General features: G+C 38.7%; 2 protein-coding genes across 3 annotated transcripts; both read right to left on the bottom strand.

Moving 5' to 3' along the window:
• Window positions 1–35,166: 35,166 nt before the first annotated feature.
• On the bottom strand, window positions 35,167–55,585 carry ACAD9 (acyl-CoA dehydrogenase family member 9). The gene is made up of 18 exons (XM_084292590.1): window positions 55,370–55,585; window positions 54,612–54,705; window positions 52,052–52,153; window positions 49,392–49,498; window positions 47,963–48,063; window positions 46,762–46,840; window positions 45,786–45,960; window positions 45,129–45,202; window positions 43,578–43,653; window positions 42,811–42,881; window positions 42,318–42,437; window positions 41,539–41,667; window positions 40,412–40,491; window positions 39,712–39,838; window positions 37,913–37,990; window positions 36,974–37,102; window positions 35,832–35,904; window positions 35,167–35,461 (listed from the first exon to the last, which is right to left on the bottom strand). Exons 1-18 carry the CDS (start codon window positions 55,493–55,495, stop codon window positions 35,361–35,363), a joined length of 1,842 nt encoding a protein of 613 aa, XP_084148716.1. The 5' UTR covers window positions 55,496–55,585; the 3' UTR covers window positions 35,167–35,360.
• Window positions 55,586–63,046: 7,461 nt separating this feature from the next.
• IQSEC1 (IQ motif and Sec7 domain ArfGEF 1) lies at window positions 63,047–134,310 on the bottom strand. Of its 2 annotated transcripts, XM_084292993.1 has the most exons (14): window positions 134,179–134,310; window positions 116,575–116,857; window positions 111,721–112,985; window positions 95,997–96,158; window positions 92,526–92,648; window positions 91,564–91,730; window positions 88,735–88,874; window positions 87,055–87,084; window positions 84,619–84,744; window positions 82,486–82,585; window positions 77,785–77,946; window positions 76,365–76,541; window positions 69,132–69,181; window positions 63,047–67,808 (listed from the first exon to the last, which is right to left on the bottom strand). In XM_084292993.1, exons 1-14 carry the CDS (start codon window positions 134,241–134,243, stop codon window positions 67,203–67,205), a joined length of 3,456 nt encoding a protein of 1,151 aa, XP_084149119.1. In that variant the 5' UTR covers window positions 134,244–134,310; the 3' UTR covers window positions 63,047–67,202. The 2 variants fall into 2 exon arrangements, with proteins under 2 accessions (XP_084149119.1, XP_084149120.1); XM_084292994.1 differs by lacking the exon at window positions 69,132–69,181 and having other exon boundaries at window positions 67,716–67,808.
• Window positions 134,311–140,037: the final 5,727 nt, after the last annotated feature.

Raw genomic sequence — 140,037 nt, 5'->3', positions numbered from 1 at the left:
CACGGCTTGCAGTCAGTCCCTGAGGAGTGCGCAGCCGGTGCGCTTGTCAGCAGTTGTGGTGCAGGCTGCAGGTAGCAGACACAGTGCGGGCCCGGCCACAAGGCTCTGACTCCTGTTAGGAGCAGGCACCGAAATGCTCCTGAGAGGACCGAGACGGGGACGCGCCCACACCCGGCCCTGCCGGGGCCAGGCCCGCCGCCACCTCCCTCAGGCCGCTCCCGCCGCCACCTCCCCGAGGCGGCTGCCGGGGAGCGCCCGGGCCCGGGGGTAACGGTCGGGGCCGAGCCCCGCGGCCGTTGGGGCACGGGTGGGGGCGGCCCCGCCGCCTGCTGAGGGCTCTGGTGGCGGCTCCATCGCGTCTGGGGGTGTCCCCTGCCTCGACAAAGTTTTCGAAATGGGAACGCTGGGGTTCATCCTAATGTAACCCTGCCTTGCTGCTGCTGAGGTTCTTGTAGGGATTTGTATTCGTTCCGCACGGCAGCACTGAAATGAGACTTTTTCTCGTTTCGTAGTCGTTGAGCTGGTTGTCTGACTACGCAACGGCAAAGCAGAAGTGTGAGGATTAGAAGGCTGTGGGTGAAGAGGAGATGGAGGAAGAAAATAAAGAAGAGACGTCAGACCCGAACACAGCCCACTCTAAAAGCACATCTGAACAGTTTGAGCCTGAACGCCCAGGGGTGCCTGGTGCTGGTGGTGGTCTGGCCACAGAGGGTGAAAGCGGCAGGCACGTCCCGTCAGAGGAAAGCTCGCTGGAACCTGATGGCTCGCACACTGTCACCTGCACGTTCACGGTCTCACTAGCTGTCCCTGTCTTGGCCACAAGTATGTACCTGATGCAGACTTTCCTAGGAAACCTTTTTCATTACTCTCTAACTTGTGTGGCAGTCTTCAGTGGTTTAAGGAGGTAGTGGTAGATAAGATGTTGATGGATTGGAGTTTTCCTGGGTAGATCTCTCAGGAGCTTAGAAATGCACTCTTGAACTCCTGTTACAATTTGATCATTGTAGACAGCATTAATTTTGCCATGAATATCATCTTTGATATCATTTGGCACTTCCAGATAATTCCAATATTCTCTCTAGAGCAAAATCAGAAGATACCCAATCCGCCTGATAGGCAAGGAAAGAGAATTCCAGCCGATGAATCGGGAGCTCTCTTAAGAACACAACGCTGCTATCACATGGAGTACTTCCTTTTACCAGATGATCTCGTTCCTAGAAAACTGGATTTGGTGGTGTTTGGGACAGTTGCAAAGCTATTTGCAGAACGTGATTCCAAGGTAAAAGATACCATAACACAGAGTAATCCCAAATTTTGTATATAGGAGATAGGTGAATGTTTTCTACAGCGGACTGTTTTAGTTGCATATTGGTTTAACAACAGCTTAGATCTTATCTGCACTCACAGATACAGAGACAGATACTGAGGTTAGAACTTGATGCTCCTAATCTGGATGAGCAGAAAATTCTTAAATTTATAGTAAGAGGCCGATGCATTTCAAAGCATTTTTATCTGCTGAAAAATACTTTTATCTTCCCCTAGATTATCAGTTTAGTTGGGATTATAACTTTTAAGTACCAAGATAATAAATAACATAATAATTCAAATTTACTTATAGTCCAACAATTATGATAAATATCATGAATATTCAATATCATTCAATTAAAATGAAGAAAAACTGAAATTTATGCCTCTGATCTTTGTTGAGGAGAAAAAGATCTTAAGGTACTTGAAGAATTTTGTGATTTTTTTTTGTGTGTGTTCAGACACATCTGAGTCCTGTGCATTCAAACCCGTGAACATAAAAATTAGATATATTGTGCTGAATACGCTTTAGTTTTTTTAGAAATTATTTCTAAAAAGCCAGTGCTAAAATCATCTGAAAAAAGACTTGCTTTTCAACCATTGTATCCTACTATCTGAATTTATTTGAATAAACATGGCTTAGAAGACTTGAGACTACATTCTATTTGCCTAAATCTTAATGACCAATTATCAATTGGAAGGTTTGTTGCATCTGTCTTCTAAAAGCCAGCTACCAAAAAAAAAAAAAAAAAAAAAAAACCCAGCTACGAAATTGTTACTTACTATTAACAAACATGGTTCTATTTTTTGGTGAAAATTCTGCAAGTAAAAACTACTTGTGTTTTCAGAATTGATGATTCAGTTAGTTAAGTCACTATTGTACATATTTGGTTGTAGTATTCATCTATTAATTCATTTTAGAACTATTATGGCTCAATGTACATAAGAAGGGAAGTTTGAACATAAAGTAAGTCCAGAGTTTTTGTACAGGTCACAGAGCTTTTATTGCAAAAGCACAACTTTGGAAGAACTGCCTTCTGAAATGAGTGTGTTAATTCCCTGTAGGAAAAGACTGAATCAGTTAACAAAGAATTAATAGATAAAATAATTTGCTAGTCAAAATGCCTTACGCTTTTAAATTGACTGTCCACTCTTCTCACTTCCCTATCATTGATCAGCAATGAATACAACCTAAGAGTTACACGCCATTCCTAGAACTTGAGGTATGATAGGTAACATGGTCAGGTCTTTTTCTTGCCAACTGTGCCTAACTTTTAAGTATGTAGAAACACTGGGTAAATATCAGCATTCTGTTAGAAATATAATCGATCAAATGTCTTTTAAACACTGATATTAATTGTTGTCTATTTTGATATAACAAGCTAAGTTATTTCCGTTTATCCACTGTTGTAATCTCCTGTCATATTTCTTACCTTTGAGATTACATTTATATATTATTACTTTTGTTATCACACAACTTCATTTGTTTTCTGTTTTTTTCCTATTCATGGAGTTTTATTCTCTCTTCATTGTAAACAGACAGCTCCAGGGGCTCAATCCAAACGTCATGAAAAGAAACTGACAGCTGGGCTAACTTCCTCAGTGAGTGAGCATACAGGATAATTTTAATAATAAGTTAGGCATTGTGTATTTTTCTTGTATATATTTATTTGATAGCTTACATAACATACAAATCTTGTCTCCATCATAGTTTTATCTTCTAATTATAACACAAGTGCATACAGAAATACTTGTTTGACCTTTGAAAAGGCATCATCTTCACTGAAGTCATTTATGTTCTAAACCTTAAGTGACTGTGAATCTTTCATTTTTGAATTTTGACATTTTCTGGTAAGGAACTTTTCTTGTTCATTTTAATTTTAATTAAAGTCTTCTGTAACAGGAAAAAATATGTGTATATCCTTGCCGACTGTCAGTTCCAGCTTTGAAGGATAGCTTACTTGGAGTAGAATTTTCAAGGGGTGCAAAGAAGAGGGACACACAGTAAATTGTTTACATATAAACCCCATACCCTGCAATCTGACCTCAGAAAATACTAGCAGGAACTGAAAATTCCTCTGAAATGGGGATGGGTAGAGGTAAAATGTCATGTAACAAGCCAGTCAATATTTAGCCTATAGTACAGACTTAAAACAATCTGTATAACGCACGTATCTTTTTTGTTTATTAAGCATATATATATTTATATGGTAAACATGTATATTTACCATCCCAGTACAGTCATGTTAACTATGTAACTAGTGCTGTTGAAGCATGAATAACTTACAAAAGAAGCATAAGAAAAGCAGTGTTCTGAAGGAGAAAAAGCAATGGAGGTAGAAGTATCTGGATGGCAAAGAATCATCCTCTGAAACAAAAAGTAGACTTTTCTAAGAAGTATTCTCCATGTTAGGTGACATACTGAGGCTTATTTTGGTAGTATAATAAAACACATGTGAGGGAAGAGAAAGGAACAGTCAAGAAAAATACCAAACATATCTCAATGGATAAATGTAAATAAGAATTGCTAGGTTGAGACTGTACAGTTGTGACTTAACAGAATAGCACACTGACCTCAAAAGTTAAGACTGTCTTGGCACATCAGCCCCAGTTTCATTGTAATACAGAATTGCAAGTGAATCTAGCTGTCCGCATTGTATATGTGTCTATGTGCATGAAAGATGACATGTAAAACAACATTAAGAACAAAGTTCTCCTTTTTTCTCTTACACGAATACTTACTGGATTTTCACCATATCATATATTCTCGTATTTACAAAGTAGATTTGATGAGATCATCTAGTACTGTATGCTCTCGGGTTTTGTCTTTGCATGACAATCAGGCTAACGGCCCACTTTGATTATTTCTGAGTATAAGTTTGAGATTCTTATTAAACAAAATTCTCCTGTGAAATTTCAGATTGAAATATGTTATAGTGGCAACTCTGATGAGCGTTCTGTTCGTAGAGATTACCAGCATTCATATTCATATGAAGTTTGATGCTTGTGCTTTGATTCCGTATTTTAAAGAGTGTATATTAGCTTTCATAGTATTCCTTTAAGCATTCAGTCTGCCATGTCATGCTGAACAACAGTTTAATGGCTATTTTTTCTTACCTCATGTCTCATATCAGACTTTGGCTTGATAAGACTGCTTTGTATGAATCCAGCAAAATATGCTGCTCTGACACAGAGAAAGGGGATACACATAAGATCCAGCACGAGCTGGAGAAATAAGCAATGTATACTTCGAGAGCAGTGGTGACAGTGGTCAGCATGTGAATATAATTTCTTCTGTACTGGTCAGCTTCTGTAAAGACTTTCATCTTTGTTTTCATAGACTATTATGCCATGGTTTGAAAATGACCAGATGTGGATATCATGGAACCATAGTACTGATATCAATGTCACCAACGAATATCTAATAAAACTAAGAGATCACAAAATAACTTTAAAACTCTGGGATGCCAAGGACAAAGTTTCCTCAAAAGCAAGGCTTAGTAAACCAAGCATTGTTTCCTCACTAGAAAGAGATGCAGAGGCTGTTGGTAAGTCTAGTGCAAACAGACATGTTGTAAAATGTGTGTTAAAACAGTGACTGCACCTATTAATAAGTTGTCAATGAGATTGTTTGATTATTATTCATATGTCATTCTCACTAAAATAATTCTGGCTTGTTTGTACTTTGGTGTACTTTAATGAATGCATCAGTATCTGAAAATTTTGATAGCAGAAAAATACAATTGGGACTATCGTCTAAATCTTTGTAAACTAAAGAGGTATTTGAGACTATTGGATAGTAGTGGTAGCAGTGAGTGTGCTTTTTTTTTTTTTTTTTTTTTTTTTTTGTAGTTGTCCTGAGAAGTGAAACTTGTACAGCTGTGTTTTTGTGCTGCACATCTTTCTGTTTCACCTCTCTCTTGTTACCTCCCACAACTCTGTATCTATGGCTAAATTTTGGCCAATTTTGGTTGTAGGTCAGTGGTGTCAAATACATCTATTTTGTAATTGAGCTAATTTCTATTAGTTGATTTATTAGTTAAGCTAATTTAATTAGTGGAGAGAGACCTTGTTAGAGCTCCTTATGGACATGTATTAAATGAGATCTCAGTCTTTATTATATTAACTAACCATAAGATAAAATATGTAGGAAGTAGGGTATCCTTTGTTCTGAAGAGTCTGAACTACTGTTGAAATTAATTTTACTGTTAAAATATGCTGAATTTATTAGTTGAGTACTGTAATACTCTCTTTTCCATATGTATAAATAGATTGAGAGTTGGTGATGTTACCAGATTTCAAATGCCAGTTAATACAGGCTTGGGTTTCTTTGTAACTGAACTGATACTAACGAATGTTTGCTCAGATGTGGTGGGCTTTGTGAGCAAATGGGCTTTGCAATTGATGGAAACTTCTGACAGCATTTGGTTTGTGTCTGTAAGAGAGATTGAGCACCTCAGTAGCTGTTGAGGAGTGGAAACTCGTTTGTAGCTGTTCTTTTCTGAACAGCTGCTGTACAGTTTAGCAATGGGGGCAAGGCAAGACAAAGGATTGAAAGCTTTCCTTCCTCAAGCTGTGCTGTTGCAGAGGAGTCTGTATGCAGAGGTCCCTCTCGTCACACTGCTGGGGCTGTTTGCCCTGTGTGCAAGCCCAGTGTTCTGGGAGTTGCTGCAAACCTCACCAGCCCCAACATTTTCCTCCAAATATGCATTGTTTTATGGTACACAGGGCTAACATTTTATGCTAGATTCTTCTGTGGGCTTTGAGGTAACCCTGCTGATTTTGATTTCCAGACTAACAGAATTGAAATCTTGGAGTGGTTTCTTACAGAGTAGGAAAAGAGGAACATGTACCAGGGGAAAATAATTGCTCAAAATTGGAGTATCTCAAGCAGAGTAAGCAATGAAGTCCCAATCACAGATTTTTTTTTTCCTTGTCCTGATAGGTGGGGTAAAACACACAGTGCTATTGCAAAGAAAATTATTTGAAGAGAGTCAGCCACCACCCAGCTGTACAAAAATTAAAGAAGCAAAGAAATCCAAAGCACAGAAAGAGCCTTCAGCCCTTCCTGTCAAAGGTATATGAGAGCTGGAACTGTTTTGTGGGTTGAACGGGAGTGGGAATGTAACTGGCACCTTGACAAATGGGTGAGCAGGAACAGGACTCAGGGATCTATGGAGGGAGCAAAGTGTTGCAGTAAGTCTGAGGACATTACAGTCAGAGCAAGGTTTTAATAGCTTTGGAAGAGAATTGGGACACAGAAGAGATTTAGCTCATGGAAAGTTTTCAAGGGACACTAGAAAAAAGCATGGGGATTTTTCTGCTGCTTCACATTTGTAAGTGATTGCATTAACATCTAGAAGCTTGTGTAGACCATAAATTTCTAGATTCTTGTTTCTCTGTTGCTGGTAATTACTTGAGGTCCAGCAGCAGAATGTTGTTTCCTTTGAATTGCTAGTGTGTGGAGGAGTATGAAAATACATTCTTGACATAAGTGGGAATCCCGATTTTATGCAGTTTAGTGATCCAATCTTTCCTTGTGCCAGTTGAGAAACTGCTGCAATGCTGCTGCAAATAGAAGTATCTGGTGTAGTGATCAGCAGTGACAGCATTATTTAAGCAAAGAAGGGGAAAAACTCTCCATCTAGTGGCAGTGTTTTTTGTAGCTAAATCTTAAATGCTGCTGGTAGTTCCTTTGTTTCTCTTGGGGCCCTGTTAAGTCCCTTGACTGGAGAGCTGGCCCCTGTGATCTCTTTGCGCCTGGGCACTGTTGAACTGTGCAAAGTACTCTGCTGTGAACTCAGAAAGCATATGGTATCAAAACACTTTTTTTTCCTTAATTTTGTATTTTAATGGTGAAAATAAAACTAAGACCTAAATTCTCTCTCTGTGTTATGTCTGTTATTTTGTTTGATCTACAGACAGAAAATCTTGGGACTTGCCAAGTGTTTAGATAGAATTCTCCAGAGGGAACTGCAGTAAGGTTCTGGAGATTCAGTTGATAACATGATTTCCTCCTACATTAGTATCTGATGAAAGACTCCTTGTATCCTTTTGGGGAGCACTGTGTCACCGGCTTCATCTGATTGCCTTTTAAAATTGTTTTTATTTTTTCTAACGATTCATGGCATGCTTCATCAAAGTAGGAGCAGGTGAATTCCTGGTGTAATTAGGCTGGCAGAATGTATCTGCATTTTGGTAGTAGTGCCATCTAGTGATGGGTCCAGAGAGGACTGGTGGACCAAATGCTGAAGTCTGCAAAGGTAGGAAGTGTTCAGGGAGATAAAGGACAGGAATCTAGCTTACAGTTCAGACGAACCGAAAAATCCATTTTTTTTGGTTCAATACAAACCCATCCTACTTTAAGGAAGAAAGGAGTGTTCTAAAGGTCTCTTTATGTTTCTTTTCATTTACCTTGAAAAACTGTGTGCACTATTTGGTGTACAACTACCTGTGCTGTGTAAAATAGGTAAGTAATTATAATTCCTCAATGTCCTGTTTATATAGTAGGTAAAAACCTAATATTCCATTGCTCCATTTTTGCTTACTTGCAAATAGTGGCAAATTTTGTTCTTTATAGTGTGGAATTTATTCAGCTCTTTAAGTGCAGATTCTTCTTGCCATTCATAAAGTGTTGATTTGCTCTAATCTTACTGTAATTAAGACATACATCTCACTCTAATTAAGGCTGATACATTGTGATGCTAGATGTTGAGTAATTAACACTTAGGTCTGTGACTGCTTTTCTATAAATGACATCTGAAGTGAGGTACAGTATACCAAACTTCTGGCATATATGAACATTGAACAAATGTCAGGGCACTTCTACATGTGCTCTGTGTAACAGATCTGGACACTGGGAATATTATCATTGTTATTATTTTTTTCACTAAGATAGCTATTGGAAAAGCATATCCTTGACATGAACACAAAAAATAAATGGATCATAGTTTTGAGTTACAAATACAGCTTGCATAAGGCTTCTTGCTGTTATTTAGTAGAGCTTACAGATGCTTTTCTTAGTCTTATGTGAGTTAACAAAACATAGAGTACTTATTAACAAGTGTGAAAACTGTTTTGATTCCACAGAAGAAACAGATTGGGATGAAGCAGGAGCATCTAGTTATGGTTTACCACATCCTTCAAAGATAGACGACGTCCTTACAGTGAGGTAAGAATGTTGCACTTACTTTGGAAAATGTGTTAAAACTATAGTTGACCATATGTAAATGTTTTTCCGTATCTTTTTTTTTTTAACCTTGCTATAATTATACCATGGTTTCAGAAGTGGTTAACTGTTGCACTAGTACTTTTTGCAGTCATGCCTGCTGACTGTAGGAGAGGAGCAAAAGTGTCAATGCCCCTTTTGATATACATCAAACTTTTTACAGTGTATTTGGGGTAAAGTAGCTGCTTATGAAAAAAATACATAAAAGAGCAGACTTTACTCAGTTTACCTGTTTGTTCATATTTTTCTTCTGTTTACTTGTATCTTGTAACTTCTGATCTGTGGGGTAAGATAGGCTCACTGAGACTAAATGGAGGAGAAACTGGGAGCTGGTCTACCACTAGTTGCTCAACTGAAGGCGTTGAGAAGTGTCTGGCAGGGGAAGTGGTGAGGGGTTTGTTCAGGGTACTTAATTCTTTTTGAAAGTAAAGTAAGCTCAACAGTAAAAGTTTGCTAGCAAAGCAAGCTTTGCTGGCTTGTGAACTCAGTGAATCAGTGCTATAGTTATGAATCTATATTGGATCAAAGTCCTCTCTAAATTAAGTTGATATAAACATGACATTATTTTTCCAAAAGAAGTGAGAGAATCCTGAGTTTATAGTGCTGTAGTAGCATAATTCCTTATTTCTTCTGTTCTGTTTTTAGGAACAGTTATTCATTCTTCTCATCTGACAAACAATAACTATTTCCAGTGGTAAATTTCTAACAATCAGCATACAACCTTCTAAAATTATAGAAAGGTTAAAGGGTTCAAGTCTTGAGAAACGTAACTTTAAAAAAAAACAACAACAACAATCCATGCTTTTCTTGGGTATTATTTGTAGTGGAAAACTTTACACTTGAAATAGAAATGAATCATGAATAGGGTGTTTCTCAAATTACATAATCCAGAATGTCATCTGAAAAAACATAAACAAAAACCAACCCTCTCTAAGTACTTTCTCAAGGGTCACAATCTGCTTCTAAAAAATGCGTCGGTGTCGATAGCACAACATAACTAATACAATTCTGTATTCTGTGATGTGCTTTCTCATTTTACACTCTTATGCAAGTTTAAGAATTTCTCCTGAACAAGATTTAGTCAGGTCACCCTGATCAAAAGATAATGAAGTCCGTGAAAGGACTCTTAATGCCTTCAGCACAGCTTTATGAACTCAGTTCATCTGTAAGTGAATCTTGTAGTTCAGATGGTATGGGTTTTGTGTGGCAGAAAAGAAACATGCATTTGTAGAGATGAAAAAATTCTACAAGAATGTTAAATTGAACATAGCAGCAAAAACTTTAGTATATTTCAGATAGTTTTCCTTTAAGTCTAAAACTATCCTTAAAAAAAATTCTCACAACGTCTAGAAAATCCATCCACCATATTTTAGGTTCTTTTTTTTTTTTTTTTTTTTTTCTTGTATTCTTTTGAGCTGCTAGCTACTGGATGGTGTTTGACAAAGGTGCTGTATTGTATGATTTGGGAGAGTGCTGATTCTCAATCAATGCGTTTCTACATCACCTTCAGTAACTGTTGGTTTATTGCCTCTTCTGTTTTTAACAGTTCTCAGTTCCTGCTTAGCAACTAAATAGACACTCCCTGTTCACAACTACCATATTGTAGACTTTCTTAATTGAGCTATTTCCTTTGGCAGTATATTTTTGAATATCAGAATAAATACTGTAAGATTGCATGATAAAATGTATGGTGGGCCTCTGAAGCTTTATAGCTACCAGAATCAGTTGGGCTATTGTATTTATATCTTACATATCTGTTTGTCATAATAGAAATATAAAAAACTTTCATGGTGGGATTTTATTTGTAATGGCTTATGGGAAGAGGTGCTCAAAAATCACAAATGTGAGTTGATGCTGTTGAAACTAAGTATTTTATTCCAGAAATAGTGTTGGTGAAATCTAGCTATGTATTTCTGAGTGTGAATTTTTGCTGCTTTGTGTCCCATGAAGGCATCATTCCTGCTCAAAAATGAGTGACTGTATTGTGTAAAATTTAATATAGAAATCCAGGGCATTACCTTACCTTTGGACTTGCTGCACATTTCGTAGACATCCTTATTGATAGGATATAAGTATATTTTTCCAGTATAATTCCTAAAGTGTAGTACCTTGTGCTGCTGTTTGCCTCCCTGTATTTGTATCATCTGCCATGCTAGTAACAACATTCTGGTAAAACAGGAATAAATGAGATCAGTGTCTTGCAAAATCAGGAGCATGTGTTTAGCTTTCATGCAAACTTAATTTTCAGTACAGATTAATTGGAATATAAATACTTTTTAGATAGAATGCTATTTCTAAAATTTCTAAAGACAAAAAAAAATGGTTACTGGAAACATATTTAGAGGTGTTACAATCAAATGACATGAGCTATGTAGGAATATTTATCAGGATATTAGTTCTTCTGGAAAAGAGTATCTGTTGAAAGTGAAGCTCAAACAGGATAAAACGGATGGACATTTTATCTCAATGTACATCACTATTGCTCTGTCATATAACTGAACAGTTTTATTCCATCTGTATTAAGAATGATGTTTCTTTCCAGCTTCATGTTCAAAGAACTATTATTACAGCAATGATCATTCTTTTTGAAGGACTAGTGAGTTATCTGACAGACAGCCTACACTTACTCTGAAAGCAAATCTGAGATCCAGAAGGTTATATTTTACCAATTTTATATTGGGAAAGTTTTGCCAATTTTTTGCATATCTGGAAAAGAATCTCCTTTTCTAAAGAATTATTTTCCCTCATCCCTCATTTTATGTCAAAACTCTACAGCAAGGAAGTATGATAGTCACAATAATTGGTCAAATTAGTCAAATTGGTTCCAGAAAAATTCTCAGTACTGTTGTAAATGCCCACATATGTTCTGATATCCTGTATGCTTTTTCAATGTGCAGTGGGGAGATTTCCAACAAATGCAATAAATTCTGAGTTACCTCCATGAACTGCACTGTACAGTTTCCTTCACTTAGTCCCAACACCTGGCAGTTCTTATATATTGCGATGGTCTCTAGGGTCTCAGACCCTTTGCAGTGATTATCTTTTATTGATACAAAAGAAACAGCCTTATTGATTTTAATTTTAGCATGTCTGTTTTTCTCTTAGGATGGTCATTTACTTTTAAAACCACATGTAAACTTTTTTTATTTAGATTTTTGTTCCCCAAGCAATTATTTTGATGGTCTGTCATTCAGTACTTAGGTAACCATACATAAATGCTTTTGACAGTATTTTTTATGAGAATGTAAAGATCTTAGAAAACTATGTTTAATGTTGATCACTTTTAGAGGTGCAAAAACACACAAAAAGCTTTCTCTCTCTCCACTCCCAGCTATTATTAAGATCCTTTAGGAAACATCTTTAAGGGTAGGTAGAGTTATGTGGGAAATTATTGACTTAATCCGTGTAATGAATTCTTATTTTTAGTGCTATAAAAATGCAGTGTTTCCAGCTTTACTTCCACAGTCTTGATTCGGTGCTTACTGAACATGTCTGTCTGAACTGAAATAAAGTTTGTGAAGCAACTGAAGAACTTAGGCCTCCGAGATTAAAGTTCCTCAGAGGAGGAGGAATAAAAGACATATTAATGATTAAATGCCAATGATAAATGGATGATGTTGCACGTATTAATAAATCTTAGAGCAAATGCTATACAGACAGATTCATAGATTAGATATGATAAACCGAAAATAGTCTTTAACACCAGAAATCTTTAGAGTAATCATCGTGAGAAGCTATGGAGGATGGTAGTCAGGGAGACTTATACTTTGTGTCCCAAGAATGTAGTACTGGTTTTACTTGGACATGACTAGATGACATGGTAGTCTATGTTATTAGTAATAAAATGTGTGTTAGGTTAAATAGTCTTAAAAAAATATATATATATAATTTTTGTAACAACTATTGCCATGTTGTGAGGAATCTGCTGTGAGAAAAATCTGTAAGTAAAGCATTGCAGTATGTACTACAGTGTGTTTTACTTAATGCATCTCTTCAGGTACTTACTTGGTCTCTTACTGAAAAGAGAAAGATCATGTATCTTGTTGCTGTCTTTTTTTTTTTTTTTTTTTTTTTTTTTGGTCACCTTTACATTTACATTCTGGCAGTTGAACTCTTTTAGACTTGACCTTTTTTTTTTTTTTAGTGGTGGAATCATCACCATGTCAGGGCTTTATTTATTTTTTATTTTTTATTTATTTTTATTTTTATTTTTAATTTTAATTTCTTAAATAACCATATCTTTTTCATGTTTTCAGAGGTGTGATATTTGCAAAAGACACATCTGTGGATGAGGCCCAACTTCTGACGCAGAAAGCAGTCGCTGAACCTCCAGGAAATATAATTTCAGAAGAAGCTGAAAAAACAACCAATAATGTGGGAAGTCTGATGTACCAAGCAGACAAAGTAGCTACTGTTAATGGTAAGTTCTGAATGGAATTATGGACTAGATTTTAAAATGTAGATATGGGATTCTGTTTACATATTATTTTTTAAAAAAGGAATTCAAAGTTAAAACAAAGAAGTGAATGTTACAGGGCCTGTGTTTTAGTCTCAGTCCTGCCATTAACTTTCTGCATTTCTCCCATGGCTAATCAAACTTCCAGTTTCCTTAGCTAGTATTATGAAGCAGGGATGATGATGGGCTTTTCCCACCACTTCATTGTTCCAGGGGTGAAGTGATGGGTATTTGCAAAGGACTCAGGTGTGCAATGATGAAACTTGTAAAACATTTCAAAATTAATGTTGGAGTTATAACAGCTATTACAATTGAGAACTTAACAAGCTGTTGTTTCGTATCACTTGTGTTGCTGTTACCAAAAGAAGCCATCTGTGGTTTACAGCCCATGTTTATTTCCAGTGCTTGTTCATGCTGTTAAATGAAAAAGCACGGTCCTGCTGAGTGATGTTTTGCTCTCTCACTTGTAGCTTACAGTTGACTAAGGCCCTTTGAGACAGAGGAGGAAGTGATAACCACAGCAGCAATGGGTACTAAAGCATGTATTGAATCACCTATGTTAAATAGCATGCTCGTCTGGCCAAGAACTAACATGGCATCACAGGGTTGCTGCCCATGTTGCCCTGGTACACGTTATAAAAAAAACATTAGCTTATCAGTAAGCGTCACTGGGAAGGAATGATAACACTCACTTGTAGTTTTGTCAAGATAAGTGAATGCAACAATAGTGTCAACCAAATCTCTGCTTGATGACTGCTTTCTCTTGCCATTGACTGGCCGAGTTTGGTGCTCCTGATTTTATGAAGATCTTTTGGAGAGCAGGAAAGAAAACACTAATGCAAAACAGGGCACGCAGATAAATAGGTAGGCATTTTGGAGGCTTCCTGTTTGCACACAAATGGAGGTAGGCAGCTCATGTTGCAGCCCAGGAATTTATTTGAAGAGCTGAACCCTGAACTACATCTACCCTGTTTACTTTGTGGCTCTGGTCAGGTCTTTCTTTCCCATGACACTGGAGACCCATGCCTTAAATGATCTGTTCTACACAGTTCTCTCTCAAACTTCCACTTGCTATTCTTTTCATGATTAAGGCAGTTGGAACTTTCCATTTACAAGCTTTTGATGAACTGATGAATTTTGAACTCCCACATAGCATAGGGAGTTGTCTGTGTGTATAACTCATTTTGTATATTTGTATATATTATGCATTGTATATTGTTTTGCTTATGTTCAGTGCACTGTTTTTCTTTCACCAATGTAATTTTGGTAGTGCTAGTACTTCTTGTCCCAAAACTATTGTTATTAAAAGGGAAAAAAACTTCAGAAACTCATTGCATTCCTCTCTCTCTTTCCATTTAGGTGTTTTTTTTAAAAAAAAAAAAAAAAAAAAAAAGAAAGTGAAAGAATTAAAACATTCTTCCGTTCCTTTTATTATAGGAATAACAATAAACCAAGACCAATACCAGTAATATTTCTATAGTTTTCATTTGAAATTGCTGTGTTCACTTGCTGCATGGTTTTTTTGTTTGTTTGTTTTGTTTTTTGTTTTGTTTTTTTTTTTTTCTCTATGCTTAAGCTACTTCTGCTGAAATTCTGTGCTTACTTAGGTTGTTGAGCAAGGCATCTGAGGATAGGATTTAAGTAAGTGGTGGCTGGGATTGGTTGTGGTTTTACTGGTTGGGTAAAGATTGAATGTGGGCAAAAAGATTTTAGGGAATAATTGCTTAGCATCTGTGTAAATTATGAATATTGATAAGTTTACCATTATGATACACTTGCGAGGTAAAGGAGTGGCACCATTTCTGTTTTGTAGATGTGGAGTCAAAAAGTACAGGTTTCCAGAAACAATAATGCATATATGAAAGGGAAGAGTAGTAAGGTGGCAAAGGTAAATTTTGGCAATACCATGACATTTTAATGCCTGCTGTTGCAAATCTAAATTTCTCGTGAAGTAGAGATTATATATATAATACAGTGGGTTGTGCAGTGGAGTTTTAGACATACAGAATTAATAGCCTACGTCAGTTTTAAAGTGTTTAATGTGGCATAGCTCAGTGTTACCCTACTACTACAGTAAATTTAAAATTCTTCCTTTGAGTGATGGCAACAAGATGTTTCCTCCTTCCTATTTAGTCTAGCCCTGTCCTCCATTAACAGGTAGAAGAGGTTCTGCTGCTAAAGAAGACATTGATGCTACTACAGTAAAGAAATACAACGTTGCTTCACTGCAGTTGGACCTCATGCCTCTCCTCTCAGGTATCACTCTGCAATGAAGAGGCAGGCAGAGAGTAGCATGCTAGGCGTACTGCATGCCTCTGCCTTGGAAGTACCTATGCTGGTGGGTCTGGCTGCTGGAAACTGTTTGGAAAGATCCTTAGAGAATTTCATAGTTTGTCTCAAAGCTGGCAGGTTAAGAAAGATTTGGGATTTGGTTTTGATCTGGGGGAGGCTGACATCAGTGTGCCCACGTAAGTTCTTGTATCCTGTTCTATTCAGAACGTGCTAGAATTGGGATGTTGGTTAGAGGAAAGTGGGTTATTTCTGTGACTTTCTGATTGTAACAATGTTAACATTCAGTATTAATGTGTTGTGCTATTTTGGTGTATAGTGAATTAAATCTCCCCTTTATTCTGTGCATACAGACGGAAATACTGTGTCGTAGAGCAGAGAATGAGCTGCTGTGTATGAAGGTAGCAAAGCCAATTGTGGTGAAGCCGTTTCTGTGGCAATAACACAGCTCTCATAATGGCTAACTCAAGTGCATCTACAGGAACTGAAGTCACATAGAGCTAAAATTTTGTATTATTATTTTTTAAAATCTGGTGCCTTCTCCATTTGTTCATCATGTCTAATACCCTTTCTGCTTATCCTTCTATGTTGGCATCTAAGTGAGTGATCAGATCAATTTCTGTTTATTTTAAGCCTACCAGCACTCAGCTAGGAAGAAATATGTATTGGTATGAAGAAGTGTTGTGCTAGTTTCTAAGAACAGCTCTTCCTCATAAGATTGAAAGAGCAGCTTGTGGCATTGCTGCATTGTGGTCCATGCCTCTTGTAACACCAGGGTGACTAATCATGGAATAGAATTTGAGAGAAAATAGCCAAGGTAATCTAACTGGCTAAGTATTCCCCCCCCCCCCCCCCCCTTTTTTTTTTTTTAATACCTGGTTTGGGGCAGACATCTCAAAAAACTTTAGATTGAGTCACTATTTATGTTCCATAGCATCAAAGATGTTAGAAACCATACATAGTAACTTCTTATAGCATATGCCTGTAGTTCTGTCTTGCTGATACAGGGGTAGATTTAAAGTTTCTCAGACTCATTTTTCGCATTTCTCTCTATTACTACCCCTTTACTGAAGTATATGAATACTCTGATTTATGCAGACATTGTTGTATCAGAAACATGCTAATATATTAGGCAGATGTGCAGCTTTATTTACTTGAGGTGTTTCACATAATCCACATTTGAGATTAACTTTTTTTGGTCATAGTTACAATCCAACCTTTGGATCTACAGACAATAATGTTTTGTGATAGAGGGGACGGGTTGCCACTGTGTAGCACGTCACTGCTACCTCAGAGTCAAAGTACAGGGTAGCTCACAACTGCTGGTAGATGCCCAAGTGGGTCCAGATGCAGTCATTCTATGATAGTGTTTCAGCTCACTGTGTACTGTGCAACAGTCAGGTATTTCAACACTTAGAGGGCTGGCAAAAAAAATCTTGTGTTTTTTTTTTTTTCATGACAGCATTGTTGGAATGTGCTTTTACGTACATTGAATTCAAAAACAGTCAAAATTCAAGTCTCTTTTATTTTATTTGAATAGGATATTAAGTAAATGTACTTCTGAGTAGAGGTTTGGGAAGAAGCTTCTGCAGAGAAGTGTTCTGGGTGACTGCTATGCTACTTTCTAAATAGGATTGTTGCATTACACCTTTGTGTAATGTAATAAAAATCCTGCCAAACTTGTAAGCTTGTGTTTTGGCAGTTCTTAAAATACTCCACAGTATTGTTCACAGTGTTTGTGTTCTCTGATCCTTCAGAGAAGCAACACGTGTGTATTTCATCCTCCAAAGAAACAGCAGGCCATAAAATCACAGAGTGGTTGCAGTTGGAAGGAACCTCTGGGGTTTGTCTTGTCCAACCCTCCTGCTCCAGCAGGGCCACCTAGATCCAGTTGCCCAGAACCACTTCATTAAAAATGTGTGGCATAATGTACATCTGATTTAGATACAGGAATACAAGAAAAAGATAAGCATACATCTTCAGATGTTGCTGTATGCATCAGCACATTTTAGAATTTGACCTTGTCTTTGGCTAGCAGAGTATTAACAGGTAAGATGCTGTTACTTGTGCAGCAAGGGAAGAGAAGAGAAAAATTAAATTTGATGTGTCTTGAAATAGTGAGTGGCAATGACCATCAGAAGCAAAAAAATTTAAAGGTGCTTCTTTAACAAGGAGTTTGATTGATGAAGAGTCTTGGAACTGCTTTAATATTTACGTTTATGTGAACTGTAGATTTGCATCTTCAAAAAGAAACTTGTGTGCTTTCAACAGATAGCTTAAATAGGGGTACTAAAGGTTTTGGAGACTATTTACTTCCTCACTGTAAAGGATAATATTTAAAGCAGTTAAGATAATACTTTGATTTTAATACAGATTCAGTGGAGGGTTTTTTTACTAATACAATCCCGTATTGATGCCTTGATAGGATTGCTTGTCTAATGGTATTTCATCTTGTATGTTTAAAGGAGAAAAATCAGTGATCAGTCGACTGGAAGAAAACAATCCAATAGTTTTAGATGCTTATGTGACTTTCACTGTAGAAACACCTCTTCTGTCTGAAAGGCAAAGACATGAACTGAACCCACTGGTTATAAAGATTTATTCGGCTACCTGTCTCCCAAACACCCCTGTACCAATAGAAGTGCTGCAGGTAACATACACTACTATTTCTTTCTGGAGGAATTCCTTTGTTATCCTTTGTTACCCTCAGGTATCTTTGCTTCAAATATGGACAGTTTTAAAGAGAGCTTTCCTTACTAGTAACAACACTGGGTAATGTGACTAAGATTTTCTGAAAGAGATGTGGCCAGATTAGCGCTTGTGTTTCACAGGCACTGGCAACAAAAAAATAGTCCTTGTGTTTTCCAAGGATAAGAATTTATATATAGTAATAGTATTTTGATTTCTGAGTATTGGATCTTGAGTAAGCCAGAGAGGTAGTTCAGTCACTGTGTTGTATTGCCTAAAACCACTCGCTGACAAGTTGATTGGCTCATCTAGAACAACAACTGTGTTAAAAATATTACTGGATTAAAAACAACAACAACAAAACAAAAACGTTTCACGTCTTGAAAAATGCTGTGCATAAAAAAAAGGTCTATATTGGTATGAATATAGATCAAGGGTTTTGGTCTTATGCTTGTACATTTTAAGTGGTGAGATAGAAAATATGTTTTCTCGTCAAAAGTATGGGGTTTTAGGCTTAAAGAAACACTATTAAAAAAACGGCTCTTGTCTGAATATCGTGTATACTGGATGTGAAAGTGAGATTAAAATTAAAAGATCGTTAATTTCAGGAGCTATTTCATTGACTCTCCAGGTGAGGTGGAATTATAAGGCAACAGTATATGAAAGATCCAGTCCAAGTTGCATCAGCCTGGTTCTTAATGTTAATAGGGTGTTCCGTTGTTTTAGTGAAAATAGTGTGATAATGTTAGGTCGGGAACTTTATAAAAGTACATGTAATTCTGTGATACAATTTCATATTGCTGTTTTTTTTTATGACAGACTAGGCAAATTAGTCTAGCATTTGTGAAAAGTGACAGGGAAAATATTTCATTGCATTGTTACTAATCTTTCATAGTTTCTGCAGTCTGCAGAGTGATCACAGAAGTTGACTGTTTCCCTTGCCAAATGTGGTGAAATCATGAATTGTTGAAAGCCAGGAGTTGTCAGGGTGGCCCTTGACAAGGAGCCTTCGCTCCGTGCAGGCTGCTGGAATGCTGATGAGCACTTACATGGAAAAAACATGAGTGTTGTGGAATGGATCCTGTTATTTACCCCCTAAATGAGTAACCAAATGTCTAATAACAGAGATCATACTGTCCATTCCTTATAGTATGTTTGGATAACTGTTGAATTTTCTTAACTAAAGCTATAAGCATTTATTTTAAGGCCTCAAACTCTACAAATGAATGTGGGGTGGTGGAAGGTGGGGAGATCTAGGAACCATTGCAGTTCCCTCCTGCATGCTTCTTTAATGATCTAGAAACAAGGAGACTGTTTTTTTGTTTGTTTGTTTTTGGATAATAGCAAAAAAGGACAAGCAAATGAAGGGCATAGTTAATTCCCGAAACCCAAGATCCAGGCATGTAGAATTACCTATTTGCTACCTTGAAACACACAGTTTGTGCCATGAAGTAAATCCCCCCTACCTTCTCTAGAAGAAAAGCTGATGGTCCTGTGAGGTTAAAAAGAAAGAGGAAAACATAAATCTGCAAATAACCTGTTTCTCCCTATTATTTGTTCTTTAGAGATTGTGTGTTCCCACCTACTGCAAATACAAATTTCACAACTTTCCACCTCATCAAACTCACGGGCAAATCCATGGAACTCACGTTTATTTTAAAGATGTAAATGTACTTCTAACAGGAACAATGAAACCTGGGGAATTACAGAGGTATCTTAGAGGTCCACCTTTGGAAATTGAAGTTCATGATCGGGATAGAATCATGGAAGACAACACAAAAATGCCGTGCTTGTTTGGGGAGGATCAAGCAGATAAAAAAGTGGGTGAGGTGAGCCTCCCTGCTTGCAAATCCATGATCTATAATTCTTCTACGGAGAGCAAAGTGTGGCATCCACATGGGGTAGCTAAAGTCAGTCTAACAGATCTGTTGTTGGGTAAAAAGTTTTTGGCTATCCGTGCACCCATTCATAGCTGTTCAGTTCCAAATACAGGTGCTTTCAACAAGAAGGATAAAAATGAGAAAATAACAGAATCTGTTGATACTTCTCTATTACCTATGGGACATTATCTACAATCAGACTCACTTTTGAAAGTACGAGTGGAAATAGCAGTGCCATTGGGAATGCATGCAGAAATTGCTGATGTCCAAGTCACAAATTGCCCATACAGTTATATAATCTACATTTTTGGCTACAGTAATTCATCTTTATTACATGATTTGGTGGAAGAGATTACAGAAATCAATGCTAATGCCCTCCAGCTTCACAGTTATCCTGTACACAGAATTGGAATGGCTCTTGCTGCATTAATACTGAAAACCACACTTGAGAAGGTTTCTGAGTTGGATGTTCTTACTGGTTTTCACTTACTGGATGGAGCAACTCATCTCGTTGTCTTGGAGGGATTAAAAGACAAGGCAATCAAGAGACTCTGGGATAGGCACTTTGAAAGGTAAGAGGGAAGTTTTTCCTTAGATTCAGGGATTTTAATCTAATTTATACCTCTCCCATCCCTTTCTTTACAAGATACATGGTCAAGTACATAGCTGATATTTAATGTCGGTCTCAGTGACTAGTTCAAAACTGTTGAGGCATAGCATACTTTTTTTGTTAAGGTACTACATAGTTTGTGGGAACAACACCGTAGGCTGACAATTCTAAACAAAAACATCCTAATCTTCCTTTTTTTTTTTTTTTTTTTTTTTTTTTTTCATCCTGGCCATTATTTTGCTCAGAGCTGGTATGAACCTCAAAAGTTTAATTTGAGTGTTCTTAGACTTGAGGCTTGTAATTGAGAAGTATATTTCTTGTACATAAAAGAACAGAAGATAAAGATGATAGTATGTTTATTGGTGATAATTTATGTAAAACTGTGTACTGAATTATTAATAGTACTTCCTCTTAGCTACAGTAATAAGTCAGTATGCATGCATAAGAAAGAAGATAAGGTTAATTATGAAATGTTCTAATTTCAAGTTTCTTTGAGAGTAGTGATAGACGACAAAGTAAATGTGTAAAATTATATAAAGAATCTTTCACAACAGCTATCTTCTTTAGGCAATTTGTTTTATTATCACAACTATATAGTGATGCATGGATACAAGGTACAGAATGTACTTATAAACCCAAACAGGCAGCTGAAAATTGTTGCTTCTCAAAGTGAACTCTGCAATTTTTCACATGTAATTGGAAGAGAAGGCAAGGAGAATGACTGAAAACAAACAAACAAACAACAAAAAAAAACACCTTTAAACTCTATTTTAAAAATGAGATTAATGCACTTCACATCTTGAGGATGCAACTGAACAGTAAAGGCAGTACAGTTTAAAGAAACAATGTGCAAAGTACACGCCCGACTAACATAGCACGTGTTGTTTTAATGTAATTCACATCGCTTACACCCATGTGGAGCCCTGTGCTTTTTGCGTTCATCACATACCTCTGTCCTGGGCACACAAACACACTTCTAGTTGAATTTGGCCAAGGGAGAGCATGGTGGGAAATCTGTTGTCATCTGTCATATCTATCGTTGTTTGCTAATACTTCATAGGATCAAAAGCAAAGTCACGATGAAGAAGCTGGAGTTCAAGCTTTTTCTACCTTTATGTTTAGGGAAAATATGAAAAATTCAAAAAGGTCTTCCTCACATCTCATGTTTAAAAAATAATCTTTTTTATATAGCACTGTAACATGTTGAATCTTTCTGGTATTTTTTTTTTTTTCATTGCAAGTCACTTCACTGCAATTACTGAAATTATTTATTGCATGAAAAGTCACATCTTGTGAGTGGTCACCTGTAACCTAAACTGAGGCTTTGTTTTACTGCTGCAGTGTGAATCTTGATATATTTAGTAGAAATATTTGTATAATGCATTTGTATAGCTATAATAAGGCTGTTAAGGAGCATAGCACTGATGAAACTGAGATGGGCTTCCTTTCAGATGTGGTTTAAAAAGAAAACCTGTTCAAATCATTCATGGTATAAAGATTTTGATATTGTCTTTATGATTTTGTCCATAGTAACTTTTTCAGAACAGTTCATGCGAAGGGAAGGCTGTAGAATAAGACATTCCATGGAAAGGACAAAAGGAAGGTGGTTTCATGAGAGAGAGTAATTGTACTGTAGAACTGAGGAAACCTGAGATTTGGGCTGATGGATTTAACCTTGCCATTGGGGTACTCTGTTACAGGACTTACAGACATGAAGATGGACAACTGGAAATACTATATAATTCACAACTGTCTTTCAGTCAACGCCTGTATACAGACCTGGAAGCTATCTTTTATCATTTCTGCCTCTGTATGCCCCTCTTCACTATAGTAAAACAGCCTCTGCTTTATGTCAGAGGTATGATTTCCTGGGCATGTTTCCAAGCCTTGTCCAGGTATGACTCTTCTAGATTTGTAGTGAAGAAATTAAAAAGTGAAATATTATGAAAGGAGAGTGAATATTTCACATAAATAGTAATATTCTTTCATTTTTTCCCTGATGAAAGCAATCTGTGGGCATGATGGGTAGTTCAGATTCTAGATGAGATATGGTAAGTCAGAAGAGCATGGTTTACTAAATACTGATGTAGTGCTAAGTGGATAGTGGTGAGTATTTACATATATATATATATGTATGTATGTATGTATGTGTACAAAAGAAAAGAAGAAGGGTTTATCAGAAGGATAGTGATCAGAACATACCTGACTGTAACAGAAATAGAAGAAAGAAAATTCTGGTGTCAGAGGCATCAGCTGGTAAGGATTTTATTCTCTGCTCTGTTCTCTCAGAGAAAGTGGTATAGGACTGAGTAAAGGAGGAGGACTTGATAGAGCCAGAAAGTCACTTGAACTTATTGGGGAATTCTTAATTCCCCGCTTTGTGGGGGATCAACAGTACCAATAGTTTTGGTAAGGTAATTGGAGAAAGGAAGAGTTCAACGTGAGTTGGAGAGAATCTATTTCCTCTTCCTGGCTTTTTCTTTTGGAGTTTTGTTGCATGATTTATTGCTGGATCTCTGCCATGTTGCTCACTTTGTCAGCATGCAACTGTTTGCAGCTATGAGCCTTAAAACATCTTGACATTACATCTTGTGAGATGGATTAAAAAGGAGTGGATGAAGTCACGCGTGCATACACTATATAATTTATAAATCTATGAGAAGTTTTATGTGCGTGTCTTTTTGTTTCTTTCTAAATTAAGAAACATCTATTGAGAGGTGGGAAAAGGTCCCATCCATCTTTGTTGTAAGCAATTTGAGTTTAGAAAGCAGAGATGTACTGTGATTGCCTTCTTTCTTGCTATTAAATGACTGGCTTGTTTAAATTAACTTCTGAACTGAAATTCCGCAAAGGTTGTAGGAAATAAATGGGGATATTCAGTCCTGAAACAAAAAAGAGCAAATGTCTCCTAGACATCAATCTGATTTCATAAAAAAATATTTTAATGTGATGTTATGTGATAGTTAATGTGTTAATATACATGCAAACTCATAGCATCCTTCCCATTTGCCCTCCCACATACTTGCATTTTATTAAAACTAATTCAGTAATGTGTGTTATGTCTAGATTACCCACGTACTGCAAGTTGTATTTTGCATATGTCACACTGCCTAGGCAGTTGCTGGAAAACAAATGCGGTACAGCTCTGATTTGGCAGGCTCGTTTAATGAACCTGTCTGTTTCTGCCTGTTGGCTGACCCACATATGTTACAGATGTTTATTTGCTGATGACTAATGAAATTTAACTTCATTGAGATAACAAAGAGCAAAACCTCTAACTTTACACTTAAAGTTCTGAAGTTCACTCATTTTAATGATCTGCACTTAAAAGGTGAACCTCTTCATGTATCTGTAATTTGTTTCAAGTTTATTCTAGGAGATAGTGAGGAAAAGAACGCAATAAGAAGGTGACTGGTGGCCATCACTGTGGTATTCATGAAAGTCCTTTCTATTTTTTTTTTCCCTTCAGCAGTGATTGGCTGATACCTTTCTTTCTTTAGCTGTGTACTGGCTAAATAAATATTTGAGGTAGAGCATAATGTAATGCTGCATATTTCAGATACTTGGTGGTTAATTTTCTTTTGGAATTTTGTTGCAGTATCTCCTTTCAGGGGAAAAAAAATTCAGCATATTTACTGCTGTGCACAACTTGCTAGATAGCTGCAGGTGAGGTTCCTGCTCTGAAAATAAAGGTTTTGGGGTGGATGGGGTAATTTTAAATGCCAAGTGGTTATTCTTCCTATAGAAAGAGGTGAGGCTGCAAGAATGATCACTATACTTCATAGTAGTCATTGCTATGAAATCAGAGAGCTGCAGTTAAGCTACTTCAGTAGCTAAGAACAGTGTTCTTCTAGAAACACACTCTTCTCAGCAACCTGCCATCACAGATGAGTGAATCGTGTCTGCCACACTGAGTGGAAGAGACGGCCGCCAGGCTTCTAGCACGTCAGTCCTTTTTGCCATAGCCTCATTCTGTGTCAGTAATTATGCAAAGAAATACAAACAAATTCTTCACTGGCATATGCAGATGGTGAACTGTGTTCAAGAGAGTCTCTAACTTGCAGGACTGCTTTTTTATGGCTTTTTTTTTTTTTTGTTGAGGTCAGTCTGTGGTTTAATGTGTGCAGAGCAGAAACTGCTGCTTCTTGATACATTTCCTTCTGCTAGCGTTAGCCAAAACAGTAATTTTAATGGTAGAAACACTAACAAACATGTTTAATGTGCAAAGTGGTCAATTTTGGTTTTTATGTACTACTATAAACTCAGTTTCAGTTATTAATGCTGATGCAACTTTGAAATTAATGTATTTTATTAGTTGTATATATTGCTCTGAAATAATGATAAGAAAGTAATGCATTTGAGGCAATTTTACAATGCAGATCTTTGTAGTTACTCTCCCCAAATAAATGGTTATGTAAGAAAAGAGTGAATAAACTTCCAGTTTTAGGAAGGAATCCTAAAATTATATTGGGTTATCAGCTAAATTGCTATTTCATGGCCTTTGCTATGACCTGAGCCAGAGAGGCTGGGAATTTATGTGACTCTGTGCAGAGTGTGTGCACATGGTGTTCTGTAGCTGTCATGTATTTAGAACCTCCTTTGCGTTAATGCTAGGCTTTGCAGGCCAAATTTACTGAAAAGAAATTAAATGTGACTTTCGTGTGAGGTAAATATCATGAATAGCACATAGGATAAAAGTTGATCAGAATGAGATGTAAAAGAGGCAAGGCAGGGTAGATATAGTGGGTGTTCAGCATAAGTATGGATCGTGCACTAGAACCAGTGTGTATGAAGAGAATTTGCTTTATTGCCTTTCCAGTTGGAGAGTAGAGAAATTCAGCAATTAATCATTTCTCTTGTAGCTAATTCTAGTGTCAGCAACATTCCTAGACTCTTCCTCATAGTTTTATTTAACTGTTAACCTTCTTTGTTGCTGCCAAATACTAGCATGACTGAGCTGACCTGAACTTCGTAACAGACATTTCAAGAAAGTTGTGTTGTTTTTCTCCCAGTAATTTTAATTGTAATGATTTGATTGCAGTAAAAATTTTGTAAACTAATAACACGCTGATGTCTGTTTGTAGGCTCAGTTACCTCTGTCAGTGTAAGAGGTTGAGGGATGTGATTCACGGGGACCTGCTGCCCTCAGCAGAAATGATCACAGTCTTGAGTCAAGAGTATGGAGTACCATTACCTGATGAGGATCTCTTCACTTGGAAACCTCCTGTGCCCTTGTTTTCCTCGGATGCTTGTATACTATTGGGAAAACTTAGCAGAGAGAAAAAGACAGTATATTCTTCATTAGACAATTACAATGAAAAGTATGTGCAGTGGAAGAAAGAAATGGCAGAAAAAATGTCTTCTGAGAGAAACCACATTAGGGTGAGTAGTGAGGCATGAGAAGCAAGCCTAGCAAAACTTCATATCCTTAATTACCTCCTCCTTCTCTTGAAACAGTGGCTCATTAGACTTAAAAACTTTTCTGAGGTCTTTGTAGGTATTGTAACAACATTATTAAAAAGTGCACAGTAAATTTTTGTGCATATGTAACCATTTCTCAAGGGGAAAAGCAATTCTAGTGCTTAAAGTAAAGAGAGGAGATGGTGTGTGAGTGGTAAGGGAACTAATTGTTTAAAGGATTTGCCATTTTCGTTTTGAGATTGGTTTCTATTTTTCTTTGTCCTTTTCTTCTCCATAGCTCCCTCAGTGTGCTTTAGTGTGTTACACAGGCTTCCCCTGCTGTGTGGGACCAGGCCAGCTAAGCTCATATAAAAATTCTGTTTCCTTCTCTTGCCCTGAAAAATACCTGCTTGTGTTTGGACAACCAGAATGAATAACTAAATAAAGCCAGCAGTTGCAGCCAGAGTTGAATTTTAAAGAAATTTTGAAGACTTTTATTACATCTTCTGGCTTGTTACCAGCAGCCATATGCCCCTCCTGTTGCCTCAGGGAAAACACACTGAAACTAAAACCTTTCCTGTGCAAACAGACATCCAAGAAGAAAGATAATGTATGTTTCCAGGGAGTCTGAAGTGTTTTGGAGTACATTAGATGCTTAGATGAACACTCTAGCCATCCCATGGTTTGTGAAGAATGGTTGTGAATGTTTTTAATACAAAGAGGTTTTCCCTGACATCAAAAGCTATGCTTCTACATGAGGGTACTGTCCTGGAGTTACTGAGAGACATTTAACTTCCAAGTATTTCCTTTTTCACATTTGGTCAGTTGGTAAAGGAATATCAGATGAGGCTAGAAAAGAAAACAATCTTAAGTTAACTGTTCCTGGTACTTGTATTTATACCATCACAGGAGGATGCAAGCAGCAGCACTCTTTGGCCCAAGTATTCTATGTAGGTTATATGTAAGGTAATTTTTTTTTTTCTCTGAAGTTTGCAGTCTTCCCAGTATACATGTTTTAACCAGTTTTCATTTTATACATGCTTTTGAATCAAGAGAGAAAGAGGACTGGGAAGTCCTCTGTAGATGAGAATATATGAAATACTCTTTTAATAGCTGATAAAGTAACATTTTCAGACTTTTTGATGTAAAAAAAAAATATTTTGGAGTTAAAGAACTGAATAGAATAGGGAGCTTTTCAATGTTGTCACAGGGAGCTGATATCCAAAACGCAGTTTACCCCTTTTGCTGTAATTATCTATTGTGTCAAAGTCTGAATTCAAAGCCATAACTGCAGTAAACACAGTTGAATAATGTTCTTAAGTGAACAAAAAGGTATGAGGGTTTAACTACACCGTGTCAGCAGAGAAATTTGAAGAGTCATAATGAATATTGTTATACATGTAACTGTAATTGCTGGGGTGTTAATAAAATCATAGAAATGAAAAGAACTAATCTTATTTCATCTGATTAAGACCAGCATCTGCTCCAGAGCAGCTCTTTAGATCTGCAGTAGAAGTCATTCTCTGGTGAGTGCTTGTTTCCAGTGCACTGCTAATGCACTGACTAATGTCTCACAGCACGTCATGTGCAAGGATGAAATGAGAGACTAATCTGTAGGAAAAAATGGTGCTTTTTAAAAAAAAAAATAAAGTCTTTTTATTGATTATTTTAATAACAAAGAACTGTTGAGCAGTAAATATATAAATGTAGGGTTTTAAAATGTTAATGTCTTTTTAAAGTTTTTTAATGTTTACAGTATTGGTTGCTTGTTTGTAATTTTTTTGTCACACTCTGCATTCCCAATTCATGCAGAACTCACATGTAATCTCTATTTGCAGGCTAACATTGATGCTATATGTCAACTTAAAGGAAAGATGAAAAAGGCAAAGTTTGAAGCTTTCAGGATTTATCCTGTTGATGGCAAATCTGTTCATAATTACAGCTCTCAGAGCCTGAATTCTGCAGAACTTGCAAAGAAATATCTTCGCCAAGAAATGGCAAAGGTGAACTGAGACATGTAAATGGAAGATCTTAGCTTGACATGTGCAGTGTTAAAGGAGAGATGAATTAAATAGGTATACATTGGTAACTTCTGTATTAGTACATAGGGTGGGAAGTTGGTACACCAGATGTGGTGTTCTTTTTTGCTGTGTGAAATTCTGCTCTTAATGTTGTGCATTATAGTCAGGTTGTCTATTCCCCATGACTTGGACTCTAATTTTGAGTGTGGACTTTGGTAATATTTCCAGTTTGGAGTCCCACACATTTGTAAGTGGGAGAATTTGAGTAATTGCAATGTTGAAGTATGCAATATAAAGTGATTTGGAGAAAGTATTTAAGAATACATTTGAAGAGTCACATTTATCTGCTTTTTTCACATTTTTATCTGCTTTTTTTTTTTTTGTCATTCTGTGATTATTTTTCAAAGATCCCATTAAAACACCTGATAGTAAATTGATTCTTGGATCATAATAGAACAAAATTTAAGAATTATTTTTTCTGAGTATTTCATGATGGTTCTTCTCCCTGTATAATTTTGATCTACGATTAGTAGAAGCCTTAAGTAACAAAATGGTGCTGGTTCTGTCTTAGATTGTACTTTTCAGGGAAATGTTCTCCTCTCCCAGCAAAGGGAAGTTCACATTAACCAAAACAAACTTTTTTTTTTTTTTTTGGTAGGAACCAAAGAACAGATTCACTTACTGTCCTGAGTACCTGTCAGCTACATTTGACCCAGTTGATGTGGTTGCTGCCTGTAAGGAATCCTTTGCAAAATCCAAGAGCATGTGGCTGTCACCACATGGATTTGTATTTCCTGGATTTAAGAGCAGTATCGAAAGCAATCTGCACCCTCGGATGCCTGATGAGGCACGTTTGGAGGAGTTAAGCCAGGTAACATTAAACTTAAATTAATTGTCGAAAGTGAACTGAAGCATTTTAGGATACTTGCAAGAGGTAGACTGCTTTAGCATTTGGAAGTTGCTCTTGAGGGATACAGCCCAGGCAAGCTCTTTTGAGAGTGACAGCTGTATTTGCAGTTTGGGTACATCAGAACCTAGCTCACCCAGGTGATTGTCCAGATACACAAATTATGTTCTGAACATGTACACAAAACCTATTTGCCAGTATTAAATGGGTTTTAATAGGTATTAACGGAGTGTATGATGTTTTGATTTACATGTACAAGTGGGGTCATTTAATTTTTCAGACTTTATTTACCACACTTTTTTTCCTACAAATGAAAATAGTTTCTCAAAAAGGTTAGAGTGTAGCTGAAGTGAAAGAGTTCATGAAAACAGAGTGCTTTCTTCTGTCCCGTGGTGCTGGGGAATGTACCTTCTCTTGATGGAGAGAGAAGTTTTGCTGATCAAGAGTAACCGAAACAAGTTAGTGTGGTGTAATTTTTGGTGTCTTTTGTTGAAGAGGTGAAACAGAGGAGGGAAGCTGGGCAGTACAGGATGGAAAACTTGACAAGCTGAAAAAGGGGTAGCAAAATGAGTAGCAGGCTTACAGTGCAGGAGCCGTTGATTGACTCCAGAGTTACTGAACTGAAGTAAATGGGAGACTGTGACGTTTGGTGTGGGATTAAGGGTTGCCTGGTATTGACCATTGGCACCTATGGGTGGGATGAGAGAGGGGAAGAGAGCTGATGTCGTACCCTGAATGACACTAAGTGTAACCTGGCAGTGTCAGTAGCTGGGTAGCATCAGTGCCAGCTGTGACATTGAGAGAAAGTAGGAAGGAGGCTCCCTCTGCTCAAACAGGGATCTCACAGACATGACCAGTATTGTTTTGGTAACAGAGTTTGATTCTGAATTTATGTGTTACCAGAAAGGTGGATCAAACAAAAGCAGAAAACTAGGATCCCATTCGGAAGCAGTCTGATTTCCATACATTGCTTCTACAGACATTTCTGTTTTTCTTGTCAAACACAGAATGTGTGCCTCATTTGTCACATCTGTGGGAGGTAAACAGGTTCTTGGAGTTTGTCTAGTTTCCTACAATATTGCCATGCAGTTTCAGCCCTTGCTCAGCTATTCTTTAGCTGCACAGTTTTAGGTAAAACATTGAAAATACGGGGCAAACAACAGAGTGGGAATTACTTTGTAGTAAGTAATTCCTTTAGGAAGGATAGTTTAGTCTGATTAATCTAACCTGTATTTCATCAGCAAGTAGTCAGAGGGCCACAAAAAGTTGAGCTGTATTTCACCATTGTGAGAATGAATATTCCTGCCACGTTTGTAGTGTACGCAGAACAAGCTGAAAAGCTGCTTGCAGAGAGAACTGGTCTTGTGTAGCAAAGTTTGGCACCTGTTAGCTCATCGCCCAGAAATCTAGCTAACTTATTTTTTGTGACTCCTCCCTTGTGATTTTAGCCTGGCTACTTAATGGGGTTCAAATTTAATTTAGAAATGGCAGGCGAATGTTCTGTATGCTAACAAGGAACCAGTGCTGTCACGAGACAGATGGAGCTGGGACAAACGGCACATTGATTTTGATCTCTACACAAAGCCACCCGTGACCACAGCCCCACTGACAGGTAACGTGTCTGTTGAATGGCTCATCCCAAAGCTTTCATCTTGAAGCTCTGACATACAGTCCTGAAGCCTGTTCAGTTCTGCCATCTAAAAGAAGTGTGAACGCCAAGAGGTTTATCAGGGAGATCCATGGACTGCAAAAATGTTCACTCAAGCAAATGAAACGTAGGATGTAAGGCCTTCACCATACCCCAATTTTACCCCTCCAGTCTCTTAACTTCTTAGCCTGAGTTCCTTCGTCTACAGTATCGTATGACAGAAGGGTGCAGAGCCTTCTTGGCTTATTCTTCCGTAAAGCTAGCTCTGTTGGCTGCCCGATCTTCCTTTGTACGTAGGGATTGGTAACAATCAGCTTTTGTTGCTATCAAGCTCAGACAAAAGCTACCCCACAGATGACAATACCAGAAAATGAGTCCAGAGGGGGCCTCAGACGAGCCAGTTAAATTTGCTTGCTATCAGCACAGCAGCCTGGAGTGTGTGTGTTGGTGAAGTGCTTGGTGTATGTAACCCCCTGTTCACCTGTAAACAGTGAAAGAAAAATTTGCATTTAATTATGAATGTAATAATACTCTGTTTCTAGAAATAGAATAGGATACTATTCTAGAATACTAGAACTAGTATCTGGTACTAATTCTAGAACACTAGAATAGTGCTCTAGTATTTCAAAAGTATTTTGAAAAGTTGACCATGTGTATCTTTTTGTCCAGAACCCCTTGAGAGTCACTGGAGTGTAGAAAATAATAGCTTTGTCGTTGTTACTGGAATTGTTGCTCTTTGACAAGTTTTCTGGTGGTACGTTACCCTGTAACTTGCGAAACGCTTGGTTAGTGCAGTTCTTCTCAAGTGCTTCTGTCAGAGAAATGCTTTTGAAATTAGACAGGATTAATTTCACTTCCATGTGTTTCATGGAGCTTACAGGACTGTGAATTGTCTTTGCTGTGAGGCACTAGCTATTATTCTAATACCATTATCAGCTGTTCTGGCTGAATCCTTGTGAGAAAGGTTGTTCCTGGCAATAGCAAGCTTTTAGTATCCTTGTTCAAACATTCAAAAGTTTTTATCTTTTCCATCTAACTGATTTCTATTGTCTGCTTTTTCTTTTACAATCTGTTGTTGATCTTGTGAAGATGCTACTCAGGTTGTGCAAACTGCATTTGATGATACCAAGCTGAAAGTTCACCGGTGCTCTGCTGCAGCTGAATTATCCACACGTGGGCCAAGAGCCAGTTGTCAGCTACAGAAGCTCCAAGGACTTCTGAAAGATGAACCTCGGAAATTCTCACTCAGGAAGCCAGGACTAATTTTGAAGGTAAAGGGTGACTGCCTGTGGGTACTGATCTTGGCACCTACCTTTGTGCAGCAACAACACTCCTGTACTTTGTGGCAGGCAGATAATGACAATTCAGCACAGTAGCTTTTGAAGTAAAAATATTTGTTAAATTGATGCTGATCGGATTGGTTGACTCAACCTTACAAAAGCCTTAGAAAAACATCAGACAGGGCAGAAAAATAATTTTATTTTTATTTTTTAATTCTTTGCTGTGTTAGTTAGAGATGGAGTATGGGGGGGATTTCTGGTCAGTTAACTAACTTGCCTGTCCGCGTGCAGAGGGCGAGAAAGGAAGAACAATTTTTTTTGCCAGCTGGCTTAGCAGCTTTAAAAGAAATTGTACTGTCCCCTAATGAAATCTAGGGGTTAAGGGACTTCTGTTGGCTGCATGCCAAATGCCTCACCATGTGCTCTCTTGATTACCATAGCTTTGTATAGACTTCCTGAGCATTGCATATCAGCCTGTTGGTGCAAAAATCACACACAGACACCTCAGTTTTGGAAGATGAAAGGATTTGTGCTCATAAATATGAAAAGCTGTATGGGTGGCCTGCACCTAACTGTTCTTTTGTTGGCTGAGTCATAGTCAGTGCTTGCATATAAATGACTGACCCAAACACTGAGCATGCTTTTAAAGCCAGTTTTGATCAAAGAGAGTGAAACTGTTGGCTACCAATGCTCTAGGAAAAAAAAAAAAACAAAAAAAAAAACACAAAAAAAAAAAAAAACACAAAACAAAACAAAACAAAACAAACAAACAAACAGAGCAACTATGAGAATGTCCATAACACAAGCAGAGTTAAACCTCTGAGGCTGATGCCGCCCCTTCTGTTTTTTAAATAATACTCTGGATGCCAGTTCTTGCATTAAATGGACACAGCAGCAAGCTGCCTGGCCTCCTCAAGTTAGCGTCAGGCTTTGAACTGAATACTGCTTTGTGCTTTGCCTTCTGCTTTGATTTGGCTGTTCAAAATATGAAATGTGTTCATCTTGGACTCCGCCTGTTTCCTGTAATTTCAATACACAACCTTTTTTATGCTAGTCTGCGTATAAATAATACTATTATTTTATATAAGTTACAGCTTGCACTTCATGACATTCTGCTTATGGCTATCAGACATACAAGTCTGTCATAGCCAATGTTTCTTAAACAAACACATTTCCAAGGCTTCTTGGTGTAGCCCACAGGATGACATTTCTGTCCTGTGTTACAAAATTGTTGATTTGTGAAAACATCCCTTTCCTAAGGCAAGAACTACCAGTGGTCTACTAGCTAAGAAACAAGCGAGGAGGGAGAGGGGGTAAAAAGGGAAGTGGAGGCCCTCCAGAACCAAGCGTGTTTTCTTATCCTAGCCTATCCCAGCCCTGTCGGTGTTGGACAATCAACCCTCTCAAAACATTGTGGCCGTTCTACCAGGCAAGAGGAAGAGCATCTGTTATGGCTTTGTACCAGGCCCTGAAGGTCAGCACAGCCTGAAGTGGAGCAAGAATATTATTCCCTGCCACAACAGAGAGCGGAAGGTGTTTGAAAAACTCAAAGGAGCAGATTTCGAGTAAGCCAACCTAATTGCTAGAAAGCACTGAATGTGGGAAAAGGGACCTACTATGTTAAAGGCTCCCAAATCATTTTACATAGTGTATGTCAGGTGTTACAGTATGAAGATAGTGTAGTATACATGACTAGGTTGATTAATTTTAGGGTGTATCCAAATGGAACCGGTTCTGTAGGAGACAGCTTGGTGTTTTTGGGAGGCTGACCTTTGATGTCCAACCCCATAATCAAGGAAGAGAGTTTGCCACTGGTCATTACTTGCCCTGGGTGTCACTGTGCAGTACCAACATAGTCACCGGCTCTTCCCCCAGTACTGTGAGCGGCGCTGGAACTTCAGTTTACGTTTAAGTGAGATTATACTGGAGACTGTGTGGTCTGCAGCCTTTCTAATCTAAGCAATACAAAGCCTTGTTCTTGCCGAGCAATTCTTACCTTTATAGTTTAATTACACTGCTAGATATTTGAACACATTTCATGTTTGACCTTTCTAGACTAGGCCACCAAACAAATCTAGAATTAACAGGAAACTTTTAGTTACTAACTCAGTTACATATGAAGGAATGTACAATGGTTTAATGCGTGTATTATTCCTTAGTGCGGGAGATTATTTGTTATTTTGCTCTCATGCAAGCCCATCTTCTAAGATACTGCTGTGCTTCATGCATGTATTGTTTTTGCTGTACTCTTCCAGACTCCCACACTTGCTGTAAGTCATGCTAAATGAGGTCAGACGTCAGCTTTTTTAGGTGTCAACTTGCAAACCGATTGCTCATTAGTTGTGAGGCTGAACCTGATATTCTAGTAGGTTCAACAGCAGACTGAACTGAGCAATGGCTCCTGAGTCAAGCAACAGGAATGAAGTAACATAGTAATTGATATGTGTGGCAAGCTTGTTGGGTAGTACCACAAATTTAACAGATCCAGTGGAGTTTGGTAAATGTGTTTGTTCGCTGAAGAAGTGTCACAACTGTTAATTTAGAGACCTGTAGATTAAAGGATGCAGCCTAATATGAGTGACTTTTTTTTTCCATTCCAGTTTATTTTGCTATAAACATTCACTTATTTACAAGCGTGACCAATCAGCAAGAGGACACACTGCTATCAGTGCAGAACAGGAAGATCCTCTCCAGAATGAAATGCCAGAGCCAGCTATTACTCTAGATACAGGTAACTTGGTAAACAGAAAGCACTTAGCAAATGCCAGAGAATTGGTAAACGTACCTGTGACATAAAATAATTGCCTTCTTAATGAAATCTGGCCAGCAAATACTTCCCTGAGCCAAGTAGGACAGTTTCTTAAGTGTTTATCCTGTGTCACAGGATAAAACTGACTTGCTGAGGTAGGAGGTAACTACACTGTGTTTGGAGATTACTAAGAGGCTAGGTTAAAAAAAAAAAAAGTGTAAATAGGCATCAAGTTTGAATAATGTTTCTGATAAATGTATCGTCATGACATTTGTTTAGATGATATCTAACATATCTTTAAATAAAGTTTGTTTTTATTAAAAATAAAACAACAATGGCTAAGTAAGTGTAAGGCTGGGGCCATGAGAGAACAGAACAGAAAGTTCTGGTAAGTAGAGGGAATCATTTCTAAACGAGAGCTGAGACAGAACAACAGCCATCCTTGGAGAGACTCAAAGCTTGCCTGGACATGGCAATGCTGATTGCACTTGGCCCTGCTGTTTACACTGCATTGGGCAAGTTGACTTCCCTAAGTCCCCTCCAAGCAAAAGTCATAAGTAAATGGTCTTCCAGTAAGTAGGTGATTTAAGCTTAAAGATGAAAATAAAATAAAAAAATAATCACCTTCCAGGAAAAACATATTTCAATCTGAATCTCAACTGCTTTTATTTACCATCAAAAGAAACAGACATAAATCTAATGAGATAATTTGAGAATTAAATAAAATTTATTTATCCTCTTTATATGAAGTTGGTTTTAGTTTTATTTTACACAGATACAGCTGGTTACATTTGGTAAACTCATGAAAAAGTTACTTTTAAGGTGTCAAATACTTGAGTTACAGAAAATTAGTTGCTGTTTATTTTACATTCATCAGTAATTTGCTGTCAGTGAAGTAATCAGAATGTCCTGTCCAGTGGATGTGAACAGGTATAGGCTCTCTTTTCCAGCACATGCTTTGCAGCTTTTTTAATACAGTCATCCAAATTTTCCTCTGCATCTAAGGAAAAGCAAAAGGAAAGATAACTTAAGTACAGTATACTGCTTTTCTAATTTTCTTTTAAAAAGGATTTTAAGAGACAAGTATCTAAACTTCAGTGGCAGAAAATTTCAGCATCTTCTAAAAAGATTCTGATTATCGCAGACTGAATCTTTCACAGTACAAGTATCTAAATGATTACCTAGAGACGAATAGGTCAAATACCTGATTGTTAGCTAATGTATTCTTTACAGGAGAATTTGTTACTGATAGATCCTGTTTTCCTCCTTGCTGTGGAAAATTCTGTTAGTCATATCAAAAATACCCACTTTTGCTTAGATAAAAAGCTGTAAGAGCACAAAAAATACTTTATATATTTTATAGAGCTTACATTTTTGTAATTGAGCCATGGTGTAATTATTCTTGAAATATGCTTCTGTGCAGAAGATATTTGTAAGCAGCACCTGAGAAAGAGTAGCAAAACTCAATTAAAAACTACTAAATGAACAAACTTATGCAGTAAAAATATTTTAGCTTCTGAATCTTTGGTTTTGTATCTCTGATATGCAGCCCTGTAAGATAATAATTTATGCTTAGTTGTTATTTATTTCCCACAGCTACTGAGTCTCAGAGTTGGGATGACCTCACTCAAAACTGATGAAAAGACACGTGGTAGTAAATCCAGAAGGGGCACATGCACACAAAATCTGAAGTAAGTCTCCAGACCACTGAAGACTGAGGTTTAATCGGTCTGATTTTTTTTTTCACACTTAATTGTAGCAAATTTACTTGTCATGTAGCAGAATTGTTAACATGAAATTTTAAATGATCTACCCTAATCACCTGCTGTCAAACTCTTTCCCTTTACTTTCAAGACATTTAGTGACAAAATACTGTTGTTGTTATACATTATTACTAATGATAAAGCATTTTTAGAAAGCATTTTGGAAGAACAGCATGGTATTAGCAGGTTTAAGAGAACATGCAAATTCAGAATTCATTCATCGATGTATGTTAAAATATTTTAAATACTTGGACAACATTACAGCTCACATGACAGGTAATTGGTGTCGTTACTGCACTCTTGCACCATTAGTTTTGAAACAAATTGGTACAATATCAGGTTTAAAGGAGAGTTTGCTGCAATAGATACAAATTCCTAACATACAGTGTGTAGTTTTAGTGTAATGAAAGCTATTTGTCACTGCAATTTTGCAAAGTCTGAGTCATTATCATGCACTGTCTGATAGTTTAGTACACTTTTAGAACAGCATTGTGCTTGTGCAGCAAAGAAGGCAACAAGCATCTTTCAGAGTTGAGGGGAAAGTTGGCTAGTCAAGACAAGCAGCTGGTTAGAGACTTGTAAAATGTATGCAGGCTGTAACGTTTCAGGGCAAGGTCTGAAGATACGCAGTGCCTCTTACAACAAAAAATATAACGAGGCAGAATAGCAATAAATTCTGTTTTGTTAAGGTAGATGATGCACGGAGTGTAGCTGATAAATGGGTATGACTGCTATTAAAGTACACTTACTTCATGGTCGTGATTTCTCAGGCCAATACTGATAGACCGGCTGGCTCTGGATATAGTTGCTGTCATTGCATATAGATTAATAACTACATCTGCCACTCTCTTCAGAACCAACTGCTCATCCACTATTGTCTATAAGAATAAAAATGATTAACTTGCAGACTTCAATCAAATCATTTTTTCCATAGTTTGTATTTATGTTCATCCTTATTTAGTATAGACAGGTAAGTTGTTACATTGATTTTCTACCCCTACGAAGTCAGTAATTTACAAATTAACTATGTTCTACCTTTTACAGCCTTTGCAGCTAGCAGTAAAATTGTTGTGTCTTGAAACCATTTTGTTAAACACCAAAATCACTGAAATTCAAGTACCAAAATATGAAGTCTACTCAAAAAAAAAAAAAATCTGTCCATGCTCCATGGTGTAGTCTGATAAGCATTCTCAAAACACATCTGAAAAAAACACTCAAAAATCCAGGGTATCCTAAGTTTGGCTTCTCCTATTTAACTAAACCACTTTTAATGGCATAATTATAGATTCACATGCTCTAGAATATTAATGAATAAGCATAATTCAAATTGTGCTGGTATAGCTCTTCATTTGGGAAAGTGGAAATGGCTTCCACTGACTGCTTGCATACAACAAAGTACTTAAAGTACTTAAATAGTCACTGCAGCAGGCAGGATTTGTGGCAACAGAGATAGAAGAAAACAGCTAATTCACAGAGACTTTTTTTTTAAACAAAACAAAAACAAGGTAAATTGTCCATTACAGAATTTCAGTATTTTTTTTAATAGTCAATGGAAACCAGGTGTGTAAAGGAAATCCTATCCCATGTCATATCAACACAGTCCAGTCTAGATTCTAGTGAGGCCAACGTGGTTGAAGAAAAACTCAAAGATACAACTTGAAGATAACAGAAAAAAAAACTACTGATACCTTGCCAAACCTACTTAGTAGGCCTCTCACTGTATTTCCAAAATAATAAACGTTTTCCTCGAGTTTCTTGCCACTTTCCTATAAAACAGAATATACGTATTTAAGATATTCCACACATTTAAACAATTTCATCAGGTTAAAAGACAAACAAACAAAAAACCAAATCCAACTATAAAAAGGGACGTTTCCCAACAAGCATACATGGCAAAGCATATACTGGAAAGTATGAGCTTCTCCTATGCTGCCCAGCCCATAAACCAAAATCTTGACGTGGATGAGCCTACCTGCTGCATGAGGAAGTAGTTACTCTGCCTGCACAGTGATCAGAACAAAGGAATAAAGGAATCTGAGCAACCAACAGGCAATGCAATGCTGAAGAAATCCCTAGATGTGTGTGCCCCAACACAAGAAAGACACCTTTCCCCTCAAACATGGAAGTTCAATTTTCTGCTAAAGGTAATGATGCCAACTTCTAGTCAGTGACTAGAATTTCCATTTAAGTCGATCTTAAATCATTTGGTATCTTCTCACCTACAAAGGAGAGAAAGTTTGCCTATGTACATAAAAGGAATGGGATTAAAAAATATTGAATCTTTTCTGAGGAGAAAACCACTGCTTAGCTGCATTTGTGTTATCTTGAAAGCCAAAACCAGCCAGAATTTTCTCTTGGCAAGTACTGTGTTCTTAATATTCACCCCACTGAAAGCCAGTTAAAGCACCTTTCTTTTGCTATAAAACAGGCATTTAAAATGTTCTGGCTTTTACTTCAGTAACTTTTCAATACAGTCTTCTTTATGCTTATGCAAATAATAATCCGACAGATATCTTCCACGTGTTCTGCACAACAACCCTAATTCTCATTTTACATGCTGCAGGTCACAAAAGCCCTGAAAATGAAGGTTATGTGGTACTATTGGATGAATTCATCAGTATTTTCAAATTCTGGTCGTAAGGAGTTAGAAAAAAATTCCAGTGTCGTATCTGGCTTTTATTAATACTTAAATGCAATTAATTCATTATGATGATTCTTGTAATCTGAACATAAGTATGTGGGTTTGAGGTATTCAGAAGAAGTTCCAATCTAGCGTATCAGGTAGGTCAGCATCACTATAGTTAAACTAACTGACACGTGTACACTGGAGGCACTGCAGAACACGATGTATTTACCCGAAGGAGTATGCTGTTGAGCTTCCTTATGTGCACAGAATACTACTAGCAAATCCTAGTGAATCCTCTTACCTGTGTGCCTGAAATAGCTGACCTAGAGGACACGTATATTGCAAAATACCATTTTGTTACGGTTCTTCAGAACACTAAAAACATCATAGGAAGAACACACCTTATACTTTTTTTCTAACAAAAGAAACAGAAGTACCTTTTTACTTCTCTGCCCTAAGAATTGATTACGCAAGTATATATGTAGTTCACCAAAACTGTATTACTATTAAACAGGAAAAGAAAGAAGCAGCTTTGTATCTTGTAACTGAGCTTATTATGTACAGCAGCAACCAACCATTACAAGGAATGACTTCAATACTGTGAAGAGTCAACTTATATAAACTACTTAAAATAGATCTAAACCTGGATTTGGTATAAATACAGAGTTATAACATTCAAGTCGTCATCCCTGAAATAATGTAAAAATCTGCTTAAGTTTGTAAATCTCACGTAAGCATATACTTTGTCTTGCATAAACAGGCTACAAAGTTGTGACAAGCAGCAAAGGGAATCAAACATGAAAGACCAGTGCCTGGCTCTTATCAAGGAGTGTTGTGTTCCTGCCTCTCCCACCCCTTTACCTGGAGGCTGGGATGCACCAGGCCACGGTCACCAGCTAGCCCAAAGTCCACTTTTCTACCCATCGAGTCCCGTAGTTTGTTTAGAAACTCCTCGAGCGCCACTCCTACATTTCCTTTCTTGATTTCTCTAAAATGTTGGGTAAACAACAGCTGTTAAAATATATTTGCTGGTTTGCAAGGGAAGTTTCAGGTGGTTCAGATAACCAATTGAAATTTTAAAGACATTACCAAAACATCTACAGTTTATCTAGCATGATGTTGTTTGGTCCATTTTATCATGAAGTCTGGAGAACAACTATACAGCCTTAAAAGTATACAACATGGTTCACACCCAGTTCCTTTCAACAGTACAATAAATTAGAGAGAGACCAGTATATACACTCGAGAGGTATGCTATAGCTGCCTTTCCAGTAACACTTCCTTATAAAATCTTAAGTCATGCAATTTTAATTACTGGTCTTGTAAGGAGGTATTTTATACAAGCTGGCCTTAGAAGGTAAGACACAATTGGCCAAGATTCCTAAACACATAAAACATTGTCAATTAAAGAGGAAAAAAAAAGACCCCTATGCATTGAACTGCCTTTAGACGATATATTTAGGAATACAGCAGTTTTTTTCCTACAGTTTCCCCCTTATCTATGGCTTAGCAATTATCAGTCTAAGTCAATAAAAACTATTAGCAATAAAAAAGAACATACTTAATTTTTTCAGTTAAGATTTTGCCTGCATATTGCATACCCGTCAAAGCAATATACAGTCGCAGAATTTCATTTGTGCCCTGTAAGAAAACATAATACATACTGAAATCAGTATCAAGTACAAAATATTTTTAGTATTTCAAAAAAAATAGATATGCTGTGCTAGTATTTTTATGCATATTTTTGTTTCAAAATTGCTTTCAGTAAATAACTTACATGCTCTGCTTTTCCTTGAGGTTAGAGGAGGTATGGCTGCAGAGGGTATAGACACTGGAAGCAGGCAACAAAAACTAAACACTTTTTTTTTTTTTTTTTTAGGACTATGTACAGTCTTAAAGAGAGGTTCTTTTGCTAACCACTTACTTACCTAAGGCTTACAATATTAATGAACATTTTCTGAACATTTTCCAAGCAGGTCTGCTGGCCTGTCTTCCTTTTCTAATGTTCCATTGTTTTAGTTAATACCAAAAAGTACTCTTCCTCCATCCATACATGCTTACTGTCCTTTCTGTTTTAGCTTGGTTATAAAATGCTGACTTCATTTAGTTGTGAAGATGTCGAGCCTCTCACTATTACACACACATATGTAAAAACAGAAAAGAAACCAGACTAAAAGTGTTTTGATGAAAAAATAAGTTCTGGATTGTTCCAGTAAAGGAACACTTATATGTTCTGTAACTGTAAAACTGCTCAACATGCCTGCTTGGAAAACAAAAGCAAACCAGAAAATAAAGATGAGACTGTACAAATTTGATGTTCTGGAATCCATTATTACACATGGCTGAAAAATAACTTGAAATTGACTCTTCCTTGCTGAAAAAATAATGAAATTGACTCTTCCTTGCTGTGTGAGATAAACATACAAACACTTGCTAGTGTGGGTTCCTAGAGAAGCTCACACTTTGTGGTTAATCTATAAAATCCATCATATCTTAGTTTATTATAGGACAATATTATCTCCAAAGAAAAATTAGCTCTTCAGTGTTATTCAAACTATAGCAGACTTCACAACTAACTGAATGAAGACATATTTAAGTGAGTACTCTGCTGGATTTGTTTCATATCAGGTTCACAGAAGGTGAGCAAGTTAATTGCAATTTATGGTAGAACAGTATATTCATACTTGCCTCAAAAATCAGCAGTATCCTTGTGTCTCTGAGAAAGCGTTCGTAGGGGTAATCCTTCATATAGCCAAGGCCTCCAAGTATTTGCAGTGCTTCACTTACGCAAGCCCAAGCACCTTCAGAGCTGAACACCTGTTGTTGAACAGTATTTTAATCACCATGTTTCACACAGTACACGCAGATGACATAGCTTTGTTACTGTGCCACAAGTGAGACCTTTGGAAGGACTGTGACATTACTGCAACGTCCCCACACCGTAAGGGACCATCACTGGGGGATGAACATCTGTGAGCTCTTCTCAAGGCTGCTTTGCCAGCCAGCAGCATCTGTCTCCTGGCTGACACTGCAGAAATCCCTTAAATAGTGGTGCTCCATCAGAGTGGGCCTGCCTCACTCTGTATTTTGCAACTGATTCTGGGTTTAAACCAGGACTGAAACTCCTTAGCCAGGTCTGCAGCTGGAAACAAAACTGTTAGCACTATTTCCAGCAGCGTGACACTGCATAAAAACAGCACTCAAGAGGACTGCAATATACCAAACCTGTTGTATTCAGGTTTTATTTTCTGTATAGTGACACAAGCTTTGAATCTGAGGTAATCTATAATGTGGGGGAAATGAAAACTAATGTCTTTTTTTAGTTCTTAAATCTAGCTGAAGTGTCTGTATTTATGTCTGTAAGAAATACCCGAGCCTCTAAGCAATTTGTAATGTAGACTGCAAAACAGGAAAGGTGTTAGTCTGCATTAGCTTAAAGCCATAGGCAAGTTTTTCAATAACATTACCTTGACCATGGCTGCCTCCACAGAGCAATCTGGAAACCCTGGCCTGTCCATCATTCCTGCAGTGAGGTAAGCCATACTCTCCATTACGTATGCTTTCACAGCCATAAAACAAAACTTCTCCTGTCAAATAGTGGTGAGAGGGTTTATACATTGATTCAGATACAGAAATGCATAGCTAAGTCTGCAATAACTTTGAAACTGAAGAGTATAACTGCAGTTTTTATACATTTAATAAAATAATGTTTAATAAAAAGTGCTACTGCAAAACAATCATGACAATGCTTAAAAAAAATACTTTGCATGTTTATCATTCAATTAAAATCATTTAAAAGATCAGCATACAGAAGTCTGCACTAAAACATATATCAATTCAATACCTCCAGCAATTTTTTAAACCAGTACAGCCAAAAGAACCTCAACATAATCTACATCCTAGCACTAGACAAAACAAAGCACAGACATTTAGGTTTTCTTTTTTTTTTTTTTTAATTACCTGAATTAATCCAAATTCACTCAGTTTCTTATTGAATTGTTTCCTGGTACACGCATACTCTGCTGTCATTTCTTTAAAAAGAAAATAAAAAAAAAATCCATCTCAGAACAGCACAACTGTTACTGTGACATCTCATGCCTGCTGTACATAGCGTTCTATGGCCTGACCAACCCCTACTGCTTCAGCAATGTGAAAAGCACCCTGAGAATGACAGTGCTGCTCAAGTCTGGGAATACTGTGCCAAAGGCTTTACAACACAAGTCTAAGGTGTAAACCTGTATTCTTGTGGGAAGCATGTTTTAGTGCTAATAATTTGCTTTTTTGTGAGAGACGCCTGTTAGTATTTTGGGTAACTGTTGGTATAAGACAATTTTATTACCTGTTACTGTATGCAAGCTTTGAGCCAATTTGAAGTTTTAAAGGACTCTATAGGATCTAAAAGCAGCACTACATACGCTGTTCACTTATTGAGAATACATGTATTTTACTGCAGAATGAATTTAACAGACGCAAGAGCTTTACAATGTATCAACTGAAATCTTCAGTGTTTTACAGGTTTTTAATCACAATGTTTAACAAGAAAATCTAGTATTTCAAAGATGTCAAAGCATGTTATGACTAACAGTGATGTTATAATCAAGACTAGTGTTACTATTTTGAATGAATACTGTTAAATACCTTATGAAAATCAGTTGTTCTCTCTCTCTCTTTTTTTTTTTTTTTTTTTTGCATAGCATCCAGCAATCCAAAACACCCAATTCACCTACCTATCAATTTTTTAATCATTCCAGCAGAGGCACTGCCCATGCTAAATCTTCCACTGTTTAGGATATTCATGGCAACCTGTGAAAAAAAATGAACATTTTTTTTAGGCTGTGTTGTTTCCACAAAACTTTTACTGCTGTCTAGCTTCATGTTTTTAGTGCTTTTCCTGGATTTCATTCATCACTGGATTACGCTTCCTATCCTGTGAAACCAGCCCTGCTTCTAGTCAGTGCAGCATTCAGCATCCCAACAGAAATGCTTTAGAACTAAGCATTTAAGACAATCTACTACATCCAATTCATACCTGAAGTAGTTTCCTGGTACTGATGATCCACTGAATCATTACTCGGTTCTATCTCTACATCCAACAGTCCCACCTTAGTCTTACTCTTATCTATGCCAGCCATACGTGGACAGACTGTAACAGCCATCGAAAAAGCTAGTAAAACTAACTCATTCTTTTCAAATAGTAATCTTGGAGCAAAATAAAGAACCTCCTACCTACAGAAAGCAGAATTTTGGTGAAATAAGATGCTTGGGTACATTCAAATGACATTTTTGGATATATGTCTGTATGCTTGTTTTAAACAATCATTCACCATCAAAATTCTGCTGAGTCTTCCAGCAACATACACGAAAAGGGAATGAGAGCGAAAGGTGTACAAATACAGCTCCACAGTGCACACAAATAGATTTTTAAGTTTAGTGTTGCTGGTTTTTTCTTTTAACAAAGAAAACATGGGTGACCTAGTTCAAAGAGAACTTAAGAGTCTTCGAAGAGTCTTAAGGACTCCAGCGAAAAGTCACTGTTCCTACCTCTCAACTTGTGGTAATTCCATGGAGAACAAACTGTTAAAATTACCTTTTCATATGTTTATTACATCAAAGGAAATTATTCTATTTAGTATTTCAATCTGGAGCTGCCTGCTATTGAAGGCGTAGGAAAACTCAGGACCATTAAGAACAGCTTTGCAACTCATACTTGGAGAAAGGTTACAACAGCAAAGTGAACAGTGTTAAGAAATGCTTCGCATTTCTGTGGTGCAATGCGGAGGAACCAGTGCCAGCCTTCCAGTGACCTCCCAGTTTTTCTTGTGCTATAATCTGATCCTGGGAAACCACCTGACAGGTCTGGACTTTGCTCAAACCATTTCCTGCTACAGTCTTTTCTCTCCTTTTCTACACAGTCCACAATTCTGGTTGTAGAAATAGAGAAGAGTTTAGTTCAGAAGTTCTGTTGAAAAAAATCCTCCCTTTTCAGAAGAGAACAGTATGTTTCCTATACCATGAAAAGCATCTTAAAAAGCCAAGCAAATAACAGAATCTGCTTTACAATTTTATCAAGAAATAAATATGAACCTGAACTTACGGCATGCTCATGCGCTATGTTCTGGTGAAACCAGCTAATACAAAGCACATAAGGTAAACTGAGAAGTCTTTCCCCCGGTGTTCTTCAGCTTGGCAGTGTTGATACTACCCATAAGGAAACTTCAGTACAGTTCAGAAAGAATAGATTTCCTTCAGACTTTTAAAAATTATTATTTCCTGCTTACCTTAAATCCTCCTCCTACTTCTCCAATTACATTCTCTATAGGCACTTTTGTATTTTCAAAATGTACTTCACAGGCTGAAACACAGAGTAAATTGCTGTTCAATTACGATGTAAAAATATTTAAAATACATTCTGGAACATAACTGACTTTTATAACAACAACAAAAAAAAGTTTTCCTAATGCACTGTGAATGACAGAATTATGGTAACTTCCAAAGGAGTTGAGATTTGGGAAAAGACTGTGGTTTACATCAATTACTGATGTGAAATATTCAAAATACAATTAATGCACATTGTATAAACAGAGAACTGCAGTTTTGACTTTTATGGAACTGATACAGCAATCAAGTTCAAATGATAGATTGTGAAAAACTGCAATCATCTGTAAGAGAAAACTTAATTCTAAATTAAAGCTACGTGGTTGCTTCATCTTCTGAGTTATTTCTTTTACTGCATGAAAGTGCAGCTTCAGGTGTCCATAAATACAGATTTATTAATTCAGAGCTGGCATTAGGAAGGACTCCGAAGAAAAGCTAGGTAAAGAAACATGAAACTTATATGGAAAAGACTAATTTGCCTTTGAAATCAGATAACCTAAAGAAATTAAAACATTAAAATATTAAAACAATTTCTATTAACAATTTTAAATGATTCTTACTATTGGATCCTCGAATGCCTAGCTTATCCTCAGGCTTCCCATGTGTGACTCCGCCAAAATCTCGCTCTACGATGAAAGCGGTAATTTTATCTTTTACTTGTCCATCTTTATCAACAACCTCTGTCCTAGCAAATACTGTGAAAACACTCGCAAGGCCACCGTTTGATATCCAAACCTGTTTTGTGAGAAAAAAGAAAAATATTTGTTCTGATTTTGTAACCACTGTTCTCAAGTGGTTAAAAAAGAGGTTCAATTAAATTAAGATCTGGTGCATTTTCACAAAAGCTTGTGCATCCTGTCACTTGTGCATGCGAGGGGTACAAGGGCCTCTACATCCACTGCCCAATATAATTTCACCTTTGATGAAAAATACTACAAAGCAGGCCACAGGTTGCATCTCTTCACATCATAGACAAGTATATCAATAACAGATCAAGTCCTCAGGAGTATCAAACAGCGTTGTATCCAGTACATCGTGTATCTTCAAGAGCGTATTCTGACAGTTGCTTTTAGCAAGGATGTTCCAAGCTGCACTGTCAACTTTCCTTTCAAAAATACCTAGGAAATCTAGCATGATGAAAAATGAAAAGAGGGGAAAACGTTGTTTCAGGTTTCTCTTCACCTGTGCTGCCGCAGATGAGAGCTAAGTAACCCTCCCTAAAAACCTGCACACTCTGACCTGGGGATAACAGAGAAGGAACTTAAGAGGATCTTTTCCTATCTTGCTCACCAGGCGTTCCATCAAAGTCATTCCCTGAGCAGTGTATTTTTCTTTTCTGTTTGGTCCTAAACCAACGAGCTGTCTTTTTAACATGGTCATCCTTCACTAGTTTGGAAATCCCAAAAGCCTGACACAGTTACCAAGCTAGAGTCCTACCTAGTAAAACTAATGAATTATAATGCTGCAAAAGACAAAAGTGCTTTCTATAAGCTTGTAACAGAAGAACCGTAGTACTTCCACTCTGTGAGTGGATACCTTGGAGCCATTTAGTAAGAAGTGCTTCCCATCTTCGCTGAGAGTTGCTCTTGTCTGGATGGATGCAGCATCACTTCCACTAAAAGCCAAACAAGTGTTTGGTTAGTGTTTAAAGAAAGAAATATGCTCTAAAAAACAGAACTATATTTTTTCCCTCTTCCCATCCTTTAAAAAAAGAGTCTTCACAGTTGCATTAAAAAGTACTATAAAAATTTTAGTTCTTTAGTAATAAGGAAACTTATTAGATTCAATAGTTCTGATGAAATCTACTTAAATTACCCTGCAGGGCCATTTCTGCTGATTAACATGTATGTTATCAATCTTATGACCTGACCCAAGTGTTCAGAATGCCATACAAGTAACTCTGTCGAGCTACACTTGGCGCTATTTGACCATACACCAAATGTTATCCTAAATCACAATCAAGTTTAAAACTCTACTCTAGTTGTATATCTTAAGGGAAAAAAGGTTCAACAGAAATTAAAAATAAACGAACCTGTGACAGTATTTATCAGTGAGCATTTGGGCACATCACATACTTTCCATGGGAGCAGAATTAGATGTTCAATTACAACAAAGCAATTAAAGTTTATGTTCTGTGATTGAAAGTTCAAGCACTCTCTTCAATCATCACCTTATTACGTAACTAAGTGCATAATTATCTCCCCCTTGAAGCAAGTTTCCTCTTGCACAAATTAAAATGCCACAATGGCTCACTTTGGGCTTTCAGCTGAAGACAGTTGCTGAGTTCTTGACACACCAAGATCTCGCCTGATTCTTTAACAGGGCCAGAGTTCTAAAATTCAGCTCTAAAAACAACTGTTTCTGTGTGCTACAACTAGCACCTAGGGAGATATGGCATAAAGTATCCTTTTAATTTATATTCAGCAATGCCAGAAATTAAGTGGATGGATAGCTGAGATGGGAACAACTGTGAGAATTAATGCAGCTAAAATCAAACACCAGTTAGTGAATTCATGAACACTGCCATGAGCACAATGCGTGATTTTAAAAATAGCTATTGACATATACACTGAGGACACAGGCGCAAAACAGTAAATATTTAATGCAGTAACCAAACAACCAATGCAACAAAGACAATAAAAAATACCATTTTAGTACTGGCTTTCTGACGCACCCTTTTAATTAATTAATTAATTTATTTATTTTTACAAATTTGCCATAATTACAAAACCAGTACCTTCCAGGTTCAGTGAGACAAAAAGCTGCAATGTGCTCCCCAGATGCCAGTTTCGGCAAGTACTTTGCTTTCTGTTCATCAGTGCCAGCAATGAGAATCCCCTAAACAATTAATAGAAAACTTTTCAGCATTGAACTGTGTGAAAGGAAGCCGACAAACTTTGACAAGTTCAGGAAGCTTAATTTGCAAATTATATGGTACTACAAGGTAATATTTAAAGAGTTTAAGAAACAATTATTATTTTTATATATATATATATATATATATAATATATATATAGTATATAATATATATATATAGTTATTTATATATATAGACAATGTTTTAATTTGTATACATAATATATATAACATATTTATATAATCCTATATATATAACAATATTTATTATTATTATTTAACTGACTTTAAAATATGTCAAAGTTATCTATTGTTAAGACTGCCTTCCAGGGGAGGTGTCACTATACTTATGCTGTAAGTGAAGATTTAATTGTTGCTTGGAAAGGCACAAGCACTGAGACAGTGTTCCATAATTTGTTATACCTTCATTATGACTTTATGTGAATCAAGAGCATCAATTTTAAAAGCTCTTAATTGGAGAACAGAACACATGATTTGCCTAATTTCTCAATTATTTCATTATAAAGGCATTCAACTTTTTTTTTTTTCCTGAGTGTACTTATTTTAATTATCTCTGATTGTACAGAGCTGTATTTACTTTCTAAACAGGGGACTTCTTATGATTAAATAGCTAAGATACAAGTACTCAGCATATTTAGGAAGGATTAACCACAACTGACCCAAACTGGCCACAGCAAGAGGAACAGTCGTCACAGCTTACACTACAGTCCTCATTAGAACACTTTACAGATCAGGTCAGCTCAGTATCCCCCTTCTACAGATGGGGAAGCAAAGTGAGGAATAAACACTTGATGTTAATTAACATTATCCACTCAATTCCAAGAATAATGTTTTTGTTATTATAAAGACCTTTGTGCTATTTCAAGCTTCAGAATACTACTACCCAGCCACCATAAAGTTGTTACGAGTTAGATTCCTCAGGCTATATTATAAAGAAAAATAGTTTAAAATTCATGTGTTGGCTACAACACATTGATTTTGGATATGTTTTCATCTCTTACCCCCCATAATATAATATGCAGCCTCATTCAGCTGGAAAAAGTTGCACCCTTCTGAATTCTCTGCATGACTGCACCACCTTCCTGTAATTTTAGCCCTACTACTGATATTTTACTGTTTTCCATATTTCTTCCAGCTGTTTTTATCAAGCTGGCTCAATTTACAGAACTTGGGACCATTTAATTCTTATTTATTATTAGTCACAACACTCTCACCCTGTACTTAACCAAACTTCACCTCACCTTCTCTATGGCAGATGCAAAGAACTACTTGACATAAAAGAACTCTACCTTCAGCCCAATAGCTTGGTGAGCTGCCAGTGTAACTGCGATGGATCCATCTAGAGAAGTGATTTCTCCCAAGCGTGCATACATGGTATTTGATAGGCCAAGACCACCTGGAACAGATGTGTTTTGTTCTAAGCAGATACTTTAGGATTTAACTTGCCCCTTCCCACCCCAAAAACCCCTTTCAAGTACAGAAATATCAAAAATATAACTGGGGGATGTCTTAGCATAGACTACGTCCACAAAAAAGAACCACACTGCTGCAGTTGTGACAGGAAAACACATTTTAGAAACCGAGAGTTTTTTAATTCTTGAGTTGTGCTGAATTTAGTACTCATCAAAAAGCAGGTCTGTTTGTATTCAAGCACACGTGTGCAACCATAGCAAACACGGCATAATCCAGCAAATGGTAGAAAACAAGCTTGTTTAAACACTCTGCACGTGAAAATGGTAAAAGACTTGGTGTAAAAATTGGTCTATTCTGAATTTCTGTGCTTCCAGCATAAACTAACGTTTTGTGACATCTCTGTGCGATCCTACAAACCCAGACAATTAACCGGTGTGCAGCCTCCCAGCTGCCAGGCTGTAGACCAAGCAGCAGAGGGAGCAGTGCTGGGCATGTCTCAGTCGGGGCAGGCTCTGGCAGCGACACAAAGACAAGCCCAGCAGCGAGGCTGCGCCCAGCTGCAGTGGAAACAGGGCAGAAAAAGACCCGGAACTGACATGGAACAGTTCCCCATGCGGACTTCCAAACAAGTACTAAAGTAGAATAAAATACAACACTTCAAAAGACATTTTTAATCAAAAAATGTGAGTATATCAAGAAACAAACTCAACCCCAGCACCACCTTTCCGTGATCTGCTGCTGCAAATACAGAGACTAATTGTAAGGAGCTTGAACAGAGCAGAAGGATAAATCAAAGTCACATCTGTATGAGTCTAATGTTCAAGGACTTTCTGTTTTCAGCATTAGAAGTCCTGCTCCCCATAGCTTAAGACTATTGTATATATTACTGCTGAACAAACAATTCTATGTAATCAAGAGAATCTTTTGTCCAGGTTAATAATTCTATACTCGACAGTGGCAGAAGTCAGGATAATGAACAAGAGGGAGACAGAGCTCTGGAGCGAGTCCAGTGGAGGCTACAAAGATGATGACGGGCCTGGAGCATCTCTTACAAGGAGAGGCTGAGAGAGCTGGGCCTGGTTAGCCTGGAGAAGGCTGGGTGGGGACCTTATCAGTGTGTATCAATATCTGACACCTTATTTCAGCAGATGTCTCAATGGTGCTACTATTTTCTGCGTGTCAAATAAATAAAAAAGCAAAGCCTCCTCGCTGCCATTCATTCAAATCAGTGCTTCTTACACCCTCTTCTTTCACAGCACCCTTACATTAATTACAAGTCCCACTGTTACTTCTTTAAGAGAGCCACTATTACATGATTTACATTATTACGATTTACAAGAGCTCCATTTTCCCACTGAAGTCCTGCACTTTATAATGCTTCTAACAAATACACCACTACTACAACCCATTAGGAAGAATACCATACCATGAACTATGTACGACTGAAGAATTTTAAAACATGACAGGCACCACCAACAGAAGTACAGCAGGTTTAAACAACAGAAAATGGGAAATAACTTCGTTAGCAGTGTATTAGTTATGGTGCAGTAAAAAAGTAGCTTTATTTAAATAACTGAAATCAGTGCAGCACAGCAACACTAGTTATGTTGCCTAATACAGTAAAACAACATATGAAAAAATGTTATGAAAAACAGGGTATGGCTTTACAGAAAATAAATGCCGAGGTGTGTCTCCAGCTTTATGCAGTATTAGTGCAACTACCAACACAAATACATTGTTTCATACTATTCTCTTCAAAAATTAGGTGTCCTCCCCACTGAAACTAGTGTCTGCAGTTGGGCAAACACAGTTCTGAAGAGAACAACTCAGAAGACAAAGCTGTCTTCTTCAAAAGACAATATGACAATGCGAGGATCTTACTTTACATATTTCATATTAGGTTTTAGTTTCAGTCCCATTTTTAAAATGCATCAGAATAAGATTAGAATTTTCTTAAAAATGCCTTTGCAAGTTTAAGGGGTAATCCACTGAGTAACTCATGTCTTTGACCCCAATTTATACTATAATGTCCTTCAGGACATAAACTTTTTGTTCAGTACTGCACAAGAAGTTTTTATAGAAAAGCTGTACTTTGAATAAGTCATCATTGTACTTTTATACGTTTGTATGGTCAAACATTCCTATCTGTGAATGACAGCTGACAGCTTTGACAGATCAGTTCCATGTTTGAACCTGGTGTAATTTTAGAAATCATCAGCTAGTACTGCAAGTCCCATAAAACATCACGCTACTCTGCTGCATCCAGAAAACAAACAGAAAGGAAAATGCTATGCCGAGGGGAATGTACACCACCTAAATTTAGCTGTCTAACTTAGGTGCCTGAGCTAAGATTATCCATAGCTCCCTGAGGAGCCAGCTGACACCTGTCAGTGCCTGCATCTCTTTGTTCACCAGAGGGGAAGCCTGCGCTCCTGATGTGGACGTCCAGGCCAAATGACTACAGGCAGGATAGTGCGGACACATTTTGCAAGACACAAAAGATACAGATAGTTATTCTTTTTGATCACTTACTCACCATATTCCTCTGGAATCTGCATGCCAAAGAGGCCCAGGTCCCTCAATCCTTTTAAAGTTTCAGGCGGAATTTTTGCATCTTGATCAATCTTCTTGGAGTCCACTGCAGATACAGACGGTTTTACAATTTAAAAACCTTGTTTCTTAATGCAGAAAGAATCGCTGAGACTGCAGTGTTCTCAAATCGGAGCCCAGGTCACTGTGTCTCTGAGTGAGCAGCCCTGTGACCTCTAACCTAAATACCAGTTTGAGAGCCCAGAGCTGAAGAACTGAAATAACCTATTGATAAAGGGGCTGCTGGAGCACTGCACCTCCCCACCGCTGTAATTACCCCGTAGTCTTACTAAAGCATCTTTAGTAAAAAGACACGGCGCCTGTTGCACCAGATACAGATGTACATCTCATCCCCAGCTTCACAAGAGTTGCTCTTTCTAGTGTTTGCTGTTGTTTCAACATCCCCTTGCAGTTTCAAGAGCCTCAAGCCCTAAACGAGCTTCTGCAGGATTACAAGTACATCAGGTTGGTTGGGGCCCCAACCCGTCTGCCTCCCAGCAAGGTGAATTACCGACTTCCTGCACTCTGAACATGACCACTGAGGTAAGTCCTGAACACTCCACCCGAAGTCCCAACTCTGCTTCCAGAAAAAAAAAAGCATTTCCAGAACGCCTCGTCCTTCAGGAGAGGGGTGCTGCAAATTAACCTGAGCCCATCACTTTTCACAATGGCTGTTTTTTAGTCTATTCGTGAAATGAGCTGAAGATGTTAAGAAAAAACTAATTTGTCATGGAACCAACACTCAAGTGTCTCACCTCATGATACCAGGAAAGTCAGAAACAACTGGAAGGTCCCAGGCATATAGATTATGATACGGTGATGACAGATATGGGAAAAGGACTTGAAAATCGGAAAGATTTGATCATTACATCATTATCTCAAACGTTTCTATGTGCACAGCTTGTGGAGAGAATATGGCTGGTTCTGTTTGGTATTTCTAGGATTTTCTTCTGGAGCTATGCCAGGGTTAGGATTAAAAGAAGAACAAAAGTATGTAAACAGACTAATTAAAAAAATTGTGTTCTTATGAGTTACTTAAATTCTTGAGGGATTACCAGAGCAGTTCTGTGTGGTGACAGCGAAAATATACAAGAATCATATTAGGCAGCCAGGGTAGGATGCAAGCTGCAGCAAAAGGACCAGAAGCCATCTTTCCAAAAAGTTCTCAAAAAGAAGTAACTTCTCAGGAGCAATAGCACATTGCTAAAGAAACTTACGTTCACCACAGTTAAATGATGCTGTCATGTCTGTATGAAATGCAACCGAGGGACGCAGCTAAGCATTCTGCTGCACTTCTGACTGAAGTTACTCAGAAAGAAAAGATATCTATAGAAAAGATGTTTTTCCACACTAATTTTTTTTTTTAGATATACCGTATAAGATACTTATCTGTGGCATGTCACCAACTGTTTTGGGGAAGAAAGGCTTTTTTTTTTTTCTTTTTAATGATTTCTTCCTCTATTATGCCCATACAGACCTCTGTCTACAGTGTCTGCAGATCATTAGGCTTTAGAATAACTGCTGGGATAAATCCCCTTATGCAATGCCAACCATATCAAGTTTGTAACTGGTTAGGGCTGCTCTCCTAACCTATTTTTATCCTGTACACATAAATTACCCTGAATAACTAAACAAAAATAGCAATGAAATCAAACAAAGATGAGCAATCCTCCCGTAAATATCATCTTTTTCACTCAATGAATGCTGTTCCCCCAAAAAATGTAATCTACATAAATTCTTAATTTACCATCAGTGAGCAATACTATGTTATTATTGTTAAAATGACCCATATCTCATAAATTGTCACCTGTGACAACCACTGGCTTCTTCATACTCCTGCAGTGTTTGGCAATCTTGACCTAGTAGCTTTGTCAGCAGGAGATCTGAGACAATACTGTTTAACTATCTCAGAAATTGCTGTTTGTAGAAAGCAATTTTCTACAACTGTTCTCGAATTGGCTCATCTGTTGCAGCACTAATAGAAGAAACACCCTGCAACCCTATCTGGAATGCATACAGCTAATATGAGTTTTCCCAGGCAGAATCATTACTCGGTAGCTGAAAAACGATAAATACTTCTGATTTTTCGTAGCTTCTCAAAGATCCTCCATTTATCTCTACAAAGCTTTGTTGAGAACAGGTTCACTACAATACAAGTAAAAAGTTTCACAAAAGAAATACGATACAGTAAGTAGCAAATGGCGATAATACAACCAAGCTAAACAATTTCAAATCCTACCTCTTGGAATTCTTTCACTTCCCTTCTTGTTCTGTATTTTTGTTCATTTTCTTTTGTTTTCAAGATTTATTTATTCTCATCAGCATCCAAGTAGTCTATATGAAAAACCTATGAATCAACATGCCTATAGCATCACCAAGCACTATGACTGGCAACAAACGCATAAAACGACTTAAATTATAACAATAACACACAATTATAACTGCTATGCTTGAATCATTTTGCAGTCGCTGAATCACTTGCACACATAAGAAACTAATATCTGTACCTTCCTCAGTGAAGAATTTTTCTACAGGTCCTACAAACTGGTTGATCTCCTGTAGCTCTTCATTGCTAATTTCTGGATAAGGGAAAACTTCTTCCTAAAATAACAGACATTAAAAAAATGCATGAATCATGCAACTGGAATTAAAGTCCGAGAACATATGCCTTTCAAATACTAGGTTCTAAAAACTGTGAAAATCTGGATTTGTGAGAAAGGTTCAAAAATGTTATCTGATGAAATGTACAGGATTCAACTACACTGCGCACCCAAACAAACTGGAAGCATTAGAGAGAAAATAAAGAGGTTTTAAGGACTACATGGATGCAAAAATCCTTTATTAACCACGAATTTTGTCGATATAATCCCATTTTGGACTGCGGGTCTGTGCCGCCTGGCATCGCCCCGTGCCACGAGCTCTCCGCGTTGCCCGTCCCGTTTTGAGGAGCAGCGGGGCTCACCCCGGCCCCGGCAGCGCCGGCCGCGTTCCCTCCCGGGGTTATGCCGGGTGCCACCACCAGGCCGGGCACACGCCGCCTGCTTCCAGCCCCGCTCTGCTGCGGCTCGAGGGGGCAGAGGGCGCTGGGCGCGGCGGGGCCCGGGAGGCCGCGGCGCTGCCCCCGTCGCTGCGGGCTGTTCGCCCCCACCCCCACCCGCACCGCCTCACCGGGCCCCGCGCGGCCCCGTCAGCCCCGGGCAGCGCGAGCCGGGCCGCGAGGGGATGGCGGCCGTTGGGCGCGCGCCCCGCGCCCCTCGCCCCTCACCTTGCTGAGCGCGCCCCGGAACAGCTCCTTGGCGAAGGCGGCGCACGGCGCGGCGGTGCGCAGGGGGCGCGCGGCGGCGGGCACGCGCAGCGCGGAGCGCAGGGCGCGCAGCAGGACCCCGCTCATGGCCGCTACCCCGCGGCCTCCCCCCCAGCCGCGCCTCGCCTCACCCGCCCTGCCCGGCAGCCTCCGCGGGGCCGCGCGCGAAGGGGCGGGGCTCGTGCGCAGCCCGTGGGGCGGGAGGGGCCCGATCCGGGACACCGCCCTCAGCCCGCGGCCCCGCCCCGCCTCTCCCCGCCCTCCCCGCTGCCACAGGGCGGCCGTGACCGCAGTGACAGGACCCGGCTGGAAACGCTTCCTTGGAGCCCTTCAGAGGCTGCCTGCACCTCATGGTCACCAGTGCATCCTCTCTGCCCTCAGCTTGTTTCCTGAAGAGACTTTCAAATACTCACAATTTGAGAAACTGACATTTGGACATTGAACAAAAGAATGAGTGTTAAAGGCCCACATGAGACTAATGGAATTCACTTACTTATGACTTGAAAAATGTAAAAACCTGAATGCCGTAATTCAAACAAATTGCCATTTCAGTTGCCTCCCAGATGCTGTACTGCAGCTCAGGAATAGCTCTGAGGGGGCTGAGGGGGAGGGAAGGGGTAAGCATATATATAGTATAGACTATGTACCATATAGTCTATACTATATACACTATACTATATACACTATGCTGTATAGTATTTTACATATATATATATATTATATATATATTTAAATCTGTATGTAGACACATAGTGAGAATCCTCAAACCCGAAGCATTCACAAGCAGATGAGCAATGTGCCGGAGCCCTGTGTGCTAGCAGCCCGGCTAGAGCTGGAGGTGTCACCCAGGGACGTACTGCCGTGCGTCTGGCAAGAGGTAAGAAACATTTCACGCTGTTGGTGAGTCAGCCACACACTGTCAAGTCCAAACACATACAGCACTCTGAGGATACAAACAAAGCTTTACCAAGAAGGGTTTTCCTCTCCAGGCTCCTGACTTCCATTAATTGTAAATATTAATTGGAGAGAAGATGCAAGTCCCTAGTGCTCATTTTGTTACAGCCTCTGAAAGCGTAATGTGACCTGTACCAACTACTTGTCTTTGTATGGAACATGGATACCTTATTTATGAGATGAGCTAGCCCCCTTTGCTAGCCCTCTGCTAAAGGGCTTCACAGCAATAGATAGGAAAGGCTACAGAAGTAGCTATTTCTGTATTTTCTGTAAATAGAAAGAGACCCTGCTTCTCTGTAAGATTACAAAACCTTCATGTTTTCATGGCTATGAATACAGGAGTGCCAACTACCAAAATCCTGAGCTTCTAGTCTCCGCATGTTAGGTTCTGGTTAAGTGAAATTGTCAAACTTCTTTCAGTACTGAAAGATGGAAAAGCAAGAGGCAATGTCTAGCCTTGTCAAAAAAAAAAAAAAAAAAAAAAAAAAAAAGGTGAGGAATGCTGAGATGGCTCCAGCACTATGCAATCAGGGTGGGGTGGTAACATGTTACTGTCTCTATAGGGTGCTTATATCTGCAGTTGTTTTCTGGCATGGATAGTAAGAGAGAAAAAGCTCTGCTGCTGCTTAGCCTCCTGGCACACGGGGTTAAGGGAGCAGGCACCTTCTTACCTTACCTCACTGAGGGAACCTGTACCAGGCAAACTGGCAGCAGGGTGAAATGAAGTGTTGAAGAGAGAATGCTGCCACATTAGTGCCACAACCCACTTCTAGATAAAGGTGGTGGTAGCTAAGACATCCTTCAGCAGGTCAGGAGAGGAGGTTTGGGTACAGTGACATTCTCCCCACACTAAATATGGTAAGGATGCAAGTGCGAAAACTAATAACAAAGATGAGGCCAGCCTCTACTGAGACAAGTCAGACTGGTTCTGGCCAGTACCGGTGGAGGTGATCCAGCAACATTAAAGGAAGGATAAACAAAGAGCACACTAACAGACTGCTTGAAGAATATGATCCAGAACATGGAAAACGTATCTAGGCAGTCGGGAAACAACAGAAAAAAAGAAGCCTCATTGAGAAGTTCAAAAGAACTGAAACATCTGAGTGTTCTACCCTTTGCATGCATTTGCTAAGTATGAGAATGGGACTGTGATCATATCCTAGAAGAAATACCTGTAAAGAATTTTTTTCTTCCAATTGCTGAACAAATCACAGCAGATGACAGCAGATCCACAGCATGAAACTAGAAGCCCTATCACTTGCAGACAGAGAATCCTTTTTGTTTCCGTACTGAGAAATCACATCAGTATTGTATCACACCGCTTATTTTGTCCCATTCCTGCAATTCTTGCTAACACTCTGTGTACACACAATTGAAAGTGCCCTCCTGGCAGCTGCAGTTCTCTGCAACTCTCCATTAGACTAAATTCCATTATTCTGACTTATAAACATCTTCAAACTGCATTGAACTGCACAATATGCTGCTAAAACCCCTTTTCCCCCCCTTCTGATTTAGCAATGTGCCCAACATATTTCTCCTGCTTTTGTTTAAAACTCACCTCTGCTGTCTCTGCCACTCAGCCATTCATCCACATGTTCATATAATTTCAGCTTCCTTTGAAACTGCTAGACCACTCTTCACTATCACTACCTTCCTGGAACAGATAGCCACTCAGCTCTCCAGAACTCACGTTTTGTAAACAACATGATTGCCACAGTGATGTCCATTTCAGTCTATTCCATACAGAATTGCTTTCTTGAGAAGGAATTAACACAACAGATATACAGATCAGTAAATGAGTATCATGAAATTGCCCTACAATTTTATTTTCCTTTTTACTCTACCTTATTTTTCACTAACTACTTAAAAACTGGTATTAGATAATATAGTATTTAGGTACTTGAGAGGCGGATAATTTACTTACTGAAAAAGTGCCACTGTAGGTCTAAATTGCTTTACAAAAATATTTGTCAATCTTTGCAGTCCTGCCAGGAAAATAGATACAACTCTCTTAGTAGCCACTCCTCTCTTTATAAAATTGTTGTTTTCTCCTTTTCAGCCAGACAGTAGGAAAGTTTTTGCACTTGAAATTCATAATTGTCTTCCTTTTGGGGTGGGCATGTGATGACGTACTCATTGCATCATCTCTCCTGTCTCTGAATATTTTAAAGAAAGTTGGCTTACAAATTAAATCTTGGGAAAGGTGAGAGCAGAAACCAGTATTTCCACTTTGGTTCCCAGTCACATGCTGTGGAAGTAATGCAAGTAATGAAATACAGATGTTAACACTGTCACTGCATAATACGTTTGTCCAGGTTAGCATGCATCCAGAATTACTGTACTGTGGCTATCATAAGAAGTACCTGAAAAAAGAAATAGATACATATCATTAATGAAAGGGATTCCTCACAAGTTACACTGGCACTTACAAGCAAATCACCGACTAGCTCTGTCATTTTAGGTTAAAATGAGGCATTAAATTATCTCATCTAAGAATTTTATTTTCTAAAGTACTTTGCTTCAAATAATGAAGAGTTACAAAATTGTCTTTGCTGTCCAACTTTGAATACTCAGTACAAACTTTCCACTGGGCTACGCTGTGGAGTCACCACTCTAAGATTTATCAAATGAGTTCTGCAGCACAATAGAAGCATCTCAAACTATGGCTATTGTGCCATTTTTTGGCACATTAAGGTCTGAGCTAGAGGCAGAGACAGTGTTACCAAAAAGATGAAAAACCAACATACAGGATGAAAATGTTAAATTAAAGTGTTTTACAAACTTTTCTTCTGTGTTGTCAGAGAAGAGGGATATAAAGGAGTATCAGCCAATAACATGAAGTTAATGATCAATCAAGAGCATATGGTGAGCTTATGGAGGAGGAAGGTGCTCATAGGAATTGTACCCCCCTGCGTAAGCACAGTCCTGTCAAGGTCATGTATCCAGCGTTAGTCATGCTCCCTTGCTTCTCTTCTCACTCACCCCAGCACAGTATTTCCTTCCGTACAGTCACAAATGCCACCATGCTCTCTCTCCTGTTCCCTTGCCTGACCTAGAGCTCAGCACGTGGCGCATGGGGACCTCGTGAGGGAGGGGGACCACTGGTTTGGACAGCTTTGGGAAATGATGTGCTCCTGCGCAGTGATCACGCGCATAGGAAAGGCTGCACATTTTCAGTACAGCTGGATCCGAATGTCTGAAAGTCAGATTGCTTCCTCATTAAAAACAATTTCATTATGGTAGTTAGGAAATTAATTAATTTCAAGCTTTGGCTTATTGTGATACCGTTGCTGAATAACCCAGAACACTTGCATAGTCCTTGCACTTTTTATTCCCCTAGACAAGAAAATAAAAAAGAAAAATGAAAAAAGAAATCACATTTCTTTGTCAAGCACATTAAGGCATTATTTTGTAGCAAAAATGAGAAGTTGTAGAGACAAAGCATTTTTCACTATGCATGCATAACATTTCATTAGTTAGAATGAATTTACTCTATTCATCTTATTAAAGGTGGATTAATTTTTTCTCTGCTCATTATACATATCTGTTTAAATTGCTGAGTTTAAATGTGAAGAAATAAATGAACACTGAAGTTGTGTTTGCCATTTTACAACGCACCTGATAAATTGTATGCTTGTGTGATTTATTTGAGCTGGCTGTGTCTTGTGAACCATGATGCTAATTTCACATCTCAGTTATTACAAAATGCTAAACAAAGGGGATCTTTTTTTCATAACATTTTATCCTAAAAGCACGCATTTATACATATGGCAAAAATAACAAATCTAAGCATTTGGAAGAGTGATGATTTCAAGTCAGCTTCACCTACACAACTTTCATTTAAATTAGATTTAGCATGCTACTTCAGGCAAAGATCTTAATTTAAGCATTACCTAACATTCACAATCAGTCTCATCCTGCAGTTGACTTAGTTTTACAAAGTAATTCAGGATTTGACTGTAATTCTTGAAGGAAACAAAAATTAAGTCTACTAAAATATATCTAAAATAAATCGTTATTTCATCATTTGGGATTTTAGATGTTTCTATCAAATTTTATATCAACAAAGTATGGTGGCTAAAATCACTAAGAAGCTAGTAAACAATCTAAAAATCCAATATGCTTCCTTTTGGAAAAGGTGTATATAATACAGCTATAACACCAGTACAGATATATTGTTGCATGTTACGGTAAGAACAGTGTTTGTCTTATACAAATACGTTTGTCAGTACATCCCCATGCTTAAGCATAATTTATCACACAATTCTAGCAGCATCATAATTCTGACAGTCGTTTAAATAACTGTGGAAAAGACATTAAGTTGGCTTAAAGTGTTTTAAGCTCAGCCTAAAATGTTGAAGGATAAGCAACAGTGCCAATTACAACTAACGAAGATATTCAGGACATACTTACATTAAATTAATTGAAATAACATAAACAGTTAACATAACATAACATAACATAAACAGGCAGCTCCCAAATCTCACATGTGCATAGTTGATGAATTCGACATTAAGCAACTGTTTAACATATTCCAAATAAATATATGCTAAAATGTTACTACACCTGTTTTTATGAACTTTATGAATAAAAAAAACAACCATCGAGGCAAACTGGAAAAAAAGAAGTTAGAATTCACGATTCATCAGATTGTAAAGTCAACAAAAACCTGAAGAGACGCAGATAAAGCATAAATCTTCGCGTTAAAACATATAGAGATCTGTAGTTCATTTTCTTGTCATTTCAATATTGGATTTCTTTCTTTGAACTAAAATAACACATAAAATATCTGAAAGTTACCCCCTGCTAAAAAGATGCTATCTAGAAGAGCTTGAAGTAGCTTCTTATTGCATGAAAATTCATTTATGTAATTAATGTATTATTGACAAATGCATACAAAGACAATGGACAAATATGGAACAATTTTTAGGAAAAGTTTTCAAACATTAGACTTCTGACTTGTGTTTCCCAATTACAAGTCATGACAAAAAACCTGTGTCTTTTCCTTATCTTAGGGTTACATTGGCCATCTTCGGTAAGAAGCCAATATAGGCGCTTTTTACTAGGTATGTATATACAAGTTTTATCAGAGATTCGAGGAAGGCAATTCCATCAAGATTTAAGACGAGCATCACAAACAAAAATATTAAAATTAAGAAAAAAATCACCGAGCATTAGACTATCACATGCTTAACCTCCATTAATTCTTCTCTTCATAAGTTACCTAGCATTACTCCAACTGGTGCCCATCTATCCCACAAATGACAATTTATGCAGAGGTTTCTTTAGCTGTTTTACATTTTCTTCAATAGTGCCAGATTGTAAATGCTTTCACTCTTGTCTTAGTTTAGGTAGACATTATTTAGAGACATTATTTACATCCTACTTTTAAGACAGATCAGGAAATAAAGACAGATTATTTATAATAGCAATATTTAGAGGCTTTTAGAGATTAAAGAAGACAGAGTATTTGGCTTCTCCAAAGACAGATGTCTTAAAATTCTTAAAATCAGTTTCTAAAACAGGGATAGAAGGACCATTAAAGAACAGCACTGCAATTTTTTCTATTTCCAGTAACAGAATGCTTGTATGATAGCATCAGCTATCCTCCAGAGTGTCACACAGCTCAAGGAGATGACATGTTGGTAGTATCTAGTGATAAATGGGCACTTACCTATCAAAAAAAAAATCATTGATCAAGATGTACACTCTGAAATAACAGCCATTCAGATATAGGTCATAGTTGACTATTCCCTCAAAACAATTCAAGAATCTCCTAAAATTCAGAGAAAAAATAAGCAAACATAATACTTAGTTTAAATTGACAGCTAACCATTAATTTTAACTGAGACTTTAGACACACTGTAATCCACTTGAAATCTAGGAAATCAACAAAAGTAGTATAAAAACAATTGAAAATGTCACAGGTTATTACCTAAAGTAATTGCATAAGTGTAACATCAAATACTGTGAAGGCCACGTGAGGCAAATATGCCTCTGTAGTGGTGTAAATTAAGACACAGCAAACAAATACAAGTATGGGTACAACTGGCTAACACTTAACCAGTTACATCACTTACTGAAGTATGATGTTCCCTGCCAATGGGCGCGATGAATACTCTCAAAGTTCAATCCAAAGAATGTAGGTTACAATTACGGAATGAAAGACTGTATTCCTGGGAAGGACAAACTTGAAACACTTAAGAGTCAGGGGAAGACAATCATCTTAACATGAACTCCTATGGAAATGTGATAGCCAAAAGAATAATTGGATCAGTTTAACATGCTGGACAGCTCATATTTAAAGAGATTCAAAATCCGGTTAATGTTTTTCAATGTTAAAGTGTTTTGGTAAATATTACTAAATATTACCAAATTCCCAAGAACCACTTCTGTGTTCTCTCTCATTGTCTGCAGATCTAGGTGTTGTATTTATTACCCCTTATTGTTCTTTGGATCTAAATACATTTACAGCGTCACCAAAAGAAATCAAAACCTATTGAGAAGTGGTCACACTCTCCACAGTACTAACCATTATTTCCATCAACTTATCTTTAATTTGAGATGAAGACTGAAACATTGGCCCTTTTGAAGTGAGTAGCAGAAATTCCGATTGACTCCAGAAGGAATTTCCTTCAAGTCGGAAGAGCTGAAATTCTTGGATTACACAAAATGAGAAACAAATAGTTTTAAATGATTTATTTGATTTCTCCACATGATCACAGTTATAGTTTTACATCAATAGGGTCTGTTACTACTTACAAACAGAATGCATATTAAAATGAAAGCACTCCTTTCTTCCCCATAGTTACAAAAGGGGTCTCGAGCCTCCCCAGAACAGAAGCTTCTTGTAAGTGTAATGTTTTTTGAAGTCTGTAACAGTCTGCATTCAAGACCTAATTCTAACAGTTTAATACAACTCAAAGCTGATGTAAGTTCCTAGCAGGAGATAGGTACTGTAGGCAACCTCCAAGTGACTGCAGACTTAAAGTAATACTAATTTACACACTATGTACAATTTAGAGAATTATCTACTCCCCCTACTTGGTCCCATTTCACCACCCCCTTTTCTGTTTTCCAAATTTAATCTTGTTATTGGTTTCACTTTTCTTTTAAATATATACACAATAATCCATTTCGCAGGCAAGAAGTGCGATGATATTTTACAACGGAACAGCAAAATGCATGCTCAACTGCAGAAAACACACAGCTTCATATGGAACAGCAAGTCAACATCTAGAGATTCATTGTTTAAATATCTGCTGACTGTCTTTCAGCTCATTTTATCAAGAAACAAGAGGCTTCTGCTGCATGCAGTACATGATGGGAAAATCATTCTACACTGTATGATAGACTTTTTTTTTTAGCGATACAAGACGTACATTATATTAGGATGAACTGTTTTTTTTTTGTTTTGTTTTTACATTGTTGTACATTTCATTCTTAACTTAAAAAAATAAAAACCCCAAATATATATTTCATTGTTGTCCCAGAAAAGATTTTAGTTGCCACACCTTCATTCTTTAGGCTTCCCTTTCATTTTTTCAAATCAGCATTACTATTTTGCCACATTTTTTTTATGGGAAAAGAGAACCATGGTCACTCCAAGCAGTTCTGTACCAGTATTAATTGGCAATGGCACTTGAGAAAAAACCCTCTTAATTCTACTCCTGCCTGCAGGCTAAAAAAATAAATAATTTTTCTTAACCACACAGTGTTAAAGTATTATCATTTTCCTATTCTAGGCACGATCCACACTGTTCTAAGCAATTGTTAACCAAGGATGGAATCAGAGAGGTTATACTACAACCCTAGATAAGCAGCAAAGTTCTTAAGACTTATTCTAACACCAAGACACATTTGTTTGTTTTAAGTACGTAAAAACACAATTTAAAAAAAAAAAAGTGCAGTTTCTCATCACTATATTGAAATCGCGTTTACAGTTACTGTGCTCTTATATGACCATTTTTTTTTTTTAAACTATTCTCAAAATGGTCTGTGATCTTACACATGTAACTTAAAGCACCTATAAGGTAGGCATACTCTTTCCCCAGGTGTACATGAAATTATGTGCAAATGTTTTTTCGCATGCACATTTGTAACAACTTCTGAACGTTTAATTAATTGCATGTGGAAAAACCGTGGCCAAGCATTAAAATGTGGCTTACAGTATAAGTATAGAATATTTATATGCAACTAATTTAAATGAATGAAAGGGGTTTTGAAACAAAGCAAATGCAGATCTGGGACATTTAAGGTCTTCATTGCTAACTAAGCAACCCAGCTAGAGTCAGATTTTCCCTTCAACTGCTACTGCATATTCTGCATTTATACAGTACACAGGCAATTTTACTTACATTAAAACTCTGCATCTGAAACAAGTACAGACCGTCACTCAGTGAAGAGGACCATTCTTACCTCCATTTCAATTAAATGATGCAGTTTCTGAAAGATGCTTGTACCTGAATGACTCTTTTATCTTTTCTGGAACAACCTATAAATTACAATTAGACTCTACTATTGGTACAGATGTATGAAGAAAAGTCTACATATTGAAATATGTTATCACTTTACTTCAACTAATATCAACAGTAACACTGATATATTTTGCAAATATACAATATGTAGAGTGTAGCCTCACACTAATAACATTTGATGACATGCAGACAGTTCTACTTTCCCTTCTAAGAACAGTATATATTTTTTTAAACTGCAAGGAACAGAGCCTCAGGGGACCTGTATGAGCCCTCTTAAGGTAAGCCGCAGAATTTAGCATAGTGTGAGTGATACTTAAAAATAATAATGTAATCACTTGTTTTTTTCATGAAGATAATTTAAAGAAAGACAGAACAGGAAAACATATTGCACATGTGGGAAACAAACGTGGACAGCTTTAAACAGAAGGCTAAACTCTAGATTGCTGTATTTGCTCTCTGTGGAGGTTAACAAAGTGCTCAGTTTGCAGTTTTGCTGGTATTGTGATATCAATGGTATGAAAGGGGAAAAAAATTACAAACACCCCAAATATTAGAGATTCCATGAGCAAGACAAAATGAAAAGTTACTCTTTTACTTGCATTTCAATTTCTTTCAATTTCAATGTGATTTCCTCATTACTCCTGAAAAATATTATTAAATATAAAATTGACTGATTATTATTACTTTTACCCATCTCATACTGGAACTTTTTGCTCGTCCTCTTCAAGGTTTGCTTTTAGGCTGGTACAGTTTTGCAGTTGCAATTCCTTTGTCTCTACTGTTTAGGTGTAAAGTCCTTGCAGTGGCTCAAAATGCTGAAACTACAAAGTAGGTGCCATGTATAACTTTGTACAGGATTTAGGGATAAAAGTTTTATAAATTTGCAAATGGTTTGATTACAACACATAAGCAACAACAGCACAGCCTGTTTTTATGTGATGTCTCGCAACTAACTGGACTATGAAAGTGAGGGTTTGAGCATAAACTCAGCCTGCTGAGTGCTGGGTACTTTCAAACTAACAAATGTGATGAGTAAAAATGGTGAAGCCACTTTGTTGCTAGTGCATGGCTACATGGAATTACAGATTTTATATATATATATACACACACATATATTTACATGTGTATATATATATATATATGTATATATATAAAAACCCTATACTAAATTCTAAAACAAACCTTCAAATTTCAGAGTGCTTCCACCTGGAAACACTCTCACACTAGAATTCAGCTTAATTGGGGGATTAAAAATAACGAATTATGGTAGACAGGAAGCAAGGTAGCTGAGAAGGATGGAAGTTTGCAATTTTCATGTTTGAGATGAATGTTTTTGCAGTGTATACATGCACCTGTTGTAACTCTTCATGTGTGTTCATTAAATCATATGCATACAAAAGAAATGTGGATCATGTAAATTCACAGTTATCACAGCCTTTAAAGTGTCTAAGAATTTGTGTGACCAATGCTTGAGGATGACCATGTACATGGTCATGGTCATCCTACATTGCTATGGTATAATTACTGCATCTTAACGAGTTTGCTTACCTGAAATAGCAGAGCAGTTATAATACTGATTACGTATGATATTATCATGTTAATAAAATAAGGATTTATACAAAGCAGTATTTGACTACAACATTTAAATGCTATGTTACTTGGCACATTTAGTAATGATTGCTTAGAAATCTTAGCAAGTCCTGAGGACTTCTAATGAAAATACTGAAATGTCTGAAATTTGTTTCTAACATTTAGTGTTTTTGGTCTACTCTTTCATACGCTATTCATCTATTATACTGTCCTATCAAGTAAGTGGAATTCCTTGTAAAGTCTATATTGCTAGTTTTGTGGACTGAAAAAATTTCTTTCCAAGCACAAATGTTAACTATACAGTATATATATATTTGTATGTATATATTTATATTATATAAAGTTTACTTACGTACTTTCATCAACCATATCAGGTCTACTTATTTTTTGCCCATTGACAATAAAAGAGCAAGAATGCAACACTTGGTTCTGTATCACTTTTTTCCTTTTTTCATAGACTAAGATTTTAGTATGCACGTAAAATTGTCAAGGGATTTGGTGTAAAAGGTAGCTTTACTCATATTCAGCAAGCAGCATGTTTTCAAGGCAGTTTGAAAATAAGAACTAACTGGATGGTAAGCGTCTATTGAGTAGTAAGTAAAACCAGTACTGATTGCACTAACTTGAATTATTTTACTTAGTATCAGCAAGCCTTTAAGCTCACATAATTAAATTGTTTGTCTAGGTAAAAAATGACAATATTATTTGTTGCTTCCTGTAAGTGCCTTTGTAACTGTGTTTAAAACTATAGTTATTAGGAGGGTCAATATGTTCTAGACTATTGTGCTGATGCCACTGTGTTTGGGCTTAGTGCTGGCTGAAGTGGACGGAGGTGGTGGAGGTCCATGGTGATGCTGAGTGTGTTGGGGATGAGAAGAGTGCCCTGGGTGCGGAGGGGGCAGCGGAGGATGAGGAGAGTGGGTATGCTGTGCATGGGGGTGCTGCATGTAAGGAGTATGCTGGGAGTGTGCCGCATGCTGGGAATGTGGCACATGTTGGTGATACTGGTGTGGGTGCTGGATGTGCTGGGGAGGGTGATAGTGGTGGTGGTGGTGGTAAGGTGGTGGGTTCTGCTGCATATGACAGTACTGCGAATGGTGAGAGTGCACTTGTGCCTGCGTCTGTCCCTCAGCTGGCCCTACATGATGCATGGCGGAAGGATGCTGTGAGTGCTGCTGATGTGGGATTACTGGAGGGTGCGGAGGTTGCTGTGATGAGCCAGATGGTGGATGACCTTGGGAAGGAGGCTTTCCCCTTTTACTACCAAATAAGGAACCTAGGAGTGAGGAGGAGTTAGGCATAGTCTGGTGAGGGCGAGATGGACACTCTCGGGTTGATGTAGCTCTTCGGCGCATGTGAGGACTGCTAATGATGGACCCCTAAAAAGAAATTAATAGAAATAAAAATTAAAAAAATCTTAAAATGTTTAAAATAAAAAGTTCACACTGACCCACAAACTCCTCCTTCAGTGCTCACATGGGTGGACTATGTTAAGAGTTCTAGGAAAATTTTACTTCCACCTTCTCTAAGTTGCCAATAAGGTATTCGTGCCCTTCTTGGGATGTTTATAAGCATTAATACTTTAATATTGAAACCTATTGCTTTAAATAACAAAAATGTCATGGAAAAGCAACATGACGTTATACTAAGGAGTGTGTTTTTAAATGAAAATTACATTTTAAAATACTTAAAAAAAAAAAAGAAAACATACTTTTTTTTGTTTTAAAAAAACAAACAAAAAAAACTATGCTAAATTCAACCTAAATAGTTAAATAAACAGCAGCAAGTATTACAGTTACAATTCAGATTTCAAAACAGTATTTAATTTTTTATAGTAGTTTGTTACTACTGTATACCACAGTGCTGCTTCTCAAGCCTGCCTCTAAAGTATGTGTTAAATAGAACCAAACCACTTTTGTCGCTAACATTTCTATGTGATTGTGTTTTTCTGACCTGTGGTCCAATGTTTTTTATTATTTAGCCTGGAATAGTCTATTTAGTTTCTGGAAGTTTGGGGTTTATATTTTGTCAAGAGCTACGGGACACAACAGTTATTATGCAAAGTGTTCTAGATTTAAACTGCAATCTACCTAAAGCAAACGAAAAAAAAAAAAAAAAGAAAGAAAAGGAAAAAAAAATCTGCAAGCTGAATTCAGAGACATGAACAATATATATAAATGGTTTGAAGATGAATGAAATCTCATGAAATCCACATTGAATTCACCTGTCTCATTATTTTTTTCCTCCCATGCCCTATCTGTGCAATTCCATGGTGTCATGACTGCATACACTTAGCAATTTAACTCGAAAATAAGCAATGGGAATGGTTGAGCATGAACGTCAATAATTTTAGCTAAATATCAAACAGCAAGAACAGTGTACTTTGTAACAAAGAGCAAGTGGGCTTTTAAGCTGGGACCAGACTGAAATGGTGGCAAAAGGACACGTCATATTCATTTAACCATGCTTGCAGGAACAAAGGGAACAAGGTTAGCTCAAACCAAAAATGGCATTGGTCTAAAACAAGCTGTCAGTGCTTTTTAAGCTGGAAGAATACAAAGTGAGTAGCCTAGGCATGCATTTTATTTGAGGCAGGCAGGTTATATGTTAGAAGAAAAAAGAGCAAAAAAATATGTATATAAAAGAAAGGTTTGAAATGCACATCATCACATCCAGCTAGACATCAGTAACTTCCTACTTACTTCCATATTGCTGTCTAGCGATCCTGCACTGCTGCGTCGCCCACGCTTGCCTGCCCAGGACATGCAACACCATAGATTAGAGACTCAGACAAGACCCAGGTGAAAAACAGCCGCTTTCCCTGAATTGCTAGAGGAGTTTCTAAATGCAACTAGAGGGGCTGCAGGGGGTTAACATTGCACTGGACTTACACAGTAGCTACTAAGGCAGAAACTTAGATTTTTAAAGGCCATTAGTTATATTAAGTTTCTGTACCTGAGGGCAACTTAAAAAGGTTGTGAATCAACTATCATTACCGGGGTGTGATTTTTTAATTTGTACAACTCTTAAAACACACATAATTTAACATCCATATTTAGAGGTATGGTCATGATATTGACCAGCAACAATTTTAAATTGTTCAATTTCCTGGTATCTAATTGTTGTGAAGCTTTCTTTAACGATTGGTAGCTCTGATAGATACTTGTGGGGTGGTACTAGTTTAAATGCATAATTTAATATTGGCATGTTCTGAACTTCAGTGTGGGGGGAGGCTAAGGGGCATTGGTTTCATCATTTGCTTTTCAAGTTTGAACCTCAGTGGATTTCATATAACCTTTTTTCATGATGTTTAAAAGAAACTAAACTTAATTTTTAGTTAATAAAATTGGAATCTGTCTTGACATTATGGCTAGATTTTGTTTGTTTAGCTGTGCAGTGCTTTGTATTTAAGTTTGATGCATTTGTTGTTTGCTCCAACATTCTCAAATTGCCAAAGTCCATTGCCTAAAACTATACATGAAACTCCGGGCTGTTTGCCTAAAGAGCCAGAATACCTCAGTGCCTATATACAGGACACAGGATCCCAGATTTTCACTCTCATTTCAAAGGAGAGAGAATAGCACGTGGCTGCAGTGGAATTAGATATTTTTGAAAAGCCAACTTGTTGAGCATTGCTTTTGGAAGTTTCAAAATACTGGAAAGGTGTTTAAACAGTGCTAATCTTTGAAGAGTAGTGGTTCTCAAAACTTCCCTAAAAGCTCTGTCTTTTTAGAAACAGAATTTCTCTCAATGCAGCTGTTTTCCTGCAAGGCCAAATAGCAAAGAATCTCCACCCTGCACTGGCTCACAGCTGCCTACTCTAACAGGTGGTGTTGGAGAGCAATGCGAGGGTTTCGGCATCGTGACCCAAAAGCCACAGACCTTCATTTTTGGAAGTCCTGAAGCCTCTTAGTATCTGCTGCGTATCTCAGTTAAAGAGAAGAATTTTAGGACAGGTTTCTAAGTGCTTCCTGGGAGATTCAACTTTTTTCTTGATAAGGCCTCTCAAGGACCAGTTCAGACTACCCATATGCCTTATAGATTGGTATGATCTAAGATTATCGCCTATTGGCACGATGAGCACAACTTTGACACTGCTGGTCATGGGAGGCAGCCCTGCTACACAAGTTTCTCAAGAGCTACTGACCTCTGCAGGCTACTGCAACATTCACCCCCCTCTTGTTACCACTGAGGGTTATCCTCCAGTACACCCCCTGCATCGACATTAAATGCACGGAAAGGTGTTTGTGGTCCTGTTAGTAGGCTCTTAAATTTGCTGGAATTTTGAGCAAACCTGCCAGGCCATATACTCCTTGCTGCAAGTTTTAGCCTCACCAAAACCATAATTGTGCTATCGTGTGAACCCTCCAAGAAAAACTGGTTTCAATAATCCTTTATTTTTACTTCTAGTCATGCTTCGATCTTTTTTCGCTCTGCTTGTGGGATTACTACTGATTAACAGTCAACTAACTCTCACTTTGTGGATACAAAACCACAGAAAGATAGCCACCTCTTAACTTAGCAGTCGATATTGCAAATAAGACTGACAGTTGCCATAAATCATTAGATGTGGCTACCAAAAAAAAAAAGGAAAACAGGAATATCTAATGTCATTTGCATGTTGCAGCAGTCAAAGTACTTTAATAAAATAACCATGAACACAGTATAAAAGGACAGAAAGAGACAGATGGATTTTTGCTTAGAATAATTCCAAGACAAAGAAGTACGAGGCAAGAACAAATAGGAAGTCCTACTTTAAATGCCTGTAATTTCACTCAGATAGGCATTATCCCTACAGAGAGAGGGCTTCATTTATTTTCTCGAAAACAAATTGAACCCAGTTCTGTACTGGCCTACAGCATGATATGAAAGCTATTAACTAAATCCTCCGGAGCATTGCCCTATCAGCATATGGTTATACAGGTACGAGACTGTTCTCTGGCCTTGGAGATGGCATCCCATCGAAAACACGTCTCTCCAGAGCTGCTGCGTTCAAATTGCATTTCAAGAAAATGGTGAGGTGACTCTGCTAGAACTGTACGTAAGCATAACTCCGTACTAGCTTACTAGTTAACTATTGTGATATAAAGCAAAGTGGTATTTACTGAATCTGAAGACCACTTCTGTCATATGTGAAATTAAGGACGTTACTTAGTGTGGGTTTTTAATTTATTTTTATAACATTTGAGTTATTATAAGCATTTCTGATTCATTCAAATAAGTCACTGAAGTTAGATACAAATATTATGTGTCAGAAATATCTCTAGCTTACATGGTACATTGATATCTTACAAAAAAAAATATTATTATTTGGCCTTGTAGGTCTTGGGGAAAAGATTTTGGGAAAAAAAGAAAAAGTTTTAAATTGAGGTTTTGGTAAAGTAAACTAATTTAGCAGCTCTTTAAGCAATGAATCATTATTCTACCCTGCACAGGTTGTGAAATTGGTATTCAGAGCAGCAGCAGAATCTGCCACAATCTAGCTACAGACTTAATGGGTACTACCCAACATAAGTGGCTCAAAATTGTCTGAACAATATCCTCTAATCATAACCCAGAGAGACCACTTCTCAGGGAGAAAAGCCTCTTTGTAACATTGTTTTGATCGTGCTTTCTGGGTGAGACAGGTACGGTCTTGAGATCACAGATCAGTTGTGAAAATAGTTTCTTGGCATCTTACACAGATTATTCTTAACATACTGATTAAGTTCCAGAAGATGAGGAGACAATAATTACAAGTCACCTCGCTGAACTCCTTCACTGGAAAAGCAAAGTGTCTTTTCCATAAGACAGAAGAGCTGTTGATACAAAGGTGGTTGCACACAGTGTGGGGTGTCTTTATACAACATATTTGGAGAGTGATTTGGTATTGACATAGGCAAATCACAAAAAATTAGATTCATACAAATCTATTTTATTAAAATCATTAAATTGTATAACCTGTTCATTACTGTTGCTACTCCAGTGAAGAAAGGGAAATATAACAACAGTGACAAGGAAAGACACAGGGACAACCTCTTCCTGGTTAGAAAGCTCTTCTGATAAGGGAGGAAGAGAACACTAGTATACTCTATCCTATGCAATGCAGCAAAATCCATGAGAGAGGAAGCAGAAAATAATCTAGTAACCTTGCCTGCATCAAATGAGGAAGGAGCCAAGGGATTGCACCAGCTCATCACAGATTGATGTAACAGATTAAGGGACTCTGTCATTGCATGAAGTCAGAATCTTTTTAAGGGGATTATGGTGCACAGAAGTTCCATAATCTTTTCCACTACAATTTGGGATATACTATTTAAAATAAACAAACAAACAAGCAAAATAGTATTTAAGAGAGAGAAAGGCTTTTACTTTTCTCCTGAAGGTGGATGTTTTAAGTGTTAAAACAGAAATGTTTTTAAAAGTTAAAGGTCAATGAATGAGATCACATCCAATATACATACTATTATGTATATTTGAATTATTTTAATGTTTAGACTGTTTTTCTGTTGCTGTTTTTAAAAGTGGTCTCTCCTGGTCTGTGAATGTTTTGAGACAGCTCAGAAGATTATGAGACAAGCACAATTTATATTCATAGCAGTCGTTATATCACCCTGCACTACTGTGCAGATTCCAATGATTTAATTTTTCAGCCAATGCAATGAGTATTATCACTACCTTTCAGACTGGCGATGGGGGGCATACAGTTTCATTTCCACACATGCTCACCACTGCAAGCCCAATGTGAAAGTATTAGTAGGTCCTCCGGGAACTCAAAATCACCAGCATTCGGACTGACTAGCCTAAAGTCACTCAAGTAACCTGAGAGACACCAGGATCAGAAACTCAGCCTGATCCTTCAGGCTCTACCTTAGTGATGAAATCATTCTCACATACTAATGGCTACAGTGGGACTTAACGCTTCCACACCTTCCTGTAAACCTTATCAAGTAATTGGATATCAAGTAAGTGGTGAAAAGGTCAAAATCCAAATGGATTTCACAAAACTCAGGTATAACTGCACTGAAATTTATCTTTCTTCTGATATTTTTAAGTAATCTAAGAATTCCAAATCTTAGAACAAAAACTCTTCCCCAACTATAGCTCAAGAATGTGTAATAAAAAATAGTCTATTTTTCTTTTGAGAAAAAATAAAGCACTAAGTGCTTTTGTCACATTGACATCTTTGATCAGCCAGTTGCCATTCTGCTTTTTATTGCATGGAAGTAATTGTCAACCCACAATGAACAATGTTATCTGTAAAATCAACAGGCCCTCATTCACATCTCTTTCACAATTATGATCTAAGCTATCATGGCTATCAATGCAGGGAAAAATAACCTCAGGAAACAATTCCTGACATTTGTCTCCTGACAGAAAAATCTTGTCTTTCCTTATGGTTTACAACTTAGGGATGAGAATCATTCAGGGTACTGATGACATCCATCAGATTTAAACATCAAGCCACACAGTTTTCCACCGGAAAAAATTAAAGTCTGGTTCTAGAGACACCATTTATTACTGTGACATCTGGCAGAGAGTAATTTTTGTTTGTTTTTGTTTTCTTTTTTTTTTTTTAACAGTTTTGTCAAATACCCATCCAACCAAAATGTTGCTCAATCAGATTTCTCCTTCCTTGAATCAATCCTTAAAATGTTTCAATTATTTTTTACAATGTTGAGTTGGTAATTATGTGCCTTACTGCATAAATATGCAGCCAGGCAGTTTTCTCATGTTGATTAGATTTTATTTTTTATTTTTAATGTAGAAAGCACCCCTTTGAAAACTCACTTTAATCATCTTTTCCTACAGAGACACACAACCACAAACAGCCCCACTACTCTTGTTCGTCCTCCTTTTTGTGCAGTGTTTCATAGCACAAAAAGAATAACTGAAGCAGCCTTGCTCAGGAACTCACTACAGAAGTAACTTTATGCTATAATTGTTGGGACACAGTATCTTGCTAACTGAAAATGATTTCTTTGTTTCTCTGTAGATCATCTCCTCCCTATTAAAATAAAATTAACCTCACACTCAAGATGTTCACTGAGAAAAGGTGGAAAAAGCATGTATAGTCACATTAAAATTACTATACCAAATAAAGCAAGTAACAGTTATGTCATTTTTCAAGTCTGTTGCACTGCACAAGACCAAACAGAAACTCTCCATAATTCTCAACTCTTTAAAGTTAAAATTAAGTTTAGTTGGGTTTAACAAACTCATTGATAAACCCTCCAGTCTGTGAGTGATATCTATTTTTTATAATGGAAAAAAGTTATTTTCAGTAATAAGCATGCTAACTGTATGCATGCCCTGTTAAAACGTGATGTTTTCATGATTATGAATACTTGTTTATTGCATAAAACCCGTAAAATGAATTTAAATACATGGCAATGTTTGAATGATTGGGATGAAAAATTCCTTTGGGACAAAAAAAATTAATCAGGAATCACATTTATGTGTAAACACACCCACTGAACTCACATATTTAACAATATGGCAGTTCTCGTTCCAGTGAAATAAAAACAAAACAACAAAAAGGGATGATGAAAGTATCCTCAAATCTGAGACATAACAGTGATGAAGACTAGTGACTTGATCTAAAATCCCTTGAAGCCAATCAAGCAAAAATATTCAACTTCATTTTGGATCAAGGTCCTAAGTCTTTTAAATGAAGAAAATGGGCATATGAGTATGAAAGTCTAAATTGAGAATAAAACAGTTGAAAGAACTCACTCTCTACATACTTGTATACACATACATATACCCACAAAACACAGGCTATAATTTCAGTTAACAAAAATCGTATTTATTGCAGTATAACTAGAATCTTTTCTTCAGTTAAAAAAAAAACAAACAAACAACACAAACAACGACACAGTGTCTACTACCAAAGATATACATACCATCGAAAGTATGACTATACTGTCACTGTACATACATCACTGCATTTGAAAGAACAAATCGGAGTATGCAACATAGACTATGAACTCAAAAATAAAAATAAATGAAAAAATTGCTACTGTCACTGTAAGTACTTTCAGAATACTGGGCATGGTGTTCAGATATGATTTGCATAATGACAGGAATCATGCTTAACACTGAAACAGAAGGTTACTACCCGTGGTAGTCTGTATTACCATGGGCATGCCAGTTGTGTATTGCAGAGGCAAATCACAAAATAAAACATACCAAACTTTCCCCGGCTTTTCCTTAGCTAGGAAGTCCCACCACCACTCCTTTCCAGTCCTTAGTTATATTATTCAGTTAATAAATCTTAGACACGTCAGTGGTTTGTAGGATACCAGTATTCTTGTTCAGGAGGGCTTCTTTTATTTTATTGGCAACAGGATTTCACAGCAACCTCTTTTGTAATAATTATGAACTTTATCTTGAGTTGCAAAATGATAAAATAGAATCAGGGACACTATAACTGAATTACGTAGCTCTGGACAATTTAGTAGGGCTTCACTCAATTTCATTCATCAATGTGGTAACACAGGTACACTTGAGCACAAAATACACAGAAAGCAATTATTGTAGTAGAGAGACCTTTTTTTTTTCCTAATCCTACATCCTACTTTTATCAAGGGGAAGAAGCAAAGGGGAAGAAAAAGAGAAAAGTACACTAAGTGGGTTACTCCTAGCACAAGTCAACCATGTTTTTCTATAAAACACTTACAATTTTTTCCTCTGTCTTCAGTCTCCTTTAAGTATCTATAGCAACTTAATCATTTAAATGTTTTCAAATAGTTGTTGCTCAATAGAACAAGGGTAAAAAAAAAAAACAAAACAAAACAGAAATTAAACACAAACTATGAGAGAGGAGCTATTAAGAACGTTTGAAGTTTCAGTGTTACTAGTTCTCAAAGCCCACTGCGAGCTGGGCCTTATATGCATCATCCACAAATCTTTGCATGCAGTAGTCAGTGCAAGGAAACAAAGGCAGTGCTTACCTGCTTCAGACAAGTCTCTAAGGGAGCTGCTCAAAGCACTTCTTTTCAGTCCTTCCCCAGTAGCATAGCTGTCATCCAGGCAAGCTCTGTTCAGTGTCCCATTGCCAGAATCTTTTTTCAGACTGGAGCATTGAGACATGCTTGGACGCACCACCCCCTTCTGCTTTTCTAGCTCAGCTGAAACAAAAAAAAATGATTTTGCAATTCATAGTTATTGGCTACAGTGAAGCACACAGTAATGTCACAATTTACGTATGTGTATTAGTGTATTACTATGAACAACAAATACGAGTTCATTTTGGCAGTCAAATGCCAGACAGGAACTTCAGCTCTGTACTAACAACTTAATAGCACAACCTGAAGGATCCAAGGCTATTCCTCTGCTGGAAAATCAGAAGATAAAATCAGATAAAATTCCATGGTTAGACTGCCACATAACATCCAGCAAAATATATGGATTTGTATGGTAGTCACCTAATTAAGATAATATGGGAATATAGACGTAGAAGTGAAGAACAATTCACAGAATCATAAAGTCATAGAACGGTTTGGGTTGGAAGGGACCTAAAGCCCAACCAGTCCCAACCCCTGCCATGGCCAGGAGGGGTGCTCCAGCCCTCTGAGCATCCTTGTGGCCCTCCTGTGGACTTGCTGCAACAGGTCCAGGCCTTTCTGATGCTTGGGATTGCCCAGAGCTGAACTCAGGGCTCCAGGTGGGGTCTCACAAGACCAGAGCAGAGGGGAAGAATCACCTTCCTTGGCCTACTGGCCACGCTTCTTTAGATGCAGCCCAGGATACAGGTGGATTTCTGGGCTGCAAGTGCACATTGCTGACTCATGGTGAGTTCTTCATCAACTAGCACCCCCAGTGCCTTCTCCTCAGGGCTACTCTCAATCCATCCTCTCTGCCCAGTCCGTATTTGTGTTTGAGATTGCCCTGGCCCAGGCGCAGGACCTTGCACTGGGCCTTGTTGAACTCCTTGAGGTTTGCATGAGCCCATCTCTCAAGCCTGTCCAGGTCCCTCTGGGTGGCAGCCCTTCCCTCCATCACATCAACAAATTCAGTGGAAATTTCTTTAAAGGGCCATCATTAAAAATTTCAGAGCCATGGAAATTATCCCTAATATTCTTACTGTAATTATATAACAAATGACAAATCCACCTCCCCTCTGCTCATTGCTATTTGCTGTTTGTTCATGCTAACTTTCCACTGCATCTACACTGTGCTAAATAATGGTAAATTAACTGAAATGGAGCTTAAGAGATAATTGTTTTTTTCCTCTTTCTGGAAGTAAAGCCACGGAAAAAAATCCACATTCTTTTGAACACTTGAAAAGTTCTAATTGGTTATACATACATTAAAACTTTTCTTATTTTGATTAGTTTGAAAATGTTCTATTATATGTACCTTTGTACTTACACTCTATTCTGTGCTTTTCCATTTCTTGAACCTCTGCAATTGACTCCCTCAAATCATCTGTAAACTTCTTCCTGTCCTGAGGATTTGGTGCATTGAAATTTATTAGTACTTTGATATCTGCTCCTGGAACAGCTGATGTGAGCCGTATACCATTGGGATAATCTAGAAGAAATAGTGAAGAAAAAACATGAATATTGAAGCTCTGATCATTTCTCTAACTCATACTGGGGACAAAATCAGGGAAGTAAAAGTCAATGGGCACAGAAGAATGAAAATCTGTAACATATTTTGGAACTGTTTAACTGTCAAGATACAGAATAAATATTGAGAGTCCTTATTCAACTGTTACCCCCAAGGTACAATGCATAGTATAAAAGAAAAATCCTAGGAATAAGGGAAAAAAAAAAAAAAAAAAAAAAAAGATTGATTTTTGTTTCATGGAATGGATCACATTACCTGCCTTAATAAACTATGACCAAAGTTTCACAGAGTAAAGACTACTCAAATACATATCAAGTACTTAAGTACTAGAAACTGTCTTGTATTTTTAACCCAACATTTGCAGGAAGACAGACACACACATTACCTTGTACAGCTTTTAATATTTCTTATTAGGTTTTGTTCCTGGACATCCTTCTTTGCTTTTTGTTTTTTAATTTAAAATTATCTATGAAATTACATGACACAGAAGTAAGAGGGTGATCCCCCCCCTGCCCTTTTTGGCCCATTTTGTGGGCGTCATCACATAAAAAGCAGAATTTCAGTAAACTCTCTTTGTCTCTTTAACTGTACATTCAAGAATACTGATTTTAACAGCTGTTCAAAAATATTTAGTAGTTGAGATAAAAGGTTCGTTCACAGAAAGACAGCATATAGAGAAAATATGTTCTGCTACAAAAAGCAGAATCAGCCTTTGCTTCAATCACAGACCTGTAGAAACAGGGTGTCAGAACAACTCAAAACATTCATCCCAATTCACTTTTATTCACTGCCTGACTCCCAAATATTTAATTAATTTTTCAACCTGAAGTCCAACTTCTCCCATGTACTAAAAATTCACTTACTCAAGAACCAGGAGGTGATATTAGATAGTCTCTTCCCTCAAAGCCATTATGCTTCAACAATACATAGACTGAAAATATTAACTAACAAATGCAAATATTACTCTTTTTTTATCTTAAAAAAAAAAAAAAAGATAACAATTTCAAAATCAAAGAGTCACAACAAAAAGTGAAACAAGTTAATTTACCATTTTTTTTCAGGCGAAAAAAACCTGCCAACTACCACAAGCTTTGAGGGACACAGAGAAGAATGAGAGAATTTGGGGGGGGCTTCTGCCAGGGTCTGATATCAGCATCCTGCACAACAGCAAATTCTTGCTGATCTGCTTCTCCTCAACACGTGACAATAGCATCTACCTTCAATCAAATAAGACAGTTGCCTTGACATGTCTGCAGCTGTTGTTGCTCAGAATACAGACAAATGATCAAAAATACGGTGGGGTCTGCTGCTAAGCAAAGAAACAGAAGTGGATAGCATCTGCTAACACGGAAAATGGGTATGCAGCAATCTCTAGAAAGTTTGTGGTGCTCTAAAAAGTGCACCACTGGAGATAAAGATGGTTATGAAACTCAACAAGCAAAGAAATTCAGTAACCTCAAAGTCACGTGGACTACCTTCACAAAAGAACAAACAAAAGCAATAAGAAAAATTCACATATTATACAAACAAAATATTTCATTAGCAGATGATACTTCTCTACATCATATTAATTAAGCATCAGGAAGTATTACGTAAGTATTTATAGGTTTAAGATATATTCTTTTTAAAATGATCTACTTGCCCTGTGTATTTTCAGTGATTTTGACCAAAAATGTAAAATACACTTTCATCTTTATTTACTAGAGATAAGTGTCACTATTTTTCCTTTTAGAGCCCACCCACCCCTTAACATAACTGAATTCTACTGTCAATATCAACCATTTTGCTACACCACACCATTAGCCAAAGCAGTATTTTTCCTGCTTCTGCTTTAATGACACTAAATTTTATTCATTTGAAATCAGCTTATCCTGACAGCTGCTAAAAACAGATTTACTGAATGGCATTATGGTTCTTGCCATGATACCTCAAAGCTTGCTGGGAACTGGGAAAACAGAGAATATGAAATTTACAAACCAGAAGGGAAGAATACTTCTCTTTCCCAATTGAAAAACACTACATTGCACTTCCAGCTAGCGGCCACCACTACCAGATGTACGTTCAGCTCACTGATTCACCTTCTGGAATGGCTTAGCTGAGGAACACAAGTATGTCTACTGCATGTCTCAGTTAAATGCGCACAGTTCAATGGGAGGAATTAAACCTAGTCTCACAAGTCTCCTACACTGGGGATATTTTAGTATAAAAGAATAAAAGTGTTTCTACTTGGCATGCTTATGTGATTTGTTTATTTTTTTAATTGACATCAGAGGAAATAAGTATTCTTCTTTTAGAGTAGAATCCATGACAGAAGTATTTGGCGTTCCTCTCTAAAAGTGAATTTTATATTATATAATATGTACACAAGAGAGAGAAAGAAAAAATGAAAGCATACAGATATAACTAATCTGCACACTACATCACTGCTATGAGCTCTACAAACTTCTACTGTTTGAAATCCCCAGGTGCTTTGACTCAAAACAACCAGCAACTTCTTTTGAATGAGATGAGCATTGGAACACATTCTCAAGAACAAATGAAAATTACGAGCTTTCCACAACAGAAAAGCACAGGAACTATTGAATGCCACACTGAACTGTATCCAAATTATCATGTCAGGTTTGGGCATTATCATGTCAAGGTTTGGACTGCAAACCATCAAGTCAGGTCAAACAGACCGTCTCCCTGTGTACCATGCAAAGAGCTACACTCTGCTATGCTATTAACGATACTGCCTCCGGGCTTAGAATCTGCAGAAGCATTAGCAAAATACTAGCTTTTTGTGGGGTTGCTGACTGCTAAGAATGAGATGGAAAAGCAGTACAGAATACTGGATTGATGCAGTTTAAAACTGACATAAACAAAAGGTGGCAGAAAACACAAACTTTAGTCCAGAATCGCTGCCTAATTCTGTTTGGATTTATATTTGAACAAGTAGACATTACTTAAGCACAAATGTCAGATATAAACCAGGAAGATAAATGAAACCATGGCTTAAATTGCACACATCATAGAATCATGGAATCAAATACTGGTTGGACAGGAAGGGACCTAAAGCCCAACCAGTCCCAACCCTGTGCCATGGGCAGGGCCCCCTCCCACCAGCCCAGGCTGCCCCCAGCCCCATCCAGCCTGGCCTTGGGCACTGCCAGGGATGGGGCACCCACAGCTCCTCAGGGCAGCCTGGGCCAGGGCCTCAGCACCCTCTTGGGAAAGAATTTCCTCCTTGTAACTGATATAAACCTACTCTCTTTTAGTTTAAAACTGTTACTTTTTGTCCTATCACCATACCCCCTGACAAATAATGCCTCTCCTGCTTCCCTGTAGGCCCCCCTTTAGGCACTGGAAGGCCACTATAAGGTCTCCCTGGAGCCTTCTCTCCTCCAGGCTGAAAAACCCCAACTCCCTCAAGGCACTCTCCATAGGAGGGGTGCTCCAGCCCTCTGAGCATCCTCGTGGCCCTCCTGTGGACTTGCTGCAACAGGTCCAGGCCTTTCTGATGCTTGGGATTGCCCAGAGCTGAACTCAGGGCTCCATGTGGAGCAAGACCAGAGCAGAGGGGAAGAATCACCTCCCTTGACCTGCTGGCCACGCTTCTTTAGATGCAGCCCAGGATACAGGTGGATTTCTGGGCTGCAAGTGCACATTGCTGGCTCATGGTGAGTTTTTCATCAACTAACACCCCCAATGCCTTCTCCTCAGGGCTGCTCTCAATCCATCCTCTCTGCCCAGTCCATATTTGTGTTTGGGATTGCCCTGGCCCAGGTGCAGGACCTTGCACTTGGCGTTGTTGAACTCCTTGAGGTTTGCATGGGCCCACCTCTCAAGCTTGTCCAGGTCCCTCTGCATGGCAGCCCTTCCCTACAGCATGTTGACTGCACAACACAGCTTGGTGTCATCAGCAAACTTGCTGTGGGTGCACTTGATCCTACTGTCCATGCCACTGACAAAGATTTTATACAGCACCAGTTCCTGTACTGACCCCTGAGGAGCACCACTTGTTTCTGATCTCCACTTGGACATTGAGTTGTTGACCACAACTTGCTGAGTTGGACCATCCAGGCAGTTCCTTACCCACCGAGTGGTCCATCCATCAAATCCATGTCTCTCCAATGTAGAGACAAGAATATTATGTGGGACAGTGTCAAATGCTTTACCACATCATTATAATAATCATTTATTATCATACAAGGAGTTCAAACTAATTGCATCATTCACTCAGCAACAAATGCAACATACTTGTTTCTTTACAAATATTCCATTAATTATATAAGTGTTCCCAAAACATTTTTGGCTAGATTTGGCTTTGACAACTACTCATCTAAGAGCAGTCTTTGTATGCTGACACCAAGTTTTAACTTTTAGGGCTGAAATCAATTCACAGAAATTTTATTGCCAAACCTAGAATCAAGTCCTGTTCAACTCTATCGTTCACACAATATTTTTACTTTATTGTTTTTATAAATAAAATGAAAATCTAAAAAGAAAGTAAAGACTTACACTGATTTTCAAAAAGAAGAACTTGCATTCCATAGAGAGAAAATGACTGTCGAAAGCTGTATGTAACAGAGTTCTTCTTCTTTTGAAATATCTTGGTCACCTGAAAGTTATCAAATCAGCAAAATAAAATATCCTTTATTATGTATTTATAACCTGCCAGAAAATATTATTTTCCTTTTTTTTTTTTTTTTTTTTTTTTGTAATTCTGCTTGCATATTTAATCTACTGAAGAAGCAGCAAACTAGCTTTGAAGTATCAGTAACTCTTAGCCAGAAGGTTTAATATTTTATCCGGAGGCAAAGCCTTTTTGTTTTCTGTTCTCCAAGACTCTACTTTTTAACATTCAAGAAGGAAAAAAAACTACATACATATTGTGAATTGTATATGCTAGCAAAAATATAAATTTGTTTAAATTATCTTTTAAAAAAAATATCTGCTACCACAGCTTCATGTTTTTTTCTTAGAGTCTGACTACAGACAGCAAATTGTTACGGACTTCCCAATGTAAGTTTAATTCTTAGCCCTTCCTCTCACCTGCTGTGTCGTCTTCCAAGACTTTCACTTCTGTGCACATCCAAATACTGCCTTACACTATCTCATCCAATGAGGCTGTGCTTCCCCTATGTTCTGTACAGCACCTATCTGAATAAAAGCTCCGAGTTCTGTGGAAACCTTTACTTTTCACTACAACACAAGTAACATGGTGCTACTTACCATCAATTTTGGTGTTCTAAACAGTGAATGGAACCACTCTTCCTCTTTATTATCACTTCTTTTTACTATTTCTTTCTAATTTTAACTTTTAGCTATGGCATTTTACTAAAAATAACAAAATTCTTCTACATTACTTCCAAAACTTTGATAAAACTACAGATGTTCAAGTAAGTAAGAAAAAACAACAGGAAATTGGCAGACTGAAGATGACACTGTAAGGTGACACTGTTCCACCAATTTACATCCAAACTCACATTAACAATTGAGAGTTTATACTCACAATCAAAGGGACTAACATTTTGTTGTTTTTGTTTTGTTGCTCTTGTCTTAGTTCCTGGTTTTAAGGTCTGAACGTATGAAAAAATTATATGCAATGAAACTGTACATCTGAAGAATGCCTTCTTCATAACAGAAAATTTGAAATATTTAACTTAGCTCTCCAGCTAACAGCAAAATGCATTCCAAATAAAGTGCAACAAATTTTCCTATTTTTCAGAGTAAATCAGCCAAATAATCCCAAGCTGTCACTAGTTTCGAATGTTTGTTTTTCAGAAGACTGAGTCAAGTTAAATGCATACTAGAAAGTAAAGTCAACTGTAAAATATATTTCAGCATATCCTGTTCCTATTTCAATGAATAAACATGCCTGGTTCATAGAACATCTGTAGAAAACAAAATAATATCTAATTTTGTTTTTCCACAAGAAACTGGAATTCGTTATTTATTGAATGGAAACATTCTTTAGCCAAATGAGTAAGCCAGAGGCTATTTTTGTTCTGTATAGTAAAAGATACTGTATTAAAGTACTTTGTTATAAACAAGTATAGTAATCAATAAAAGGCTTCAGTTTAAAAATAATTTCTATATAGTGAAGAAAGTTAAGAAAATTTAAATATTAATCATCCTGAGATTGTTGGAGTACAGAATAACAGGTAATAGATACCTATTTCTAGAAATGCTCTTGCACTTATTGCCACTGAATTCATGGAGACAGGCATTTCTGAGTACCTTACTAGAAACCTATTCAACTCTGTAGACAGCTAAAGAATACATTAAAAAGAAAAAAAAAACACCCAGAGATCTCCAGAAAAAAAAAAATAATTAGAGAACCAAATTTGTAAGTGATAGATAAAATGTCACGAACAACCTGGTGATGGTTCAGTAAAGCCCCCCCGCATCCTAGTCTTTACTTACACAAAAGCATGATGATAAGATTAACAGGCAAAGATTCCCTTGTTTCAATGCAAGCATATGAATAGTAGAATAGATCTTGTAATATGATCAGGTCTAATGCTCAGTAAAAAGGTTAAATGATCAGGAAAACATTTGCCCTCTCTGAATCTTTGCATTAGCAAAGGTAATCCTACAAAAAATGCACAAACAAAAAACCCCAACCAGCTGAAACTGAAAAATACATACCACAAGAAGGTCATTAAATAAAAAGATTTCTCGCTGGTGCAACCCAAGCTTCTGAGGTTTGTTTGGATCAGGTACTTCAAACAGCCTACAGTAGCAAACGAGCCTCCGGTGGGGTAGTGAGAGAACCTGTTGTCATAGAGAGGTTAATGGTTACTAAAGCAATATTTAGTCAAGAAAGAGCGCCTTTCATACTTAGAGTCTTTTCTGAATACTTTAAGTATCTTTACATCTAAGTTCATTAGACTTTTTCATTAAAGCATCATCAACAACAATAACAAAAAGATTTTGTATGCCTCAAATTGCATGACATTCAAACGTCAACAATGTTGTTATATAAACTCTTACAGCTTGCATCCTGCATGTGGATGACAATGGAAATTTTATTAGAGATAGAGTTTTACTCTGTGAATCAAGAAAAACCCAAAAGAACTTAAGAATAAGCAACTGGGAACTCACTGCAAAGGATGTTTTATTTCCTGAGCATTTTTATATATCAATATTTGAAGAAAGGATACAAAACAACTTTGGCTTTTGTGAGATGATGAATTTGCTGATGTTGTAAATTACTTTTTGTCAGCCACTGAGTTAATTCAATTTTTTCATTCCCCAATACCCAGGAAAAGGTGACATTAGAAAATAGTAAATGCGTTTTCAGGCTGGTTTATTTTCTCAGGCCAGCAACAAAACCAAGAATAATTTTCCATTTGATTATTAGAAATGCTGGCTGAATATACCTTCAGAACTGTTTTTTTCAGTTTAGAGAGACTTTACTTCTTTCAAATGCAAATGATGATGTCTTGTCAATAATATTAAAAGAAATCCTTTAAATTTTAACAATTTGAAGTACAGAATATTCTTTGGTAACTGAACATATTTCATTTATATCTTATATTTGTTTATAATTCCTGATTCTGCATAGGAATTATGAGATTTACTAGCCAAAGGAAAAGTCAAAGACTGCTAATGCTGCTTCTTCCTCTACATTAGCAAGGAAAAAAAAAAAAAAAAAAAAAAAAAAGCAATGGAAAAAGAACTTGTTCCTGACTGGTTGTCAAATCATTGGTGACATTGTAGTTTTTCCACAAAATCGAACAGTAACTCTGCTAATAACAAATAAAATGCTAATAGCATTTAATTTATTTATGGCATTAGCTTAATTACTCACTGTCCCTGGACTTGCAAGGAGCAGGCATTAAGAAAAAAACAAAACAAAACATGACATTTTCTAAAGGAGCCAATGTCTTGACAAATGGTGAAGAACTTGATGGTTTCTAAATTTCAAGCTGACTGTTCTGGTAATTGAATAGCTTCTGTGGGTTCCCAGTGAAAAGTACCAGGAATAAAAGTTGCATGTCCTCATTCTCCCCTGCCTCCAGACTTACTTTCCCCAGTATATGGCAGTCTTAGATTTCCTATAGCAAGATAACAAAACCCAAGGGTAGTCACTGAGTCTATGAACTTGCAAACAATTCTAGTGAGCTCTGGTATTGAAGTTCAACTATAAAAATACTTTCCTTCATAGCAATGGATGACCATGTAAGATTCCCTTACACCGTATTTCACAAAGGTTACATCTTCCAGTTTGTTTTTACAGTCCAGTGGTACTGCCAGACATGTTTCCATGAAACAATGACAGGTACTCCACTTAGGAATACAAAGCTAGCTTTGGATGTTTGTAGCTACTTACACAGGAAGAGCAAGAAATAGAAGACAGACAAATGGAATTTTGAAGTAACTTCCCTGGATTGTCCTGAATGAGGACAGCGCATTATATTGATGAAATTATAATCGATAAAATAGAAATCATTAGGAACAACTTTGTACAAGGTTATCAGATTTTGGGGTACAATGTTCACTCCTGTTCACTGAGGGTGTTTTTTTGGGGGGGTATTTTTATTATTTATTTAAAACTACTAGCAAGAATGTTATCATGAAATGAAAGCAAGTAGAATACTGCATTAGAAGAATAGTTTTAGAAATATTATTAAACATGTCTATCTGGAATCAATATTTTCTATGTCCATGCACCTTTCATGAGAGAACTGTTAAAATAACTGGCAATATCTTTCTAGAGCATCATTCAATACCGAAATGGACAATAAATAATAAAGACACTGGAACCCAGGTGATACACAACTGTAATTTTGCTTGCTTATTTATTTATTCTTTACTGGCTAACTTCTACAGTGATAACAGCATTTGAAATGCATAAAATGTATACTAAAATGGACTAGAAAATTCTAGGCAGTAAATTAAAGTGTCTTTGGTAAATATGTTCTTAAGGAAATCTTTACACCGTGGATAGTAATTAGCATAAGAATAGGAAAATTTTGCTTGAAAGAAGCCCAATTTCTAAAAATACTTAAATGTAATGTTATGCATTATTGCCAGATAAAACATCTACAAACTTTGAATGAGTATGAGAAAAATACCTACACAACCAAGTCCATGATGCAGAGATCCAATCTACAGTAGAAAGACATATATACAAGTTCATTAAACTTCAGAGAAACACAGTATTGTATCATAGCAAGTAAATACATCACGGTCTTACTATGACTAAATGCCTATAAAGTAAAAACAAATATTTCTATCAATAAAGACTGATGGCTATTTCCTATATTTTCTTTCACACAGTTAAAAAGTATCTCAACAGAAAAATCCTTCATCCTAGGACTCCATTGGGGCATTGTTTTTCTTAATCCCACTTGATTTACAAGGTTCAGGATTAATTTTAGGATTTGGGTTGCCACATGCTTTAATAAAGACGAACTACACACACACACACACAAAAATCTCCACAGAAGCCTATATATAAAGCTAAATCCCCAGTCAATTGTGGAAAGTAAGTTTCATATGAAAGCATAAGTGACTGTGAAAACTGGACTTTAGTATAGTTATTTCCCTTCTCCTCAAAAATACGTAAAAGTTTTTATTAATTGAGGAAATTTTGCTTTCTCTCTCTTCTGCTTCTTCCAGGAGACCTCCTCAGTGTTTCCTGACTAGGGAACAGAAGCAAATCAGATTTTATTTTGTTGGTTCCTCTATTTTCCCCTTTTATTTAGGGCTTTTCTGAGAAGAGATTACAATTCAAAGCTCTTTAAAAGTAATAGAGACAATCTTGAGATCCATGCTCTTTTTCTTTAAAAACAAAATTAAACAAACAAAACCAAACAATAAACCCAGTCCCTATTTCAGTAGAATTTCCCATTACTGCTAAAAAAAATCAAGTAGGACTAAGAATAGACAAGTCCTCTGTTTCTTTGGATTTGTTCTGGGCTGCCTTTGTGGCTTCTACCATGAAGATTTTCAGATGACTCTAGGACTCGAATTCTTGAAGGCTGAGTATGCATTTTCCCTTTCAACATTAGATATCATGATAAAATATGGTCTGAAAATCTCTGTGTTCTCTTAGCTCCTAAAACAGAGGGAAAAACACCATGATCTTCTTTTTCTCTCTCCTTTTCTAACAGATACTTTGAAAATGAATTTATATAGCAAAATATTTCTGGATTTTTCCCACAACAAAGCAAGAGGTATCTTTGGATACTCAAAACCAGCATTACAATTCCTAGGACCTGATTTCCAGTTCTCAAACAAAATGTCACAATGTCCTCTTACAAATACCAGCTCACTGAGCTAGCTGCAAAGCTCAGAAAGGCACAGGTACTAACACAACTTCTCTACTACTACTTGTAAATTCTGGAGTCATAATTGATGGCATAAATGTTGAAATACGATTCTCTACAACATTACTTTACAACACACTTTAATTCTCTTGACAATATAAACATAAGAACTGACTAAAATGCAGGCATTTCCCAGTGTAATTTCAAAATTATAAAGCTTCACAGAGAGAAACACTGGGAAAAAAAATATCTTAAAATGAGTTTAAGGCTCAGAACATCATCACTCAAGAATACCAGACTGCAACAACAGATTCATCTGCACTGTGAATGCCCCCAAATTAAAACCAACCTTATAACAAATTATTATCTTGATGATTTTAATCTTTTGCCATTTAACAACCAATCTATAAATCTAAGCAACACAATTATGTATTGTCCTACATCTCCTTTTATATAGTAGTTGACATTCAGAGCAATGAAAACTTACAGGTTTCTTTCCTACTATGAGTTTTTCAACCTTCTGGACTTGGGATACGTGATCCTCATTTGTCTTCAGTTCCCGCTTGCGGATTCGCTCATAAATCCCAATCAGCATTTCTCGTGGGATATCTTCACCATCATCCACACCTGCAGAACCCAAGAGTTTTTATTATCAGATTGTTTTGTTTCATAGGTGTCACTACTTTGTCAGCTGACATCTCCCATGATGTTCTTGGGCTCCCCTTACCAAGTAGTAGAAGTTACATTACTCAGTACTGAAGCACTGATTTTTGCCCAAATGCTTGCTATGCCCATACAAGACATTGATGGAAATTACATCATTAAGTTTTTTTTTTCTTTTTGTTTTAAAACCCTAATCTAAAGCTAATACATAAAAAGGCTGATTTCAAATACAAATCCTTTCTTTTAAGTTTCCTTGCACAACTGTCCTATTTTTCCTCTGCTCCCATATTACTCAACACTCTGCTCACAGAAACATTTCTACAAAACAACCTTTATGAATATCCAGCAACATGAAATTAACAGGCATTTCCTGTATAATTTCAAAACCAATTAATTTACTCTGGAAAAACAGATCAAAAAAAATAGCCTATTTACAATGTTATTGTTTAGCACTGTATGAGTATCATCAGCACACAAGCATTCTAACAAATGCCCCAGAGTCGAAAGCTTGATCATGCATTTTTAACAGCAGTAGAAGGAGCCCAGTTTCAGTAAGTGTCTTAAAAGTAGATTTTCTGGAACAGGGAGATGCATAGTTATGTTTCAGACGCATTTTAAAGCAACAGCCTCTTATTTCCCATTCAGAAGCCAAAATACAATATTTTGTCATTCAGTGGAATGACTGCTCAAATAAAAAATCACTGTGATAAAATATGGTTTCTTTGCAACTAGAAGCAAGCAAAACAGCTTCTGTTCTGTTCCACACTTGCAAATGTTCCACAGACTGCTCTTTGAGATCCAGGCATTTAAAGTTAAAGGCAAGGCAGTGTGTTACAAAAATGCCTACATGAAGGAATTGCTGGCATTCAGACTGGAGTTCAAAGAGAGTGTTCTGTACTTAATGCAACAAATATGACTGCAGTATTACCCTTAGATATGAACATCAGGACATTTTTAAATCTTAGAGGAGTTTATGTTAAAATCTCTATGCTAACTTAAATTTTGCTAAGCTAAATTTTTTGCTATTCTCTGCACCTGCTAAGAATAGGTTATTTGTTGTCTTACCTAAATCTAAGGGAATAAAATCAACACCAGACTCTCATTTTCAAGATCTGAAATTCCAGAACTCCACAGGTATTTTGTTTTCAGTAGCATTAAAATGATAGTGTGTAACTGCACTCATGAACACCAACTGCCATGCACGTGAGATGCACCAATATATTTTTTGATATGAAGCAACTTGTTTCTGTCTTTCTGTCATTCCGCCCACTTTCAGGTAAGACTGAGAAAATGTCTGCGAAGCAATACATCAGTGCTTGCTGGTGCCTGCAATGGCAATGCCTGGTAAAGCCAATGGTAAGCCTGTTGAGATACCATGCTGCTACATCCTTTGTTGACAAAAGCAGAGAGACTGTGCACTAAGCTGTGCTTGTCCTGTGCTTAAAAGCAGGGGGAGAAGATTGCAATGACTGAGCAGGCAATTTTCCTGGCCTTTGCACAAACACATAGTAATGGAACTGTAATAAAAGCTTCTTTTTCCCTATGGACACAAACTACCTTAAAAGAAAAAAGGGATGGGGGACTTCAGCTTTGTTTTGTTTCTCCAACATCTGAGTGCTTTTCTGTGATAAAGAAAATGCTGTCTGATTCCTTCTTCCTTGAATGCCCAGGAACAGCAGGAGGTATCATATCCTCATGTATAATCTTCCTCAGCTGTACAGGGACTACTTCCCCTTAGACAAAGCTGAGCACTGCCTGAACTGATACTGCATAAAAATCTGTTCTTTCTCACCAGAAAGAACCAGAGCAGAAAGATCTGAGATACAAACATGGAATTAAAAATGTTGGACTATCTAATTATAGGCTTAGATGTGCAATAGGCTGGCAAATAGTTTCTTTATCAGAAAACATACCAGTGAAGACGCTGAATAAATGTATATACTATTTACAGTGTACCTTTCAGAATGGTTTTGGAGTTACGATTCAGAACAGAGATCTGATGTCCCTTATTAGGACATTGGCTGCTATGGAGAAATAGCAAACTACAAACTGTGGAGACAGCATCTCTATGAGAAATCATTAGTAACCTTATGCTGCAGTGTAGTGGTGTAGTTCACTAGCTAGACATTACATTCCTCCTCTCAGGTAGAATCTGCAACACAGTGGCACCACATGAAGATTTATATATATGCAAATACGCACACACACATTCTTTGCAGACTGTCTTTCTTGCAAAAAGAATTCATTCACTTTCATTCTCGTGCACAGAAGCTGCAGTCTTTATGAGTTGTCCTTTGACTCTGTGAAGGGTCTAAGTGTGGCAAATTTCAACTGTATCTAAAAATTTAAGGCACATGGTAATGGTCACTCTTCAGCTACATTGAAAGAACTGGGAATAGAAGGGCCTGACAAGACATCTACTCAAGAAAGACAAGATAAAAATGACAAAATACTATCTGTTTAGTTTTGTTTCCAGTATTCCAAAAACACAGTAAAAGTGATGGTGGTTTTAAAAGCCAGGTGAAATCAGAATCAAGTCTCCTGCATTTTGCTTTTTTTTTTTTTTTTTTTTTTTCCCCAAAGAAATATGTTGCTCTTCCAATGACAGTTGCAGAAGAAACTTTAATGATGACTGTGGTTAGAGTTTGCTTACCCCTTAAATTCTTGACAAAGTCTTCTAGCTTCATTTTGCGTTCTGGTTTCACATTTGGACTGTACATATCTGTGTTCAACAGTATAATGGCAAAAGCTAGAATGAAGATGGTATCAGGATTTCTAAACTGTCTCACAACACCCGGGTTGCAGATACAGTACCGTTGGCTGTAGAAAAGCAAAGAGGGGAAAGCTGTCAGAGCTACTCATTACTATTCTAATTTCACCAAATAAACCAACTGCTACATTCCAGAGGCTGAGCAAGCTATTATTTGATTCTCCATAGTTATATTTAGTTTTCCATCCACACATTTTCATAAGGCAATTCTAGAATATGGAAGGCTTTTGTTTTCTACTACCTTTGTAGCTTCACCTCTTAGTGCAGACCCTGAGCTACAATAACTTCAATATTCTTTTTTTTTATTTTTTTCGGTAACACCCATTGACACCAGATAAGAATACAGCATTGATTTTAGCTTACTGTCACATGCTGATTTACATCTCCTGCCCTGGATAATGTATGCTTGGTTGGTATTAATAAATTAATGCTATTTATTCTACTATTGCTGAAATGATTAATGAAAGGTTGAAAGCATATATACTCTGAAAGGTAAATGGTCATAATTTCACTCACATAAACTATCATATGCAAATACATTGCTAGACATTCAAAAAATCCTGAAATTTCTCTTCAGCTGATACAAGAAAGAACGTTCAGTTGAGAAGCCTTCCACATCAATGCAAATAACATCCATGAATAGCACCAGCAAAAAACCCCTACATTTCCTATCTAGTGAAACCACCACAAATACCATGCTGTATTTGAGACTATATGTAGCTCACAAGGACAGTGCAAATAAGAAAGAAAATAACCTAGATATACTCAGCTTCCCCAGTTCTCCAGTTTGACAGCTAGACAATAGCAGGTTTCTGGTGACTGAATAATTTGTTTCAGCATCATACCTAAAAGCTTCAATGAGCCGTTCTACTTTCTGGGCTTCTCCTTGAACACGGATGTGAGCCTGAAATTTCCTGAGTGCTTCATCCAGTTCCATTGTTGAGAAGTCCATCTCATCCACAACACAGCTAGGATAAAAACATATTGCCATTGGGTCTTTCCATTTCTAACAGTGCATTACCGAAAGTAAAATTTTGAGACCAAAAAAACCTTGCAATTTTCCACCGATTGCAGTGATTCATGGAGATTTTTGAAACCTGCAGCAGCAGCTGCAATAATTGTAGGTGAACAAGAACAGATCAGTGAGAATGTGTACATGTAAGCAGAAAATAAAAATATATTATTTATATATTTTTTTAACAGCAGAGCTACTGCAATGACAAATGTCTGTCCAACTTAAGTCACATGCCACTGCCAGGAATAATTATTGGGTTTGTGCTTTCAGGCTAATCAACTAATACTAGTCAATGCCTACAACGCTAATAAAAAAGGAATTTATACCACTTGAAATGCCAAATTTCAAGCAGCTTGCAGCAAGCACAATAATATGTACCAAACACTTATGTCCAGGAATGTTCTTAAATACTGAGAAGAAAAATTAATCTTGTCTTGATATGCTTTTATCGTTACTGTAATTCTCATCTCCCCATATTTACCATGTCTTTCAGTTAATATTTATATAGGAATAATTACTTTCTTGCTCTGAAAATACAGTGCTGACAAAAAATAAAAAGGAACAAGTTTAATATAATTAACAATGCGAACAATGTCATTCTAACACTGTTTAAAGACTACTTTAAAATCAGAAGCTTATAAATTTCATTTGTTTAAACTTTGCTTTTAGTTTTTGAATAAGCAGGCATGAATCACTGAAAGTAACAACACTGTAATGCAGAAACCACAGAAAGAAAGCACAATCCAGTTTTAAAAGCCTTTTCTTATATGTATAGCTTACAATGATAAATTAGAGTAGCTCATATTTTTGCTAGTAATGTTATAGCTACCATAGATTAATACTAAAGCAATTTATTCACTTTACCTTGTATATTTTTTCTTTTATGCAGAAGTGAAAGGAAACAAACAGCCTTGGTATTTCTCACGCCCTTTACAACCCACACCTAAAAACCTATTATCAATTCTGCAATAATGTTCACTGTCTTCCCACCTATTATAAGTTCTGTAACACTTTCAAAAGGTCTTTTCTCCTTTAAAGATGTATAGCACATGTGCAGACAAGCTGGAGTCAAACTGTAGTAATTAAAGCAATTAAGGACCTCCAGAAACATGCTGCCAACAGCGTAACAGGGAGGGGGCAATCTTCTTTATACGAACTACAGAGACAGTAGATACACCACCATGGTCAATGTTCCTAGCTGGAACCAGTACTGTTCTGCGAATATTTTAAAATAGCAAGCAAAATGTCTCTAGTGGCTATGTCATGACAAAAAAAAAAAAAAGTAAAAAAAAAAAAGTAATTATTTTGGTTAGGTCTACAGCAAATGAAATCATGAAGGTAGTAATATCAGGAATACTTGTTAACATTCTGTTAACAATAGTTAACAAAATGATAACCCTTAATAAATTATATCATAATAATAATGATAAAGAAAACATGATTATAGACTCTAGACACTGCAGGAGATCTGGGCTACGTATGTACTGTGGGTGAGTAAGCCTGTGCTGAAGACACATCTTTACTATTAGAGCTGCATCTTGCAGACATGTGAAAGCAAGAGGCAGCCTGGCAAATACATGTAATTGAACCTTCTTCCTGGGATCTATCTCCTGCTTCCTACCTCTTTACAAAATTTAGGCAAGGGGGGAACATACCATTCGGTGGGGCAAGACACCTACAAGTGCCTTGAATCTCTACTGTACTGTTTCCCTTCACTCTTACACATAACCGTGCGGTGGAATGAACTGGAATAATGGAGTGAGCACAGCAACAGAACATCACATTTTCCTTTTGCTCTTAGCAGCATTCTTCATGAAGATTTTATTTTATTCTTCCTTTGAGTAAGTGACTATATTTTGTTATCTAATGCAAAGTCAAGACCCAGTAAAAGGCCAGATTCTCAGCTACATCTCTACTGCATCAGGTAGTCCTCGGTCAGGCAGGGAAAGCTGAGGCTCACTGCAGAACAGCAGTGGCTCCAGAAGCATGTCTGATATGCTCCACTTATTGGCCAGGGCAACATTAAGTGGCTGTGCCAGCCCCCTGCCTCTACCACTGCTTCCTGCTGGGCGTGGTACTATAGAAGAAGGCAGCCTTGAGTAAGACAGAGGAACAAACCAGAAGATCTCTAAAAAGCATCTATGGCACACGGATATGTGCCATTAAGCATATTAATATAGTGTTCAGGCTTGCATTTGAAATAGATAAGTTCCGACAGTGTAGTAATAAGATCTGGATGACTGTATGGAATACAACCAACATGTTTACAGTATGAAGCCACTCAAAGCAGACTGTAACAGAAATGCAAAGAAAATATAAGGCATTTGCACACATTTTGTACCACAATACCATAACCTTAACAATTCTGAGAGGTATCAATAGTATCAAGAAACATTCAGTCCTCAGGAAGGGCCATGGCCGTAGATTAATGCAAATTGAGACACTGCTTTTAGTAGACTCTGGTAAAAATTGTGCTCAGAATTCCTCCTAGTCTTCCGTAATGTGCACAGTGTTGTGGGATTGGTTTTTCTTTTTTTTTTTTTTTTTTCTTTCATTCTCAGCAGTCCTGTTAAACAAATAACTAAATTTCCAAATACCTTGAACAAAACTGGGCTGTGATGTATTCATGTTTACAGGTCAATGTATCATACGTTAAAAAAAACCCAAAGAACAGATGTTTTAAATGAACAGCCTCTTCAAATGAGGCGATTTCTTTTTTGGTCTACTTGTAATATAAGGACTAGAAATTTAAGACCAATCTGCTAAATGTCTAGTTTTCTGCTTCTATTTTTTTCAAATCGTTTTTATCTAAACTTTTGAAAAAGACTATTTTGCATAGATCTTGTCTATACACGGTGAAATCCCTGTTTATCTAACATCTGAGCCATTTAGTTGTAAAAATTATTTTCATATTCTGTTACTAATGAAGCCTTATGCTGCATATAAAACAATTTTGTTTCATTCATTCATATTAGAGAGCCTGACTAAGGAAAAGACTTTGAAATAACGTACTCTAACACCAGTGAAATTAAAGCATAAATTTGGAGTAAATGTACACGACTACAGAGAATATAAATCTTTCTGGGTCAATAAAAGAAACAATAGCTCAGCTGGAGAGCAGAGAAATAAATATTCACTTATATTCATGCTTTCATTTTCAATCCTTAGAGTCTAGTTTCACCCTCCTTCAGAACAATATCCAGAGAGATGGGCCAAACATTCAGTGCAAAACTTCCTCTACCATGATGAAACACCTTGAAGATTGAAATACACTTACCTCCTCCCCACATAAAATACTTACTCTAACACATCTCGGTTGAACTGTTTTTGTCGATTGCCCAGAAATTCTCCAATCATCTGTCTGCTGAGACCTTTTCTTTGCAGGAGAAAGTGGGCAACACCAACTGGAGTGTCGGGCACAAAACCTCGCTCAATTAGGTACTGGACTCCTTTCTCAGGTTTTCTGAGGAGAAATGAGAATGCAAAACATTATTATTATTTTTTTTAATTCTCCACTGAAGCATCTGACAAACTTTACAACAATTTTGCCATCACTTTTGACTAGCATATTATCGGTACGGTCTAGTACAGTTTCAGGACAAATACAACCATGCCATAGAACATACCGTTCACTGTTAATAGCTTGCTAGCTTTGAAACAGATCTTTGCATGTGCTGTTACACATTTCCCTGCTTCACACTCTTTTTCCATAGAGAAGCTTTATATGTTTCAGCTTCAGGCATGAAAGTCAAAATTTGTCCATGCAAAAGATAAGCCCAACAGAAAAAAGAAAACCAAACTAAACAAAAAAAAAGGAAAAAAAAAACAAAAACAACAACAACAAAAAAAAACTGGCATCCTCAAACTCCTGCTCTCAAAAGTTTAGCTAATCAAACACAAACCTCTGAAAAGGTGTAACTTGCAAGCTAAGAATACCAAAAATAAGGGGAAAAACCAAATTAAGTCATGAAAAAAGAAGCATTACAAATAATAGAGTTCTGATCTAATTTACATGTATTTTCATGTCCTTTACCACACCCCTTACTCCAGATTTACCTCCCTCAGACCGGCACCTTTGTATTTTTTGGAGTATTTTCACATCTCTTTACACCTCACTTCCAGATGTGGCCTATCTCAAACCAAGCTGAAAATACTAATTATAACATATTAAGAAACCTGTGTTGAGGAGGGAAAAGGTTTTTAGTAATAAAACTGGCTGCTTACAAAGGCAAATGCTGCTTGTATTTTGGAGTGATGTAAAATTCCCCTCACAGAGTATACTGTGCACAGCATTTTCCAGTAGTGTGACACAACAGATAACCATAGCTTGTCTTAAATATATTAAGGGGATATCTTAACAAAACCAGTTTCTCATACTTTTTTACGTTATTACACACTTAATACCCTATTAAGAGTTAGTTAGATCAGAGGAATATACAGAATTTAATCAATGTAGAGTTATTGAATCTCAACTTCTAGTATTAGGCTTTCTGGCTCTTTCCATCTGAAGGAACTTTACATGTACACCGTCATTTTCTAAATACAATTTTGCAAGCTGTGCAGAGGAAAAGGATCTGGAGGTGTTGATGGATGCTTGCCTGAACATGAGCCAGCAGCATGGCCAGGTGGACAAAAAGGCCAACGGCATCCTGGCTTGTGTCAGGAGTAGTGCAGCCAGCAGGGCCAGGCAGGTGATCGTCCTCTGTACTCTGCTCTGGTGAGGCCACACCTCGAGTACTGTGTTCAGCTTTGGGCCCCTCACTACAAGAAGGACATCGAGGCCCTGGAGCGTGCCCAGAGAAGGGCTACAAAGCTGGTGAAGGGCCTGGGACACAAGTCCTGTGAGGAGCGACTGAGGGCACTGGGGGTGTTTGGTCTGGAGAAGAGGAGGCTCAGGGAGACCTTACTGCTCTCTGCAACTGCCTGAAAGGAAGGGGTGGGGAGCTGGGGGTCAGCTTCTTCTTGCAGGTAACTAGTGATAAGACCAGAGGGAATGGCCTCAAGTTGCGCCAGGGGAGGTTCAGGTTGGAAATGAGGAGACATTTCTGCTCAGAAAGAGCAGTCAGGCATTGGGACAGGTTGCCCAGGGAGGTGGTGGAGTCACCGTCCCTGGGGGTGTTCAAGGAGAGGTTGGACCTGGTGCTTAGGGACATGGTTCAGTGGGTGACATTGATAGGGTGATGGTTAGACCGGATGACCTTGGAGGTCTTTTCCAACCCTAACGATTCTGTAATTCTAAATGATCTCCTTCGCACTCAGAAAGTACCCTTTTTCATGTAAGCAGTGTTAATGCTACGTTTATACAATTCTGAAGTGTTTTCAGAATTCTTAATCTTTCTGAATTTAAATTCACAGCATCGAACAAAACCAGGAATAATTTGCTCCTTCCCCCTTGAAAGCAAACTACGTTTGCCTGCAAGGCAGGAGACTTCCTCTCCAGCAACTGTCAAGTCAGAAAACAAAGAACACGACCACAAAGCACAGCTTGATCCAAAGATAACCTTTACTTTAGATGTAGAAAATGCTGTATCATTACTTCTGACACTAAACCACAACTTAAATTCTTACCCCTTCCCTCTGATAAGCCTGAACATTTAAAATCATCACAGAAGTTACACATGACGTAGTTGGTATCAGTTCCTATGCAGCTGTATCATTTTACACAGGTTGGTTTCTGGTGAAATACACAAGTATTTCACACACGAAGCTCTGCTTCTGGCTCAGCGATATGAAATCACTTTGTCTAAATGCACTTCCAACCAGGTTGGACAAGAAGAGGAGACTGAGGGGAGACCTCATCGTGGTCTACAACTTCCTCACGAGGGTGGTCCTCTGGACAGCCCGGAGTTGGACTCGATGCTCCTTGTGGGTCCCTTCCAACTTGGATATTCTGTGATTCTACGATTTGAAGACACCAAACCAGACTTTAAATCCATTCAGCTACCGGAAGCCAAAAGCTCTTTACCCATTGATTCTTCCTGCACGCCGAAGTGACGCATCAAGAAGTTTTGCAGTCTAGGATCATTTGGAAATGATCCAATTTGTCTTAAATGTTGTGACATAGCAGCAATACCTATTAACTCTGAATGGTAATAACATGAAAATGAAAACTGTAGGAACTCAGACTACCCTTTCCCTATGTGCTAAACCAAACTGTGGTAGCAGTGGCAGGAACTGCAGGTTAACAAACATGTAAGAGTTATTTACACAATGGAGAAAGTAAACAATTTAACTTCCTTTCTTTCTGATTCAGCCTTATCCACTGAATTTTCCAGCTAGAGCTCAATAGAACGGCATTATATGATTTTGAAATCTGTCCACTAGAAAGCATTTACTTGTTCTGTTCTACAAAAAAACAACCGCAAACCTAGAGAATCTGACTGACAGCAATTGAACTTGTTGCAAGTTGACTCCAGCCAACAGCCAAGCATGTAGTTTAATCCAGCAGAGAAAAACTGCTAAAAATAAAGAACCCAACAATTAAAGGGTTTACGTGGATAATTTCTACTACATTCTGAGATGAGAACTGTAACTTTCTGTAATGTTTGATCTGTTTTTGAAGGTTTGATATTTATCGCTACAACATGGATAAAGGATTTCTTGGAGCAAACACTAGCCCGGTAATTGTTCTTACAGCCAGAGCCTGGGCCTTCAGATGGTCTTTTGGTACTTCACCGCAAGAAACGTCAGCCTCCCATATAGCATATTCTAAAGGATGGCATGGAAGAAAAGTAGCCAGGGGAAGCTGGTGGGGGTCTGGAGTTGTCGGTGTCCCACTCACTGAGCAAGTCAGTCTGCCAGTTCTCCAGTTTTCCCATTACCAAAATGAGTACTACTTGGCTCACAGAAGAGTTCTGAAGGTTAAGGGTTATAATCTGAATTTGCACAAATAAAGCTCCAAGTAAATGTAGTTTCTCTGTCTAACTGCAGGTATTAAAACTCAGAGGAAGTAAAAAAGTCTTCTCCTCCCCAGCTCCTGTTCAGCTCAGAAACTCCTGCTTTGGCAGTCTATTTTGCTGACAACATTTTTGTCATACTTTTGTTTTTGATGATCTGAAACCCTGAACTCATTTTAGACTGTTGACCAAGCAATTAAATTTAACAGGAATTAAATGTTAACAAACAGCTTATTGGAAAAACAACCTCCTGTTTTTAGTCACCTTGCAAGCTAGGGAGATTCAGGGGGATTTATTGCTGCTGCAGGCTGCCTCCCGCTCCCAGCCAGGACTGACATCATTGCATGTGAGAGGAGAGGTAAGTAATACAAGACTGGGGCTCTGTGAGAGCAATCGGAAATATTGAACTTCCAATCAAATTTTGCTTAAAAGTGAAGTTACCAACAGGTTAAGAGAGAAGCACATACAGGATGCTTTCCCTTTCTGTCTTTTAACATAGGTAATATTTTTCCTCTTTGCAGAGTCAGAGAAATTGAAGAACTAAATGGCTCCATGGAAATTTAAGTCATCCCTGACATTATAAATTTCAAATATTACTAAGTATGAAGGAATTGCCTAAACACAGCAGGAGGGCATGCGGGCTGGGGGGTTGGCTATACCCAAACTACCAGAAACGTTTGTTCCTTCTCAATGAAGGACAAAGTGTGCCAGGTAGCCGATGGGATTTCTAGGAGGGCAGGAGAAAACAACACAAGCAAATGAGGACTATATTGCTGGCAAAATCAGATATTTTTAGTTGGACAAACGGTTTCACTAAACCCTAATTTTCCTAAAGTTCATGACTGGATGTGGAAGTGAGTGGTACGTGACAGGGACATGGATTTGACATGAGGTGGGACAACTGGCAGAAGCAAGGATAACTGATGCCAGTTGTCCCATCTCATGTCAAATCTACTCAGAACTGAGAGTAGATTCTTCTCCAGTTACAGCTAAGAGCCTTCTGTGATTAGGAAAATTCCCAGTGATGACTTGTTAATTACATCTACCAACAGCAGGGAAGATAAGAGGCTATAAATAGCAAGAGTGGAAACTGCATAAGCTGTGTGTTTATTTTCAGATCTGAATATATTAACTAATAGCAAAATATACCCTCTAAAATTAGCATCTTACATCATTGAAGATATACGTATTTACAGAACTTTTCATCTTTACAGGATTGGTACAATGCAGCCATGTCTAAAATAAAGCTAAAAATCTATCTCAAAAATATAGATCAACAGGAATCTATTGAAAGGAAGAAAAAAATAACTGAAAAAGATATAGAAATAAATATTTAAATTCAATTTTCAGATGCCGCATAAAGGGCTAAGGAATTTACCAGAAACTGATTCATAGCAAGACTTTTTGGATGATTTAAAGCAACATTTAGGGAATGAATGCGAATGAATGGAGAAAGTAGTGCAGCTTCAAAATAACTAACCAAAAGTGTACATTTTAACAAGTATGCTTTTAGAGAGTACTGATCATATCCAATAAAAACGTTATCTCTGTGTGTTTCTGAAGACACATTGGATTCCTCCATCTCTTGTCATTTCTTAATATGAAGAACATTTCAGGAATGAAGACTGCAGCAAAATTTAACACAAAGACAACACTAAGGTAAGAGAACAGAAAAAAGACAAAAACAAGAAACAAACAGAAAAAACGTCCCCCATCAAACCAAGACAACAGAAAATCCCTGCACATCACTGCTGTTTCTTTTGCCCCTTAAATTCATTTGAACTGGTGTGTTTAGAAAATTTAAAAGGCATTATGGTTACTAGAAGGAGATGGCTTGTTTACTCAGCAAGTTCTACGTGCAGTACTGAAAGCATAAATTCAGGGGAAGTTCATACAGCTTGCTGACATTTGTATAAATCTCATTAGATCAGCAGTTTGCTGGCAGAGCATTTACAGTTTCTGAAGCTGAGGAGTTGTTGCATTTTTTTCTCCCCTTTAACAGGTATGCAAATTGGACCTAGAAAAGTCCAAAAAAGGTCGGTATGTTCAGGAGCTTTGCTGATGTAACCGATGCACAAAGACCTTTTTTAAAAATGGACTCCTGTCATACAGGGTAGAAGAGGAGAAAAGCTCAGACAGGGTTATAGTACCAGCCGGTACATTGAAGAGAGAAATGTCACTCATCCAAGTTATAACTGTACAAGAGGGGAAAAATAAGTTTCTTTTCATTAGAGTGAAAACCACAGATATGTAAGTAGCACCGTATTTTTATAAAAACACTGTACTCCTAATATTTTTAGTGACATGACCAAATTTGTAAGGAGAGAAGTGAGCCAGACACCTGTAATTCTGCATGTGTCATTATTTGTCTCAAGGCACTTTTCTGTGGCCTGAGGAACCACTGCCAGACCGTGTTAGGGTATGTGTTGTTATAAAAATTTATACCACGTGAGAATTTGCCCCAAATATCACTAATCTGCAAAGAAAATCACCAAATAGCTGTTGCAGAACATTTGGATTGCCAATGACAAAACCCAGCCCTACAGCTCCACAGATTATTAAATATGGGCTGTCAAAATCATGTCATCCCCGTCACTGGTTTGACATTTCCTCTGCTTGAAGTCTGTTTTCAGAGACACTCAAGATGTGCCAGAGTTTGAGGAATGCTAGTGTACAGCAGGTCATGAAAAGACGTAAGGAAACCAGGAAAGCCACAGCCAGAACCAGCTCCTCTTGTTGGGCGGGGAAGGGTCACCACGTCGGATGACTGAATTCCTGAGTCAGGCAGTGGTGCTCACACAACCCAGCGGGTAGCGCAGGAGCAGGGACAGCCACGCAAATTGCTGTTTAAGCCACAAAGAGTCAGAAATACACCAGCGCATGCTGCTGCTGCTTGTTGGACATAAAGCAACACCAAATTTCAAATGTTAGTGGTACTTGGCAAGTGTGGCTTTGTATTATCCAGACACTCCAAATGTTATCTTTCAAATGCTAGGAAATACTATTTCTGCAAAAACACAGTGATGAATCTGAAAAGGGAATTTGACAGAGGAAAACTTTTAGCCAGACATTAGATGGTAATGAAGAGACCAGCACTCATTTAGCATTTACTGTTACCTGCCAGATGTATTGGTACAGCCAGACTTACTGCAAAACCAACAACGCGAACGTGAGGGCTGTGCTTTGGTGAGCCCTTCAGTGGCACTGCCAGTGTGTTCTTTATCTCTTATCTCATTCCCCTTGCTAGTTTAAGACTTCTTGACAAACTGAACTAGGAGACAAAGTTTTCTTCGTGTGTGTGTGTGTGTGTTTAATCCAGACAAGCTCCCCACCTAGCTGCACAATCACTTGTATTAAAAAAACCCGAAGGCATCGATTCGTTGTAGCTTCTCCTCTGCACTTCTGCGCACACACACTACCCTGAAAGAAGCATGAAAGAAGCATAAGCCGAGAGAAACTCGCAAACAAGCGCTACAAATGTTTCTTAGAGGCTGTCATTGCTAACAGAAACAGATCACAAACATGCTGCTGCCAAAGAAATCTTTTCATGCTGGGGGTGGAGAATTTAATGCAGCTCTGATGCCAGCCCTTGTTTAAATAAATAAATAAATAAACAAACCAAATCTTCCTTGCCTTTGATACCAAAGATCCCATTTTGGAAATATTTACAGCTCTCACAAAACTAAGCAGTAGCTTAACACTAAATTCCAGGGATGACTCTCTTAATAGCAAGAGCCTCTGACTTTTCTTGGTTACATTGAAGAAGTCAACTCCTTTTTAAATAGCTCATGGTACCAACAAGCCGATCAAACGTTCTCCTCCATTTGGCAGGCAGCTACGTCCTATGGCTGTACTTCTTTCTTCGTGTTTGTTCAATATCCTGCTGCTGCCACAGTGAGCTAGGAGAATCACTATGCCTATTTTAAACCTTCTGGGAAAGAAAACAATATATTTAAAATACTACCAAAATTAGTGCCAACACAACTTGTCGGATTTCACTCAACTATGCAGCAAGGAAAAAAAGGCACTGAAAAGCAGAAAAATCAGAAAACTGACCGTATCTTCCCTATGTTACACAGCTGTCCAATGAAGAGGAAGAAGGATACGCTGCAAATTGAGTCTTCTGGTAACTACAAGAAAGAATCTCTGGGTCAGGAAAGTAAATAAAGAAACTGCACATTTCTCCCAGCTTCTCTTTATTCCACGGAGAGGCAGTTATTCACACTACTTGGACAGAAACCCTACAGGTTCTCCCCACTAAATTATGAAATTAATCTTCTCAGTCACTTTGCCTGTTTCACTGAAGACCAAACCAAAACTCTTCCACCAGGAACGTGAAGGCTTACTTGCAATTACACCCAATTACCTGGAGTAACGTCCTTTCAGTGAAAGTTAATTTACACTCCTGACACTAACAAAAGACTGTTCTAGGAAGTGATCTCAATGACCGGTTTTATTTCATGTGGGAGCAAAAGAAAGACAGGAAATTCTGTAGACATCTGTTTTCACAGAATGAATAACGTATCTAAACAATACTGCCCTTACTTTCCAGCTGATCGGTTTCTTTAGGTGACCGTTACCTAGCAAAGTGCTAGGAAAGGATGCATGCCACATTATCACCCTTACTGAATGTTTAGGCTTGCCTTAAAAGTAACACCTGAATCAGATTGATTGGAAAACTGTATCAAGTGCAGGGTGTCTGAAAGTCACCTAAAGGATCCAAGCAGAGTAAGGCCAAGTCATTCTAATAAAGGGGAAAGAATAAAGTGCGAAACTATTGCAGAAGTAGGGTTTTTCTGTACGTGAACCATCAGCCTTGGGGAGCAAAGCAGTTAGCAGAGCTAAGAGCCATAAGCTTCAGAACCAGAAGCACTTCCAGTGCAGTAGTGGGACATGTCCCAGCTGGTATAAACAGCCCTGAGTCATCACTAGCACATAGCAGATTCTGTAGCACAGTTATTTTTTTTTTTTTCCTTTCTTCTCTCTCCTCACAGGAAAGAGAATGTGAAAGAAATGAACCAAAACATCCTGTGAGGATTTTCTCACCTTCTCTGACCCCATTGCATCTCTGCATTTCTCAAAGAACAGGGAAAAGAGCTTGCAGCAGCCAGCAGAACAAAACACACTCCGCTTTCAGACAAGATACATGAAAAACCTGCTGGTTCTCTCAGATCTATCTACCAGGATTAAGTATTGCTTTTGTGTTTATGCAACTGTGAAATGAGGCATTAAGATATGAGACATGAAGATGACTACCTCCTTGAAATTGAGGAGCAGTCCCGGTCTTCACATTTTCTAGTGTCCCTGCCCTAAGTTCTCCTTCCACACCCTCACTCCATTTACACATAACAGAAGTACTTCAGCTTCAATTTTTGCAATTCTGTCGACTGTAGATGTGAAGCATTAGGTCACATTTACTTTAAAAGGGGTACCTGTTAAATTGGCAATGCAGAAATACAGGCAAAGATTTTCAGATTCTTCCTTTACAGATCCACCAAACCCCAAATCAGTTGACAGTTTGAATTGTCAAAAGGGAGCTAAGAGCTGGTGCTCCCTTCTCTTTTCCTTAACTCTTTTTCTGAAGGCTCCTATACGCAGCCTCCCCAGCTCGCTACTCCTGCTGTATGCCCACGAAAGCAGCTGGCCACATTTTTCATTCTCAGAATCCGGTCACTTGAGATTCGGGCGGGTAAGAATGAATTAAAATTCTGGCATCCAGAGCCACATCAGATGCAGGGCTGGGAGCTGCTGCTCAGTCAAACTCCCCCACGCACAGGGTCATTTGCTAATGCACGGCCACATCCTGAGCACCCACCCAGGCATTGTTGGAGCAAACTGGTTACCGATTCCTGGCACGCAGCAGCGGCAGCGAGACGTGTGCCCAGAATATTTAAGGGCAGGCGGAGCTGGTGGCGGAGGATGAGGTAATGGCTCTTTCACTGTTCCAGGGACATTCGCACACAGCTACGGCTGCTCATAGTGCAGCCTTTCAAAAGCTAGATTTGTTTCCAACATTTGGTAAAGTTTATCCTCCCTTTTAGTGGCAATAAAGGGAATCCTTATGCCCATATTTGAAACCAGTGCTCGGGATACTATTGGTTGAATTCTTGCAGTTATACGTTTCAGCTGTTCCTTATGGGCAGGACAATGTATGCTAATCAAAGAACCCATCGTGGAAAAAAGGAGGGGAAAAAACGGGTCCTCGGGGAGAAAAGATAAAACACGCATAGAAAAAAACAAAACACGCATGGCTTTTTTTTTTCCTTTGGGTGTTCTCACTTAGGGCTAAATGTTTTTAGAAATAATGAAAGTCATACTAAGAACATTCTTCTCTTCTTACTAACTCCTCAGCATGTTAGAGGACAAGCTACATGGAGTGCTTTGATTTTAATTTTTGTTGGAACTGTCTGTGGGTGAATAATCTGCAGTCCAGATGTTGCAACAACAGTGAAGTCCCTTTCAGCATACACACGAGGATGGCAAATGGCTCTGTTGCAAAATCCTTAAAAAGCCTCCTGCTTCCCCTTTCCTATTCCTACTGAATCTTTCAAAAAAAAAGTCACAGAAAAATAAATTAGCAAAGATATTACAGCACAATTGACAAGAGAAAAGAATCAGTTTAAAGGTAAAGAAACCCAACTCAGTTTGATTTGCACCTTCTTTCTCTTACTCAATCTGCACTTACAAAGCCCAAGATCATTAGCAAAGTTTCCAGTAAGCTTTCAACTTAACATTCTAAGGGGTACAGTCTAAAAATACACGTTTTCAAACCAGACATTAGAATGCTGAAAGAATGCCACAAAACCTAAAAAAATACACAAAGCGTGTTCAGCATCTTGAGCAAAATTCATTAGGCATGTGATCCATGTAAATGCAGAAACAAAAAATTAATAGACATAAATATTTAAACTAATGGCTAATTGTAAAACTTTATTTTTTATTTTTAATAAAACTGGACAATTTTTATGGATTTCAAATAAAGAAAATGTTTGCGGTACTTTCTGAATGTATCAGTACTTAGGAATCAATCTCTATCCACATATAAATGAAAGATACACCTTTGCTGAACAGTTAAAAGTCCACGGAAAAGCTCATTGACAAGCCTGCCTTGTCACAAATAGTACATTTGTATCCTCTCAGATTTCCAACAAGAATTTCTCTACAAATTGTAATTTACAATTTTGTATTTGGTATAATCCCTCCAGCACTTAGTGAATTCCTCTCGTATCTGCTCAGTGAAATAAAGAAATACTTGAGTTAATATTCCAAAGAATATAGACATGCTTAAAAGAGACTGCTCCTGGAATTAATATTCAAATCATAACCCTAATGATTTTTAAATTTTAAATAAAATCATCACCACCGTAAAATAAATAAAGCCGGTAGGGCTTTCAAGATTTAGAGGTCAGAAGATCACTGCGTAATACAAGCAGTAACTCATGACTTCTTAGCTCCATCACTAGCGCACCTCTGAGAGAATTCTGGAAGAGTGGGAGCCTTGATAATAGACTGTTAGGAAGGAAGTTGCAGAAAAATCTGCAAAACAGTAAGCTGTAACAGACTGGGGACACAGGGAGAACAGTTCTCTATCTGTACAGCCAGATAACTGGCAAGGAGCCAGAGTTACTGCCACCAAAATGGTGGCACGAGAGCAGGGAGCCTGGCAATATTCTTCCTACACATGCACAGCTCCGCACACGATTGCAATCTGCTGCTACTGACGGCAAAGCTGACCCAAGGGTAGGAGGTGTTTCTTCAGACTGCTGAGGTTAAACCATCCTGCCCTATTTAATCTGCTCGAACCATCAGTGCACTGGTAGCAGAATGGAACCTGAATATCCTACCAGATTGGGCTGCAATAACTGGTAAGCCTGGTATTTCCAGACTGCAGTCAAAACAAACACGAGAATAAAATCACAGTCCTTTTTACTTTTTTTTTTTTTTTTAAGCAGCAGTCAAAAGCCCTCTTGAAGCCTTATTTACAAGCAAACTAGTCTCAAAGTCTGGATTTGCATAGGCAGGGTTTGAAGCCTGCAAAATAAACCTTTCTAGGTAGTGTTTTCCTTCTGCCTGTAAGTGAGGGATGGTTTCCAGCATCATTTCTCCCAGACTACATCCCTTTCAGACTGCACTGAAGAAAATGCCTAATTCAACACAGCTGGCCTCACCAAGCTTCCCCGGGAGCCCTTGAACTCCGGGCACGCACCTGCAATCCTTCCCCGAGGAAGTCAATGAATGGTAACACACAACCGCACACCCTATTGACAGAGCCAAATCACTACTGCCATTCAAAAATAGCAGCACATACAAAAGCTGTTACTTAGTTGCAGATTATTTGGCAGAAAACATTCTGTTTTGGGGATACTGTATATTCTAGTATACTGGGTATCACAAAACATCCTTAAAAATGTGTGTTTCTTTAATCAACACTAAGGCTGCAACTTGAGTGCCACGTTTTAGATTGGAACAAATTCCATGATCAAGTGATAAAGCTCCTAGAAAAGTGCCTTTCAGTTACCTATGGTTTCTTCTCTGCTGCCTTTCTCTCCTTTCTCCAAGGACCTCTGAGCTACTCAAGTTTTGCATAAAATGCTGATTGAAGTGAACCAGACCACCAGTTGTGCTCGATTTTTACTCCACCCATAACTGGCTATTCTCATAAAAGGCCTCTTGTAAGAGAACTGCTCTCTGGCTTCTGAAAATTATTACTGCAATAGGAGAGACAAAAAAATTATAAAGCATCTGTTGAAATTTCAACTGTGAGGATAGTGACTTTCCATGTTTTTGAAAACTCTATTCTTTCAACACTCCCCCTGAACAAAGCAGAAGTATTTACTCTACTACAATTCAGGCACTTCTTTAAGTTTTTAAATTCTCTGCATTTCAGCCGACCATGTACCGAAAAGAAATATCACAATTATTTGTCCATTAATGTTTGGGATCTTAATTTGCAAGAGAGGTTTCAAAGATGCAATGAAATTAACACAAACTTGTTGTAAAAGCCATCCCTAAAACTTCCTCTGGTGGATTTGGAAAAAAAACCCTCGTAAGAGGTAGCTTCACAGCCACTTCTTTCAGTTCTGCTGTCCTTCTGCCTGGGTGGAGTGCACGTCCTCCCGGGAGCTCACTGCCAAGACCTGCACTCCTCCCTGTTTTATGATCGTAAATGTGTCAGGAAAGAGGACATGATCAAAAGACATCTAAAATGGGTCTGCGGCATTGACTCCAGCTCTGAAGAGCATACTAAAAAAGCATCCCAACACGGGGCGGGCGTGCAGCGGGTCACATGGGAGGAGCACAAGCAGTTTGCAACACAGGACTGTGCGTAGGCACCCCTCTTCTGCCCTGTCACGGGATAGAAACTGGGAAGGGTTTGCAGACCAGCCCATCTGACGTGCAGGCCCGCTTCGTGGCCCGTCTCTCAGCAGCTCAGGCAATCATCTTTCACGTTGTTCTGGTTGTGAAAGAGCACTCTGCCGAGAAACCGAAGTCTAGGACGAGACTTTCTTTTCAAAAGATGTTTGGACTTCCAAATGCTGTGACATACCTCACGTGCTAAGGCCAATGGGCTAATGTTACACACCTAATGCTCAGAAATTAGTTGAAACTATGGCAACTGTACAGCACGTACCTAAAAGGAAAAGGTACGCTCTGTGTTGAATAGATGATAACCTGCAAACCCTGGCAAGTGCCTGAACCCAGTCTCTGTCCCTTCCGTTACCTCACAGAATGCAATTCGCAGTCTTACTGATACACTCTTATGAGTCTCCTGAACTTTTTCAAGAATAAAGCTCTGGAAGCTTCCCAGCTACCTTTTGAGAAGAGCTTGCAGGTTCATGCTCCATCACGTTCTGTGCTGGTTTAATGCCTGACATTGCGCAGAGAGGAACTGAGGCTGTTACTGAAATGTCACAATCTCTGTGGACTTGAAGAAGAGCCATAATCAAAAACAAGGTACACAGGATATTTGGGGATTGTCTGAGCTATCAATAGAATCAGAGTGACTCACCCGAAGGTCATTAGACTCTTCACTTCTGTATCAATCCTGGAGATAAAAACGCTGTGGAGGAGTGAAACAAGCATGCAGCCAAAGCTCAGGCAGGGAGGTGCTGCCCGGAATTCTGCGTGGTGCTCTGTGTTAGAGCTCACTTCTAACAAATTGCACATCACCTCACAACCAGCCAATATATATAACAAAATTTATCTACTCTCTTTCAGGTCCATGCCTCAAGATCACTCAGATGTGTTTCAAAGAACAGTCTCTATTCTTTTATATTCTTGATGTTTGTTTTTCACTTTCAGCCTCCTACTGATATGACATGTGACATCTGACAATTTTCAGTGTCCTCATTCATCTCCACATGGTGCTTGAGCACTTTTTCCATTCACCCTTTTTTCTTACACCCTTCTGCAATTGACTCAAAGGACTGTATTACTAAGCTCGAAGTTCACTAATCATTGACTGCTGAAGGTTTAATTACTATGTAAAAAATGAGCAAACACCAAGTCTTCTAAATGTCAGCCAGAGAGTTCCAGCACCTTCCTCCCCATCCCACCTGCTGCCAAGGATGTTAATGTTTTCAAACCTTCTAAAGGAGCCTGCCTGGCCTACTTCAAAAGCTTTAAAAGCTGCAAAGTTCCTCTGACTTCTTCCAGTTAGTTAAAAGCTATTAACTTTTTACAAATAGTTAAAACAAGCCTGAAAGCTTTCACAGTCAAACCTGACTGATCTATACTTAGTATTGTAATGCACAGCCTCAGGTGATGACATCAAAAAATTTAAATATCTCAATGTTACAACACATTATTATATGATGAACCACTGATCTATTAATCCAAACAACACAAATCACAGCACAGCCAGCCAAAAGTGAGGGCTGAACTCATTCAAGCCGTAGGAAACCGTGAAGCAAGGTCTGCGGCAGCACACCAAATACCTCCTAGCTCTTCAGAAAGCTACAATATTTTCATAGAGAGATCCTGAAATACTCTGCAGAGAATTTTTAGAAAAACAAACTCTACAAACAGTAATGTGAGCTGCCAACAATATTTTAAAGAAAAATAAGAACAACTTCTGGCACTTAGCATCTTTCATCTAAGAGCTCTAAGGAGCTTTATAAGCAGTAGTACCAGAATAGGTTTAAGATTACTGTAGCCATTTAGGCAAGGAAGTTGGCACACTAGGTATCAACTAAGCAGTGAAGAAAATCTAAAGATTTCTCATGCCAACCACTTAGCCATGCTTATCTTCACATTATGATAGTTCTAATAAGATCTGTGTAACTCCAGTCATGTGAATGCAGAGATTAAGTAGTATATTTTCTGTTACCCTCTATCATAATATTCAGTTTTCTACTAACACCTGGCAGCATCCAAGGAAGAAAGTATTTAAATGAAACATAAATTTATAAGCTATTCTCTAGGGGCTTTAAACAGCTCCATGCATGGGAAACTTAGCAGTCAAAGGTGGAAATAAATATTTTGTGACAATGCGGTACTCCATATATCTACTCACTGTAAAAATATTCAGCAAAAAGTTTTTTAGTATCAAAGTTTTGATGAAAATCATTGAACAGGTTTGAAGCCTTGCCTGGGGTAAACAGGAAGTTCATCTTCCTCTGCTTGTCATTTTTAATTCCCACATGACAAGTTCTACAATACCTACATGATTAGGGCAGGAGAAGATTTTGTATTTGTTATACCCACAAACACAAAAAATGGATCAGAAGTAAACAATCATATTTTTGCCCATGAAAGGAAATTGATTTGCCTTCTTTAACAATTTGCTACTGTTTATATATATATATTTTTATTTCCCCCTAAAGCTGTTTAACTATGAAGATGTCAATTTGTAAATACTCTAGCATGAACAGCCACCATGAGCAGACAAATCAGTTATTTGATCTAGGTGGCCTATTAACATGCCTCTGATTTTCAGGGATGTATGTATGTATGTATGTAGTGTATTACTTCTTAAAAAACCTCTATGAAAACACTGGGGTTATTTTTTCCACTGAAAAGCCAGTACCAGACTACCATCTTACTTACGTGCTGCAAGTAAAATGTTCCTTGCTCAGTGGCCACTTTTCTATCAAACACAAAGAGAAAAGGGGGAAATACTGTACTTACTTGTTAAAAAGGTTTAGTCCAATCCTATAATGGCGTTTCCTGATAATATCATTACTGAAGGCAGGCGAATCCCAGCTGTTACGAGTTTCTTTGTGGTATGTTTGTTTGCTCAAGGTTTGCTCCCTTAGACTGTCTCTAGAAGAAGATTCCGAGCTGCAATTTATCGTATCATTGGAGTTGGAAGTGCTGTTGATGCTGTCATTGTCTCCATCAGAATAATCAGACTCTGATTTGCTTTGCCTGTTTGCTGTGCCATTAATAGCTAAATGACTATCGATAGGCCTAGGCCGGTGTCTTGCCTCCTGTTCCTCTCGGGATATAATCTTGGCAGGAATATTGTGAGGGATATGTTTTGGGCTTCCTTGCTGACTAGTGATTCCTCGGTCATATGCGTTTTGTCTCTTTAACGAACCCCTCTCTGAGCGATCGCTCAAGTCCACTGAGCTGTCGCTGGGTGGCTCTATAGTTAGCAATGGTAGGTGATCCATTCTCATCCTCTGCTCCTGACATTCCAGGGAAGGGGTGCTCCTGCAGCTCGTATCAGTGTCTATCTTATCGTCCTTGTGGGTCATGGACCAGTACTCTTGAGAAGAGTTCACTGAGCGGAGCCTTAAATCAGATTCTGTGCTAGATGGTCTGTCAACTGACTGGGAAAGGGGCAGGGGTGGAGATAACTCCTCCTCGTCGATATACAACGTAACATCACTATATGAAGCTGTCATCTCATCAAGCTTCCTGTGATCCACGTTGTGGATTGCTGGTTTAGTCTGAGCACAGCTATCCCTTTCCAGTTCACGACTTCTGACCGGATCTGGAGTCTGGACTTCATCAGAATGGAGACTACGGCAGTTCAGCGCATCATCAATGGACTCTGCGAGGGATTTCACTTGCCTGGAAAAAGCATCCTCCAGTTCCGTTATTGCATCGGCGAAATCAGTAGATGTTGCTGGAGACTTCATGGTAGCTGACTCTCCAAGGTCACCACATTCAGATTGCACCAGAGATCCCAGCTTTGACCCATCATTTGTAACAGAAACTTGTTTTCCTTCAAAATAAGAGCTGTGGACTTTCTCAGGTCCTTCAAAGGAAAACTGCATTCTCATATTGGACAGTACAATGCGTCTTGACATACGATTTTCAGACATAGAACTTCTAAGACGCTCAAAATTTTTGTTCATCTGATACTGGCGAAAAGCTGTTTGTATGGTACGAGCAGCATGTCTAGTTATGAGACGGCCTCCATATTTCCGTTCTAGCATTTCCACCTGTGAAAGGGTAAACACACTTACTTTTAACTTGATGCATGTTACAACAAGGCAAATGCCTTTAAAGTATAATAAATATATATATATTGAACTGTAATTTTCAGGAATTTTTCATAGTGCATACTGGTTTTGAAAGTAAAAGCTCGAAGCTCTAAACTAACCACTGCACAAATAATGAACCAGACATTTGCAGAGTCCACCAGAAAAATATAGACAAAAACATAGCTCTGTGAACTCTGTCATATAAAACTAAGGTGCTAGCAACTTGTCTGTGTTTAAGTGTTGGTTTTCACGTCTTAGCACTGGCATGCCCATGTCAAAGCAGACCGGACAGCACTCTGATGCAGCGTAATGCAGTCGTTTGTTCTTCAAAGGGAGAGCTGTTCTGAACGTGAAATACAGGTACACTGCAAATTGTCATATTTTGGGAGCAAATTCTAAAAGTGGCTGTCACTGTTCCAGGCATGTATCATGTTCTACATGAATAAAAAAACAGGTAGCAGAGTTTCACTCATGCCTGATATCAAAGCAAAACCGAGCCTCTGAGGCCAGACACATCCAGAGAAGTTGCTCGGAGAAAATATCCACATCTGCAGTCTTCCTCAAACCAAGAACATATTTTTCAGACTTTCTAAAGACAAGTTCAAATCTATTTTCATTCTTGTAATTACACTCAGAGTTGCCAGTGTTTCCAATTAACAGAATAAATATGCAAAATAAATACATTATAAATGCTATCAATTTAACCTGAAAATGACATGAAAATGGCTTTTGGAATACTCATTAGAAATTTTCAGACCTTTCCTATGAAAAGCATCATTCATTTAAAAAAAAATACTGAATTAGATTAATAACTAGCTTTAATTACCTTTTTCCCAATACTTAATTACTGTTCCCCTGATTAGTCTTTGCTGGATCCATATTATTCGCAAACACAAAATGCCCATGACAAAACAATATGTTTAGTACCACCCATACAAACACCAGTTTTCTAACAGTGCTTTTGTGCTGGTCCAGGCAATTTTCACATATTTATCCAACGAATCAAAAGTCCTTTTTCCTCTCTCACAAATCCAGGTACCCTCCTATCATTAAATATAGTTCTTTAATTACTCATCTACATGCTTGTGCACACAAACCCCCTCCCTGCCACATGCTTCGGAGATCTCTCCAATTAGTTGTTAAGTTCAGATATTGATGTGCAGAGCAGCACCATCCTCCTTCTGTGGGAGGAACTGAATGCTGCTAGTCCATTGTCTACCACTCAGGAATTGTTGGAAAAGTATTTCTTTCAGTGCTATTGACAGGTTCAGCAGTTCCCACTCCCCTGCCACATTAAAGATTATCTTCTTTTTGGCTAGGTTGTTTTTAAATGCAAATCATTGATATTTTGTTGTTGTTCTAGGTGCAAAAATTATAATGCACGATTATTGGCATACCTGTGGAGGGCAACTGCCCCAATGGGCACACATCAGGATTACTGCTGAGGAACTGCCCTTCTGACCACATCAAACTCCCTTCTTTTAACTGAACTCAAAAAGCTGGGACTGATCTCTGAGCTAGGATTCTGAACATCTCAGAAAATTTACCTCTAATGTGTCTTTAAAATTTAGCCTTTCACCCCAAATGGAAGTTATATTACCTATTGCACATGTCTAAGAGGCTATGAGGTTATTTGTAAGGAATTCTGAAGGTGAAAAAAAAAAAGACTAAGAACTTCTATCACAACCCTGCCACTCCCAACACACATTTGCTACCAGTTCTATCCATAGAATACATTAGGTCAAGTGCATTTAAATAAATGTAAAAAATTATTTTCCTGGACTAATCACAAAACAAATGATGAAAATTAATAAAAAATAAAAAATGAATTATCTGAACATTATTCTTGTAAGTAGGTTGTTGACATTCATGTTTGTACAGAAAATGATATCATTGACTATCATAAATTAGGGGAGGGTTGGTGGGAATTTTAATTGCAAGTATTTTGGAACTTGCCTACGTGATTTACCAGACCAGTGATTGATATTTCTAATAAGTTCTAATGCACATTTAGTGCACGTTGCTTTTAGGTAAAGCCTTGGATGTTTTCCTAAATAGCTTAAGTATCTTCTGAGATTTCAATGAGAGCATTTTCAAGAGCAGTAAGCAACTCTTAGGTAGCAAGCTTCCTTTATGTATCATTGTCACTTTTTCATTCTGTGGGAGTCCCTGGACAAATACAAAACAACATCTGCAGTCCTCATTCTCTGTCATACTGGCATAAAAGGACACATGGAATTAGCCTCTGTGGAATATCTGCAGTGCAGGACACCTCTTTAGTAAGCCTAGTGCTCTGTATTAATCTCTCAGGCAACATCTAGCATAAAACTGCCAAGGGTAGAAAAGAAAGTAACAGTTTAGATCTCACAGGGAAATCAAATTTAATACTAGAGCTGGCATAAGATAGATCAAGAATTAGGAACTTGGTTTGTGCCCAGTTTGATACAGAATTAGGTGAGCATAAAGGCTAACCTAAATCCAATTTGCTATCCCAAATACTGGCTTCAACATTAAGTCAGAGCTCGAGCTTTGATCTTCCAGGCCTCTCTGGACAACATTATATGTCTCTCCAACCTGAAATTTTAGAACAACGAACAGATTGCAAATGAAAATTAGCCCCTATGAATTTCACTAACGATGAATGAGTGGTCGAAAATTTGGAGTAGTTTGCTTCCTGCAGAATCTGCAGAATTTTGCCTGCTTTCCCATTGTCCATCTTAATGTACAAGTTGGAGGGACTATGCACTATACCATGATGCTTCACAGCACATAAAATATTAATACTGTGGGACAAGAGAAATCCAACAACAACAAAAAACCACATATGCACTGGTGCCTTGGCTATTGTTCATCTATCAGTAAAATCCAGTGCATCCTTACGGTAGTAAGGTGTTACAGCGTCGATTTCAATTGTTAGATATGGAAATCAAATGTTGAATATGGAAAATAAATGGCAATAAACATCTTTCAAATAGGACTACATTCAGAATAAAGCTTAAAAGGAATGGCTGAGGCTGACTGACATTAATGTATTGCAGAAACGCCTTGTTAGGGACAAAGGCTTTGAATATTTACATAGCCTGCATCTAGTCCTTTGTAAGGCATATGGGAGTATGTGGTTGGGTAGAAACTAATTAAGACCCTGAATTCATCCCACAGACGTGGGAGAATATCAGCAGTAGTAGGCTCTTCCTTTCCTTCAGGATCAACAAAGATATCCAGATTTCAAAATGACTGATTTTCTTAGAAAACCATTTTGCATTATTACGTTCTTATAAACAGTACTAGTCTCAAGCATGAATCACAGTTCCTGACGGTTTTTACTTTTAACTCTATTAATGTAATTGTTGGTGTTCTATCAGGGGGTAGGATACGGAAAGAGTTTAAAAGTTCAGAAATGCTAAGTTGGTTGCAGGGAAAAAACAGTATTTTCAGTATTCTAACTGAAATGATGCTGCAAAAAGTTTTCTTCCCAGCTGACAAACACGTTGCCATTGTCATAAATGAGGTTAAAAATAAAAATAATAAAAAACAAAAGCTCAAATACCTGCTTATCCTGTAGGTCTGAAGAGAGTTCATAGCTCTCAGAAAGTGATCTTGACCTTTTAATAGCTTCTTCCTCTGCTTGTTTTCGTAGTATGGATGTCGAGTGCTGAAGTTTCGGCCTCCGAGATCTCTGTTGTCCAGGGGAGACGGAATACAGCCCGTAAGCAGAATGCTCGTAATGGTCTGGGCTTATAGCTGAGCTGTGTGTTATCGGCCCTTGGTGGTAAGCTGACGGGCTGTCCAAAGACGTGCCAGTTTCACTGCTTGGAGCTTCACCCTCAACACTAGACAGACAATAAAAAGACAGGAAAATCCTCAGGTGAGTACTGTATACCAAAATCCTCTATAAACAAATAGCACAGTTCTGCTTTTTATGCTGCCATCCAGCACATGTTACTCAAATTCATAGTTATTACAGGGTAATGTAGATAATGACGTCAAATACCACAGTTTTCATTGAAATTTAAGCAAGTCTCTATTATTTTTTTTTTTAAGAGGTCACCTTCAGAAGGTTAGTCAAGCAGAAGAATGGAGATTTCAAGCATTGTTTCACTTTATACATGCTAAGTAACTCACTTAGCAACTGCTGTGTAAAGTAAATGAAAACACTTCGTTTCTTAGAAGAACAGCTATGATGAAGAAGAGCTACTACGTTTCTCAAACCTAAAATTTAGAAAAAAATAACTACAAGAGAAATCTCATTTATTTATCTGCTAGGGAGAGATTGCGCCCTTGGGATACTTTTGGCATGCTTTAGAGTAAAGCATCCCAAGGGACGGTGTTTCTGGCTAATGAAAGTAAAACAGTTCCAGGTAGGGAATACACAATAGGAGCTATCTAGCAAATGAAATACTTTCTTTTCACATTAATGCTGCTACTGCTATGGAATAAAATAAAGAAAAAAAAAAAAAAAACTTCATATTAAAGGGCTGCACACAATAGGAAACATTTTAAAACTGAATCCTAGTCAAGCTTTATCTTGATGCACTGATGACTTTTTAATGGTAATTTTTGTTTGATATTTGCAGCAGCACATTCTCACATTGCAATAGTGTACCTGCTCCCTTCCACAGTATCTCTTGTTCACATTTTGCATAAATTCTTACTATGTGCCTCATCCTGTGTACAGAGAGCACTGATAGAAAAAAAAATATATATATATATTTTTAATCACTCAAAGACTTAGCAAACACTTTTCACACACGCATAAACATCAGTGCTTGCAGTACTTCCCCTACCTTTTGTTCTAGGAACAGGTACATCAAAACTCTAAAGGCATATGCAATTCCACATGCTCTCACAGCACCTTCTGTTTCACATACTGCTTTCATTCACATATATACAAACATTAAAAATAAAGCCCTTCTGTTGTCTCTCGGAAATGAAATGCTGTGATCCTCGCTACACACACATACCACAGCAGTCCCTTCAGCAGTTCAAAGTACGGAGCGACTTCTGAAAGAGCACTCTGCACCGGACTGCAGTGCCAGCAGAGATCAAGGTTAACGCTGTCAGAGCTCTCCTTGCCTGCACGCTGTGTACTTTTCAAAGTGCGGGAGAAAAAAGACCCTTCGATTTCTCAAAACATTTCTATAAACACGCAGAACTGAAGTTTCTCTTTCTTTGCCCATCAAAATATGACTCTATCCAAAAGGTATTTTCAAACATACTTTACCCGAGCTGGAAATATTTTCAGTCTACACACATCACTTTTTCCAAAAAGGAAGCTGACAGGAAACAAAATCCCTTTTGCTCAATGACACAGATGGCTTTTAACTTAAAAATGATAAATTATCCAGGGTTTTGCTAGTGACATTGAAACCGTGTAACCACCCATTAAAAACAAACAACTTTTTCTCTCTAAAGTAGCCATTTCTTACATTTATACTATTCTAAAAATGCTTCGCACTCTCTCTTTAAATACTAAAACATATTGCTCTGTTCTTCTGCTGAACTAGGAGGCCACACTATTTTGTACATCCCAGGTTCCTGATTAAAATCCTATTTATAAGAACTTTTCATACACGCACGGTGAATTTGTTTTATAATCCAGTCTAAATAAATAGGAAGTCAGGAATTATCTGCATTTCTCCCTTCTTAGGATCCGTGACTTTTTTGCCTTCCCCTCCCCTAAACTGTAACCTATTTAATAATAACCCTGCCATGTTGATTACAATCTCACATTGACATCTTAATAATGATACCCTCAACGGATCACTTAGCCTTTCCTCAACAGAGGTAGTACTGCACTGATCAGGAAAAAAAAAAAACAAAAAAGGAAGTGGGTCTACCCAAGGTTCTGATTAAAGCTAGGGGTTTCTTCTCTGTTTTTAGTTTTCTTTCATACTTTTTCCAGGCAGAAATATGAGCCATGAATGAGTTGTGCTGCTTGATCTCGTTTTGCTCACAGGCCTATTCCCTGCCATCACATGCCTGACCTTTGAAGCAGGGAAGTAATTATCTTTAACAACATGCAGCCTCCTGCACAGCAGTATGGCAGCCCTTTAAAGCAATCGAGAATGCACAACTGCTACTGTGTACTGAGGGCTCTTTCCCATGCCGCCTTCCTCGTCCGTTAATTTAAGAAGAGCTGAAGCTTCACACCAGTGATTTCATAAAAATGCAGCTCCAGTGACAAAGAAAAGCAGCTCGCTTTCTTCTTATTATGACTTTACATATGTTTGGAAAGGAAAAATATTTCAAGAAATATTACTTGCGTGGAGTTCTGGTGCTGGCAAAAGATGATCGCTCTGCTATGGAGGAAGTGCACGCGGAGCATCGTGCAGCAGGAGTTCGCCATTCACAGTGACCCTGTCCGTGCCTGTTTGAAGGGCTGTATGCTCAGAAGGGTACCTTGGCTTCAAAACAGAGCCAGTCACTGCAGGGTTAGCAGCTTCTTTTGTCTACCCTTGCACTAGAAAGGCCGACAGACAAAACTATCAGGGACTCTGTTCCTAGCTCGCAACACTGGTAAGAGTCAGTCCCCCTATGGCTAGGGGCCAGTTAGACACTTCTCCAGCACTACTTCCTCACACTTCCCCAGATGGATGAGAAATTCAGTACCTTACGTGCACTGCAAAAGCGGACAACACATAACAACACTGACCCAGTCTCTAGTAGAATTAATAAGAACTTCTTAATAAAGGTCTCTGATTTGAGGCATCTGCCAGCAGCCATACATGTCCAGTAGAATTACTGATAATTTCAGTACTCAGAGAAACTTACAGACAAATTTGGTTCATCCCCCTGCAATTTACAACAGCATACTACTAGGGAGAACAGCGATGCAAGTATTCAATTTGGGAGAAGGCAGAGCAGTTGTCATTAACCCGTCATTTTTAAAACTTTACTTGCAATGTCACCCTCCTGCCTCAGCAGAAAGCAGAGATTCATCATTCGACAAGCTAGAAAAAGAAAAATGTTGCTTGACCGTATTTTACAGAAAAACAGAGAATGGAGCATCTAAATGGTGAGAAAGGAGCATCTAAATGGTGAAAATGGAAATTAAATATTCAAAAATAATTAGTACTAATAACTTGACTTTGCATGAACAAAACTTTAAAACATGGTCATAGAAAAAACTTTGCTTCCTTGAACACCTAAATCATTTTTCTGCAGCAGTGACCAGTACTGTCTGAAGCAGGTTCTTCTGATCAGAACTTGTCACAGGCAGTTTCTGCCTGCATAGACCTCAATCTGTACTACTATTAAAAAACACACTGAATCAAGGAACAACTGGGAATATGGAAAGCTTAAAGAAAATGGAAGGAGACCGAGTATAGGATTTTTGACACATCCCAATGGATACGTACAACTACTGGCAAAAAAAAAAAAAAAAAAAAAAAAAAAACAGCTTAACTTTACTTTTTCTAACTAATATAAGCCAGTAGTAAGTACCAAAAATAGATGGATTGAGGCATTATCTTCTCTTTTGCATCTGTGTGGCTTTGGACTTCCTGGAAGACCTGGGCAACACACCACAAACACCTTTATATTTAAATGCATCAACTGAGGTGAGATATGTGCACGCACGTACGAGCTGTTCTCTTCATCAGCAGGGCAGTGAGCTCGGGGTCCCCCGTGGGGCAGTGAGCTCTGCGTTCACCCACGATGTGCGCTGAGCCCGCACAGCACCATGCTCACTGCTCACTGCCCTCTCAGAACCGGAGCAATACCACGTGCAGGCAGCGGCTGCCACAAAGCTGCTGCTCCAAGTGACGTGCATAGATGTGAAAGCTGAGCAACACAGAACGTGGCTACATCTTTGGACTAAAGTAGCAAACAATAGATCCAAACGACAAAATGTAAAGTAGAGGCTGTTGCTAACTAAGCTGAGGTCTGTTTTGTTGGCGGTTGTTTTACAGTTACTTCCCACTATTCAGGTGACGAGTTTGCCTCAAGAATTACCTAACAAGAAAAAGCTCTGTCTTCCTTCTTCCCTCTGTCTACTGCCAAACATAGTTGTGTAGTTAGCCAGGACCAAACCAAACCACTCCTCTCTGGGCATTTCAGCTGCATGAACCTGGCAGGTCTTTCTGTTCCCGTGTCTCATTTTATAAGTTCAGATCAGAAGTTGTTACTTCTGATCACAAAGGCTGTAATTAATTGACCAGTACACTAAAAACAGCGTCATATGTTAAAACAACATAGTTTTCAGGACATTTGAATATTTACTACATTATTTGTGATCTATTTTTCATTTTTATATCTGTACCTTCCTTTTCCTTCTGACCAGAAACTGGAAAGAATGATGAAGACCTAAATTTCAGTAAAGACCAAACCCTGAGCTTTTCCACGAGCATAAATTTCCTAGTTCCACTGAGAATAATGGCCAAATGATCAGAGAAGCCACAAGTTCGCATCCATAGACACAAGCAATTAGCTGTCAGAGGGACTATACTATGAAAGAAGCAGAGTAATAACCAGGAAGAAGCAGAATAATAAGCAGAATAACCAGAAAAGCAGAAATTGACCGCTTACTGAGGCCCACTACCTTATCTTCAAAACTGCATGCATGTAAAGAGGAAGCTCAACATCAGAGGCACGGGATCGCTGGGTATTCCCATTCACCCCAGAAAGCTCACAGTTTGCACAGTGCAGCATCCCAGCACATTTGCAGCACTAGAATACACAGACAATGAGAACATATGCCTACAGAAATCTTCCAAATGCTGAAGCCAGTACACTGCAGACTGTAGATTTTGTTTGGAACCAAAAGCTATTCAGCATGCTTCTAAATAATATAAATGCCAAACCCAAACTGCATGCAGTGTGTTAAAATAGAACCAAAAAACCCTCTGAGTAAATATTTGAGAAATGCTTTTACCAATAAATGCTCTCTGAAATCACTGGTAATTTTCATCACTCATTCAGAATGGACTTTCAACAGTGCAATATAAAGACACGAAATTGAAAACAGGCTCCAACAACTGGATGGTACATTCATGAGAACCAATCCCCACTACATCCATTCTGTAAAAACATTGTTTTGGAAATAATGAGGAGTGTGACAGTATAATATGTTCGTGCTGTTACATCTTAAAGCTTTTTCCATAGTATTTTGTATCCTTAAAGGAATTAACACAAATTCAAAGGTACACACGAAATTCATCTGAATGGTGGAAGGTATGTACAAGTATGAACACAAGTATGACATTCGCTGCCAACTCACATTCTAGCTGATAAAACTACCACTCAGCCTTGCCATGGCACCACACATGCTCTGTTCTCGAGGAAACAGAAGGGCTTTAAAGCACAACTGGTGTACAGTCTGGGGCCAGAAATGGCCGTCAAAACTCCAGGCAGCCTGCATAACCTGAATCCGGGCTGAACTTAATGAAGTATTTATACACTTATTTGTTGCAATCGTGAAGCATTTGCCTGAGTAGTAGTTCATGAAATTCTTCAAATTTATCCCTTCTCTAACTTTCCTGTTCTTTCATGAATTGATGTCACTTGTTCCCATCTTCAGGAAAAATGGAGATAAACCCGGTTCCCTTTAAAATGTATCTACTGAGGGAACAGTTCAGCAAACTGATTTTTTTTTTTTTTTTGGTTCCAGAAACATTAACAAGTTAACTACAACTAAAGTATCTAGATACCTAGGGACTCAAATATATAATTTATGAGATACATTTAAAAGCACAACAAAAAGAGTGAAACTGTTTACATGAAAACCTCATTCCATAAATATGATTCCCAGTAAAACCTCTACCCCATTCAAGAATACATATCCCATATAAGTAGGCCCGAATGCCCAGGAAGCAAGAAGTGCTATGCATCTGTTTTACACCAACTATATCTTTTTAAAATTAGGAGGTCAGAGAAGTCAAACTCCAACCATAACTCCTAATTATAGATCCCCCCTTGACATGCATCCAAATTCTCTACCTAGCTCAAAGAACGCAGACCAGAAGTCGCCGTGGAACTGAGTAACAGACAGAAGCTCCATGGCAGCTGCCAGAGCAGCTGGTATGGCCAGACATTTCCAACACGAAGCCTGAAAAACACATCCTAAAAAAATGTTTAGGTCAAACCAAGGCATTCCACATAGGAACAAATCTCCACAAAAATTATTTTCCTGCATATAACTTTTTCTTTACAAGTGCAACAAAGTCCTACTTTGAATGTGAAATTTTAAACCACAATTACAAACACCACACTAACTAAAACTATGACTCCCCATATGCAAGTTAATCTGAACATATACATTCATTTGACAGGAGGGTGCACCCCACTGCTTCAAAGCTGGCTTACATTTCAGTACCTGTGGTGTCTTCTACTATGAACTAGGAGGTGTATTTAATTAAAGCTCTGACGTATGCATTGTATTAATTCAAATTATTCTCTACAAAAAGTTCTTAATGTAACTTCATAAAATGCAAAACTAGCCATATGTAGCTCATACAAGCTAGTTTTTTTTTAATACCTCCCCCCTCCTTCCAATATTCCCCAAAGGGGTGAGAACATTTGAGCAGAAGTATGTTATTAGCACAATTTGGAACAGATTACAGTCTGGTCCTTACTTCCATTTCTGTTCTGTACTGCTCTAGTAAACAAAAGCCAATTATATTAAGAACTTACACAAATCCCCAAATTCAATAAATGCAATAACATTAACAAACCAATCTACCTTCAAATATACACTGTCAAAAGTTCAAAGCCATTACGACGGACAGCAGTATTCACAGGCATTGACAAAAGCTTTGATCCAGGAAAGAAATATTGACCGACTTGTTTTACTTAGAACACACTCTCAGCTGTTTCTGTTAGAAACAAACGAAAACTTTGAATATACATCAAAGTAATGTCCCAGGTAATTCGTCTCACTGAAGTACACATCATTGTACGAAAAATCCAGACAAAATTTGCATGTTCTCAGAAGCGAACACTAATAACCCCACCGCCCGATGCTGTCACGCTCTGTGGAACAGGCTGCCAGCAGCACCCAGCTTCAGTGACAGCACAGTCTGAGGACCACTGACAGGGCGCAGATCCACAGGCAAATACCACTGTGTGCCCTGCAAACCTTCAGTTGCTTTCTGGTCCAAGTCCTGCATTTAAAGTTACAGAAAATTCCTAGCATCTGCTCACTTGGACGCTACAGACACTCATCAGATAAGCCCATAAAAGGTGTTTATTTTTTATTTTTTTAGAAGACATTTTGACCCACAACCTTATATGCTACTAGCAGTAGCAGAGAGCAGGGGAAGAACGATGAGATATGATTTTCTCCTTTCTAAACAGAACGTAGGAATTAATGCACGCTTTCTTCTGTAGCAGAGATGCACACAAGAAAGATGAAAAGAGAGCCAAACAGAAATTTACCCTACTTCTTCATTTAAGGGAACAACCTCTATAACAGATTTAAGAACTAAGAATACACTTTTGAAAAGAGCTTACTTGAGATTATCTTCAGCTTCCAGGGAGGAGAAGGAAGGTTAAATACCTCACATATCACCTTTGTCTAAGTCAAACAGTGGCAGCATGTTGGCTAGCAGACATAAGTATCTACTACAGAAGGGTGAAAACCAAACCAACACAAAGCAAGCTCCTCTCCCAGTACCCACTTAATGCCTTATGAAGCGGATCTGCTAAAGGCAAAGATGTATTTTTTCATTAATTACCAGCTGGAAAGTAGCAAAGGAGCCTGACAGCATCAACGGAACTTGAATACAGGCTACAAAAGTTACCTTCTGTCTCAGGGAAAGGCAGAGGATGCCATTCTCTGCTAAGCTGTGCTAATCATCGCACAACGCATATTTACTTAGCAGTGACCATATTCCATACTTTGAACTAAAAAAAAATGGACAAAGTAATATTAACAGAAGACTACAGCAATATTTTGAGGCTTGTGGCAGGAAGAGTTCTTAACTTTATCACCACGATTTTAAGATTTTTTTTAGAGGTTTGTCTTTATTGTCCGCTGCTCTTCTTTGCGTGTCAACACCAAACATGATACAACATCATCTATGCTTCAAAAAGATCTCAATCTGCGAAGGTCTACCTAGTACTACGGGCTTTGCCTTGTTTCTCCTATGCGAACTCTTACAAATGGGAGAAGCTTTATAAATCTGTGGAGTTTCTCAATGTAATTGTGCTCAAATTTGACCTCAGCTACTTACTATTTGTTCAGATCTATCATTCAGCACCTTGAATCCTCTCATTCACCACACATGCTACATACGACATGCATTCAAGAGAGTAAGATACTAGAGCACGTTCTACCACTTATAATATCATGACATGACCTTCATACAATGCTAATTTTAAAGGGAAAGATTTAGTTTCTGCAGCTGAGAAAAACCTGATTTGCATGCACAGCTGAAGCAGCATTTGATACAATACAAAAATCCTTGGCGACATACAGCAGCCAGCCTCGTCTTTCACCTCTGCTGTGGCTTCAGCTGTTGTGTCAGCCAGCCAGAGGAAGAGGTGACGCTGAATGACACCGCTGAGAAATCATCTCGCTAGCAATTCATTTCTGTAAGAAACTAAATTCTAGTTTTCTCTGCCCATCAGGCCCCGGTGGATAATAGTCTGCAAGATGGGAAAGAGTATGTTTATCCTATATATACACATGTGTATTAAAGATCCTTAATGAAATCCTATTTACTGAGTAATGACAACTTTTGGGCAATGGAGTTTCATACCCAGAACAAAACTATATTTTCATCTTAGATCAAATACACTTGACAAAGCCTATTATTTGACTTATGTTAAGGTTTTACCCCTTTGCTAGTTGAGATGATTAAAAATAAGGTACAGTACACACAGCTCCCAGAGGCTGACTTCTCCCTGGAGTTACAGATAAACCTCCTGAGGTTCCGAAAGCAAAGTACTTACAGAAGCCAATCCAAATCCAAAAGGAGGGCAGACTGTTAACAGTCAGACCAGACAAAGCACTCTCACCGATTTAACAGCCTAATTGTACTGTTCAGCTTTAAACGCTGCACAAAGCCCGTACTTGGAGTGCCAACTACCTTGTGCCAAGTCTGAGCAAAAACAAACACAAAAAGACAAAAAATGTACTAGCTTTATCTAATGGAAAACAAAGTGATTTCAACGTGCATAAATGCATATAGGCATGAGAACTCTCAGCAGGTAGGAAACAAAATGGATAAAGGAGAACATAGAAGCCTCTTGCCCATTTCCAGCAAAGTTCAGAGTTTTGCTACAGAGCAGTGAGAACGGGAACTGCCCTGGAGCTTTCTGCACGCAGCGGAAGAAGCCTGAACTGCAGAATCGCTGCTAACCAGGCTTTAATCACAGGCATCCTCAGCGAAGTGAGATTCTTTTCCCTTGCAACACACCCTACATTTATATCAAAGTGTACAGAACTTAACATTTAGGGAAACAAAAGGATAAGAGTGCTTTTGCTTACAAGACAGAGCTCGGTGGAAAAGAAAACTTTTTAGCTGTTACTTCGATTCAAGACAATGTGTGCAGACACAGAAGGTGCTCGCCGACATGCCCAGAAACATATGCTGAATCTGACCATGTGCAAATCTCTACTCTCAGGACAAATGAGACATTAGATACCTACAGCCTCTAAATCAGCTAAAGAGCTGACATGATCCTTCTCATTCACAAACTTCCTTCCTTCTACATTTCCTCTCCATTATGCTGACTCCGTACATTTGATAGTTCTTTCACTGTCAGGGAGGAATTAAATAAATGTAGGCTTTCAGCAGGGCTTCTGACCCATGGCACTGATCACACACAAAAAAAACAACACAGTAGCAATTCCTGTCTTGGGATCCTATAGGTGCTATTTCAAAGCTTACTATAAGCCAAGAATGTATTTCCTACAAAGCCTACCCACTATCACATTTTAAAATCTGCCCTAACTAACTTTACTTGCTACTGCCAAATAGAAGACCTCCTGCACATCTACAGAACGGGGTGATGGCCAGGCTGCAGGCAGCACAGCAGCTCCGTTTGGGTGCAGCCCAGCACAGCTCTGTGGCTCAGACCACCAGCGCCCTGCGGGACTCCTGCAGGGGCAGCCGGCCGTGGCTGCCGCGGGAGGCTGAGCAACCACAAAGGAACACGGGGTCTGAAACACAGAACTGGGACTGTTCCTAGAATTTCCAGGCTCCTCACCATGATGTGATCCACTGGTCATTCCATAAGAGAAAATGGTCTTTTAGGACAAGGGTAAAAGCCTGGTTCCTGAAAACAAGGGTCACCATTTTGTGAACCAGAAATCACAGAATCACAGAAAGGTTTGGGTTGGAAGGGACCTAAAGCCCACCCAGCCCCACCCTCCGCCATGGGCAGGGACCCTGCCCCCAGGCTGCCCCCAGCCCCATCCAGCCTGGCCTTGGGCACTGCCAGGGATGGGGCAGCCACAGCTCCTCTGGGCAGCCTGGGCCAGGTTCTTGCCTGTCTCAGAGTGAAGAATTTCCTTCTTGTGCCTGACCTACATCTACCCTCTTCCAGTTTAGAGCCATTACCCCTTAATCCTATCACTGCACCCCTGACAGAGTCCCTCCCCAGCTTCCCTGTAGCCCCCTTTAGGCACTGGAAGGCCGCTGTAAGGTCTCCCTGGACTTCTCTTTCCCAGGCTGAACAACCCCAGCTCCCTCAAGGCCCTCTCCATAGGAGGGGTGCTCCGGCCCTCTGAGCATCCTCGTTGCCTCCTCTGGGCTCACTGCAACAGGTCCACGTCCTCCTGGTGCTGGGGCCTCAGGGCTGAACACAGGGCTCCAGGTGGGGTCTCACAAGATCGGAGCAGAGGGGGAGCATCATTTCCCTCTGCCTGGTCACGCTTCTTTCTCTGCATGAAGATTGGAATATCACACAACGGGCTCTTTGCAAACACAGATTTTGAAAGTGTCTACCACAGACGGTCAGAAATGATCTTGTGCAACATGCTGCACTGTGGCGGCCCAGGAAAACCTGAGCTACTACTTTTCTTCTAGGCGAACCTAATCAAAACCATCTTGATCGTGTTTTTAATAACAAAAGATTCCAAGACTACAACAAGTTGTTACCATTTGGGACAATTTCCAATAAATGCTGGGCAATCCTCTCCTGTTTCACAAAGGATTAACAGTGTTACAAACAGGAAACTGCTAGGCTGTGACTCCTCATTCTCCCCAAAGCTGATGCACTGGAATCAGCCCCTTCTTCAAAACAGCTTCCAGCCAATACTTCTCAGCACTGGCTATGTCCGAAACAAGTTCCACAAAGCAGAAGAATATATAAACAGCAGTAATGAACTGTCTTTTGAGAATCTAAGAACAGCTGAAAACATTACCTAACATTTAACACCCTGTGAAATGTCGTTAGCTTCAAAGCATGAGAATCACCCCAGACACCTCTAGAATGGAAATAAAGCAGCTGTTTAACCACATATTGCAATAAAGCAGAACCACGTAAGAAAGAAAAATAAAGATAATTTTTATTCCCAATTGAGAGCGCAGAGAGAATTTAGGTTAAGAGAAACGCTATAATTACGTTGAAATATGACCAGAGAGCCCGGGTCTTACACAGGCTGTTCTGTTAAAACACTGTCAGACCTGGTGGAGTTGCAGCTGATCAGGAGCACCGCCGTCCATCTCACTTGAATGATGACTTCCTCAGCACAACCTCCCCAAGCGATGAGGGAAACGCTGTCTCAGGGAGTATCTATCTCTAAAGGCAGGGGTGCTTCCAACTAAATCACCCGTTCCTTCCTAAAGATTTATGCTGAGTTCTGTGGGAGTACCAGCACAGCCTGCCCCCGCCTCGACTCATGAAAACTGACAGGATTGCAACCAGAAATCAGCACGGCTGTAGGCTACAGTGAAAACAATACACAGAACTCGAGTTACATACAGACCAACACAGGGATGGCTACGCTACAGTGCCCACAGCCGCTGCTGTATTTAAACTCTTCACGTGATCCGAGGTCAAGTTTGGTCTGGTCTACCATGAAGGCTGGGAATGAAAATTAAATGAAAGTCAAACATTCCCTTTTTAGGATTTTATGACTGGCTGTACATACACCCTGTAACAGAAAATGCATTGAGTTTCTGTCTTCCTTTGCTCTACACTCCATGAAGATGACAGGGAGGTCACGCATATAGAAACAAACAGAGGGAAGTTAGTTTTCTTTCTCTCTGTTCTTACCAAAACATTGAAAATCCCGACATCTCCATCCTTGTTAATCTGGCAGATCTTAAGGACAACTGAAATGTTTGGGACTAAACAATGCAAGTCCCTCCCCCCAAACAAGATTAATAATTTTGGGATTCCTTTTCTATTCACTACAAGTAGCCACTTATGTAAAAGGAAACCAAATGTAACTGTTGCATTTTGTTTGTGTTTGCACAAGGCAACGGGGCCCTTGGTCTTTAAACAGAAGTTAAACTCAGATGACACCGAGCTACTGAAAGAATCTGATTACCAGATACACTCCACCAATTTCCTGTATTAAAGGCTACCAAAGGCAGCCATTCCAATTTGCTGCTTCTCCCACTGAGATAAAAGGGTTTGATTTTTTATCGTACCAAAGCCTGGCCTTTTTACTTTATTTTTATTAATAACAATTTATAATATTATACAATATTATATTCTACAATTATTCATGATGATGTTATGAAAATGTTTGTAGCCTTTTGTCTATTGTAAGGAAGCAAAAGAAGATTTATTTGGCTAAATTTACAGTCCTCTTTAACGTAATACTAGGGCTTTGTGCTGCAGTGGATTAAAGCAGCATCTGTTCTTCTCTGGAAACCTGGAGTCAAATCACAGCAGCGCAGTAAACTTGCCACCTCTGTCTGTACCCTAATTGCAATTGACCTTACCCCAAATAAAATTTAAAGGAAATCCTGCAAGATGCAAGAAAGCCTGTAGTTATGTAACTAAAATGATTTTGGTTAATAAGTGTTGCTAAAAGCCCACAATTGGTAATTACTTTATGGGGGAAAAAGTGTGAATTAAACACGTGTATTTACATAAGTTTACATGGTAATATCCAGGATGATGAAAAAGTGAACTTTAAAATCCAGGGCCTGATTCTGCTCCTATAACTACACTGTCCCATTAGACAACAGAAAAATAGAAGCAGAATTGGGAATATGAATTCAGCTTGTGGCCTGTGCTTGACTTAAACATAAATGAAATCTAACCAAAGCACTTAACAACACCAGCACACACTTTCACCCCAAACCCAAGACTCATCTGTTCAGAATTTCAGCTGTTCTGCTGAGCAGGCAATAGCTGGGTTAAGGGCCCATCTATTTAATATAAGAAGTAGCATAATCAGGGCTCCATCCTGAATATAGCTTCTGAGATCTCCTGCAGCTCTGTTATTAAATAAACATAAAAAGCAATAACTGATTGACAGCTACTGCGATTAAAATATGCTTGGCTCTGAAATTAATAACAATATTCCCATTGACTCTTTTGGAAAACCAACTACACAAATGCTGAAATAGGAAGAAAATCACCCTCTTATGAAGGCATCCTTCATAAATGATGGGAAATCCTTGCAACAAAGAGGCACAGGAGGCACAACAACCCAGCCAACCTAGTCCATGTGCCAGAATCACAGAATTGTCTAGGTTGGAAGAGACCTCCAAGATCACCAAGTCCAACCTCTGACCTAACGCTAGCAGTCCCCACTAAACCATATCCCTAAGCTCTACATCTAAACATCTTTTGAAGACTTCCAGGGATGGTGACTCCACCACTTCCCTGGGCAGCCTGTTCCAATGCCTCACAACCCTTTCAGTGAAGAAGTTCTTCCTAACATCCAACCTAAACCTCCCCTGGCTCAACTTAAGCCCATTCCCCCCTCGTCCTGTCACCAGGCACGTGGGAGAACAGGCCAACACCCCACCTCGCTACAGCCTCCCTTGAGGTACCCATAGAGAGCGATAAGGTCACCCCTGAGCCTCCTCTTCTCCAGGCTGAACAAGCCCAGCTCCCTCAGCCGCTCCTCGTAGGACTTGTTCTCCAGGCCCCTCACCAGCTTCGTCGCCCTTCTCTGAACCCGCTCAAGCACCTCGATGTCCTTCTTGTAGCGAGGGGCCCAAAACTGAACACAGTACTCGAGGTGCGGCCTCACCAGAGCCAAGTACAGGGGGACGATCACCTCCCTAGCCCTGCTGGTCACGCTGTTCCTGATACAAGCCAGGATGCCGTTGGCCTTCTTGGCCACCTGAGCACACTGCTGGCTCATATTCAGCCGACTATCCACCATCACTCCCAGGTCCTTCTCTGCCTGGCAGCTCTCCAACCATTCCTCTCCCAGCCTGTAGCTCTGCTTGGGGTTATTGCGCCCCAGGTGCAGGACCCGGCACTTGGCCTTGTTGAACTTCATGCAGTTGGCCTCAGCCCATCGGTGCAGCCTATCCAGATCCTCCTGCAGAGCCTTCCTACCCTCAAGCAGATCGACACACGCACCTAACTTGGTGTCATCTGCAAACCTACTGAGGGTGCACTCAATGCCCTCATCCAGATCATCGATAAAGATATTAAAGAGGACTGGCCCCAGTACTAAGCCCTGGGGGACACCACTAGTGATCAGCCTCCAATTGGATTTTTTCCTCCTTCAGTTGTGGTCCTTCACAGTTTTTTTTGAATACAAGGAGAATGGGCAGGGTAGAAAGAACCACAGGGTAGCTTGAACCACTCCTTTGCTCCTGTCAGAAAGGGGTAGAAACCAGGAGCTGTGTGGGCTTACAGCAAAGTACAATTGCCTGGGTCTTGAGACTAGGAAGATCTAGTGGATAATTTCCAGGACAGCTTTATGACATTATTATTTCCAAAACAGAGCTGCCCTGATATCAGGCTAAATCCAGATTTACTCATTGGAAGTCACACAGCTGAGGCACTGAAGTTAAGGCTACAGTGTCTTGAATTTCAGGTGGAACCCCGTATGGCATGCAGGGGGATGTGCTTCACTAGCAAAGCAGCACCCCCACTTCTAGCACCCTGTGTCCCAGGCGTCTGCTCGAGCCACCTGACTCCCGAGTATGAGTGGTGTTCAACGTCAAGAAGCAGAAGTGAAATAAGTGAGGAAAGGCTAAATACCTACAGGTATACAGGTAGCACGCCTCCACAACTGGAGCCAATGCTGGTTTTGGTCCAGGATGACACCTCGCATCCACCAACAGGGGACGGGCTACTATGAGGCAGCCTCTGTACCTCAGCTGCTGCTTACTGGTGTTCAAGGCACAGGCAGTTTGTAAGCATAATTTGAGTAACTAAGCAAGTGTGCTAAGCCGCTAAACAATGATGGAATCTTCCTCTTCAGAAAGTTTGGTACTTGAATTGCCATCTTTCTATCTGGGAGAAAGAATGATCAATATTAAGAAAAACTACGTTTCAAAGCTGTTGTTCCTCCCAAAGTCCTAGCAGCCAACCCAAACATCCGCAAGAGTGTGAAACAATCCCAGCCCAGAGGTGATGGAAGATTATTCTCGTGAAGACTAAATACCCGGGGGAATACCTTTTGTAGCCACACAAACAGAAACGTAATTCTCTTCAGAGAATTTGCATGTTGCAAGTATGAAATGGTCACAGGGTGAGAAAAAAAAACGCGCAAGGTCATGGGGCCACCTGGCCCAAGAGGTCCCTTCCCAGTGCCCACGAGGTGCAATCCCCCTGCCAGCGCCCGCCCTGCCCAGCAGAGCAGGGCCCAGGTGCTGCTCTGCCTCAGTGCCCTGCAACTCCCCGTGCAGATCTGCAAGGAGAGCAACAAACCAGTTACTGCTCAACTTGGCATTTGCACTTCTCAGGTGAAAAGCTGAACTCCTTGCGCATCCTTATCTGAAAAGCACAAATTATTCAAAGGACTGGAATTGCAAATTGTTTGTTAGCAGGGTTTCCAGAAAGCTGCTGAAGGGGCAAAGAAACGACTATGAGCTGTTGACACAACTGAGTGCTGTAACTTTCACTGGTTAACTCCAACTCTGGTATTATATTTAGTATCTTTGATTGTTTCAGATTAGTAGAAATAGGGGAAAAAAAAAAGAAAAAAAAAAAAAAAAAAAGGGTGATAGCTGAATTTACACACACAGCCGTGACACTGACTGGGCTGCCTGTTCAACTGACAGAAAAAAACAGCTGACTACCACATACCAGTACCCTCAGTGGCTGCAATTCCAGCAGCTAGAACAGGAGATCACAACAACAAAACAAATCTGGTACAAAGGGAGAAGCGAAATGAGAAATGGGTCATTTTATATGGCAGGACTTAAGTTCCCCAAAAGCACTATATAGAGACCCTTCATAGAAACGCAGAATTCGATGTATCTGCTGCAAGGACAGACACGGCTAAACGCAGCCATCCAAACTCAGCACTCAGCGATTCTTCTTCTAACAGCTCGGGCAGAATAATCACGTTTAACTGAAAGGAAGTGCAGAGCAAGGCGCAAATGGAGAAGAAAAGGCTGAAGCATCACTGAATGGCAAAACGTAACCGTGTGAATACCGGCAGGGTGTAACTACAGGAACATTTGTGAATTACGGTGTAGCAAGCCATGCAAATGTAACCTCCGCTGTGCAAACAGTACCGACAGCACAGGAAACTTACCAACGCGACTTTGTTATGTTCCGTAGGGACAAAGCGAGCTCAAACATATGGCTGTAAACTGTACTATAAAGCGTTTTTCTTATCAAAAACCATTTTCCTGCTGCAGTCACACGCAGTTATACCGAATCTGGACACTTTCTCCTCTCATAGTTTTCCACACAGGCACTCACGCAGTTTCTGAGTGCCCACCTTTCTTTAAGTCGCATATCTTCCCACCAGCCAGCCACCTCAGAACACCACGCATTTTGGGGGGGATAAACTTTCCTGGTTTCGGCAGGGACACACGCATTTATTTGGCGGGCGCACTTGCCCGCAGAGCCGCCCCGGTCCCCCCCAGCCCCACACGCACAGCGCTGGCACCCGGCAGGTCCCCTGCAGCGGGACGCCGGCTCCGGAGGCCTTTGGACCCGCTCCCCCCCCGCCGGGCCGGGCCGTGGCAGCCCCGTCAGCGGGCAGCGAGCCCCTGAGGCGGCCCCGGCGGGGCCCGGCCCGGCGACGGGCGGTCGGGCGGGCGCCGCGCTTTGTGTGACAGCCGCCCCCAGCCGCAGCCGCAGCCCCAGCCCCGCGGCTCACCAGCTGTCAAGCTCCAGCTCCAGCAGCGACTGGGTCCTCTCGGAGCTGCAGTGCAGGCACCACATGGCCGGGCCGGGCCGGAGTGGCGGGCGGGGAGCCGGGCAGCGCCACCATAGCCGCCCCGCCGCCCGCCCCGCCCCGCCCCCGCCCGCTCCCCTCAGAGGCCGCGCGCGGCGGCGGCGGCGGCGGCGGGGGCGTGCGTGTGGGGGATGCGCGTGCACGGCGGCCCGCGCGCACGCGGCGGTTTCCCGGGGAACGCGGGGCGCCCGCGGGCGCGCGCTTCCCGCCTCAGCCGCTCGCCTCACGGCGGCGGACGGGGCGCGTTCCCCCCGCCCGGGCAAGGAAAAGGGGCGAGGAAACGGGCTCCCCCCGGCACCACCGGCATCCAGGCGCCGTCTCCGCTCCGTACCCGTCCGGATCCCGTCTCCTCTCGATAAAACTTCCTGTTCGGCGTGCCGTGGGGGCGGTGGAGGGTCTGTTACAAGGCAAAACGCGAACCCACCCTGCGCAGCGCCTGCCGGAGGCAACAGGAGAACAGCCTTCTGTGAGGAGAGGCTGCTTTACTGCAAGAAACAGATCTATCAGAACCAGGCTTTTCGATGAAAATGAATAATTCAAAAAAAAAAAAAAAAAAGATTTTCAGGTCTTATTACCCGTGGCCGTTTCACTGAATCCTGACCCAGAAAGCGTCTCGATTTTGCTGCATCATGTCCTCAGCATTTCTACGTGGGGATGGAAGGAAACTTCCACTGCCTCCCAAAACTCCCAGCTCAGTGGTGAAGCAAGTTCTGGCAGGCACTAACTCCTCACTACCATCACGCACACACACACTATATATATATTTATATATATATATATATATATATACACACACACACACATTTCATCATCACTGTATTTGACAGATGAACAAGAATCCCTCCTATTTTTTTCGGAAGCAGATTCATCCTGCAGTAATTAAAGTATTGCAAGAAATAAAGTCTAAGCGGAGTTAATTAAACTCAGTAATCCATAAATGAAACCCATCTTATCTCCTACAATACTGTAAAATGCATTTTAATTTATACACGCCTCTTCTGTAGAAACCACAGTTCTACAAAAATGAGAACACAAATTGTATAAATTTCTCTCACATAATAATATTTTACATGTTTTTATCAAAAATGCTTATGCTTCACGATGCCTTCCAAGCCTTCCTCCCTCAAGGCCTGAAAAAGAGAGGGTTTGCAGTGTACCTGGAAGGTTAACTCCAGCTCTGGGCTGAGGAGTCAGCCAGTTCCTGGGCTCATTGCTCCCAGGGAACACCACCTACCAGCTGCCTGCTCCCGTTCAAAGCACTGAACTCCTTTGCTGATCTACACCACAAATCATTTTGAAGAGTACTTGCTCTTCAAAACTTACAAAGACTACTCCTGAAGCATTTTTAGTTTTTCAGGTCAAAAGAAACAGCTGAAAATGCACCGTAAAGCCAGTAGGTAAATACTGCTACCCACAGGTACAAAGAAACGAGTGTTTCAAAAAATAGTAAGGTCTCTGTGATTAATATCCTGTAATAACACAAGAAAGAAAGGCAAGTTTTAAGTTTTGGGTTTCCTGTGAAAACATTTCATGGAACCGTCAAAACAACTTGCTTTCCAAATTAAGTTTCCCATCTTCAAAATAAGCATCATGTCTATGTAAGCTGCGCAGGCTAACCACAGCCACTCCTTGTCTTCTTTAGATGCCAGAGTACTGGAGAACCGGAAGCTCATTAGGAAAACAAGAACCATCCTTGCAGGGCTGGTGGTGCTTTTTTTCATTTGTTTGTTTTTTGAGAGGGGGAGAGGCACAGGGGCAGGGGATGTCGGTGAGTTTACTTTTAAAAGCTTCATTCATGATCATTTGCACAGTATTTACTGAAGTTTTTGTAGGGAGGGAGCAATTTGCACTATACTTTTTAGGAATGAAAATATTCCAGCACAAATACTGCCTGATCTCTGTAGTTTGGGAAAACCCAGTTTAGTCAGAAACTAAAAATGTAGCTCAACAAATCAGGCACATGAAAGAGCAGATTAAAAGGCTAAGCTGTGCTTTCTCCCGTGTATACAACATACCCCTTATTTACAACACATACCGTGAGAACTGATCACATCTGTCTGGATGATAAAAGAATCAAAACAACCGTACTTAAACGTAGTTAAACCTTTGGATTGAACATGCATTTTGCATAGTTTCCTAAAGAAAGCATTAGGCATGGATTCCAAGAAACCTGGCTTTAACCAGCTTTCAGTGAAACTCAAACATTTTAAGGAAGGGCACACCTATACTAACTGTTTTGATAGTAATGTTCGTGCAAGTCTATAACCAGAGACTATTTACACTGCAGCGCCTGCTTTCAACATCTAATACTTATCCAGGCAGTCTCTGACGTTCTGGAGTAGACAGACACTGCAACAATTCCGCTTTTTTCTCGTCCTGACTCAACGCCCTCCTGCATCAAGCTTCGTTTCTGCTTGTAAACAGAGACAAATCCAAAGCAGACATAAGCAGTCCCCAAGCCAACTGCTAAATGGAAACTGGTTTGCAGAGAAGTAACCCAATGCAGCCAGCCTGAGCGTAGGCTGTGAAGGAGGTTATATACTGGAAAGGGAAGCTGAGACACTCTGACCTCAAAAGCAGTCACGGAATTTTCTGAGGATTCTGCTCAACCTCTTCCAAACAGAATCCTCCTTCTACTGATGCAAAGGTGCTAGATAAGCAAGCAGCCAATCAACCATAACATACCCCATTTCAAATACTACGTGGATAATTGTTATAGCTTCCCCCACCCACAATTTCAATAACCCCAAATTTCCTGCAATGTTTGCATGAAATTACTTCTTGCTTTCAGTGAGAGTCCTTACAACCTGAAGCTGAGATTAAATGCCAAAATCATCTCCATATTCAAGATCTCACATGTATTCCAACAAGAGAAATTAAACACAGAAAAATAAATTATGAATGCACTATGCAGATGGCACTGTGGTTTCAGAGGTAAGGCAGCCTGATGCAACTATTTTGCGAGGGATTTTTTGTTTATGTTTAAGCATCCGAAATCTGTCTTTGCTGAACCGCAATCCACAGCACATCATCCAGCAGGTAACAGGCAGGTTGTGATTTTTCATAGACAGCTAGGCTTGACTTTTAGGACTATTTCCTGGTGGCACACAGCTATGTATTTTTGCTATCCTGAATATATAGGTGGGGTGGGGCACTTCTGCTCTGTGCCAAACATACAGAGGTGATGTTTCAGAAGAGGAGGGCCAGTAGAGAATCTAGCAATGCAGAGCTCATGCTGACGTCTATAGCACTTATCTGCACTTTGTAGGAAGCTTTGGCAGGACCAATGCAACTGACAGAGGCTGTATACTCTGTTGTTCCCCAGCTGCCATCTAGCTGGCATTAGAGCTGCTACCAAGGCACTGTAGAGCTATGCAGAGCAGAGTAAGGAGACGGGAAAGCAAGTTCTCATATCTTAGCATTCTTATTCCTGGCATATTGTTGGAGCACAATTAGCAGTACAACACAAACTTATCTTTGCTCCATTTAAAAAAAATAAATAAATAAATTTGTCTGACTTAAGAAGAAATTAAGGAACTAGAAAATCTGTGTAAGAGGAAGTAAATCAAGATTCGCACTACGAACTGATACTTGCTAGATCAGGCCAGAATTTAGAGGTAAATACCATGAAGCAAGCAGGCTGGCTGGCCTCAGGAAGGGCTTACTATTGACAACTGGTTCATTCACCCTGTTTTTTGGCCAGTGTGACCAGTAAATACTAATGACAAACTCACAAAGGCAGCTGCAGTTTTGCTACCATTATTAATGCATTTAACACCTCAGTAGTGAATGTTAGACTATTCAATTTCCCTTGCTAAAGCTAACTGTATTTTATTTCTAATACAGAAACATAATTAAACCTTAAATTAAGCACAACACTGAAATTTTGGTATAGCCAGTAATTTACATAAATCACGGTTATTTAACGTGTTAATAGCTAAGATAAAGTTTATAAACCCCCAGAGTGCAACAAACTCAATTTGTAATTATGAGCACACAGCAATTTGTATAACATGTCATCCAAATCTACAGTAATTATGACCCTGCTTAAGGGTAATTCCCATCTTAATCACATTTAATACACCATTATTTCCAAGATCTAAAAGGCTGAAATGGGTATTTATCTTGGATTTTGTTTGAATAAAAGCAAAGTGCTACCAGGAAGAAAAAAAAAAAAAAGAGGAAGAAACTCAGGTTGTCTGTATACTACAGAGCATAAATACAACCATGGAGTCTCAAACACTTAAATGCATACTCAGGCCAAATTACCTCACTCCTTTCTCAGTGGGCTTTTGCGGGATCCTAATCCGATTCATCACTTGAAAAAAAAATATGCTAACACATAAAGATCCCCCCCACCATGACCCTCCAATGTGTTCTTGGCTTTTCTTACCCTCCACCCCTCCAGAGTTACCTGTACACTTAAGGAAAACAAACTGTTCCTTAAAAAACATGGGGATATATTGGTTCTGGGAATGTACAGTACAATGTTTTTTCACAGTGTTCACTTATGGTGTATGATGAAAATTATCAATAAACATTAATTGATTCTCATACTGTATAAACACAGCATACTATGGTAATTTTCCCTCATGACCTGGAATTGCATAGAAATTCCCAAATATGCCAAATAATTCTCTAAGAGTTAACACTTTACTGTATTTATCCCAGTTTTTTATTCCACACATTGATTTAACCTTTTCTCATGTAAGCCCCCTCACTTCCTATAGCTGTGTCCTAGTTCACTTACTTATATTTTAGTGCTGATATACAAAAATTAGCATTAAAACAATAACAGCAACTTCATTTTTTAACTGAACTTAAAAGGCCTTTAAATAAACACATCTGGGAAAAGGCTTTATGGTGTCGGTTGCTATGGAGCAGGCAAAACAATGAGTCTTTGTAGTCACTTTGCTCTCCTAAGAACAGACCCAAAGCCTATTTAAGGCAATGGAAATCTTCACTGACTTCAAGGGGCTGTAGACTGGAAACTGTACTTTTCTACTACACATCTCAAAAAAACCACGCCACATCTTTAGAAAATATAAAATAGTATTATCCCAGGGTGAATGATGGGAGTATTGAAGCACAAAAAGCATAAAGCACAACAGAAGAGAATTAGAATAACTGTCACCTTTTAGTCCTGGGAGAACTACAAATGAAATGGATCTACATTTTTAGCTTTTTTATCCTGTTCCATAAAACACAATACTTAGCTTTGGAGAGGGAGAAAACAAAATGATTTGTTTTTCACCCCTCAAAAGAAACCCTGCTGGTGAAAGTCTGGGGTCTGCAGGGTCTTTAGCCCCAGTTAGATTTGAATAAGTCATAATTTTGGAAGAAAAAAGGAATTTACGCAGTGCTAAAATTGTTACAAAACACTAAGATACACTAATGCATCCAGTGGAGAAGCATGCAAACCGGAAAACCCAGTAAGCTACAGCAAGCTGTAAAACATACAAAATCTCAGAGATGAGAAAAGCAAAGCATAAAGAGGATTAGATCACAGTCACACCATTAGTCCAAAGCCAGGATTCCTGACTCAAAATTCTCTGCTGTCAACAGGCTGACCTGATTTTGTCCCTCTGTGACAGCAGCTGATCCTACAAACCCTCCCTTCTGTGGAAAGCTATTGTAAATGATATTACTAGGTGCACTACAATGGTGAGTGATTATATCCACACGCACAACATTGGAAGAAATAATATTAGGCAGAGTTTTTATCTAAGTAGAGTGTTTAGAAATTTCAAAGAACTATGGAAAACCGATCATGCTGCTTCT

The sequence above is a fragment of the Netta rufina genome (genome assembly GCF_964035555.1).
Source record: "Netta rufina genome assembly, chromosome: 10".
Lineage (NCBI taxonomy): Eukaryota > Metazoa > Chordata > Aves > Anseriformes > Anatidae > Netta > Netta rufina.
Note: the sequence above shows the minus strand (reverse complement) of the source record. Positions and strands in the feature narration are given on the sequence as shown.

Bases quoted from the DNA above. Each gene is read 5' to 3' on its own strand.
- IQSEC1 (XM_084292993.1), bottom strand. From the start codon at position 134,243: ATGTGGTGCCTGCACTGCAGCTCCGAGAGGACCCAGTCGCTGCTGGAG. The intron at 116,858-134,178 runs GTGAGCCGCGGG...TTGTCTGTCTAG, and splicing joins GAGCTGGAGCTTGACAGCTG to TGTTGAGGGTGAAGCTCCAA. The intron at 77,947-82,485 runs GTAAGTCTTTAC...TATTTCTTCTAG, and splicing joins TCTTCTTTTTGAAAATCAGT to ATTATCCCAATGGTATACGG.
- ACAD9 (XM_084292590.1), bottom strand. From the start codon at position 55,495: ATGAGCGGGGTCCTGCTGCGCGCCCTGCGCTCCGCGCTGCGCGTGCCC. The intron at 37,991-39,711 runs GTAAAGGGGTGG...TCTGTTTTATAG, and splicing joins TGGTGCATCCCAGCCTCCAG to GAAAGTGGCAAGAAACTCGA. The intron at 37,103-37,912 runs GTATCAGTAGTT...TTATTCTTATAG, and splicing joins TACTAAGTAGGTTTGGCAAG to ACAATAGTGGATGAGCAGTT.